At 38.9% G+C, this 144,179-nt stretch overlaps 2 protein-coding genes across 3 annotated transcripts; both read left to right on the top strand.

Moving 5' to 3' along the window:
* The first annotated feature begins 44,669 nt into the window (after positions 1-44,669).
* Positions 44,670-49,472, top strand: LOC118815119 (transmembrane protein 250). The gene is made up of 2 exons (XM_036581053.1): positions 44,670-44,828; positions 47,210-49,472. The coding sequence occupies exon 2, from the start codon at positions 47,416-47,418 to the stop codon at positions 47,833-47,835; it is 420 nt and encodes a 139-aa protein (XP_036436946.1). The 5' UTR covers positions 44,670-44,828; positions 47,210-47,415; the 3' UTR covers positions 47,836-49,472.
* Positions 49,473-57,414: 7,942 nt separating this feature from the next.
* Positions 57,415-131,975, top strand: LOC118814840 (nucleus accumbens-associated protein 2). Of its 2 annotated transcripts, none has more exons than XM_036580652.1 (6): positions 57,415-57,591; positions 113,967-114,840; positions 123,963-124,139; positions 127,207-127,312; positions 129,034-129,131; positions 130,449-131,975. In XM_036580652.1, the coding sequence occupies exons 2-6, from the start codon at positions 114,006-114,008 to the stop codon at positions 130,976-130,978; spliced, it is 1,746 nt and encodes a 581-aa protein (XP_036436545.1). In that variant the 5' UTR covers positions 57,415-57,591; positions 113,967-114,005; the 3' UTR covers positions 130,979-131,975. The 2 variants fall into 2 exon arrangements, with proteins under 2 accessions (XP_036436545.1, XP_036436547.1); XM_036580654.1 differs by lacking the exon at positions 57,415-57,591 and adding an exon at positions 109,410-109,597.
* Positions 131,976-144,179: the final 12,204 nt, after the last annotated feature.

Below are 144,179 nucleotides of genomic sequence, written 5' to 3'. Positions count from 1 at the left end.
ATTTCCTTTTCCTTCAATGTCATACTCTCATATGCATTATATATGGAAGTATCTATATGTAATAATTGTTATGTGACTGTACTAAACTATATATGTACACACACACACACACACACATACATAAATATATATATATATATATATATATATATATATATATATATGCATTAAACTACATATATGCAAATATTTCACATATGGGTTATATAAAGCAGATACCTACATGCAATAATAAATATTTGTCATGTATTAGAAGTATATTGTTTTTCTCATATTTTGACATTTTTTCAAATCATCAACTGCCCTTTACATTGTAGCAGAAATTCATCATAATTGGTCCAATAGAAATGCTCTAAAAGGGCTAGGAATAAATACTTTCTCCACTGTCTTCCATTAAAAATTAGAATTTTTTCCTTCTCCTGTAAAGTTACCCTTTAGGAGATACAAGATTTTGTTCTGACAGCGATGAAATGTAAGTATGTATATGTAATAACAATGTTAGTACATATAGTAACAATCCGAATATTAACCTCATAAGTCAGGTTTTAAACAAATGAAACATGCAGCTTTTAGAAACAAACGTTTTACAAAGCCAGGATCATTTTGTTGTCACTTTTACCCAGAAAATATACAGACACAAACAGACACTCTCATGCACATAGAAAACACACAGTTCCTGCTAATAACACCCCTCCTCCTCCTCCTCCTCCTCCTCCCCCTCCCACTTTCTCGTCCCGCAACAAACACACAACCTTTTTATGTAATGAAATTACAAGGACTCATATGCTCCATCATGTCTTAGAGTTATGGGGGACGTTTTACATAAAATTCATATCGGGGGCATTGTCCGGGGGATGCACGCGTGCATACGGATTTACATTTTCAGACGTATTAAAGAAATGAGGGTGGTGCACTAAAAGATAAAAAAAGGGAGGAAAAAAAAAGGAAAAAGCAGCCTGTTTGCCGCTCGCCTCGTCTCGCATCCTGGCAGCCGTAAATTCTACAAAAACCTCCTCCACCTTTTACGCCACTGACTCGCTCTGCTGTCAGCAAAACGGCACAGTTATTTGCATGAGCGCACGGCTGGGGTGGTAAACGACAACAGAACAAAACAGTCAGAGTAAAGACATTCGACACATTCAAGTCTTTTTTTTTGCAATTAGAGTCAAAGTAGCACTAATTATACAGCAACAGTAATAATCACTGGATTATTATTTCATTGTGCATTTATGAATAAACTGTGCTTTACTGTAAGTGATGAGACTGGATTCTGGGCTCCTGTTGGATTTGCCGAACAGAGAATTAGAGAACATACAGATGATAACCATGATAATTACCAAGACAATGTATCTACCATACAGTGAGTTTCCAGTTTAATAGAACCTCCTACTTTGTATCTTCACTCTACATTGGCCATTTTATCAGAAACACCTACCATATAGGTGCACTCTGTAGGTTTACAATTACAGACTGTGGCCCATCTGTTGCAGCACAGTTAATCAGCTCCCATCTACCTCATTCATCATTGGAAAGGGACCACCACTGACCAGATATTACTGGGACTTATGTGAAATACACACACTATTAATTAATTGCTGCTTTGTGCTGACATACACATTCTTTTTTCAGCCCCTAAACATTCCAGGCTTTTGTTCTTTGTTATTAGCATGATATAAGTAAACTGGTCATGTCTATCTCCAGGCTTATTACATACTAAGGCTTATTATTTTTTAATTTCAGGGACTTTAATCCAAATTAATGGAGCTTATCTTAGGTAACAGAAGTGTGTAATAAAACTATGGGCCTGCCAGCAGGTAAGGTATTTAAGGTGATTTAATGAATTATTACATTTCAAGAAAATATGCAACTATTTTGGGATAGTAAGTAATTATTATGAGGTACTAAGTCATTACTTAGACATAGTAATCTTTATTTTGAAATCTAAATTTTGACCTACAGCTGCCAGAAAAAAGGACAGAGGTGACTGTTTTTTTATCACTTGGGTGGGCGTTACTAGCTACTAGCTTTGACAAGCAGCATGTGCACGTTATGTACATTTTGTAAGTTATTTATGTTATTAGCATGATGTTACTCATTAGTAAACCGGCCATGTCCATCTCAAGGCTTTTTATATACTAAGACTTCAAGACTTTGTTAACTACAGGGACTTCAATGCAAACTAATGGAGCTTTTCTTAGGTTATAGAAGTGTGTAATAAAACTATGGGCCTGCCGGCGGGCCAATGGTTTAGTAAGGGGTTAAAGGTGATTTCCCCCAGTTGTGTACTAATTTAATTGATAAGATGTAAACAAAGTTGTAGAGAAACATACAGCTCAGACTTCTTTACAGTGGTGGTGATAGGAACCAGGGGTCGCCATGGCTACAACACAAATATAGCCATTTTATTTACCATCCAAAACCACCAGTGAACCTACACAAGTCTTCTGAGTTTTATATGGATGGTTGATTCCTTAACTTTTTGTAAGGAAGCTTTTAGAGGTGGACGTCCGGTTCCCTTCACCACCACTGTGAACAATTCTGACCTTGTAAGTTTCTCTAGAACTGAGCATTTCACACCAAACCAGTCTGAATGATTTTGTTTTAACAAAATAATTATGCAGACATTTTGAAAAATTGGTGGAATTCATCTTTAAAAATTAAATACTGCTCAGATTGTGCTCACAAATTTTTGCATGGAAGCCTATTCCTGCCAGGTAGAGGAATAGCACTATATCAAAACATTAACATGATATTTCAACAGAATGACTTATATACATAAATACTTAATTATTCTTTATTTTCTCCAAATATTGACTTAGTATCATAAAATAATGACTATTTTCTCGAAATATTGACTTATATCCCAAAATACAGACTGAGTTTCTGGAAATGATGACTTGTTTTCTTAAAATATTGACTATATGTTTCAAAACAGTGACTTATTTCTCAAGATTTTGAGATACTATGTTGAAATAATAATGAATTACTAAATTTCAAGAGAGTACAGAAATAATTTGGGAAAATAATGAATTGTTATGAGTTACTAAGTCATTTATTAAAAAACAGTAAATGTATATTTTGAAAAATATATCTTCAAAATACTGCTGCCAGAAAAAAGAAAGGAGGTGATTGTGTTTTTCTCAGTTGGGTGGACATGGGCTTCTGTAGCCTTGACCAGCAGTTTGTGCACATTATGTACATTTTGTAAGTTATTTATGTTATTAGCATGATATTACACATTAATAAACTGGCCATGTCCTCTAATTGTGTGAAATGCACTAAAGCAGCATATCTGTGAATGGTAATTCTCATTCATTTTACTCCACCCGCAAAAGGTGACTTGTTCTGTCTCGGGGTGAAAAAGGTGGGGGCTGAGCTGGGAGCCTTTGGCCTCTTCCTCCGGTCACTCTTAATCCAGCAGTTGCTGGTGGATTTCAACAAGCAAATCTCATATTCCCAAACAGTGGATTATGCATTTCTTTTATTACAGCCGGGCAGGGGGCGCAGAGCCGACTGACCAGATTACGAGGGAAGCCGAGGGACTTAAATTTTCCAAGGGAGATATAATAAAATATCAAGATGTGAAAGGGTTTGGGGGGCACTGTAGAATTATGAAGCTAAAAATAAAAAAGGTACAAGAACTGGGTCTGTTGGAGAATGGTAATCCGGCTAAGCTCGGCGTTTTCAGTTAAGCGTTTAATCAGCCTCCGAAGCGTCCGTGGTTATGGTTCCTCGGGAGAGGAACTCATGTTAAAAGACACAAAACTGGTGAAAAGTCAGGAAAAAAATGACCATCAAAAGCTTGCTTTCTTTTGAGATTTGAATTTTCTTGCTATTAAATTCACAATTAAGTAGGAAAGAATTGCTGCAAAGGTTTTGTTGAGATTCATTAAGGTCTCCTGCTCAGTATGAAGACCTGTGGGGATGTTTCTGAACGTTTGGGGGCCTGAGTAGCTCCGTATATGTAGGCCCCCCTACCCACCTATTCAAGAAATCAGTGACCACCCTTCTTTCACTGAATTTACAATGTGGCATACAATGTGCCAGATGGACAGAAACACCTGTGGATGTTTTCAGATCTGAAGCAGCTTGATTTTCTCCTTTCTCTCAAAGATGAAAGCTTTAAGTGCTGTTTATCTGATGGGGGCAGTTTTGGTGTCTACCAGGTCTTCCAGGTGGTTGTTAGGAGCCTTGAATTTGTATTAAAACATTTTGGAAAGCTAGCTATCCCCAAACAGTTTAACACGCAGGGCATTGTTTACTGCTGTGCTGTAATTATACTGTTGTTGATATTATATTACGATTTGGGCTTTATAGCTGTCATAAGTTCAAAAATACTGCCTGCACTTCTCTAGGCATGCTTTATTTCTTGCATCCATTTCTTTCAACCAAGTGTTTTTCTACAGAAAGACATTGATGCATGTAATCTCTATGCCATAACATTGGTAACATCAGCATGGCAGCAAATAGTTGAAGTGGGTGGGGGGGGGGTGCAGTGAAAGAGGGGGCTAAAATGACCTTGAACAAAACAACAACAGTCAACCTTAATGCGGCGCATTACAAGATATGTTATAAAACACTTTTATGGGCGGGCAGTAAAAGGTGCAGCAGCATCTGCGTGCCGGGCGGCCGTTTCTGAAGGCCGCGTCTGTAAATGGGTCAGTAACCGCCAGTCCAGAGGTTGCTTTGCATGACTCATAGTGTGAGTTCACCTTGGTCGAGCTTTCATGAACGCTGTCATGTGAATTCCTTCGCTGCCTTTGGCCTGGTGCACCTGCTCATGTCTGTCCTCTGTAAAGCGTCTTCAGTCAGGATGCATGAGTAAGAGTGGGGGGCTTAAAAATGGGGGCCCCGAAGGAAAAGGGCTTTGGCAAAGAATGTATGCATATTGTAGAAAAGACTGTCTATTGCCCTCTAATGGTCAGAGGTGGACCTGCATGGCATACTGGTTTTAAAGTCAGCTTGAACAGAGAGAACTCATTAGTCATCCTCCTCCTGATAAAATCAGGGAGGGTCTCTATGCTAGCTGAGCGTTTCCTCTCTGTGATAGGAGGAGGTGATGGGAGGGGGAGGTGATCGTTGGTTTGCCCCACCCACTGGTGCATGGTGATGTAATGAAAGAAATTAGAGGTGGGGCTAAAGTCATCACATTTTGATAGAATTCATGAATTTTATCTTTTAAATGATACGATATGAATCATGTTTAACATGACCAGGAATATAAACCAACCTCACTTCAATCCTGACAAAGGTGGGCTTCTTATTATACTATTTAACTCTAGCACATTTGCATAATCAGTTATGTAGTTTGTTAGAAAATGAATTATATATGCAGGCGCATGTAAAAGTTTGGGCGGTCAAAAATCTAGTTTTGATGATTTTCTAAGAGAAATAAGTTAAGACTCCTGTACAGAGACACACTTCTGCACATATTAATACACAGATACAGTTTTATTTTTTTAAAATGGAAATTGCAGTGAAAGTGCTCTGAAATTGGCAGTTAAATGTCGCATGTAATGTTTGCATGTGGCTGCATATATATATATATATATATATATACATAGAGAGAGAGAGAGAGAGCTTTAAAAGAGAAGGAAAAAACATACTTTACTTTTTACTTTCAGCTGTATATACAGTAAAGTTGAAGCATTATGTCAAAATTTTGATTTTAAAGTAAAAAAAAGTATATATCAAACTGGCGCAGTGGGTAGTGCTGTCGCCTCATAGCAAGAATGGCCTGGGTTCGATTCCCGGCCCGGCGGCCAGGGTCGTTTCTGTGTGGAGTTTGGCATGTTCTCCTCGTGTTTGCGTGGGTTAAGAACGTAAATAAAATGACTATATTTGTGTTGTAGTCATGGTGACCCCTGGTTCCTATCACCACCACTGTAAAGAAATCTGAACCATTTCACTTCCAAACCACTTTGAATGACCCTCAACCACTGAATGATGCAAAAATTTGGAACAATCGGTGGAATTCCCCTTTAAAGAACAGCATACTTTTGTGTGACTCCACTCTCCCATTCATCTTCTTTTTTTCCTCCACACACCCCCTCCATCCCCCCTTTTTTCCCTCCTTCACACTCTTCCTCCTCCCTGCCTCTTTAATTCACGCCATGGACGCTCGGCCAGGACTTATTGATTAAACCATAAATTACCCCCGAGTCATTGCTGGACGTCCCGGTGCAAGGGTCTCAGAAAAGCAGGGAAATAAGAGAGTTTTCCATGTGGCTAGCGCAAATTGTTAATTAAAGGCGAATCAATCGGGAGGGTTTTAGCAACCCGCTCACCTTAGCAGTGTGATGGGGGGGATCGATAAGGCGGAGCAGAGGAGGGGCAGCTGCTAAGGGAGCGAAACAAAACCATCATGCAACAAAACCACCTGCCATACCGATACTGTTATATAACACTGAGGAGCCTTTTATCAGGTGTGGTATACGGGTCATTATCTGGAGACATGTACGTTTGTGTACTCAAGACAAACAGGTCTGATTTCATAGAAGTTATACCCAAATTATATTAGAATAGAATATATTAGAGCTAGAATAAACGGCTCACATCTGATTAAACCTTAAGCTTAATAAGACAAAATGATTTCTGACTGAATTTAATTTTAAAAACAGTTGACCCAATTTACTAATGTTGCTAAAGATAACAATAGCAGACTCTTGTATCAGGATAGGTCAGGGGTCGGCAGCCCAAATGTTAAGAAAAGCCATTTTGTCCTTTTAAATCATTTTGTCCCTTGTTAAATCTCTCTCTTTGCCTTTTTGTTAGCCACTAACTAGGTGAGATTGTTTGCATTGCTGCATTGCTATGGTGACCAGCAGTCTGAGCACCGATCTTCAGGGTCAAAAATTGGTGAATTAGCAGTCATAGGTTAAATTAACTCCAGCGTTAAAGACCATTTATTGTTGAAACTGTGTTAGAAAGATCAGCAGAGCTTTATTTTACTGTAAAGGAGGATTATTTTATTTTTACCTACAAATCTAATTCTGCTGTGGAGCCGCAACAGGGCAGTAAAAGAGCCGCATGTTGCCGACCACTGGTATAGAGGCTAATGCTGCATTCACATGTATGCAGTAGATGGATGATGGGAAACTTGATTTTCCACTCTTTTTAATGAAGCCTTGCACTGCAAGCAGCAAGAGTTCACTTTTCCCAATTTTTGCTGTCAACTGCAGCAGTGGAATAATGGATAATATGGATATAACAGATATAAGTACTATATAAAATGTTTTGTTCTGCGCTTCTTGAAATGTATTGTATTACACTGTCTAATTCTGTTTTTCTGTAGCCCATGTGTCAAACACAAGGTCCGCAGGCCAGATCAGGCCTATGACGCAATCCTGTCCAGACCGCAAAAGTATTTTAATTTTCTATTAATATTAGCCCGTTTCACAGTGTGCTGCACTACAGTCCCCAGCATGCACTGCTACGTAATGTGCGCTCTGACTGTCCTACCCCAATAACAATCTATGGGACAGTGGTTGCACCTCAGTTCTACACAACTCCACACCAGTCATATCACCAAATGCACTAACTGCATTTCAGCAGCAGTTCAACTAGTATAAACACTTAACATCAGCTCAGCAGTTCAGAAGTTGAGACCAAGTATTAATGAACTTGTACCAAAGAAAGGATGCTGGGGTCTAGTTCAAGCAAATAGGTAGGTTTAAAACACTGCGCACCTGAGGATGTTTAAATTTTAAATATTTCAAGTGTTCATGTAATATTTCAAGGTCTACTACAAGTGCCTATATTTTGCTGTTGACAATTTGGCCTATTTTGAATGACCAATGGCCTGTTCAGGTTCTAGCTAATCTTAATTAAAAATGAAATAAAAACACAGGTGTCTTTGGCCCACGGATTTCTTGAAATTTTGAATATGGCCATTTTTGTGGTTGAATTTGCCCTGTTTATATATATATATATATATACACATACATATGTGTATATATACATATATATATATATATGTATATATATATATATATATATATATACATATATATATATATATATATATATATATATATATATATATATATATATACATACATACATACATATATAAATATATACATACCCTGTTCTATAGGTGTTAACATAGACTTTTGTTTCTAGCAATATCTGAGCTCAGGGGTATCTTTAACTCTAACCTATTGGTAAAGATAATTTCTCTGTGTGGACAACAAAGCACTTTGGTAAGTCGCTCTGGATGAGAGCATTAGCTAAACGCAGTAAATGTAAATGGAATAAACCAGATGCTGATTTTTTGGGGAGTCATGGACACTGAACACCTTGTTGCTGAATTCTAGATTTTTATCAAAAATGCTGCCACCATGCCAATGTTTGCATGGCTTTGTGCCACCGTTGGCCTCCCGCATCTATGAGGTGCAGAACGATGCAGAACAGGTGAACAAAGTTCACCATCACTGACACTACTGATATTCCAGTAATGCTATCACCATGGCAACGCTTACATAGCTGCATGGAACGTTGACCGGTCTTTGCACTAGGTAAAGGTAAACTCTTAAAAAAGATGGATCTTCAAGGGTTCTTTAGTAAAGAAAATGGTTCTGTATAGAGCCATGAATATTGAAGGGTTCCTTACATCATGGAAACGTTCTGCAGACTCCTACGAAGACTCCTCCTTAGCAGCCTATTGGTCACACCAGTGGAACAGTCCTAATGAGGCTGCGTAGTGATGTCACCAGCTCCAGAGCATTGAGTAGTTCAAAAAAAAAGAATCTTTAACAAGTTATTTCTCTCAAAGTGTAATGATACCATAATTTCAATGAATAAAATGACTTATAACAGTCTCACAATAAGAAATATTAGATATATCGACTACATTCAAGATCATTTTTATATTTATAACATAATTTATAACTATGTAATTTTTATATTTATAACATAATTTATAACTATGTAATTACTTGCCAAGATATCATGTTTTCCAGTGTATAGTTGCACCTAAATTAAACTAATTTAATTTAAAAATTAACATCCAGGGGCGTCACTGCTGTCTTTTGCCCAGAGCCCCACAGTCCTATGGTGTACCACTAAATCCACCCTTGTCAACAGCAACATGTAAACATAGCATTAAAAATGTAAAGTGATTACTGTTGTTTCACTGCATGTTCAATTTACATAATTTATAACTATGTAATTACAAAATAAATTCCAGGTTTAGATTCATATTTGGTTTACATTCTACACTGACAGACTTGAGTCTGCATTTCTGACTTTTTTTCCGCTTGGTTGATGTCAGAGAATGACACAATGGCTTTTTTTCCCGCAAAGAAAGTTTAAAATCTGCACTTGTTTCAGTGAACTCTAAGTCAGAAACCTGAAGATGTTCTCCATAAAGGACCCAGCAGGGATAATTCTCACTTTTCTATGAGCAAAGAAACTTCTTGGATCTGTTTCATCTTTATTAATTACATCCCGCAGATTTATTAGTCTAATTGCCCCCTGCAGGCCACCGCAGCAAATCACGGGTGTAATTATACCAGTCATGCCCTTCCAAACAGACTGCCCAAACTCCATAAATCTACCACCATGGAAAATAACAAGGAGTCTGACCTCTAACCGTAAATCTGCGAGGGACGATAAAAGTTCGAGCGCAGACTGATTTCTCCCTGATCACACAGTTTGCTCAATTACTGTTTACTGAAGCTGCGCTGTCATAATTATATGGCGCCCCACCAGATTTAACAGATGCGTCTTATTTGTCCTACTGCAAACTCCTCAGGACATTTACTCCTGTAAAATCACGGAGGGTAAAAGCTCCATCTAAATGCCAGGCACACCAAGGCCTGTTTCAGTGAGAAAACTCCAACACTAATGCTTTCATAAGTTTCTTTACTCTGAGTGGCATCATATAAAACAGCTCAACAAGACATGCTTCCACTATAAGGATTTCAGCGCCGGGCTGGTAAAACTATCACACAGATGCACATTTACACTACCGGCCAACCGAAGTCACAACTGGAGTCACAAATTTGATGACAAAATCAAGAACGAAGTAAAAGTCAATTATGAATTTGTAGTAAACGAAAAAAATCTAAATGGACCTTTTTGGTTTATTATGTTGGCTGATTGCATTAACTGTTTACAATGGCCTTGCAACACCTTAGCAACCACCTGGGATAACATAGAAATGGTTAAGCAACACCTTAGCAACCACCTGGGATAACATAGCCTGGGATAACATAGAAATGGTTAAGCAGCACCTTAGCAACCAACTGGGATAACGTAGAAATGGTTAAGCATCACTTTAGCAACCACCTGGGATAACAAAGAAATGGTTAAGCAACACCTTTGCAACCACGTGGGATAACATAGAAATGGTCAAGCAACACTTTAGTAACCATCTGGGATAACATAGAAATGGTTAAGCAGCACCTTAGCAACCACCTGGGATACCATAGAAATGGTTAAGCAACACCTTAGCAACCATGTGGGATAACATAGAAATGGTAAGCAACACCTTAGCAACCATCTGGGATAACATAGAAATGGTTAAGCAACAGCTTAGCAACCATCTGGGATAACATAGAAATGGTTAAGCAGCACCTTAGCAACCACCTGGGATAACATAGAAATGGTTAAGCAACACCTTAGCAACCACCTGGGATAGCATAGAAATGGTTAAGCAACACCTTAGCAACCATCTGGGTTAACATAGAAATGGTTAAGCAACACTTTAGCAACCACCTGGGATATCACAGAAATGATTAAGCAACACCTTAGCAACCACCTGGGATGACGTAGAAATGGTTAAGCAACACCTTTGCAACCACCTGGGATAACATAGAAATGGTTAAGCAACACCTTAGCAACCACCTGGGATAACATAGAAATGGTTAAGCAGCACCTTAGCAACCACCTGGGATAACATAGAAATGGTCAAGCAACACCTTAGCAACCATCTGGGATAACACAGAAATGGTTAAGCAACACCTTAGCAACCACCTGGGATAACATAGAAATGGTTAAGCATCACCTTAGCAACCATCTGGGATAACACAGAAATGGTCAAGCAACACCTTAGCAACCATCTGGGATAACATAGAAATGGTCAAACAACACCTTAGCAACCATTTGGGATAACATAGAAATGGTCAAGCAACACCTTAGCAACCATCTGGGATAACAAAGAAATGGTTAAGCAACCTGTGATGGACTGGCGACCTGTCCAGGGTGTATCCTGCCTTCCGCCCAATGACAGCTGGGATAGGCTCCAGCACCCCACTACGACCCAGAGGGATAAGCAGTTTAGATGATGGATGGATGGATGGATGGTTAAGCAACAACTTAGCAACCACCTGGGATAACATAGAAATGGTCAAGCAACACCTTAGCAACCATCTGGGATAACACAAAAATGGTTAAGCAACACCTTAGCAACCATCTGGGATAACACAGAAAGGGTTAAGCAACACCTTAGCAACCATCTGGGATAACACAGAAAGGGTTAAGCAACACCTTAGCAACCACCTGGGATATCATAGCAATGCCCAAGGAACACCTTAGCAACCACCTTGGTCACCATAATATAGACAAGAATCACCATAGCAACCACCTGGAATACCATTTCAGTGGCCTTGCCACACTTTAGTGTGTGTGTGTGTGTGTGTGTGTGTGTGTGTGTTTGTTTGTGTGTGTGTGTGTGTGTGTGTGTTTGTTTGTGTGTGTGTGTGTGTGTGTGTGTGTGTGTGTGTGTTTGTTTGTGTGTGTGTGTGTGTGTGTGTGTGTGTGTGTGTGTGTGTGTGTGTTAATCTGTGTGCTGTTCCTAATCTCTGGCTGAAGCCTCAACGCAGATGCTTCTTTTCTTAACTGAGCTCAGCTTTAATTCCCATGATCCACAGTGTACAGGGTACACACCAAACAACTCACACACACACACACACACACATGCACACACACACACGCACTCACACACACACTCACACTCACACACACACACTCACACACGCCACTCTCAGTAGGAAGATATGTAGGTTTGGTCTCCAGTTGATCAAACAGGATTGTAAGTCGACTAGTTAGCACTGAAAAAGTGATGCACTGATTTACTTTATTCAAATGTGGACATGATTTCAATGTGAATAAAATATATGACATCAACACGATTACACTAAGAAAATAAGCCACTTAAAATGAGCTATTAGATGATGGGCTCTTTCTGAGTGTTACACTAGCAATCTAATGAACTGATATCCACTCACAATTGATTGCATATAAGTTACTGGCATCCAGGTGTTTCTGTACAATGAAGTGGTTGAGATGTAAACAGAGTCATTCCGAGTGGTTTGGTGTGAAATGCTCTGTTCTATTTTGGTCTCACTTTATTTGGAAAGTTCCCTATAGAGAATCTACAGATGTTCAAATTGCTAACAAACGATCTGTTGAAACTCAGTTGATTCTAAACAGTAGTGGGGTTAGGGTTAGGATTTGGACCACGGTGAGGTCTGGGACCAGGGTGAGGGTTGGGTTTAGGTTTTGGGTTATGGTTAGGGTTACTTTTAGAGCCAGGTCTAACGTTAGATCAATCTAGTAGACATTTAGTTGAACGTAACTTCCGCTATTGTTTCAAGCTTGTATTACAATAACAACAACAACAGCAGAACCCTTTTCAGTGCTATATAGATCCTTTTTCTGAAAGGTTCCACATAGAACCATCTATACCACTTTCTCCATCAACCTGATGAGCCCTGTGCATCATTAAAAAGTACTTTGCATCATGAAAGTGTTCTTCAGGTTAATGGAGAAAGTGCTATAGATGGTTCTATATGGGACCTTTTTGAAAAGGGTTCTATTTAGCACCAAAAGTTCTGCCATTGTTTCAAGCTTGTATTACTATAACAACAACAATAGCAGAACCCTTTTTGGTGCTATATAGAGCTCTGCTCTAGTATGCATGCAGTGTGAGTTACTGATGATGTTACTATACATACTATACAAACGACAGTTCTTCAAGGGTTCTTTAGTAAAGATGATGGTTATATTTAGAACTATGAGTTCTTTAGAGAACTATTTTGTGCTTAAATGGTATTTTGCATGGTAAAGACTTCTTCAGATTGAACAATACAGAAGTACAGAAGAATAACAGCTACATCCCAGTAATCTTGTGGTGCAGGGGACTGTAATCACAGTCTACAGCTGTTATTTTACGGTTATTTACTGTTAATATGATTCAGTAAATTACTGTGAAAGTAATGCAACTAGCCGACAGTAATTTTCTGTAGTGATGCAGTGAAATTTTTTACAATGCACTCTGACCTCTTTGTTTTGATCATTCTTTTCAGTGCTTTGCGGCCGTTGCTGACCCTATTCGTTCAAATTCTAGGACTGTTGATTGTTACCAGATTGCCTTAAAAACAAACGCCTTGTTTTCCCAGAAATAAGAAACCGAAATCAGGGTTTGCTAAAGGAGCGGATTGAGCTGAAGAGGGCGCGCCCTTTCTCCGAAACTTTCATTCTCTTTGTTCAACTTTGCTCAAAATCACTTTGTTCAGGAAGGCACACCGGTTGTAATCGTGCGAAAGGCCTGCGGTATTGCCTCTGGCCCCAATAACGCCAATCCGGGCCCACAATTGATGGCGCGATCCGACAAATGTTTCTCCGCGAGCCTGAGCGTCAGGCATGTGAGTGTGATGGGGATGGCAATATTCTGGAGCCGTCGTCATGGACACGGAGAAATAAAGGAGGTGAGGAATGGCCGTGGCGCCGCTGGAGAAAAAGATCAGAGAGAGGGAATGGATTGCTCCCGTTTGATTCGGAGGCTGAGGCAGGGGGGTGTTGAAGTGAAAGGGGGAGGGAGAAGAGAGAAGACAGGAGAAGAAGAAGAAAAAAAAGAAGGAGGGAGGGAGAAGAGGGGGTCGGTGTAGAGATGAGAGTCGCCGCCTGCTCCATTTTTCACCGCAGACAAAAACATTTGCCTGGATATCAATTTAGAGCCGCAAAGCAGTCTTCCCCTTCTGCCCTGCCATCCATCATCTTTCTCTCACTTCACCCCCCATCCCTCCATCCCTTCTGCACCCCCTCATCCCTCTCTCCTGCATCCCTCCTTCTCACTTCTCTCTCTCCCTCTCTCTATCACCCTCCTACTCATACTCACACACATACAGGTTTGTTTTTATACTATGTCAGGACGCGCCCCGTATGTATTTTAAATATGTGGGTATGTATATGTGATGTGTCCCCATTTGTATTATGCATATATATTACAAATGGGACATATTATTGTAGGTACCTATAGGTTATAAGTCTGTAAGTATGTCTATAGGCAATAATATTGCTGTCTAAACAAAATTGGAACTTTTTAGGAGAAGCATTCTTAATTGTCAGTTAAAAGAATATATACTTATAGATGGATATATATATAAACACACACACACACATATTTTATGAATAAATACATATATTATATATGTGTGTGAATGTTTTACTATATTATAGTGTATTACAATTAACACATTTTTTTGGCCCATTTATCATGAAACCTTTTTTGTGCGTGTTTTTGAATAATATATGAAAAAATAAAACTTTTACATTAACTTTCACATAGACACAAATATATATTTTGGGCCATTTCTTTTGGTCCATTCATCATGAAATCTACACACATACATCCATCCATATATATATATATATATATATATATATATATATATATATATATATATAAAAGCATCTAAATGTACTATGTAGTCTTTCTGTACACTTACGTATGGCAATAATACTGTTTGTGTAACACATTTTGGTAATAATGTACACATATGTATTAAGTATTTTCAGTCCATGCTTTTTGTCAGTGATATGACTCCAGATACAGTCCCTGATGATGCTGTCTGAGTGCATCAGGAGAGCAGGCAGTAAGACACCAGTGAGAGAGTATGTGTTGGAGAGGAGGTGACTGAGTCTCCAGGCAGAGCGAGAGCTTCCACAGGCTGGTCTTTTCACATTAGTCCAGCGTCCAAGGCTCCGCCCTCAACAACGCCCTTATTGGCACCTTCCCCAGCAGCCCATCGCTCAGCACCGGACCATCATCCATCAGCCACCGCGATCAATAGCAGCCCCAGCATTCATCAGCACACACACACACACACATACATGCACAGTGTTGGGGGGCTACGGCATCAAGACCAGACCCCATTTTGAGTGGAAAACTGTGTACCTGTAGAATATGTGTGTGTGTGTGTGTACATATATATATATATATATATATATATATATATATATATATACAGTTTATACATTGTGGACAATTAATGACTATTAGTACAAGGCCTTTAGTTTAAAAATGAGGGAAAACACCTCTGCGATAATGCTGATTTCCACTAGCCCCCCTTTGGGATTCTAGGAGCATGTTATATAGCTAATACCAATTTATATGAACAATTTTTGCCCGTTTTAGAGTGACACTTTTAGCAAAGAGTACTGACAAAGAGCTGCCGCTGCTGTTTTCCATTCCTGACAACTACCTGAAACCTGGATAAACTACTTCTATTCACAACTCCTATTCAAAGTCAGTGATGTATCTAGAATTCTAGAAGAACTAGAGTGAGTTTTTCTCATCAACCATTGCAAAACAAAACATGATTGGTTGATTCCTCTATCACTTCTTAATTATGCTTTAGTTCATCTGATGTTTATGGCTTTCAGACGAGCTCCTAAAGTCCAACTCTGACTGGATATTTTTCCTTCACACATTGCAGGATTTTAATGCTATTATTTTCTAACCATAACTTAACAATTAAATAAGCATATTACTGCAATACCTACACCAAGCATGATGATTATATTAAATAAAAATATTCTAAAACTTACAGACATCTATTTGTTTTTAATTTACAGAAAACATTAGGCCTTCTCTGAAGGCCAAAAAGGCCCTGAGGGATCTCCTTTGGTATATATTGTATAATACACATAAACACTCCTATTCAAATGGTTGGTGCAATGTTCCAGATTAAAAATGGGAAATTCTTTAAAAATAAAAAAGAAACAACGTTGTGCAACCAGAGTGATAAACAGAGCTGCAGATGTTTCTACACTGACTGGAAAAGCTTTAAAATGTAAAGTTATTATAAAGAAAATATACAGAATGCCTCACATTCAAGAGGGAAGGCAAATAATTTGTACATACATAATTATATTGCTTGTTTTTTAAAATACAAAAAATACAATTAAAGTGAACATTTAAACAACGAAGAAAAAAAAAGTGTGAATTAAATAGGAGCTCCACTGCAGCGCTGTGTAAAACAGAGCTATGACGAAACACAGCCACACTGTACCGGGAAAAGCTCGGCTGGGCTTCAGCCTGACACTGATTGAGCTGTCAGGATGATGAGTGGGAGCTACTGTGCTGAGCTCAGGGAAAAGAGGAGGAATGAGGATGGAGGGATGGAAAGGGGGAGAAAAGAGGAGAGAAGGCAACAGAGAGATGTAAAATGAGATGCCAAGCATAGCACACGTTCATACGCACACACTGGCTGGCTCTCTCAGGACGCTGGTGTCAGTGTCATTCACTCTCCACTGTCAGTTTCCGGCAAAGCTCCACACTTTTCCTCTGACAGCTCATAAGTTTCTCCAGTAAGCTTCCTCAGGCCAGATTGATGGATACCTCAGCAATCATCAGAGAGGAGGTATAGTGGAAGATTCTTACTGGCCATGGGCTGAAATCTGCATGATACTTGCTATGGATCAGTAGAAAGGTCCGAAGTTCAAAGCACAGCTTGACCAAGGATTTTCAAAGAAGCTCAGGAATTTAACAATAAACTCTAAAAATGCCAAAAAGTCACCTAATTACTCCAACAAACACTAACATTTTCTACCAAACACTATCATCCCTCATAAAAACACTAGTATCCTCCAACCAACATTAGTATTATCTGCCAAACTTCATCTACCAAACACCATCATTCTCAAATAAACAGAAATATTCTAAACCGAACACTAGCATTCTTCCCCAAACACCAGTGTTCTCCACCAAATACCACCATTCTTCTCTAAACACCAGTGTTCTCCACCAAATACCACCATTCTTTCCCAAACACCAGTGTTCTCCACCAAATACCAACATTGTTCCCCAAATACTAATGAACTCCACCAAACACCAACGTTCTTCCCCAAACACTAGTGTTTTCCTCCAAATACCAACACTGTTCCTCAAACACCAATGTTCTCCACCAAATACCAACATTGTTCCCCAAACACCAATGTTCTCCACCAAATACCAGCCTTCTTCCCCAAACACCAGTGTTCTCCACCAAACACCAACACTCTTCCCCAAACACCAATATTCTCCACAAAATACCAACATTCTTCCCAAAACATGAATGTTCTCCACCAAACACCAGTCTTCCCCAAAAACCAATATTCTCCACCAAATACCAACATTCTTCCTCAAACACCAGTGTTCTCCACCAAATACCAACATTCTTCCCTAAACACCAATACCTCCATCAAATACCATTACAGTCCCCAAACACCAACATCCTCCAATCAACACCAACGTTTTCTTACAAATCCCCTCTCTCCCCACCAAATATCAATATTCTCCAACAAACACCATAATTATCCCCACAGCATGTTTGGTTGTTTTGTAGAGAACGATGGTGTTTGTTGGGAAAATTTGGTATGGGTTGACCAAGGCGGGCGTTTGCTGGAGAAAGCTAATGGATGTTGGAGAATGCTGGTTTTTGCTGGAGAATGAGTATTTATTTTGGAAAAAGGATGATTATCTGAGATGGTTGGCGTTTGTCGGAGAATGATGGTTTTTTTTTGGAAAATTATGGTGTTTATTCGAGAACAATGGTGTTCATTCAATGATGGTGTTGGGTGGAGAATGATGATGTTTATTAGAGAATGCTGGTGTTTGTTGGAGAATGCTGTTTTTTTATTGGGGAATGATGATGTTTGTTGGAAAATGCTGATGTTTGGTGGAGGCTGAAGGTACTTGCTGATGCTTTGCTGTGGGTGGAGAATGCTGGTGTTTAGCAAAGAATGCTGGTGTTTGGTGGAGAATGCTGGTATTTGTTGGAGAATGATGGTGTTCATTGGAGAATGATGGTCTTTGTTGGAAACTGATGGTGTTTCGCGTTGAATTATGGTGTTTGGTGGGGAATGCTGGTATTTGATGGAGAATGATGGCATTTATTGGAGAATGCTGGTGTTTGGTAGAGAACAATGGTGTTTGTTGGAGAATGCTGGTGTTTAGTGAAGAATAATGATTTTTATTGGAGAATGCTGGTATTTGGTAGAGAATATTGGTGTTTAGTGGAGAATGATGCTGTTTATTGGAGAATGCTGGTATTTGGTAGATAATGCTGGTGTTTGGTACATAGATGATTTAACAACTGCTGCTATTTCGTTCTGATGATTCCAACATCTTGCAAAAAAAAACCCTTATGACGTGATTGTAAGTTGACCTGACTGAACTGAGCATGTCCTGATCTACTGTGTCTTCATAACAGAATGCAGTACTAACACTGGAACTGTTGTTGCTGTAGTGCATTTGCAGGTGTTTTTGTCAGTGCATGAGGACATCTGCATTGTTTTCTACTAACAACGAAAGTGACACCGCCGGACAATGTTTATCCACACCTTTACCCCTTCAGATCGGGTTTGCGGTGAGGAAGACCAACAACCATAAACACAGCATCAGTAGGACAAGCGTGGTGGAAAAAGGATACTTACTGACCAGGACAGGTGCGGCAACGTCTTTAACCCCACTGTCCGGCCGGCAGGGAGGGGGAGGAGCTTCAGAGGGGAAAGTTCAGGTGAGATCTAGGCCGGCCACACCTGGGCCAGCTGATCAGCGGGTTACCCCGGCGTCAGGTGTCCAGCTCACGTTTCAGTGGAGTTCCATCTGCCCCAGCCTCTGGATAATTCAGCAGCAGCAAAACACGCTTTGTACCTGCTGACTGGAACAAAACTACACTGGTAGAGCAACCGTCACCGAGATAACAGCAGCTGACACGGCGAAGATGCTGCATTTTAACCCTTATTTTAAGCTGTACTGTTTAAATGTGATGACTAGTGCGATTACAGATGTGGTACGGATTGAAAGTTTAGAGTCTGCACTTTCCACACTTTCTCTGCTTTTTGAATGAACGACGAGTGAGAAAATTATTTATCTAGAATTACACCATGCTTTTCTTAATGCCAGAGATGACTGTGATTTGTACAGGTTAAATTGCACTATGCATTCAACATAGTATAAGATAATATTCACATTTTTAAGCTATACGTTTTAAATACTACATAGTTTAAAAATACTGAAAGTCATAGTAAAAATTGTTGCATGTTGAATGAATAGGCAGAGCTTAAGTGCTATAGGCTGAACAGACTATGTAAATGTGACATCACAGCAACTGGGACAACATACGGACTGAATGGGCAGGGCAGTAAAGAATGTTTTAAAACATTATTAACGTAATCAGATTTTATTTGGAGTCATTTTGGTAGTAAATTATAATGTTTTTTTTTTTTCAAAGAAGTCTGCAGGGATTTTTTCCACACCTCCAAAGTTCAGTCTTAGAATTTGATTTAGCATTTTCTGAAGTAATCAAACACATACAAAGATATTGAGGTTTGGTCTGTCCACTGTTCTGAGGACACCAGCAGCTTTTTTCTTATGTTTGTCCGTCAGTACCAGCTTTTTGAAAAGAGCTGTTTATCTGATGGGGGCAGTTTTGGTGTCTACCATGTCTTCCAGGTGGTTGTTAGGAATCCATTTTTTTGTATTTTGTAGCTTTGTTTTTTGTTCTTTGTAGCTTTTAATCATTTTTTGAAAACTCTTGTTGTTTGTTTTGACTTTCTCCTTTCTTATGCAAATTGACTGTCTTTTATCTAATCTCAGAAATATCCTGAAAATGATAAGCTTTTCCATTTTGATTTCCAGTTTCCATTTTGACTGGAAATGAAATGAACAAAGCATGGTCTATGACTTTTGCACAGCACTGTATAGGAACAATGGGCCATATTTACCAACCATTCTTAAGAAATTTCTTCCTAAAACTCAGTTATGCAGCTTTTACATAGATTCTGACATTCACCAATGTTTTCTTATTTGGGGTTTGTTCTGTGGCAAGAACAGAATCTACACACTGTGAACAGTTCTGCACTTTAAGAACACATCATGAATCTGATGTAGACTTTTTCTTTGGACCTTCCTTAAGAACACATTTAAGAACAAACTTAGGAAGATATTGGAGAATGAGGCCCAATATTTGCATTAGCATGAACCTCTCTGTGACCCAGTAGCTTCAGGCTATAGAAATTCATCCAGTCTTATTCAAAAAGCACAGCTGTAGAATGGAGCCACGCCCACTCCTTTCATCTCCCTCTTTTTCTGCTACTTGACCTCCTACACCTCGGACCCTATAGAAATACAAACATTAATAATTCACCCCGAGGCCTGTCCATCTCCTGCTCTCGCACACAAACACCTGTAGCTCCACAGGATGTATGTGTGCCGCAGTTAAAAATATCTCGGCCGTGTAGCTCCTCGGCCCGGCCCGAAACGGGATCCTGATGGGGAATAATAGAGCGACTCTATCAATAATGGAGGAAAAGCTGAAACCCCAAACCAGCAAAGCCGAGGTCACCCGGTGCACATGAAACCCGAGAGGAACTCTAAAAAGAGGCAGAGCACCAATATCAAGCAGTCCCGTGGAAGAAGTCTAACAGCACTAACTAAATTTAAAGGACCTATAACTAAAAATCTTTGCTTTTTTAAAATGATACGATTTGATGTAGTATGGAAACCTAGTTGAAGTTTCAAAATATACCGTTAACTTCCTAGTCCATATTTCACAACTAAGCTGCAAAAACAATTTGTCAGTTTGTCATGGTTATGATGTCACAACCTTGAGCATATTTATATATGACTGGACATTCAGCCTACAGCACTTTAGCTCCGCCTATTCGTCCTACAGCACTTTAACCCGTTTAACCCATTAACCCTACAGCAATTTAGCCCTGATTAAATGCTGTTCTGTTCCTGGCTGGCAGGAAGCAAATGGATCATTGCGGCCTTCCCGAAGGATCCACACATCTCAAAGGAGCGGCTGAAAGTCTTTTTTTTTTTTACAACATTTCAGTACAAACGTAACAGTTTGTTTCACATTCAAGCCTGGCCTGCTTTTTGTATGAGGCATATATTTCCCAACATATATGTATATGTGCACACTTATATTTTCTAGTATATATGTATATATGCGCATGTATATTTCTCAGCGTATATGTATACGTGCATGCGTATACATCCCAACATACATGTGTATATGCACATGTATATTTATGTGTACATGTATATTTCCCCACATAAATGTATATGTGCACATGTATATTTCCCAGCGTATATGTATATGTGTACATATATATTTCCCAGCATACATTTATATATGCACATGTATATTTCTGTGTACATGTATACTTCCCCACAAAAATGTATATGTGCACATGTATATTTCCCAACGTATATGTATATGTGCACATATATATTTCCTTGCATATATGTATATGTGCACACGTATATTTTCCCTGCATACATGTATATATGCACATGTATATTTCTGTGTACATGTATACTTCCCCACATAAATGTATATGTGCACATGTATATTTCCCAACATATATGTATATGTGCACATGTATATTTCCCAGCAGAGTATATGCCCCTCTTCACATTCAGACCACATTCGATGTTTTCTTTATCAGCCAGGAATTTCCTGCTAGAATGATGTGTTTCTTCATCAGGAACACGAACACAGAGTGAAGAGAAAAACTGCTCCACTTCCCGGCTTGACCTTTTAATAGGGGGTCAGTTGTTAAGTGAATTTCGGGAATCTCATAAACACAAATTGTCGTCCGTAATCTCCTGCCACGGAGTGGAGAAATATAGCAGCGGAAGGTAATCAATCAGACACTTAGAGCCGGGCTGAAGGATGGAGGATTATTCAGTCTTCTACAGGCCTCACTATAGCTCTGACCCTGAATCAGTTTGTCCAACTAAACCTCAAAGCAGTGTGAAAATCCATATTTTGACTTCTGACTTGCAGTGAGTGACATACAGAAAAAGGTGTTTTCGCACAGTGTCAGAAACCACATAAGCAAGTCTTTATGAGATTACTTAAAGGGGAATTTTGCAAAATTACTTAACCATTAATGGTTTTGATGTAAACAAAATAATTCATAGTGGTTTGGTGTGAAATTCTAGAGAAATTTACAGAGTCAAAATTGTTCACCACTGTAGTACTTGGAACCAGACGTCCTTATACCTACACTACAAATATCACCATTTTATCTGCAATCAAAAATGACCAATGAGCTTACATGTGTCTTATCAATTTATTTTGTTTCGTATCCAGAGTGACTTACAATTTGATCAGTTTACACAGGTAAGAGGAGGTAGCTCTGATGTGGCTCTACGACATTTTGGAAACAGACCTTCTCGATGACCTCCGCATACTCTGTCATCTTAAAAATAAACTGTAAACAAAAGCTGCTGCTGCTGTTAGCCGTGTTGAGTGTCTGTAGTTACAGGCTAGTAACAGCAGAGGCATGTTAGCTTGCGTGAATTGGTCTAAGTTGAGAGTGTGGTTTTGAGAGGAAACATGGAACTAATCCTGGAGTTTTTTTTAATACTAAAAATATAATTTAGGCCAAAACTCACATTCATAACTACTGTGTGTAATAACTTAACAGGATGTAGGTTTTAAAGCCATTAAATGCTTCAGACATCTGTTTCCTAGTACTATAATGCTGAAAAATCATTATACCATTAAACCATTGGTGAATTTCACACCAAACCACCCTGAATGATTTTGTTTACATCAAAATCATTGAATGATTAAGTAATTTTGCAAAATCAGTTTAGTCTCCTTTAAAGGGCCCAAATTTTCCTTCCTTTTCATTTGAATAAAAGTACAATGTAAGCATTGTTAAAGTTTCCAAACATACCACTCACTCTCCAGTCCAAGCCGCCCATATATGGAAACTAAGCTGCCTGTTTTGAATGAATTGTTTCTGTGATGTCACAACAACCAACACATTTACCTTTGTCCACCTATTCAACCTATAGCAGTTTAGCTTTGCCAATTCACGCTGAAGTTTCAGCCCGGTCTGCTTTTTGAATGAACTGTGACACAGGAGAGCCAATCAGAACAGAGCTCATTTGCACATACTAGTCTTAAAGGCCCAGTAAGAAAAAACAGCCTTTTCCCAAACTATCACTGTAAAGTCTGCTTTCCTTTTGCCTGGCCGGGCTTGTTTTGAGTTGTTTTTGAGGTTGTAATAAGGTTCCAGTAACCAAACGGTAACCAAACCTTAGCGCTGCGTCTCAAACGATACCTCGTAAGAACGCAGCCTGAATTGGTGGATGATGTAATGGGGTTAGGTCACCGGCTCCCACTCCTTAACCCCTGACCTTTGAGCTCATGAGCTGCAGGGGGTATTTCTTTTCCCGCGGACACCGGAGCCGTGTTTTGGACAGGTTAAAGGAAGAGTGGTAAGTGACCTGCGATCTGTTTGTACTCACTGTAACTTTAATGCGGCCTGATAAAAGTGGATCCCATGGCTGTGTGATGGATTAAGGCACTACGGCCCAGCGTGGAAACTGATGCTTTTATCTCCGCTGATTCAGGCCAAGCTGTGGTTCACCACACATTTAGGTTCTGCGCATTAACATTAATGAGCGTCCAACTGCACTTTCCGCCAGGCTTGGCCTACTCGACCTGCTCGGCCTGAGACTGATCCTGTGGTTTACCTATGGGGCACAGTATGAGCCAAGACATGTTTGGCTTCTTAAGATTGCTTCTTCACCCTTACATTGGTGCTACAAGGCTAATGTAGTTAACAAGTAATGGAAGCTAGTACTGCACCAATTAGCATTGTGCTAACTGCAACCTTAAATCATCGCCTCAAACTTGGTTTGTTGTAAAGAAATTTTTAAAAAGACTTGAGACAGCTTTTGACTCACTGTTTTCTAAGCAGACTTTTGAGCAGTGCAACCATGTAAGCGATGGCTTTGTTGCCGGGAGATGTCAGTTTGATTCCTGGTGATGCCACAGCCATCTGTGGTTGGTAGTCAGAGAGAGCCCAGCTAGAAAGAGCAGCATAACTAGCATATCACTGCTGTTGGGACAAAACCTCAGTGTCTCGATTTTTCGGTTTTTGACATAATTTGAAAATGCCTATTGCCTTTTACAGTGTGTGTAAATTTCATGAAGAATGGACCAAAAGAAATGACCCAAAATGACTCAGAAAAAAGTCTGGTTCCTTTGACTTACATTAAAAGTAAAGTAGGTTTTTTCCTTCTCCTGTAAAGTTACCATTTTGGAGATACGAGGTTTTGTTCCGACAACAGCGATACATTGTGTTTTGCATGCTGGTTTGCTAAACTCTTAAAAACAATGGTTCTTCAAGAGTTCCTTAGTAAAAGAAAATGATTCAATATAGAACTGTGAACACTCAAAGAACCATTTACATAATTAAAGGTTTGTTTGGGTTGGAAAATGGTTCTTCTTCAGATTGATGGAGAAAGAGTGGTATATGGTTCTATACAGAACCTTTTTGAAAAACGGCTCTGCTATTGTTACGACACAAGAAAACCTTTTTTTGGTATTAGGTTGAACCCTTTTCAAAAAGGTTCTATGTGGAACCATCTAGAGCACTTTCTTTATCAGTCTGAAGAACTATTTTACAATGCAAAGAACCCCTTACTCATGCAATGGGTTCTCTGAGTGTTCATGTTTCTATATAGAACCATTTTTTTAACTAAAGAAGACCATGTTTTTTAAGACTGTAGCATTAGACCAGCATAAACCAGCCTCGACCAGCATGGAATTCATGTTGGTCTATATTATTTTTTCCAGCAGGGTGGGAAGGATGACCCTCCTTGTCTCAGCAACCTGAACTATTGGTGCTAGCCAACATGGGCATCTTCTAGCTAATGTAACAGAATTAGCCATTAGCTTTATCCTTCAAGCATTCTGAGCTGTCCAGTAATGTTGCAGCAGCTTGAATTGATGTGGTAATTTGAGTAGACCTAACTAGCGGGTGGAATCGGCCACAACTAAATTGGAGACAAAAGTGACCAATGTCAGACCTCAACTGACCGCTGCTAGCCTTTGTAGCTGTGCTAGCGTGACCACATTTTAATTTTCAAAAAAGTTTAGAAGACACAAAAATTACATTAAAAGTAAATGTCAACATTAAAGCAAAGCCAAATCTCAGACATTTGAGGAAATTTTGAAATCCCAGCCAGACACGTTCATTGTCTCCCAAATGGAGGATGTATGATCACCCCAAGCTATGCTAACATACGTTCGTCGATATTTATAGACAAAAATGTGTCACACAGTGTTTGAAACCAAATAATCAAGTCTATTAGAGATTAGCGAGCAATTCCAGACAAGTATGATAAGACACAGACACAGTTTGAAGCATGCTAATTGTTGGGGGTATTACTTTACTACGTTAGCCTCGTTGCTCTAGTGCAAAACTAAAGAAGCAAACATGTCTTAGCTGATTGTTTGGGGAAACTGGGTTGATTTTTCTGCAAGCTATCACTTTTAGGCCTCCTTGAGGACAAAGCCATAAGAAAATCAGGAATCAAGGTGTTTTCTTTTAGGCCACAGGTGTAAATTTTGGCATTGGACATTGATCCAGAGTTGAAGGTGCAGACACAGTATAGGTGCTTTCTTTTTCTTTTTTTGTAGTTAGCATCGTTGTTGGACCCCAACAAACTTCTTATTTGTAAGAAAAATAGCAGAAAGAAATGTAGGCCTATACATGAGCAGTGGGAGTAGCACAGTGTAGGTGCTGGACATTATTAGATTAGATTATTTTCTGCTGCACTGTCCAGCAAAAGGCAAAGCCTCTTTCTGTTTGTATTGATATCCATTCTCTCCATCCAAATACTGTGCATTAATACCCACATCAATCTGCATGCATTTGAAACTGTTCACTCAAAAGCCACTGCTGCTTGATGGGCGTAAATCATATGAAGTGAAATGATGGATTTTCTGGCAGTAACATAGCGGGACCCTGAGCATGGACATAACTCACCGCTGAAGGAGCCTAGCATGACCCCGGTGCGTGTCCGATAGGGCCATGCGATCGACGTGACAGTTTGACCCCAGTTGACCTCTGCGGCCAATCAGTCTAATGGTAGCCAGTGGCTGAAGGCCCAGTTTTGTAGCTCCACTCGGACCGCAGGGCTCTAACTCTGGACACGCCTTTACTGTCCAGCCTGGTGCTGTCGTTCATGGATGGAGCCTCATTAGCACTGACCTCTCTCTCTCTCAGCAGGGCCGTTAAACTTAACGGCCTTAACGAACCGTCATCGTAACGCCGCACGGCTCTAACTGGGCCGAGCATTAGCATGGCTGGCATCTCACTGGAGGGAAACTCACTGTTTCTGAAACTGCATTTGCGCTAATTGAAAAAAGCATATGTTTAGGTATGTAAATGTTGCCGGGAAGAAGAAATCCATACTGATTATGGGATGTGTGAGGGATCAATGATTTCAAATCTGCATAAATTGATTTTCATAATCTTTTATGGCATTAGCGTTCTGGCCAAAAGCAAATGAGTGGGCTCTTATATAAAAACGTGTATTGAAAAAACTATATATTACAATATTTTTCTGTTTATGTTTTGGAATGTACAGACAACATAGAACAATATATGCCAAAAAATATCCTCTTCATTTGAATGTAAGAGTGTCTGAAATACCATCCCACTGTCAAAGTAGCAAACAAAGTTATAGGTACAGACAAGAACTTAAGGTGGAATACAGAGAATGTAGAAGTTTCACATACTGAAAAATGAAATATCTGCTAACACTTTCTATGAATGTCATGTTTGTAAGCATCTATAAACACATTTATAACATGTTATAATGCATTCATAAGGCAGTATAAACTTGGTTATAAATATTTATACAAATTAATTACACTGTATTACACTTTATAGCCATGTTTATTATACACTATGAGTTGTTAATATAATGCATTATATGTAGTGTTCATAACATGTTATTCTGTCAGTGACAAAGAAGTCAGTCCCAGCTTTGAGAGCGTAAAGACAAATACAAAGTTTATTTACTTCCTGGGATTTCCAGTATTTTATGATGTTAGAGCTGCATCTTCACAGCTTCAGTTCTGAATATTCAGAAGACTCAAACAGGCTGTCCAGCCTAGAATTACTGCTACAGTGTGATTTTCTTAACCAGCACTCTCACTTTAAATGTTACATCACAGCAAACAAAGTACCCATCAGGCCCTCCCCTAAATCCCTTCTGACATCACACTGAGCATGAAATTACTGTGGAGTGAAGGCCTGGAGAGGGAGAGGCGAGATAGTAGAGCGCTGTCATTGTAATTTGTTCCTTCACTGGTTCTAACATCAAACACTAGAACCCTTCACTCTGTAATATCACTACACTACAGTACAGTGATGCTAATTTCTGTTAGCATTCTATTGAATATGCAGTGTTAAGTTAGTGCCAAGCTAACGGTGGTGTACATTAACTTTCCCACATTGGGTAAAACACTGATGGCAGCACTAGTTTAAACTCTGACATTTGAAGCCTGTAATGTGCTTTACTGTGTATGTTTTAGTGTTTCAGTAAATCCTTCAGTAAATACTTCAACTTGAAGCCTCACTCTTAACACTGGAGGAGGTTTTAGTACAGTACGCTTCACTTTACTTAGAGCAGAGAAATACAGCTTATGAGCTCTTATAATTTATTATGAACAGTACTTATAATGCATTATGTGAACAATTCATAATGTATAATAAGCATGGCTATAACATGTAATGCATTTTTATAAATATTTATAGCCATGTTTATGATGCCTTATGAATGCATTGTAACATGTTATGAATGTGTTTATAGGTGCTTACAAACGTGACATTCATGGAAAGTGTTACCAAATATCTCACACAAAATTCCAACGTTTGTCCACACAACTTCCTTACCTGATTCTATGAGCTCTGAGTCAGAAATAAATAATAATAATGTAGTGTGTAATTACAGCCTGCTGTTTTCACTGCAGCCCCTAAAGGGTTAACACGGCTGAAACGTGAAAGCTGCTTGTGGCTGAATTGAACTGAACTCTGCAGATGCCGTGTTGAGCCGGGCTAGGCTCGGAGGCTGGGTGCAGGGTGAAATCTCTCGCCACCGTGTGGGGGGGATTGTAGATTTGGGTTAAAGATGGAGGAGCAGGGGGGATTAGAACAGTAAAGCCCCTCAGAGTCTCCTGATCCACCCGCCGAGACCTTGGCCTTAGAGGCCGGCCGGTCGACGTGTCACAGCGCCTTAAGCTGGCCAGTGGAGAACAGCTGGGTGGGCAGGACGCAGGATCTGCTCTCACACAGCTGCTCACTGTTGGCACATGTACAGCCGTATGCGCAAGTTTAGGCGCCCGTGGTCAAATGACATGTTTTGTTGATTTTCTGAGTGAAAATAAGTGAACACATCCTCTACAGAGAACACACTTCAAGATGACATTTTTCTGCAAATTTTAATTTCTATTTACTTGCTGAGTTTAACATAAAATATAAAACAAAACATAAAATATAAAATGTGCCATTACTTTTGCACAGGCCACATTTTTAATATGTTAAATTCAGTAAATAAACAGTAATTGTGCATTAAAATGTGCAGAAATGTGTTCTCTGTAGAGGATGTGTTCACTTATTTACACTTAGAAAATCAGCAAAACAGGTCATTTTGACCAGGGGTGCCTAAACTTTTGTATACGACCCACAAAAAACACACAAGCATATTATACAGCAATTGAAAAGCTGCAAATATGCAAAAAGATCACCAAACAGTGAGTTTAAGTATAACCAACAATCAAACTTACACAACCAGAAGAGTGACATCCAACAAAAATGTAGACTAAGTAAAGACAAAGTCAATCATTCCAGGTTTTTCCTAACAAAAATCAACAAAAAAAAACAAATACAAACCAAACAATTTTGTGCAAAGCATTGTCAACAGTGGAAATAAAAGTGCTCCAATTTAAACATTTCAGAGTCCTTTATTAAACTTCAGTAACACTTAAGCCTCAAAATCTTCATCAGTGACTCTGGGCCGGCAATACGTGACTCTTTTACTGTCCTGTTGCACCTCCACAGCAGAACTAGATTTTTAGGTAAAATAAAATAATCCTCCTTTACAGTAAAATAAAGCTCCACTGATCGTTCAACACAGTTTAGCAATAAATGGTCTTAAATGCTGGAGTTAATGTATTACTGCTAATTCAACTCTGAAGACTGACACGCAGACTGCTGGTCACAGGAGTGTAGGTGTCATAGCAACGCAGATAAGTATTGTAGCTAACGAAACGGCAAAGAGAAAAACAGCACGTAACTGTTTGCTCGAAATGTCCACGGCTCAGTCAGGATTGCACAATCGCCACCAGCCCAGTTAACGACCGCATTTTACGGTCCAAATTTTGCCTGGATCACCTGAAGTCTGTAGCCAAATTGTAGCGAAAATTAGCGCTATAGCTACAGAAAAATTTGTAGGCGCTACAGCTATTAGCTACATTTCGTAAAACTGTAGCGGCTGCAGCTACTATCTACAAAAACTTGTAGTTAGCTACAAAAAGCATGCTACTTAGCTACTCCCCCATCCCTGCATAAGACATATCTGGTGTGTGAAGTTTTCTGCTTCTTATTTTGCACTTGAGTTCCAAAGCTGATGTAGCTAGTAATGGAAGCTAATACCACACCAACTAGCATCATGCTAACTGAAAACGGAAAAGAAAATGATTCTGTGTTTTTAGCATTTGCTGTATTTAAAGTTCAACAAATTGTGCAGTTACTTAGTTTCATTCCAAATGTTCTTTTATAACTTTCTGGATCATTTCTCCCCATTGTTTCACAATGTTGCCTCATGGCAACGTACCCCAAAAGGACCACTGCATTTTTTTATTGTTTTTATAGTTATCAGGTCCATAAGTGAATGAGATATTTTTACATTGTTCTCCTAATGTGTGCAATAATAATAATGCATGTACAGTTAAGTCAACCATTAGAATGTCTTTAATGTCCTCTTTCCATTTGCAGGGATGCTAGCCAAACACTAAACTGATTTAAACTGGTCTATGCTGGTTTAAGATGGTCTATACCGGTTTAAACTGGTTTAAGATGGTCTATATTGGTTTAAAATGGATTAAATTGGTCTATCCTGGATTAAACTGGTTTAAACTGGTCTATGCTTGTCTAAACTGGTCTCCAGCATCCAAAACACAACATATTATCCATATACACCAATTAGGCATAACATTATGACTATAAGATTATTATATTACTGAACAGCTTTACATAGTTTGAGACGAGCATGAGATGATTTAGGCATTAAGTGAGTTAGCAAAATGCTAACCTGTCAGCTATTAGCCTCATTAGCTACATCATCTTTCTAGAACTTTGGTCTGTGTGTCTTGGCTGAGGCTGATGGATCACATTTGGGGCAAGAAGAAAAAAGGATTTTATGCTCTTTTTTTTGCCAAACTTGAATGTTATACTGACCCGCTGAAAACAACAGCACAAAGCTCATGCTGGTTTAAGATGGTCTGTGCTGGTTTAAACTGGTTTAAACTAGGTTAAGCTGGTCTATGCTGGATTAAACTGGTTTAAGCATGTCTATGCTGGTTTAAACTGGTTTAAGCTGGTGTATGCTGGTTTAAACAGGTTGAAGAATGTCTATGCTGGTTTAAACTGGTTTAAGATGGTCTATGCTGGTTTAAACAGGTTTAAGCATGTCTATGCTGGTTTAAACTGGTCTATACTGGTTGAAGCCGGTCTATGCTGGTTTAAACTGGTTTAACCTGGTCTATGCTGGTTTAAACTGGTCTATACTGGTTTAAACTGGCCTATGCTGTATTAAACTGGTCTATACTGGTATAAAATGGCCTATGCTGGATTAAACTGGTTTAAACTGCCGGTCTTTGCTGGATTAAACTGGTTTAAACTTGTCTATGCTGGTTTAGAGTGCTGGTCTATGCTGCATTAAACTGGTTTAAACTGGTCTATGCTGGTTTAAGATGGTCTATGCGGATTTAAATTGGTTTAAACTGCTGGTCTATGATGGTTTAAACTGTCTTAAACTGCTTGTCTATGCGGGTTTAAACTGGTTTAAACTGCTGGTCTATGCTGGTTTAAACTGTCTTAAACTGCTGGTCTATGCTGGATTAAACTGGTTTAAACTTGTCTATGCTGGTTTAGACTGCTGGTCTATGCTGGATTAAACTGGTTTAAACTGGTCTATGCTGGTTTAAACTGCTGGTCTATGCTGGTTTAAACTGGCTTAAACTGCTGGTCTATGCTGGTTTAAACTGGTTTAAACTGCTGGTCTATGCTGGTTTAAACTGGTTTAAACTGGTCTATGCTGGTTTAAGATGGTCTATGCGGATTTAAATTGGTTTAAACTGCTGGTCTATGCTGGTTTAAACTGGCTTAAACTGCTTGTCTATGCTGGTTTAAACTGGTTTAAACTGGTCTATGCTGGTTTAAGATGGTCTATGCGGATTTAAATTGGTTTAAACTGCTGGTCTATGCTGGTTTAAACTGGCTTAAACTGCTGGTCTTTGCTGGATTAAACTGCTTTAAACTTGTCTATGCTGGTTTAAACTGCTGGTCTATGCTGGATTAAACTGGTTTAAACTGGTCTATGCTGGTTTAAGATGGTCTATGCGGGTTTAAATTGGTTTAAACTGCTGGTCTATGCTGGTTTAAACTGTCTTAAACTGCTTGTCTATGTGGGTTTAAACTGGTTTTAACTGCTGGTCTATGCTGGTTTAAACTGGCTTAAACTGCTGGTCTATGCTGGATTAAACTGGTTTAAACTTGTCTATGCTGGTTTAGACTGCTGGTCTATGCTGGATTAAACTGGTTTAAACTTGTCTATGCTGGTTTAAACCGCTGGTCTATGCTGGATTAAACTGGTTTAAACTGGTCTATGCTGGTTTAAGATGGTCTATGTGGGTTTAAATTGGTTTAAACTGCTGGTCTGTGCTGGTTTAAACTGGCTTAAGCTGCTGGTCTATGCTGGTTTAAACTGGTTTAAACTGCTGGTCTATGCTGGTTTAAACTGTCTTAAACTGCTGGTCTATGCGGGTTTAAACTGGCTTAAACTGTTGGTCTATGCTGGATTAAACTGGTTTAAACTTGTCTATGCTGGTTTAAACTGCTGGTCTATGCTGGTTTAAACTGGCTTAAACTGCTGGTCTTTGCTGGATTAAAATGGTTTAAACTTGTCTATGCTGGTTTAAACTGCTGGTCTATGCTGCATTAAACTGGTTTAAACTGGTCTATGCTGGTTTAAGATTGTCTATGCGGATTTAAATTGGTTTAAACTGCTGGTCTATGCTGGTTTAAACTGTCTTAAACTGCTTGTCTATGCGGGTTTAAACTGGTTTAAACTGCTGGTCTATGCTGGTTTAAACTGGCTTAAACTGCTGGTCTATGCTGGATTAAACTGGTTTAAACTTGTCTATGCTGGTTTAAACTGCTGGTCTATGCTGGATTAAACTGGTTTAAACTTGTCTATGCTGGTTTAAACTGCTGGTCTATGCTGGATTAAACTGGTTTAAACTGGTCTATGCTGGTTTAAGATGGTCTATGTGGGTTTAAACTGGTTTAAACTGCTGGTCTATGCTGGTTTAAACTGGCTTAAACTGCTGGTCTATGCTGGTTTAAACTGGTTTAAACTGCTGGTCTATGCTGGTTTAAACTGGCTTAAACTGTTGGTCTATGCTGGATTAAACTGGTTTAAACTTGTCTATGATGGTTTAAACTGCTGGTCTTTGCTGGATTAAAATGGTTTAAACTTGTCTATGCTGGTTTAAACTGCTGGTCTATGCTGCATTAAACTGGTTTAAACTGGTCTATGCTGGTTTAAGATGGTCTATGCGGATTTAAATTGGTTTAAACTGCTGGTCTATGCTGGTTTAAACTGGCTTAAACTGCTTGTCTATGCTGGTTTAAACTGGTTTAAACTGGTCTATGCTGGTTTAAGATGGTCTATGCGGGTTTAAACTGGTTTAAACTGCTGGTCTATGCTGGTTTAAACTGGCTTAAACTGCTGGTCTATGCTGGATTAAACTGGTTTAAACTTGTCTATGCTGGTTTAAACTGCTGGTCTATGCTGGATTAAACTGGTTTAAACTGCTGGTCTATGTGGGTTTAAACTGGTTTAAACTGCTGGTCTATGCTGGTTTAAACTGGCTTAAACTGCTGGTCTATGCGGGTTTAAACTGGTTTAAAGTGGTCTAGGCTTTTTCAAGCTGGTCTATGCGGGTCAGCTACCCTTTACATTATGTGGACATTTCATGTTGACTGGAACAATAGAAAAGCCCCAAAAACTGCATGGAATAAAATCTCTTTACAATCGTTTTACATTATTAACCGTTTGGCCTTTTTCTGCAGCACAGTACCTTTCTGTGTTTCTTTTGTACAGTGATAATATGCTGGCTTTGCTGATGTCCAGACATGCTCGTCCATGGTTTTTTTTACTAGTTTCTTCATCAAACAGTCAAACTCTTCTCATTTCATCGGCAGCTGACGCTAAAACTGCAGCATGTACCGCGGAAGTGAATAAATCGCACGTCCTTCTCCAAACAGAGCAATTTCTGCACCATCTGTTCCCCCGTGTAAATAAATCAGCATGTGTTGATGTGCAGCGTAAGCACCCTCACCGCAGCCAAAAGTGTCCCCCCTCCTCAACCCCCTGGCTCTAAATCCTGCAGAGAAATTCATAGCCTTGTGTACATGCACTATTTTACTACAGAAAGCGCGAATGCAGGCAAAATCCAGCGTCCTTCAGTGGGACAAACTCCGTCTTGAACTCCATATCCTGCTGCTGTGATTATTATAATTAAATCATATAACATTACACATAGACTTTTTACATAAAACGAACCTAAGAAAATGTCTTTCTGTTGATATTGAAGTATCACCTTGTGTCAGGTAATATACTGCGTTTATGCTGAAGAGATGATCTGAGTGAGAAAATGATGTGATGTAGGTACAGTAACCTAAACCCATAATCCAGTAAAAGTACTGCAGTAACAATGAAATTAATAACTGATCACATTGATTTATCAGTCTACTCAGGCTTTAGCAGAGCTCAGTAACACTGAGATTAATAACTGATCACATTGATTTATCAGACTACTCAGGCTTTAGCAGAGCTCAGTAACACAGATTAATAACTGATCACATTGATTTATCAGTCTACTGAGGCTTTAGCAGAGCTCAGTAACACAGATTAATAACTGATCATCACATTGATTTATCAGTCTACTCAGGCTTTAGCAGAGCTCAGTAACACTGAGATTAATAACTGATCACATTGATTTATCAGTCTACTCAGGCTTTAGCAGAGCTCAGTAACACTGAGATTAATAACTGATCATATTGATTTATCAGTCTACTCAGGCTTTAGCAGAGCTCAGTAACACAGATTAATAACTGATCATCACATTGATTTATCAGTCTACTCAGGCTTTAGCAGAGTTCAGTAACACTGAGATTAATAACTGATCACATTGATTTATCAGTCTACTCAGGCTTTAGCAGAGCTCAGTAACACAGATTAATAACTGATCACATTGATTTATCAGTCTACTCAGGCTTTAGCAGAGCTCAGTAACACAGATTAATAACTGACTAGAATAACTAGACGCAATTCTAATTTAATGTTGGGTGATGGTTTCACACCTGATAGACCAACTGGAGAATTTGTTTGCAGCACAAAGTGTTTAACTAATATTTTGTTTGATAACGGTCATTAATGAGAGAATTTGCATTTTAAAAGTTTGGTTTGGTTTTCAGTTTCATTTTTATTTATTCTTAAGGCTTATTTTACTGTATTTTGCTGCTTGGTGCACACAGCATCTCATCTGTTCTCTTAATACCACAGCACTGGGAGGCTCTGCCGCTCTGCGTGAGCTATCTGTGTGAAATCTTTACTAATATGAATAATTTGCTGATATTAGCCCATGATTCATACTCTTACTTCAACATCCTTTCCCAAATTAATCTGTCATTAGTTTAATTTCAAGGATTTTTTTTTTTTGTTTTACCCAAGTTGGCACCCTTGCAGATAATTCATTTTGTCTACGACAATTCAGATTTCCCACAAGGGGGCACTGTTAGCACTCAAGTTGCATTTTATTTTGTCACTGAAGAATGTAAATATGGTTGGAGTCGTAAATTCAAAAGCAAAGTAGTTTGACACTAAAAATTAAGGCTCAGAGTTTTTTCCTAAATGTGTTCTTGGTGAATGTCAGAATAATCATGAAAACTGCGTAAGTGGGTTTTATTTTATTTAATATGTGATTGCGGTGAGCACAGCAGTGGGCGCCTCATCTTCTGAATCCGGAGAAATAGGCAAAATGCAAAAGCTCAGATATTTGACACCATTAAATATGACATTACAGCCCCAAAGTAAACACCTCTTGGACTTTTTTGATTTTGTTACATTGCGACTGTGGTTGTTTTGAGCAGTCTGTGCACCAATAGTGTCGCATTGTCCAGCTCTGCACTGTATGTCCTGTCCTGTCCCACTGCTCTGGAATAACTCCAATATTGATGCAATTCCTGACCATATTGCCATTCCCCTCCAACTACAACTCACATCCGTGGAAATCCAGGAAATCTGGACCTCACACACCCCCCCATCCCACTGATCCGCAGTGCTGCAGATGTTTCTGTGACTCTGTAATCCAGCCTGGTCTCCTTATGCCAGGGATTAACACTCCGACCCAATCTGAGAACAGAGACACGAACTCACTCCTTCCTTAAGACTAACACAGACGGATTAGTTCTGCTTCAGAGTTATTCGGTCAACACGGCCGCCACAAGCAGCTCGTACAGAAAGATGCCTTAAACCTGTGAAATTCTAGACCGGTTACTGTAATTTTGCTATATTGCTTAAATGTAAAGACACACATATTTACTGAAGAAAATGTGGAGTGGTTAGCTGCATGGCTGCTATGGTATTTCAGGTAGTTGTTATGTTGTTGCTATGGTATTTTAGGTGATTTCTAAGCAGTCGCTAAGGTATCCAAAATGGTTGCTTGAGTATTGTTTCGTGATTGTTAAAGTGTCGCAGATGGTTGCTAGGGCATAGGTACTCTAGTATTTTAGGCAGCTGTTATGTGGTTAATAGGTTGTTGCTAGGGTCTTGCTGGGTTGTTGCTATGGTATTTCAGTCGGTTGTTATGTGGATGCTATGTTGTTGCTAGGGTATTTTAGGTGATTTCAAAGCAGTTGCTAAGGTATCAAAGATGGTTGCCTAGGTGTTGCTTGGCAATTGCTGTAGTGTTGCAGGTGGTTGCTAGGGTGTTGCAACATGGCAGCTATAGTATTTTAGGCAGCTGTTATGTGGTAATAGGTTGTTGCTAGGGTATTGCTGGGTTGTTGTTATGGTATTTTAGGTGGTTTGTAGGGTGTTGCTAGGCGGTTGCTAAGGAATCCAAGGCGGTTGCTAAGTGGTTACTAGGTGGTAGCTAAAATGTTTTAGGTGGTTTCTAAGGTGATCCTAGGTGGTTGCTATGAAATTTTAGTGGGTTGTTATGTGGTTGCTATGTTGTTGCTAGGTGATAGCTGTGGTATTTTAGGTGGGTTTTAAGGTAAGGCTAAGCAGTCACTAAGGTATCCAAGAAGGTTGCTTGGGTGTTGCTTGGCGATTACTATAGTGTTGCAGATGCTTTCTAGGGTGTTGCTACATGGCAGCTATAATGTGCTGTTATGTGGTTAAGAAGTTGTTGCTAGGGTATTGCTGAGTCGTTGCTATGGTATTTTAGGTAGTTTGCAGGGTATTGTTAGCTGGCTGCTAAGGAATCCAAGGTGGTAGCTAGGGGGTTACTAGGTGGATGCTAAAATGTTCTAGGTGGTTTCTTAGGTGTTCCTAGGTGGTTGTTGTGAATTTTTCATGGGTTGTTATGTGGTTGCTATGTTGTTGCTAGGTGATGCTATGGTATTTTAAGGTAAGGCTAAGCAGTCACTAAGGTATCCAAGATGGTTGCTTGGGTGTTGCTAGGTGGTTGCTATAGCGTTGCAAGTGGTTGCGTGGGTGTTGCTAATTAAACAGTCTGTTTTTGTTACTGTGCCTTTAAGATTGATATATGTAAATGACCTCTGCTCTGATTGGCTGCCCTATATTGTGTCTGGGGTGCAAAACGCAGCATGAATAGGTGGGGCTAAAAAGCTGTGAGCTGTATAGGTAAAACATGTAAATGTACTTATGGTTGTGACATCACAACCATGATGTATTTAAAACAATGTTTACATACTACATCAAAGTTATTCAAACAAAAGCAAATAAATGTGGGTGTTCTATGTAAAAAGTTCAGCATTTTGGTTTTGGCATTTAAGTGGGACAAAAATAGGAAGTCTCTGTGTATGAGGACATGCTAATGTATGCAAAAATATGCAGCTTTGATAACAAAGTGACTAAACAGGCAGCGATAAATAATGAGAGTGGAGAGGCAGGTTTAATGGTAACAGCTGGCTGGTGGGTGTCGTGTAGAGAGTGTGTGAAAGGGTTTGGCTTGTGTTTTAGATCTGAGGAAGAAAAATGATTGCAAACAAACAAAAAGCTCCATTTTGAAGTCAATGCACGAATAACACAGGCTTTGACACTTTATCATATAGAACATAAAGACACAAATAAAATATACACCATACACTACAAAAGTCATTCAACCTAATGAGAAACTGAAAAACAGACTTGGTTTATATCACAATACCTACATTTAGAGCCGGATATTCATTCAGCCTAATGGGAAACTGTAGAACAGACTCAGTTTATATCACAATACCTACATTTAGAGTCGGTTATTCATTCAACCTAATGAGAAACTGTAGAACAGACTCAGTTTATATCACAATACCTACATTTAGAGCCAGTTATTCATTCAACCTAATGAGAAACTGAAAAACAGACTCAGTTTATATCACAATACCTACATTTAGAGCCAGTTGTTCATTCAACCTAATGAGAAACTGAAAAACAGACTCAGTTTATATCACAATACCTACATTTAGAGCCAGTTACTCATTCAACCTAATGAGAAACTGTAGAACAGACTCAGTTTATATCACAATACCTACATTTAGAGCCAGTTATTCATTCAACCTAATGAGAAACTGTAGAACAGACTCAGTTTATATCACAATACCTACATTTAGAGTCAGTTATTCATTCAAGTATTTTAAACAGAGAAGTTAAGCTTGAAAGAAATGGTTGCTAACATTCTGTAAAGCTTGTAAATTTGTGGGCGGAGCCTGAGTAGGTCAATACTGTTGATGTAATGCAGTTTAGTCATGTGGAAATGATGTCAGCCTTTGATTCAACAAAATTTAGTGCATTACTTTTTCAGTTTGCAGCTGTGTTTATGTTTGTTTGTTGTATTGTTTAGCCTCATGTTCTCCTCATGTCTGTACTGCTGCCGTATCTCACAGGTCTTCAGGGAGGTCATTAAACGAGCCTTTAATTCCAGCCCTCAGCACCACCATAATTAAACCTCCTTTCATTAAAGTCCCTCTGTTCTTATTAGCCACTCATAATTGATTTCATTTGTCTCTGCTCAGCTATTGGCTCTGACCTCTACTTACTTAATGAATTAATTGATCCAGTGTGTTTGGGGTTTGTAAGAGGATTTGGACATCTTAACCCTTTAATCTTGTCTTCTCGAGCCTCTGAAGGATCGCAGCTTTCTGACACGACATTCGGAGATGCCTGCGAACCAGGGGGATCAGAATCAGCACTGATAAAGGGGAAATCCACCAACATTTCAAAATTTCTGCATAATTCAGTGGTTGAGGTGTAAACAGAGTCATTCAGAGTGGTTTGGTATGAAATGGTACAGATGTCTTTACAGTGGTGGTGATAGGAACCAGGGGTCGCCATGACTACAACACAAATATAGACATTTTGTTTGCTATTCAAAACCACCAGTGAACCTACACGTGACTTCCAAGTTTTTATAAAGTTTTTATAAAGTTGATGATAGTAAAATAGTGGAAAAATCTGAAAAATGTTTTCTCTAGGAACTATTTTGCCTCACAACGCCCTGCATGTATCACTCCACCATGAATGATTTTAAAATTAGATCAAAATCTTTTCAGAAATATCATAAAACAGTGTGACATCGGGCAGTGTATTCATAACCATTTCATGTAGTAACTTTCTGTTAGGGAGCTTTTAGAGGTGGACGTCTGGTTCCTATCACCACCACTGTGAACAGTTCTGACTCTGTAAGTTTCTCTAGAACAGAATATTTCACACCAAACCACTCCGAATGACTCTGTTTACATCTTAACCATTTAATTATGGAGAAATTTGGAAAAATGTGTGGATTTCCCCCTTAATGACTGTATTGTCTTAAATCAAATAGTAGACAAAGTCAGTTAGACCTGTTTAATGATCAATTCTGATTGATTTAATTTGACCTGAATGTCATAAAAAGCAAGATTAACTAACTTGTATTTTGCAGTTTACTGTAATACACTGTAATGAAAAAATAACAGCACATCTATTCCCACATAGCTTTTAGCTCCCTTCAGTATTTTTGTAATATTTAATGTTTTGTTTTTTGTAGTATAATTTTCATCATTTTATTTATTTTTTTATTGTATTTTAAATCTTTTATTTTGAAATGACTTTTCACCATATATGTAAGTATGAAAAAAGGCAATATAAATAAAGATGATGATGATGATGATTATTATTATTCATAATGTACATTTTTTGTAACTCTAAGTATGACAAAGGCTTTATAAATAAAGATGGTGATGATGATGATGATGATGATGTTGATTTTTATTATTATGATTATTATGATGATGATGATGATGATTATTATTATTATTATTATTGTTGTTGTTGTTGTTGTTATTATTATTATTATTATTCATAATGTATATTTTTTGTAACTCTGAGTATGACAAAGGCTTTATAAATAAAGATGATGATGATGATGATGATGATGATGTTGATTTTTATTATTATGATTATTATGATGATGATTATTATTATTATTATTATTATTATTATTATTATGTTGTTGTTGTTGTTGTTGTTATCATTATTATTATTATTCATAATGTCTATTTTTTGTAACTCTAAGTATGACAAAGGCTTGATAAATAAAGATGATGATGATGATTATGATGATGATGATGATGATGATGATTATTACTGTTATTATTGTTTCACTGTACTGTTACAGGCCTTCAGTCAGCAACATTATTAGAGTGTGCCATTAAAAAGTCACTCTTCAAAAAGACGCTTCAAGCATTCTTTAGTACAGAAAATTGTTCTATTTAGAACCATGAACAATCAAAGAACCCGTTCTTAAAGCATTCTTTGCATCATAACAGTGTTCTTCAGGTTGATTGAAAATGTGCATGAATGTGTTATAGGTTTCTATATAGGCTTCTATATAGCACCCAAAGGGGTTCTTCTATTGTTACAATCTTGATTCTGTAGCAATAGAAGAACCTTTCTGGTGCTATATAGAACCTTTTCAAAAAGGAATAATCTGCGGCACGCTCTCCACCAGTCTGAAGAACCCTTGATGCAAGGAATGCTTTAATCATGCAGAAAGTTCTTTGAGTGTTCATGGTTCTATATAGAACCATTTTCTTTACTGAAGAACCCTTGATGCACCATCTTTTTGAAAAGTGTATGATATCAGACTGGGTTATTCAGTCCTAGATAAAATTGAAAACAAAAAACATGCTGTATGACCAAAAATGCAGTTTAACGAATGACTGAACAGCACAAACTGTTCACAAAGTGATTCGCAAACTTTAACTGCACAGTCTGACTGGTTATAAATGTGTAACTACTGTATATCAGACAGTGTGGAGAGTCCAGTGAGATGTGGCCAAAGTTTTCATATTGACCCCTAGCCAAACTGAATTAACAACCAGCATGAGATAAACATCAACAACCCAGTCAGCGTCCAGCACAGTCTCTGCTCACAGAAAACCCAGCAGTGGTGGAATAGACAGCAAATCAGTAGAGAAATACTCCCCTCTAGTGGTGATCTAGCAACATTTCACCTATGCTTTGAAATAGTCCACTTTAAAGTGTTCAGAAACCTAATTTTCACTGCTTCTGTAAATGAAGCTGATCAGCCATGATATATTTGCTGTCTGAAGTTTTTTCTTTAGTTGTAGCACAGAAGCTATGAGGCTAATGTGGCTAACAAGTAATGGAGGCCTATGTACATTGATTAAGTCATCACTGGTAGACTTGATTATGTGGTTTCTGACACTGTATGACACACTGTAATCCATAAACATGGGTTGAAGTATGTAGTATAACTAAAAACAGTAGCAGGTATCTTGTCATAAATAGCAGTGTCATAACGTGTCAGAAGCTACTTAAGTTCATGTACTGTTCATACATTCACTGAGAACTTTATTAGGGACAACTGCCTTGTGTCCAGATTTAGGCCAAGTCCCATTTCACCCCTCTCCCCTACCACTTAGCCCTTAGCCCTTAGGGCTACATGGCCCCCCAAACGAAGGTTTTTCAGAGACACAATCCAAACAGAGTGTCACAACATACCGGCAAGATGGCTGCGCAAGAAAGAAACCCAGCCCTGCTAGATCTGCCCTGGTCAACTGTAAGCGCTATTGTTGTGAAATGGAGGCATCTAGGAGCAACAACAGCTCAGCCACAAAGCGGTAGGTGGACTCTGGAGCAGTGGAAATGCATTCTGTGAGTAGACGAATCACGCTTCTGATGGACGAGTCTGTGTTTGGTGAATGCCAGGAGAACGTTGCCTGTCTGACTGCATTGTGCCAGCTGTAAAGTTTGGTGGAGGAGGGATGATGCTATGGAGTTGTTTTTCAAGGGTTGGCCTAGAACCCTTAGTTCCAGTTCCATCTTACTGCTTCAGCAGACCAAGACATTTTCAACAACTGTACACTTCCAACCTTGTGGGAACAGTCTGGGGAAGGTACATAAAGGCCTGGCTGGGTGAGTTTGGTGTGGAAGAACTTGACTGGCCCTCACAGAGCCCTGACCTCAAACCCTTTGAACACCTTTGGAATGAACTAGAACAGAGATTGTGAGCCAGACCCTCTCGTCCAACATCAGCATCTGACCTCACTTCTTCTGGAAGAATGGCCAAAAAATCCCACAGACACACAACAAAATCTTGTAGAAAGCTTCCCAGATGGAAGCTGTTATAGCTACAAAGCGGGACCAACTCCATATTAATGCCTATTAATTTAGATATAAATACATATATTTGTGTGTGTGTATATATATATATATATATATATATATATATATATATATATATATATATACACACACACTCACATACTTATATAATATATGTCTACTGTTTATGCTTGTTGCAGTAGTAACTCATCTGTGGTTTATGGTGTTGGTATATAATTCACAGCTTTGTGTTGCTTGACCATGACCCGAAATAATGGAGGTCATTTTGCTTGCTAAAAAGTTTCCTGGCACAGAAAAGTGAGGGAGTAGGCTGTTAAGGGTATCCTCCCTTTTTCCCTCGATTTCCGTGTCCAGATCCGCCATCAATCCTGACCGGCGCTCAAGTTATTACGGCGCTGATTAAATTAGTAAAAGCAATCACACTCCTCATGCGAGTTAATTGATAGAATTTATTTAGGCTGGCGACAGCTTTATGCATGTTTGATTAAGTATTATAAGGTTTGTTTTTCTGATTTTGCATAATATATCTTTAAATCCCATGCAAAGTGATCAGCCGGCCCATTAACGAGCGTAATGAAGGCTTTTTAAAAACGTCTCTCTTTATGATGGATATAGCCGGTGATCTGTGCTGTCTGGCCTGCTGACAAATACAAGGGGTGCAATCTCACAGCCTGGCCATAAATCTGCCCTGTGCAGCTTAGCATGCTGGAAAAGTTAGACAGAGGTGAAAGGAAGTTTACAAAGGGCCCATATAAGAGTGGACGATACGGCAGAACTATGATATTGCGATACATCATGATATTTATTTTTAATGGACAAAATGCACCAGCAAAACGGTAATGGCAGACTATTGGTCTCCCTTGGCTGTACACCAGATGTGTGAACAGTGCTGTGAGGATTTGATTGAGCATTAGTGAGGTCAGGTACTGATGTTGGATGGTCAGTTCCAGATCACAACTCATCCCAAAGGTACTGGATGGAGCTCCACCACTCCAGGATACGCAGTTCCACCACTCCACAGCCCAATGCTGGGGGGTCTTATACCCTTCTAGCCGACGCTTGACCTTATTTGGCTGCTCCAGAGCATCACATTCTATTGGTCAATGCTTTACTATGGAGATTAGAGAAGTAATTGCTCAGTCTAACACAGTATTATTCGATAAAGAGTGCTTGGATACTTTTGGATATTCAATATATTTGCTACAGTGTTTAACTGTACCAATCAAAACAACAGGCATTATAATAGCAGTATACAATGCTTTTCTTGAAATGCCATTATTTTACTGTATAATTATATGTATTACTTTGTAATATGCTGTAATAATATGCTATTATAATATCAGTTATAATAACATGGGCTGCCTTCAAACAAGTCCAGAACTGAAATCACAAATAATCTTAATTCCAGACATAATTTCTAGATCTTCTCTATGTCCTAGTATTCAGCTGTATTCAGCTATTGGCTAGAAGCATTTTATAATAACGTATTTTCATTTTCTGAACCCTCACGTTACTAAATGCGCAGGAACCTGCAGGCCTACATCATGTTCTCAGCTTACTGCGTTATACACTCTAGCATCTCTGTTGTTCTGCGAACTCCAGTACACTCAATTTGTCCATAGACAGCTAAAGCTAATGTGTATAATATGAATTAAATATATTACGGCTATGCAATTATTGCTAATTATTGGCCATATATTACACAATTGTTGCCACAAGTTAATAAAGAGAAAGACAAAATTGAGTGGATGTAATACTGTTTATTGTATTCATGTGGTTAGTGTGCAGTTCAGTGCATTAGTAACTGAATCATGAGTCTTAAGGGGAATTCCACCAAGTGTAAAATGTAAAATGATTCATTGTAGAGACTCAGATTTCTTCACAGTGGTGGTGATAGGAACCAGGGCTAGTCATGACTACAACACAAATATAGCCTTCTTATTTACTACCCAAAACCACCATTGAACCTACACGTATCTTCTGAGTTTTATATAGAATGTTGATGATGGTAAAATAGTGGAAAATCTGAAAAAAAAAGTTTTCTTTTCGAACAATTTTGCTGTAGAACACCCTCCACCATAAATGGATTAAATAAATAGACTAAAATACATTTTAGACTAAAAAACTGTTGTAAAACAATGTCTCAGTCATCAGGCAGGATATTCATAACATTACATTTCATGTAGTAACTTTCTGTGAGGGAGCTTTTATAGGTGGACGTCTGGTTCCTATCACAGCCACTGTGAACAATTCTGACTCGATAATGTTTTTCTAGAAGAGAACATTTCGCATCACACCACCATGAGTAACTTTGTTGGCGTGTCAGACACTTACTTAGGCAGAAATTGGGAAAAATCGTTGGAGTTCCCCTTTAAAGCCCTCCGTTGCCAGGACAACCGGCGGTTGCCCTGTTTTGCGACATCACGTATTCCGTGCCGCTCCTTAAACCGCTACAAAAAGCTAGCGTTTCTATTAAACAGCAAAATCGTGCCGGAGGCGAAGTTCTTTCTGTCTCAGCTGGGCACCAGAAAAGTGTCTAAGGCCGAGGAAATGTGTCTGTGGGCGAATGTGCGATAATAAGACGGTAAGCCGCTTGTCTTTTGAGCAAAATGAACGATTGCTAACTTAGCATGTTAGCCGTCCAATAGACTTAGACGGTAGATAGCTGGGAGCCACATTAGCATGATGAGCTAAATACACCGCGAACAAACCGACCGTTTTCAGCTTATTTCTTCAGATTTTACCTTCAAATTCTTCTTTATTCTGAATCATATGTTCAAATCATCGATGTCCCAGCAGCTCTGTCCCTCCAACACTGCAAACACGGCAGATTAGACCTAAAAAAGATGGTTCTTCAAGGGTTCTTTAGTAAAAGCAAGGGTTTTACTTAGAACCATGAGATCTATATTAGCTACGGAGCTGTGCTGATGAATAAATAAAAACAATGCATGGCCATGACGTATTAATGGGTGGAAACGAGATGCTAATGCGTGGCCACGACTTAGTAAGGCGTGGGATCAGGATCATGCTTCAGTAAGCTGTGGTCTAGGCTTAATTGTCTTATTCCCACACCTTACTGAGTCATGGCAATGCATTAGGATCTTGTCCCCACAGCTTACTAAGTCGTGGCCGTTATCCTGTTCCCACGCCTTAGTAAGTTGTGGTTACTCTTTATTTTTACTATTATTTGTAATATTTAACACAATTTGTGTGCTTAAGTGATTCTTTGTATGGTGAAACGGTTCTTCAGACTGAGGTAGAATGTGTTGTGTATGGTTTCTTATAGAACCTTTTTGAAAATGGTTCTCTATAGCACCAAAAAGGGTTCTGCTGTTGTCACAAGCAACTACAAACAACAACTGTCCTCAATTTTATCATTCACTATTGATTCAGGCGTGACTATATATAAAGACGCAATTGTTTTAATGTAAGTTTTTTTTTTCCAGGTGAAAATGATGTTTTTACAGAGTAATGAATAATAGTGGCCTTACTTTTGGCCCCACTTTTAAAGGCTAATACCACCAGTTTTCAAAATTTTTGCATAATTCGGTGGTTGAGATGTCACCAAGGTCATTCTGAGTGGTTTGGTGTGTAGAGGCCAGGGATCGCTGTGTCTGCAACACAAATAACCATTTTATTTACTATCCAAAACCACCAGCGAACCTACACGTGTCTTTTGAATGGGTACACCAATCAGCCTTAACTGTAAAACCACCTCCTTGTATCTACACTCACTGTCCATTTATCAGCTCCACTGACCATATAGGAGCACTTTGTAGTCCATTTGTTTCTCTGCATACTTTGTTACCCTGTTCTTCAGTGGTCAGGACCCCCACAGGACCACCACAGAGCAGGTATTATTTGGGTGGTGGATCATTCTCAGCACTGCAGTAACACTCACATGGTGGTGGTGTGTTAGTGTGTGTTGCGCTGGTCTGAGTGGATCAGACACAGCAGTGCTGCTGGAGTTTTAAACATCTCAGTGTCACTGTTGGACTGAAAATCGTCCACCAATCAAAAATATCCAGCCAACAATGTCCTGCGGGCAGCGTCCTGTGACCACTGATGACGGACTAGATGATGACCAACACAAACTGTGCAGCAGCAGATGAGCTGTCGTCTCTGACTTTACATCTACAAGGTGGAGCAACAAGGTAGAAGTGTCTAATAGAGTGGGAGTGAGTGAGTGAGTGGACGCAGTGTTTAAAAACTGCATATCACACCAAACCACCCTGAATGATACTGTAAAAACAATGGTTTGGATTTACTTGATTTAAATACGTTGATCGGTTGTACATTAATGTTCAAGGTCTTGCCATAAGAGAAAATGACCTGCTAATTACATGTTTGTTATACAATGAACAAGTGGTGATTTAAAGTGACATGATTGAAAAGTGTCAGTTGCACATAAAATAACCACCATTGCATATTTTGCATCTTTTGGCAGTGATTATGTTAATATAACACATTTTTTATTTTTGTGCAACTGACCTTACGCATTTTAACCCCTTAAAATCTCAAGTGTGTTACATATTGTTGAGTAAATGTTTTTCTTTTCTGGGGTGATAAATCTGAAAAACAGCCTTACAACGCCCTGCATGTATCTCTCGGCCATGAATGTGTATTTAAATATATGTTTAATCTCATAACTATCATAAAACAATGTCTCAGTCAGCAAGCACCTGATCTGAAATAAATTAATGGTAATAACTGTGAGGGAGCTTTGGGCGTCTGATTCCAATCACCACCACTGACTTGTTGAGTTTCTCTAGAATGGAGCATTTCACACCAAACCACTGCGTTTACATCTTAAACATCTTAATCAACAGGAAATTTGGAAAGTTGGTGGAATTCCCCTTCAAACCAGAACTCACCAGTGGCTTTTGGCCCTATAAGAGGTTAATCATGTAAATTCAAGATGCTTTACTTCAGTGTTTATTTGTTATATCTCTTTATTCCTGGTAGGATCCTGCTGTCGGGTGGCAGAGCCGACAAAGCAAGAGGGTCATGCAGTGGACATGAGGTCAAGAGGTCATTCCCCTGCATTAATCCACAGCACTCCAAGCTTACTGCACGTTCTCTTTCACTGTAATGCCTGAAGCGACCCATGAGGCATCGGAAAGGTCCTGCCAGCGGGCCTTCCTAAAGCCAGGGGCTTTCCCAGCCCACTCATGCCTGTGATCCCGATCCCGCGGCGGGTGCGCTCCTTCCATGGCCCCCACACCACCTGCATGCACTCGGCCTGCGGTCCGGCGCGCACCTCCCAGCTGGTGCGCACCAAGTACAACAACTTCGACCTGTACCTGAAGTCACGCTGGATGTACAGCTTCGTCCGCTTCCTGCTCTACTTCGGCTGCAGCCTGTTCACCTCCCTCCTCTGGGTGGCGCTGTCGGCGCTGCTGTGCCTGCAGTACGTCTCCGTGCGAATCTTCTTGCGCCTGCAGTACAAGCTGTCGGTCATTCTGCTGCTGCTGGGGCACCGGCGGCTGGACTTCGGCGTGCTGAATGAACTCTTCATCTACAGCATGCACGTCACCATGTTCTTAGTGGGCGGCTTAGGCTGGTGCTTCATGGTGTTTGTGGACATGTAGGTGTCGTTGATGACGCTAAGTTTGAGCATCGACAGTGAAAAAAAGTGATGCACTGATATTACTCCATTTATTTTCACGTGAATTTAATATATTACATCAGCCGGGGATGCACGATGGTACCAGAACAGAACTGGCATTAGCAGATTGTTTAAAAAATGACCAACACTGGGCTGATGCTCAGATTGGAGCCATAATTCATATTGATATTCGGCGCATTGATTTTACAATTCAGAATTTTGGATTCATCTTTCAGATGTTTGTAGTCAGTGAAAATCCTATTCACAGATAATCCAATGCATAAAATGATTCTAATATGTTCATCCAGGTCTCAGATAGTTAGTAGGAAACTTAGAATCTGAACAAAAATTAGATGCTTTCAGAACAAACAGAGCTGTAGATCATTCTGAAATGAGAAAGTTGCAAAACATCAAGAATTTCTAATTTCTAATAAAGTTAATATTCAAAATTAACTGTATTTGAAAAATGATCAAATCTTGAGCTTGATAGATCATTATATATAACTATGATTTGATCATTAAATATAATTATATATTACACGTTGTCAAAAAATCTCCAAAATGGTAATTTTACAAAAGAAAGAAAAACATAAAAGCTAATGGAAACAATTATTTTCAAAGTTATTTTCAAGCATTTCTATTGGATGATTCATCACAATATTTGATATCAATAAAGAGCAGCTGAAGTTTCAGATTCAAAAAAAATAATTAAGTGACAAAAATGAGATGCAGTTTTGTTCAGACAGTGATGACATATAACTTTATAGTTACATATAATACTAATGAAATATCAATTTTAAAATTTTAGAATTTTAAAAAGCAGTTGTATGTAATGGTCGTGCCCTACGATGGACTGACTGGTGGCCTGTCCAGGGTGTTGCCTGCCTTCCGCCCAGTGACCGCTGGGATAGGCTCCAGCACCCCCTGCAACCCAGGAGGACAAGCAGTTTAGATAATGTGTGTGTAATAATTAATTTATAATTTCTTGTTATTTTAAAAATCTTTGAAATATGAACTAAAACATCTAAAAAACGTTTAGATGTATAAGTTTTTAAAATAAATAATGATTAATAGGATATGTAATTGGAGACTATTGAACGGTGGGATACTGCGCTAAAATGTTTGCATGTCACTAATTTTATTAAATGTATTCAGAAATAAACATTGCATTTCTCTGTAATGCTGACACAAACAGACATAATCTCAATCTCAGTAGTTTAAAATGTACGATATATAAATAAATTCATGAATATCAGATGTCGACATCAGCCCAGTGCAGAAGTCCAGAGAGGCCATGAGGTAGTTATAATTTTCTGGACTGTTGTTTGGAGATAACAAGTTAATTATCTTGTTATCTTGAAATAACAAAAGTTGTTACCTAGAGATAACAACTTAATTATCTTGTGATCTCAAAATAACAAAGTTGTTATCTTGAGATAACGAGTTATTTATCGTGTTATCTCGAGATGACATTGTTATCTTAAAATAACGAGTTATTTATCTTGCTATCTCAAAATAACAGAATCTTGAGATAACAAGTTATGTATCGTGTAATCTCAGGATAAAATTGTTAACTTGAAATAGCAAGTTACTTATCTTGTTATCTTGAGATAACAACAGTTGTTATCTTGAGATAATGAGTTAACTATCTTGTTAACTCGAGATAACAAAAGTTGTTATCTTAAGATAATGAGTTAATTATCTTGTGATCTTAAAAATAACAAAATTGTTATCTTAAGATAACGAGTTACTTATCTTGTTTTCTCAAGATAACAATCGAGAAAAATATACCAATAGCTCATGGCCTCTCCGGACTTCCGTAGCCCAGAATTCCCATATAGGTGCATCCCTACACAGTTTTGGCCAAAGAAGTAACTGTGTTGATGTCGTGTATTTCACTCATGTGGAGATGATGCATCACAGAATCTGGTAAATCCAGTGCAGCACTATTTTTCAGTGAACTGTCTGACCTGGTCTCATCAGTGTGTCACCTGTTTTTTCTACACTAATGGACATTATTACAGTCCACCCACAACCAGGCACTACTGAACTCATTTAATGCCTTGAGGACCAACCCAGAAGAGCCTAGAAGGCTTGGATCAAGTTCGTCAGAGCAAAACATGCTTGCATTAATTCAAAATGTTACACTGTAGATAGAACTGTTTAGTAATAAGGCTGCAGTCGTTATGTGTTAAAGGAATAGTCCAGCATTATTAACACCTAATCTCTGTTTGCTGCATTTGTAGCGTGCTGTTAATTACCACAGACGATAATTTCGGAATGTTTTCCTCAACTTAGAAAAGAACAGAGAACCAGTTGACTCCAAACTCGCTTACAGTGGAAGCCAGTGGGCAGACGCTGAATCAGCAGAAGCAGCAAGTTTCATTATTTTCTAACTATGGGGAAATTACTGTCTGTGATAATCGAGCACATGCTACAGACGCAGCAGATGAAGATTATGTTGAAAACGTTCTGCTGGAGTTTTCCTCTAAGGTTTGTTTAGTCTGGTTGCTTTAACTTAAGTGGAGGAAGTGTCATGTTGTCTCGAGTCGGTCATCTGTCATAACACAATGACCTCTTTTTGTTGTTCTGTGCCAATGTGCCCGACCGCCACCTTTCATTCCAGTGCTGTCGTAACTAAACCTTCGCATCTCCAGAACGGTAGCTTAACAGAAGAATGTTCTTAAAGGGCAATTCCACTGATTTTTCTAAATTTCTGGGCAACTGGGTGGTTGAGATGTAAACAGAGTGACCCAGAGTGGTTTGGTGTGAGACTTCCTTACAGTGGTGCTGATAGGAACCAGGGGTCGCCATGACTACAACACAAATATAGACATTTTATTTACCATCTGAAAAATGTCCGGGTTCATAAATGGGTTTTAAGAACATGTTTTAGGCCAAAACTATATTTCAAAACTATCCTGAAACAGTGTCTCAGACATCAGGCAGTGCATTCATAACCATTTCATGTAATAGTAAGTCTTCAGATGTCTGGTTTCAGTCACCACCACTGTGAACAACATTCCAGTGACTGCTCATTTAACTAGGCAAATTTTGAAAAAGTTGGTGGCATTCCCCTTTCATTTTGGTATATGTAAATGTAGCAAGATTTTGGGCCATGTCTATTGGTCCATCATAAAGGGTTCACACAATACACGTCAGCGTTTAAAATGCTGTAAAAAGAAAATAATAAATGAGAATAAATGGAGAGGTTTTGATATGACAGCGATAATAAGGAGTCGTCGCATGATGTAGAGGCTGGGTTTAGTAAGAAATCTTCAGTCATGGTTGTTATTTTGCTGAGCGATTGGTTTGGGCTGTTTCAGGTTACTTAGGCCACTCGCTCTAGACCTGTTACTCCGATGCCAAGCAGACCACGATCGCAACGCCCCCGTGTTGCCCTGCGCTGCGTTCAGGCGCCAGCCCGGCATGAGGCTGAAACTGGTTCACACAATCTGCTATTGTTCGGGGATCAAGACATCATATGCCTCATACTTGGCCGAGCGTTCGCTTTTGTTTCTCCTAAATGAAGGCGCTCCGCTGACATTTATGCCATTGTAAACATGTCAGAGCTAACTGAGTCTGTATCTATGTGCTAATAGACAGATATTCCCCAGTCAAGTGCCACTGATATCCATTCATAGCAGAGTTCACCGGCCTCTCAGGAACAGCAGTTTCTTTTTCAATAAACCTGTTTACAGTTTAAGACGTCTGTGTTTTCTGTGTTTTTTAGGAGCTGTATTTGTGTTACAGTGTGTCTACAGTGAGAAGATGAATTTTAGCTGATTTAAATGTGCCCATAATTTCCATATGTATTATGCATACGACACTGACTGCATAACCTGCAGTTATTGCCCAAAGTAACTCAAAGATGTGATGTCAACATAATATATTTTATTCACATGCGATATTTTGTACGCATTTGAATCAACCAATTTTAAAATGTTACTGTCCTCAAGCCTGTCTATATATACGGTTATTATATATAGATATATAAATTACTATTCATTTGCTGAATTTAATATGAGGAAAAAATAAAAACACGTAGCACATTTTTTATTTTAATGTTTATTTAAAAAAGGTGGCATATTTAAAGGAGAACTCCACTGATTTTTCAAAAATTCTTCATAATTAAACAGTTAAGATGTAAGTCATTCAGAGTGGTTTGGTGTGAAATGCTTCATTCTAGAGAAACTTACCGAGTCAGAATTGTTCACAGTGGTGGTGATAGGAACCAGACGTCCACCTTTAAAAGCTCCCTTTAGAAACCATTACATGAAATGGTTATGAATACACTGCCACTATTTTTCCATCATCAACATTCTATATAGAAGCTCAGAAGACACCTGTAGGTTCACTGGTGGTTTTGAATAGTAAATAAAACAACTATATTCGTGTTGTAGTTATGGTGACACCGGGTTCCTATCACCACCACTGTAAAGAAATCTGAGTCTCTACAGTGAGCCACTTCACACCAAACCACCCTGAAGCACTCTGTTTACATCTTAAGGATGGAATTATTTGGAGATTTTGAAAAAAGGGTGAAGTTCGCCTTTGAGTTCTTTGTAGAAGACATGTTAACCACTTACATGGCCAAAGTTGTACTACACACTTTCATAAATTAAGAACAGTTCTGCCTGTTTGCATTGAAGTTGTGTATATATATATATATATATATATATATATATACACACACACACACGCACACACACACACACACATATATATATATATATATATATATATATATATATATATATATATATATACACGGTCATACTTAATCATTTCCCACCTCTCTGGCTATTTTTGTTACTGTACCTTTAAGCCTGATCAATGTAAATGGCTGTTCTGATTGGCTGCCAATATGTAAATGCATAGTTTTCTGTGGCGTCACAAAGACTGTGAATTCTAAATGGGCTTGGTTTCCATGTACGGACTGTATGTCCTGGAGAGTGAATGGTGTGTTTTAAAACAGTGCTTATATACTTCAGCTAACTGTTATTTACGAAAAGGGAAGGAAAATTCCATGATATCTGCCCTTTAAGGCACTCAACTAAATAGACGATGTGTGTTGATTTTTGGTTTGAACCTTTCAAAACTGTCCTGTTTAGGAGAGTAGCTTGTTGGTTCCCGTCTAAACTCATGTCCTGACAATGTCAGCATTGACCCTGTGAACACCCTGCTGTGTGAGTCAGCTGTCTCTGACGATGATGATGTCTTATGTTTAAAGCAGCTCATGGAGGAGTTCATGTCTAGATTTAAGCACAACGTTGCAAAATGAGCACCAAAACACTTTGTATGCTGTTCAAGCTCCACATTTCAGTTGAGAACACACACATTAGTTTTACAGTGCAAAAAAAAAAGATGGGTTTAATTGTAATATCTATAATTTCCACATGAATAAAATACATCACATAAGCACAGATACTGCTAATAGAAAGTAAACTGAGAGGCAGTAATTGTAATACATGCTATATGTGTATAACATATATATAACATGTTGTATTCAAAATTATTCATAATTATTCAAAAGTTATTCATGTGGAAATTCTATACATATTTGAATCAAATCAATTCAATATATGTTATTTTGTAATAATAATAAGTGAACAGAACAAAAGTCAGATTATTGTTCTTTTAACTTATTATTATTGGAAGTTTAATGATGACATGAGCTTATGGTCACCATGTCCAATGCCAAGCATGGGCTAGAGGGGTAAAAAGCCCCCCAGCACTGGGCTGTGGAGCAGTGGAACTGTGTTCTCTGGAGTGATGGAGCTCCATCCAACACCTTTGGGATGAACTGGAGTGATCCAGAACTGACCATCCAACATCAGTACCTGACCTCACTAATGCTCCACCAAATCCTCACAGCAATGTTCACACATCTAGTAAAGCCTTCCCAGAAGAAAGAGTAGGGGCTCATACTGCAGCAAAGAGGGACAAACTCCCCATTAATACCCTTCATTTCTGAAGATAGCAGGTAGACATGTAGTCTTAAACAGCTCAAAAATGGGTGAAACAGAAAAGGGGATCATGTAAATTTTGAGGAATGGCCAAAATTGGCTGCCCAGACATATTTTATACTATACTATACTAAACTATACATCAAACTCAACCATTAAAAGGGCCATATTAAAAAATCTCATCGAATCTGTGGGCCAGCTGTTTTTATTTTTACTTAACATTTTGCCATGAACCCACCTGACCACTGATTATTCATAATACACCAAAACTACAACAGCAAAAAATAGGCACTGAATATTTGAATGGTTCAAAAATAATTTTAAATAAAAACTAATTGTTTTATATAAAACAGTAGACGACATCAGCGACAGATCACTGTTAAACCTCTTTAAATGTCCCCAATGTACAGTAGGTGCCCATTTGCTTGAACTAGAGTTTTTTTGTGGTGCTGCCCCATAGATCAATGTTGGGAGGGGGTGGGTGCACACATTACGTTGCAGTGCATGCTGGGGACTGTAGTGCAGTTCAATGGACCAATATCAATAGAAATTTTAAATAATTTCACAGGCCGAATAGGATTGTGCCACAGGCCTGACTGGACCCACAGGCTGTGTTTGACAGATGGGCTGTACACAGTACAGAACCACAGCCCTCCCTTCATATATTTCATTTGCAGTCATATCAGCCAACAAGTTATTCATTTTTCAGGAGAATTTTTGAGGAGTTTAATTCACCTGTACAGGGAAGGAGAAAGTCTAAGGAAAATAAGTGAACCTGCTTTTCCCAAAACGAGTAAAAAAAATGGGATTCCTAACAACCACCTGGAAAACCTGATGGACCAAGAAAATGCAAGCAACTTCTCCGACTGAACTTTAGAATTAAAAATACTACTGTTCATTTTTCCCAAAAAGAATGGAAGCTGCAATAGAAGTAAAGCCAAGGTAAAATTTAATTGTTAAATATGTTAAAATATGAGTTATAGAACCTTTTCATGTCTAAATGGTTCTTTGTGTGCTGAAATGGTTCTTCAAATGGAGAATGTGTTGAAATGGTTCTATATAGCACCAAAAAAGTTTCTTCTACTGTTGCGATGTCAACCTTGTAAGTCTTTTTGGTGCTATACAGAACCATTTTCAAAAAGGTTCTATACAGAAGAACCATGAGTTGTAGAACTATTTCATGCTTAAATGGTTCTTTGCATGGTGAAATGGTTCTTCAGATGGAGAGTGAGCTGAAACGGTTCTATATATAGCACCAAAAAAGGTTCTTCTATTGTTGCAATGTCAAGCTTGTAACACTTTTAGTGCGATATGGAACCATTTTCAAAAAGGTTCTTTATAGAAGAACCATGAGTTATAGAACCATTTCATGCTTAAATGATTCTTTGCATGGCGAAGTGGTTCTTCTGATAAGGAATATGTTGACATGGTTCTATATAGCACCAAAAAGTGTTCCTCTATTGTTGCGATATAAGCCTTTTTGGTGCTATGTAGAACCATTTTCAAAAAGGTTCTACACAGAACCATACACAACACATTCTCTGTCAGTCTGAAGACCCATTTCTCCATGCAAAGAAACATTTAAGCATGTAAATGGCTCTGTGTGGAGCTCACGGTTCTAAACAAAATCATTCCCTTTGCTAAAGAACCCTCAGAGAACTATCATTTTTTTAAAAGCGTGTTGTATATGGTTCAATATAGAACCATTTTAAAAAAAATGAAGCACCAAAAAGGGTTCTGCTATTGTTATGATGTCAAGCTTGTAACAACAGAAAAACATTTTTTGGTGCTACAAAGAACCATTTTCAAAAAGGTGCTACACAGAACCACATAGCTAAAACACATTCTCAGTCAATCTGAAGAACGATTTCTCCATGCAAAGAAACATTTAAGCACACAAATGGCTTTATATAGAGCTCACGGTTCTAAACAGAACCACTCCCTTTACTAAAGAACCCTCGAAGAACCATTTTTTTAAAGAGAGTGTTGTATGTGGTTCTATATAGAAACTTAAGTTTCTATGTAGCACCAAAAAGCGTTCTGCTATTACTATGATGTCAAGCTTGTAACAACAGAAGAACCTTTTTTTTGTTCTACACAGAACCATTTTCAAAAACGGTTCTACACAGAACCATATACAACACATTCTCCATCAATCTGAAGAATGATTTCTCTGTGCAAAGAAGAATTTAAGCATGCAAAAGTTCTTTGAATGTTCATGATTCTGAATAGAACTACTGTCTTTACTAAAGAACCCTTGAAGAACCATCTGTTTTAAGAGTGTGTTTTATGTGGTTCTATATAGAACCTTTTTAAAAAAAAATTTCTATTTCTAGCACCAAAAAATGTTCTTTTATAGTTGCTTGTAACCCTTTTTGGTGCTATACAGAACCATTTTCAAAAAGGTTCTGCACAGAACCATACACAACACATTCTCAGTCAATCTGAAGACCCATTTCTCAATGCAGAGAAGCATTTAAGCATGCAAATGGTTCTTTGAGTATTCATGATTCTGTTCTGCGATTACTAAAGAACCCTCGAAGAACCATATTTTTAAACAGTGTGTTGCATGTGGTTCTATATAGAAGGTTTTTTTTTAATGGTTCTATGTAGCACCAAAAAGCATTCTGCTATTGTTATGATGTCAACTGAAGAACCTTTTTTGGTGCTACATAGAACCATTTTCAAAAAGGTTCTACACAGACCCATGTAGCTACAACTCTCTCAGTCAGTCTGAAGACCCATTTCTCCACGCAAAGAAGCCTTTAAGCACACAAATGGTTCTTTGAGTGTTCATAGTTCTGAACTGCGCTTACTAAAGAACCCCTCGAAGAACCATATTTTTAAACAGTGTGTTGTATGTGGTTCTATATAGAACTTTTTTTTACTTTAAATTGTTCTATGTAGCACCAAAAAGGGTTCTGCTATTGTTATGATGTTTGATGTCAAGCTTATAACAACAGAAGAACCTTTTTTGGTGCTACATAGAACCATTTTCAAAAAGGTTCTACATTGTAGACCCATTTCTTCATGCAAAGAAGCATTTAAGCACACAAATGGTTCTTTGAGTGTTCATAGTTCTGAACTGTGCTTACTAAAGAACCCCTCGAAGAACCATATTTTTAAACAGTGTGCTGCATGCGGTTCTATACAGAAGTTTTTTTTTTTTAAATGGTTCTATGTAGCACCAAAAAGCATTCTGCTATTGTTATGATGTCAACAGAAGAACCTTTTTTGGTGCTACATAGAACCATTTTTAAAAAGGTTCTACACAGACCCATGTAGCTACAACTCTCTCAGTCAGTCTGAGGACCCATTTCTCCATGCAAAGAAGCCTTTAAGCATGCAAGTAGTTCTATATAGAGAAGAGAACCACTCCCTTCACTAAAGAACCCTTGAAGAACCATCTTATTTGAGAGTGTACAATACAGCAGGGGTTCTAAAAGAATTTGAAAAGTCTTCTTCTTCTTTCCAGCAGGGCCCACACACCGCACAGCCTGTGTCTTTAAAAAAACAACACTCCCTAAACGAGTGGAGAATGATGTCAGGCCAGTCCATGTGAGCCGCAATCACTTCCTGGCCTGACTGAGAGAGAGAGAGAGAGCGAGAGAGAGAGAGAGAGAGAGAGAGATGGGGGCAGAGCAGCTGAAGTGAAGCTGAGGGCCGTGCTAACAAACCCTGGAGAAACTTTTATCCGAGAAAACAGCAGCAGCAGCAGCAGCACGGTAGCCCACCGGCAGCTTTCTTTTATGGAGGAGCCACAGAACTGGGTAAATACCTCTAACGTTCCCCTCTCTCTCTATGTCTCTCTCTCTCCCTCTCTCTCTCTCTCTTTCCCCCCCCCCTTTTCTGCTTCGGTCTCTTTAGTATCGTCGCTTAGGGTTGCCATATTTTATTTCCTAGTTCTGCTCCATATTAATGAGTCTGAGCTGCTGGCTGAAGTTGGCTTCCTATTCGCCAGGCTTCTCGTTCGAATTTCGAATTTCCCCGTTCCACCTTAAATGGTGCAGCAGTTACATTACGGCGCCTCAGGCGCCGTAATGTAACTGCTGCACCATTTAAGGTGGAACGGGGAAATTCGAACGAGACGGCAGGGCGAACGAGAAGCTGACTTCAGCTTCGTGTTTCGCATCGACTCGACAGGCTAATGGCAACTTCGTACCCCCTAAAAGAATAAATAAAAATAAATAAATACGCGACTGATGGAATGTGGGCTAAACCGTGAAATGTCTCGCGCTGCACCGCGCGGGTTGCATAGCGTTGCATGCTATGGAATGTGCTCGTTGCGTCACTAAAGCTGCAGTGTTGTTATATACTCCATATGAATATGCACACATGCAGCTCCGCTCCGCTCTGATCTGCGCACGAATCTGGGCCATCGTGCTGGACGTTGGAGGCCGGTCAAGTGGTCCACTACAGCCCAGACACACAGCACAGATCGCAGATCGCTCAAAAGTTGCCCTGCAACAAAAGTTAGCCAGCGTCCCATCCTAAGAATCAGGCATTTCTGTACCTTTCAAGGGGAAGTCCACCGATTTTCCAAAAATTCTGCACAGATAAATGGCTAAGATGTTAACAAAGTCATTCAGAGTGGTTTGGTGGGGAATGCTGTTCACAGTGGTGGTGATAGGAACCGGACGTCCACCTCTAAAAGCTCCCTCACAGAAAGTTTGATGTCTGAGACGATAGTTTTGTGATAAAGTTTAGGCTTAAACTGTATTTTTATTCCATGTTTTACTTCGTTCGTGGTGGAGGGATACTTGCAGGGTGTTGTGAGGCAAAATGGACCCCAAATAAACTTATTTTTTCAGATTGATCACTATTTTATCATCATCAGCATTACATATAAAAGCTCAGTAGACAAGTGTAGGTTGAATGGTGGTTTTGGATAGTAAATAAAATGACCATATTTGTGTTGTAGTCATGGTGACTCCTCGTTCCTATCAGCAACACTGTAAAGTAATCTGAACCATTTCACAGCAAACCACTCTGAATCACTCTGTTTACATCTCAAGGATGGAATTTTGGAAAAATTGGTGGAATCCCCCTTTAAGCATTCCAAATGCACTCACTAGTCTGGAAGCTAAGCTCTGCAAAACCAGCTTTTGAGTTCACTGTTTTTGTGATGTCACAAAAAAAAACTCATCCACATATCCACCTATTCTGCCTAATGCAGGTTTAGTCCTGCCCACTTACGTTAAAGTTATAAGCTTTGCTTTTTGAATGAGGCCAGCCAACCAGAACATAGGTCATTTACATATATCAGCCTTAAAGGGACAGAGATAAATGCAAAGCAGGCTGGTTAATTCTGAACCTTGCAGAAAAGTCACATGCTTCACTAGTACAAATACCACATGTGAATAATGTGATGTGAAATGGCACATGGTCACTTTTATTTACATGTGAAGTGTGCAAAAAAAAAAAAAAATGTGAGAAGAAGTGATGGCCATTTTCGGTGTACAAGACCACACAAATGTCATGAGCGGGCCTTAAAAAAGTAGGATGGGCGTTTTAACAGTATAACACGGACTGATTTGAAAAATGCTCCGAATTAATGTTTTACTTAACGCCACATCCTTCAAACTAGACACTTGCCAGCTGTAATAATGTGGATATGTTCATGTAAGTTGATTGATAATGCTATATTTGCGATATTTGTGATAGTAAATGTTGCCTAATGCCGTGTAGACCAGGGTTTTTCAACCACTGGGCCGTGGACCACAAGCGGTGGTCCTCGGACTAGTACTGAGGAGGAGCCAGTGGTCTGTAGAGGGCCAGTGATGGCACTTTGTCACAAAAGTCAATGAAAAGATTTGACTTAATAACAACAATAAACTATAAAATGTTCCCAAACAGCAAACAGTGTTCATAGAAGTCATGCAACAGTGGTGCACAGATCATCCCTTGTCTCTAGAAACAAAATACACTGCCCAAAGTTTCAACTGTCCACTCGCGAGTGAAAAATTTAGCTGAATTTACCACAGTTCCATCTGATTTCAGGCCTAAAACAAGCCTATGTTTGCCTTATTAGTTGATATTTGATGTTCAGTGATGTACATCATATGTTGTGCCATCCAAAATGGTGAAAGTTGCTGTGTTAAAAATTTCCCAAAAATGAGTTTGGTCCCACTTTATATTAAGTGTCTCTAATAACCGTGTAGTTACACATGAATAACATATGCAACAACACTGTAACTACAGATGATTTAGCCAATGTTACAGATGGGTTACAGAAGTACAGCCTATGTAATTACACAAGTGTATTTTATCGACACACTACAGATCAGAAGTCTTTTCCAGCAGCTAACGGAAGTATATTTTACATAACAGTATGTTTATTTTTAGGATAATTACTGTGGAATAACTGTGTTGTAACAAGGTAACCTAAGCACTTCGCATTGATTATACCATTCTGTAATTACACTGTACTTTTATAACATTACAGGAACTTTCCTGTAGTGTAGTGTTAAAGTTACACTTTATAATAAGTGGACAGTTCCTGTGTAGTTGTTATGTAGGTACTGTGTAATAATGGAGTGGTAATATAGACATTGCTTTGGGGACTCATATAATTTAATGCAACTCATTAATTAATTAATGTCACAGAAGTTCCATGTTAAGATAAGGGGATGTCTGCTGTTCTGTCACATTACAGAATGGTTTAAAGCTGAAACTGGTTACAGTGTCACAGCACTAGCAACATAAACGCTAGCTAAATGTTAGGAAAGCTGGCAGATACAGAGTAAGTAATGTCTTAATGTACGTCATTATATACTTCCTTATACTGCTGGAAAAAACTGCTGTTCCAGTCTGATTACAAATGTAATCACATTTTTGTTATTACCATTGTGTAATTACATGAGAGAGAATAGGCTGTTACTGTTAATTGTGTAATTACATAAGGTGTACTTCTGTAATCCATCTGTAACAGTGACTAAATCATTAGTAGTTACAGTGTTGTTGCATATGTTGTTCACATGTAACTACACAGTTATTAGAGACACTTAATATAAAGTGGGACCATGAGTTTTTGAAGCAAAAAAGTTTTTTGGATTTTCCTGTGGGCCTCCATGCTTTCTAGTGATAAATAGGTGGTCCTTGAGGTGGAAAAGGTGGTATAGACTGTAGCTAAAGTGCTAAAGTTTGACTATCTTAACCTGGCTGTGTATTACAGTCAGTGTTATCAGTATAGTGACTACAGTAGCGAGGAATGGAGCTAACACAGACCCACGCAGTGATACTTTTGAGTTTGTGAAGTGAGAGTCTTTTTCACGAGCCTGGTGAAAAAGTGGTTTAGCTGGAGAGTTTTTAGCCTGTGTTTGTTGAGTTAATGTTGATTCAGGTCATGACTAACTTGGAGAAAGGAAGTTTGGTCATAGGAGAGAGTGTATAGCTTCACACAACCTGATGACCCATGCGTGTGTGTGTGTGTGTGTGTGCATGTGTGCGTGCACACTGTCTGGTTTCCAAGACATGTGACTGTGCACAATGCTGCCTTTCCTATGCAACTCGCATGTGCTCTTCATGGCATTTCCTGCATTCTCTCTCTCTCTCTCTCTCTATCTCTCTCTCTCTTTCTTTCTCTCTTTCTCTCTCTCTTTCTCTCTCTCTCTCTTTCTCTCTTTCTCTCTCTCTCTCTCTCTCTCTCTCTCTTTCTCTCTCTCTCTCTCTCTCTCTCTCTCTCTCTCTCTCTCTCTCAGTCGCCATCAAGAAGTGACATAGATTAAAGGAATACATTGACAAAAAATGCTCCAAAATCCTCCACATTTGGTGTCTGAAGTTGGCGTCTTTAGCTTTAGCACTGGAGCTACGAGGCTAATGTAGCTAACAAGCATTATAATTAGAAATAAGTTGTTAGATGATCATAAATAGACTTGCTTATGTGGTTTCTGGCACTATATGATACTCTTATCCCGTGGCGAACTGTGACTGTTAGACATAGGTTTGCAGTTCGGGCCAAAAAACGAGGGAACACCTGTATGATAATGCTAGCACCCATATGGAGTTCTAGCACTAAGCTAACAGCTATTCATATGAACATTTTTTCCTTTGTAAAAGACTTTCCATGTATTTCTTTTGACATTTACATATATTTGAGCTTGTATGTGTCAGTTTTACAGTGACTCTTTCAGTAAAGAGTGCTGGTTTAGAGCTGCCGCCGCCGCTACTTTCCATTCCTAATAACTTACCCACAACCTGCTCAGACTATGGCTTGTATTTACATTCAGCGAGTATGTTTACATGCACTCCATAATCCGATCATAATCAGATTTCTGCAGTTATCTGATTTTTCAAATGGTCATGTAAACAGCACACTCCGATTTCTTAGATGGTAGTAAGGTCTAGAAATCTGATTAAGGAATCTGATAAAGAGAGCTGGATTTTAGCTCAGTAGTCAGATTTCTCAGTGCTGTAAACTCTTACTCTGATTTCTTTCCGATTTCTCAGTCTGCACATGTGTGAAAATAGACAGCAGTATCGGAAATAAGCAGCGTTGCTGCGAGACGCAGCAAAACACTTTTGGAGCGACATGGAAACCAACGATAAAGTGACGCAATATGTTAAAAAAAACAACAGCATGAAGTTTGAGTTTTATGTTATGTTCACATCACGTCTTTGAGTTTATTGGTCGGTTGCAAAGCAAAAATCGGATTACTGACCGACTCATGTAGACCCGGAGTTTGGTTCTTCTGAAGATTGATTCTTCTGTCACTTTATGTTGGTAGTTAAAGGGCACATATCGTGGAAAAATTTCCTCCATTTTTTGTTTGATGTAGTATATAAGCTTTCAAATCAGTCATTACTCAGTCTATACAATCTATATGGAAACTAGGCTACACATATAGCTCATTCTGTGGTGTCATGAATACCAACACATTTAGAAATGCCCACTTTTTTTAGCCTACAGCAGTTTAACTCCTCACGCTTACCCTAACGTTTCTACCCAGACTGCTTTTTGAATGAGGCACAGAACAGAGCAGCCAATCGGAACAAAGGTCATTCACAAATCTGAATCTTATAGATGCAGTAATGAAAGCAGCCTGTTGAGCTCTAATGGGTAAAGAGATGTTGGAACATGGTCATGTAAAAATCAACACAGGCAATGTAAGAGACGTTCAGGGAAGAAATGAAATAAACGTAGGAGATGGGCACTTTAATCTAACCAATCAGGTCTTCAGTTCAGCCCCTGAAGTCCTAACCAATGGGAGAGCTTGCTTAGCTGTATCTACCTAGATACCACAGAGAAAACAGTCCTGATTGGATAATTTTATGTTGGCCATCTCAAACATGTAACCCTTTTGTTTCAAACCAAAACTTAACAGTAAAAAAAGAGTATTGTTGCATGATTCTGCTAAAATAAACATGAACTAAAAATTGCAGACGTACTTTTTTTATTTCACAGAAACCTTTGGCCTTTTTCGAAATCAGCATGGTGTGGAAGTATTGCTGAAGTGATGCTAATTGTTTTCTATAAGCTTATATGATTACTTGTTAGCTACATTAGCCTTTTAGCTCCAGGGCTAAAACTAAAGAAGCAGACTTCAGGCACCAGATTTTTCATTGAACTGTGCCTGTAAGAATACATTGCTTTGCCATATGCGTGTGCGTCTGTTTCTGCCTTGGCACCTTATCGTGCTTCATTCCACAGAGTATGTGTGGAGGCAGTAAAGGTTTAGCTGGTTTGTGTGGAGCGTTAGCACTGTAGCCAGGCGTTTGGGCCCACAGGGCACACAGCAGTATTAAATACAGCTGTTACATTAGCAAGGAGTAGAACTTTATACACACCAGACTCGTCCAAGCTGCCTTTATGAAACTCTTCAGCAACAAAGTTAATATTTATATAAACTTTTATATACAGTTAGCTTTAACCCCTCAAACTCTAAGAGTCCGTATGTGGGTCCACTCTTCAGTTTGTCATTCTCAGAACTACAGAACTGACACATTAGTTTTATAGTGATTGCTGAATAATTCATAGCAGTTGCTGAATAATTCATAGTAGTTACTGAATAATTCATAGTAGATACTGACAAATTCATAGTAGTTAGTGAATAATTCATAGTAGATACTGAATAATTCATAGCGGTTACTGAATAATTCATAGTAGTTGCTGAATAATTCCTAGTATATATCGAATAATTCAAAGTAAATACTGAATAATTTATAGTAGTTACTAAATAATTCATAATAGCTACTGAATAATTTGCCCTGCGATGGACTGGCGACCTGTCCAGGGTGTATCCTGCCTTCCGCCCAATGACAGCTGGGATAGGCTCCAGCACCCCACCGCGACCCAGAAGGATAAGCGGTTTAGAAGATGTATGTATGTATGTACTGAATAATTCATATTACTGAATATTCCATGGTATACACTGAATAATTCATATTAGTTACAAAATAATTCATTGTAGACACTGAATAATTCATACACATTGCTGGATAATAAGCCTTATGATTGGTAACATAAAGATAAACATAAGGTTCAAGGCGTGAAAACGTAAATGTCATCTCTGTCATATCAAAAGTTAAGTTTTTTTTTTTCTTTGGAAAACACCAGTGGCAGTTTACATTGTGTGAGAATTTCACAATGAATCAACCAATAGAAATGATCCAAACAACATACGTTAAAGTTATAAAGTTCCCAGTTTGGAGATACGACAGAGATGCTGGGTATGGTTATGAATTTATTTAGCATCTTTTAACACTCAACATTGGGACATTCAGTGAAAAGCAAGTTATTTTCAGAAATAACCCGTACGGATGTGCAGCCAGCGTAGTCAAGCTCGTGTCCTCCGGAGTCCGAGGGAATTTGGTCATCTGCCCTGCACTCCGCTCAGCCTTTGTGTGTTCTCACACAACATACAAGGCCATGTTTTTCTTTCTCAATGCAAGCCTTTAACAACACCATCCTCGGCTTGGCTGGCTGCCAGCCCCGAGATGACGTGCAACAGCTGTATTTTTGCAGCGTGTCCCGGGTTGCCCTCCGCAGGCCGCACACTACCAAACATTCCGCATGGGGGGCTGAAGAGGCCGTGCCAAATGAAGTGGGGCTTTAAGTTTACTTTACATGCCGTGTCCCGCTCTGAACCCTCACAGGCCCCCACGAAACCCCACCATGCCCCCCCTGCTGACACCACAGGATGCTGTTCTTACCCACAGCCGTTAGACTAGGTTCTGTAATGACTCTATAGGCTTTACATTGAGTTGCCAGCGTTTTGAATGGCCTGCATGGTGGGAAACTGGATTTTCTTCACTGTTATTAAATAAAAGAGTTTAACATAGAATGTAGACATAGCTAGCATTTCACTCTCTGGTCTGTACAGTCAACAAGTGAAAAAACAGCCCGTTTTAAATTCATTGTTTCAGCTTATTTACATATATCCGCCTTTTCAGCCCAGTACAGTTTAGCTCCGCCCAGCAAAAGTTATAAGGAGTGTTTCAGCCTGGACTGCTTTTAGAAAGAGGGAGCCAATCAGAACAGAGATCATTAACATACATCAGTCTTAAAGGCACATGAACGAAAACGGCCTGATTAATTCAAAAACATGAAGTTTGGAGAATGGAAACTCTTTTTTCTACAGAAAACCACAAAGATGTCATGAGCGGATCTCAAAAACAAAATATAAAGAAAGTGTAGGGTATGGGCCCTTTAAGTACACCTACCTTCTATCTGCACCGTTTTAATTAGAAACACCCACCCAGGCTTTCGGATTGTGATGGAGATCTTGGGAGAGTCACCTGGTCGAAAATGTGACTATGAGGTGACTCATATATCGATAAATGCTATTTTCACAATATATTTTTGTGAGGTTTACTCCTGTATTTTGATCTTTATCTGTGTCAATTACAGATAATACATTTTTACACTTCATAAGCTGGTAAGAAGACACACTAAGTAGGTTGAATAGCTGCCTTTTCTCTGTTAATTAATTAAAATATATGATTTAGGTAGTAAAACTTGCATTTAGTCATCAGCAGGCAGTATATAATAGGGTAGTGTGACTGCTACCCATCACATGTTAGAACAGCCTTAAACAAACATTTGCCAACGAAAACATATCTGTTAAACGTCGTCTGTGTCTTCATAGCTGTTGCCAAATATCTGAAGTTTCTCAGTTTGATATGTCCTCATGCTTTAAGCTTCTCCAGTTGTAAACTGTCAGAAAATTCACATTTGGTTCAGGGAAATAACACAGAACCCCCACCAAGTTCAGTTTTGTCTCTCTTACAAGGGGTCCAAGACTAGCCCCCTCAATTTGAACCCTGCACTGTATAGGTTTACAGTTACCGACTAGTCCGTCTATCGCTGCACAGTTAATCAGCCCCTATTCCGTCCATCAGTGGGAAAAGACCACCCACTGCAGAACAGTATCATTTGGATGGTGGATCATTATATACTTATTATATATCACTGTTGTTGGAAGAAAACCTCATATCTCCAAAATGGTAACTTTGACAGGAAAAGGAAAAAAACAGCTTTACTTTTAATGTAAGTCTATGGAACCAGACTTTTTTTCCAAGTCATTTTGGTCCATTCTTCATAAAATTTACACACAATGTAAAGGGCAATAGGCATTTTCAAATTATACAGCAGCGATATATATATATTTGTATATATGATACTGTGTATAATTTTTTTTTGCAGATACATGCATTAAATCTAATACGATGTTCTATACAATTTGTACAAACGCTGTAAAAATTAAGACATTTTTGCTATAGATGATTCCGTAATAATCATATACAGCAAAGCTATATAACATTGGTAAGCTATAGGTAAATGAATATCAAGTGTTACTCATATTCAAAAAGCAGTCACTAAATCTTTGTAAAATAGCTATTCATAGCAATTTTGTGACAAGATAATATAACAAATATAAAAAATAAATATCATGATTTCTTATCGTTCCAAAAATATTCTATATTGTAAATATTGTTTGGCTTCTGGTTTATAACATTTCAATCTACGCTGTATGAGTTATTATTGAATAGTGTTTATTAATATGACTAGTGATTCCGTACTTGTGGATGGTGGTGTATGTCATATGTAAAATACTATCATATCGCCACTGCCTGAACAAAACCTTGTGTCTCAGTTTTTTGTCATGTTTTATGTTTTATGAATAACGGACAAAGAGAAATGTTCCAAAATGACTTGTTACATTAACTAACATTGAAAGTTAAGAAGTTTTTTTCTTTCTCCTGTAAAGTTACTTTTTTGGAGATACAGGATTTTGTTCAGACAGTGACGATATGCTACAAAGTGTGCTGTATGGTCATTGAAAACTCATCAAGTCTGTCTTTCGCTCCTCGAATGGAGTGACTTTGTTCATTCCGATCAGTAATTACACCTCCAGAAGTCCTCAGACTGCTAGACTTTCTTTTTTTGTGTGTGACATGCCGTCGCTTGTCTTGTGGCCGGCCGGTCAGATGGCTTACTTTAGGCGGTGTATATGAAATAGTCTGAGCGAGGCTGTTATGACAGGTCGTATGACATGTTTATGACACATTATAACAAGCACGTCGAGGGAGCGTTTCCACACCAAACATCTATACCTCACAGTCGTCTCATGTGAGCTGTGTTTGTCCTTTTTTCTTCTGTTGTTTATTCAAAGCTGGCCAGACTCACGCTGCTTCTTGGCCCGTGCGGCTGCCCTGGCCCGCCCGTGTGAAGCCAGCGTAGAGCCGAGTGTTCGTTTGCTCTCTTTGCTGACACGATGAGGCAACGGGACGACGGCGGCCACGGTTCATGGTGCAAGGCGGCCATGCACACTTTCAACAGCTCTGTGTTTGTTTGGAGCAGTTTGGGTCATCGAATCAAACCAAAAAGTCAAGAGCTGTGGTTAAAGTGAACACCAATGTAGTGGATCAGCCAGGGTGCTTTATGTGGCTGAGTGTCGCCTCTTTAGTTTTGACCTGGAGGTGCAAGTCTAATGTAGCTACCAAGTAATAATAGCGTACACTCACCGAGCACTTCATTAGGAACACCTGCACACCTACTCATTCATGCAGTTATCTAATCAGCTAATCGTGTGGCAGCAGTGCAGCATATTAAATCATGCAGATATGGTCTGATCTCCTGGGATTTTCTCACACAACAGTCTGTAGAGTTACTCAGAATGTTGCAGTAAAGAAAAAACATCCAGTGAGCTCCTACGTTCTGTGGACGTAAACGCCTTGCTGATGAGAGAGGTCAGTGGAGAATAGCCAGACTGGGTCGAGCTGACAGACTACAGTAACTCAGATAACCGCTCTGTACAACTGTGCAAAGGCTTCTCAAAACACACAACACGTCAAACCTCGGGGTGGATGGGCTACAACAGCAGAAGACCACATGGGGTTCCTCTTCTTCTGTCAGCCAAGAGCAGAAAGCAGAGGCTGCAGCGGGCACACGCTCACCAAAACTGGGCATTTGAAAACTGGACAGTCGACAGTTGAAAGTCAACACATAGCCTGGTCTTGATTTCTGCTGAGGCAGGAGCCAGAATTTGGCACCAACAGCATGAATCCGTGGACCCAACCTGCCTTGTGTCAGCAGTCCAGGCTGGTGGAGGTGATGTAATGGTGTGAGGAATGTTTTCTCAGCACACTTTGAGCATGTTAATACCAATCAATCATCGCTTGAATGCCACAGCCTGTTTGAGTGTTGCTGCTGATCATGTGTTTTCCCTTCATGACCACTGTGGCATGCGCCCCACCCCCTGTGCCCCGATGACAGCCCGAACGAGAGCCGGCATGTAGGAACGAGCTCTCGTTCCCTCTCAGCTCAGGTGCGCACGCTGATCTGAGGCTGATCTGGCTGGATCGTGAGTGCCTTTTAAAAAGAGCTGGGAGGGGAGGAACGAGAGTTTGTCGTTCCGCCTCCTCGTCAGCGCCCCGGGCCGCAGCTCGTCCGCCTGGATCAAACGTGAGGTGGAGTGAAACGGCTTTGCTGTGGAACAGGGGGCGTGGCCCAGGCGGCGGAGTTTGGGACTGGCTCCCTGCCTTTGTGCCTCTCGTGGCCGGCATCGTCGTCTTCCTCCTCCCACCGTCACTCGCATCCCTCGGCAAAACTCGGGCTTTGTGCTCTGTCCCCCACTCACTCGCGGTTCTCCCCCCGCTATTCTTGCGGGGCTTCGTTCTTGCTCGGGTTCTCGAGTTCGGGCCCCACCTTCCTGCCGGCTCTTGCGGCCATCATCGGGGCCCCGGGGGGCGGGTGCATGCCACAACTGCAATTTACCATCTTCTGTTGGCTACTTCCAGCATAATGCACCATGTCACAAGGCAAACTGGTTTAATGACCATGACATTGAGTTCAGTGTTCTTTAGTGGCCTTCCCAGCCACCAGAATTGAGTCCAGTAGAAACCTTTGGGATGTGGTAGAACGGGGGATTCACAGCATGGAAGTGCGCCTGAAAAATCAGGAATTGCATGCTGCGATCATGTTAACATGGACTAGAATCTCAAAGGAATGTTTCCAACATCTTGTGAACGTGCCATCAAGATTGAGGCTGTTTGAGGCCCAGTATCAGTATAGCGTTCCCAGTAAAGTGCTTGGTGTAACTAGCAATTAGCACAGAGCTAACTGCATGCCTTGATCAGCATTTTCCTCAAAGCTTGTCAAGTTGTTAGGTATTCTTTAAATAGACTTGCTTATGGTTTCTAACGCTGTATAACACAGTTAGAGTCCTATGCAGAAGTGTGAGACCCCTGGTCACATGACATGTTTCGTTGATTTACTGAGTGACACACAGAGAACACACTTAAATCCGGCGTTTTCCTGCAAACTTATTTGCTGAACTTAACATATTTGGAAAAAATTGAAAACATAAACTGTGGCCTGTGCAAAAGCTAAGCTATGGTGATTTGAATCGAGTGATAAAGTTAGCTCAGTGCTAATTGGTGAGGTATAAGCTTCCACTACTTGTTAGCTACATTAGCCTTTTTAGCTCCAGTACAGCTAAACTAAAGAAGCAAACTTCAATCACAGATCCTGGCTGACCTACGACATTTGGGATGAGAGCGATACCTGTGAAAATGTGAAGTTTGAGACTGTGGCAGTGTTGTTTCACCTTTAATCGAGGAGACGCTGCCTGATGCGAGCCTGCTCTCATATGTGACCTGATGTGCTATTGTGGTGGTAGTTTTTTTACCTAAATAGGAAGCGTAGCAGGCCGTTCTTCTGACGTGCCTCCAAGGGCCAAAAGTTCAGGAGGACACGGTTCCTGCCATCTAATATTCAGCCGGTGTTGTTCGGAGTGCCTGAACCCTCACTTGGCGTGTATTAATAGTAACTACGCACCTCTCACTATGTGTACTATGTCATGAGATCCTGGCATGTAATACTCAAACAGAGCTCGCTATACTGTACATCATATTAAACCCTGCTGAAGAAGTAGGAGCATAAAAATGCGTCGTGATGCATCGATTCTACATTATTCTTGTATTTTTCTTTCCCCTTGAGCTCCATATATGATGATAATGCAAGTTTATATGCCGAAAATGCCATAATTCTTTTTTACATGACCATTTTCCAACTTCTCTTTATCCCTTTGAATTAAACAGGCTGTGCAGTTAAGACTGATATATGTAAAAGAGCTTAGTTTTGATTGGCTGCTCTGCGTTGTGCCCTCATTTAAAAAGCAGTCCAAGCTATAACTTCACTATGAATGGGCTGCTTCTGGCAAATGTAAAAAGGCAAATATATGTAGATGTGTTGGTTTTTGTGACATCACAAAAACAGTGAATTCAGAACAAGCTGTTTTTTGCAGCTTAGTTTCAAAATATGGCCTGAGAAGTGAATGTTTTGAAAACTGTCTTTAAACACTACACAAACTCTTTTATTTAAAAAAAAATAATAATAAAAAAAGGAAGTTTTCAGGATACACGCACTTTGATAGTGTTCAACAGAGTTTGCACTTTTTTTATTCTCAGACAGTTGGAAAAAAAATTAAAATGTAATAATAATAATAATAATAAAAAGGTTTTGTGTTTATTGTTTATTTTTGTTCCATTACTATGTAAATAGTTCAGTCACATTTGTGTATTTAAAAATAATGATGAATTATTTACATAATCTAATCGGTTCATCATAATTATTATTACTATATATTATTATTATTATTATTATTATTATTATTATATTAATATACTGAAAAAATAAAACCTAAAAATACAAAATGTGCCAATGTTTTTGCACAGGTCACATTTTATGTTTACCTTTTTGCTCCCATTATGTTAAATTCAGCAAATAAACAGTAACTGTGCAGCAAAATGAAATAAAAACGTATTTTCACTGGAAAAAATCAACAATAACATTTGTCCAGGGGCACCCAAACTTTTGCATATGGCTGTATGTAGTCAACATAATCACAATAAATGTTTAATAATTAATAAACACAATTTCAAATATTTCTATTTCACAAGCCATAAAGTTGGTTAAGCCATAAATTAATAGAGGTTTTATTTTAAAATGGATTTTATTAGTAACACAATTTCTGAAAAATGCAAAGACTAAAAATGGTCTGGCACATAAATGATACATTCTGTAAAATGCAGTTGCCAGATTTATCTGCTGAGGGGGCGGTGGGGGTGGGCGGGGACACTTCTAAACCCAAGTTCTGTTTGTACTGTACAAAAAAGAAAACATTAAAGAGCCATATTGCCCCGATAGTGGGGTAAGATGCCCCTTTTAAACTTTCTTGTGTGCCATTGAAAAACAAAACTGTCTGCTGTTCCAGTTAATTTCCCTTAGCTGGGCGTAGGTTTATCATCACACTGTATGTGATAAACAGATATGGAGCAGCTTTACAGTAAATGGACATTGTTCTGGGGGGGCATTTCCCCCACTTTCCTCTCCGTTTTGCTACGTATGTGTAGTAGTGAGCCGCGCTCTAAGCTGCAGTGAGATGGTGTAAGTTATTGAGGTATTGCGGTAACGTGTGGGTGTAGTGTGTTCACGCCTTTCCTTTTGTTGGAGGATAAACAGTAACTTATCTGTCCCCATATGCTTTTCTTTTTTCGTGGAAAACCTGTTCACCCGCGCTCGACTCATGATTCCGAGTACTGAATTTAAAGGAAAGCTCCCACACGGATTCCACTCGGGGGTCAGAGTGCAGCGTGTAACGTGTGTGAAGCGTGTAACCAGTCAATCTTGGGATGCTTTCCAAGAAACGCAGCATCAAACAACAAAAACGTCCAAATTTCAGATTGTAATTTTTTTTTAAAATGTACATATATGTGTGTGTGTGTGTAATGTGCTATATCTTTTGTACAGGCTACATTTTTTGTTGTATTTTTTCCAAAATGTTAAACCTCATTTGTCGCAAAATTATTTTAATTTTCTATTGATATTAGCCTGTTATACCATCAGCTATGCTACAGCCCCCAGCTTGCACTGCAACATAATGTGTGCTCCCACCACCTCCCCAATAAGGATCTATGGGACAGCACCACAAAAAACAAAACAAAACAAAACAAAGATGCCAGGTGAACGAGCAGTTTTAAGAAATCTACTGTACATTGGGAACATTTAAACAGGTTTAACAGTGATCTGTAACTAATTAGTCTATTGTTTTATATAAAACAATCTGTTTTTATTTAACATTTTTGAATTGTGTAAGTATTCATTGCCTATTTTTTGCTGCTGTAGTTTTGCTTTATTTTGAATAAACAATGGCCAGTTTGGGTCTTGGCAGAATGTTGAGTAAAAAAACTAGTAACTACACAGCTGGCCCACATATTCATTGAGATTTGGCCCTTGTAGTGCACATCAATTTACATTTATGGCATTTGGCTGATGCCTTTATCCAAAGCGACGTCCAATTTGATCGGTTTACACAGGTGGGTGAAGGTAGTGTTAGGAGCCTCGCCCAAGGACTCTTATTGGTATAGTGTTGGGTGCTTATCCAGGCAGGGATTGACTCCCAGTCTACAGCATAGAAGGCAGAGGTGTTACCCACTACATTGTACCAACCACAATTTGATCAGGGGTGCCCAAAAATGTGCATATAATTTATATATGTAAGTGACCTCTGTTCTGATTGGCTACCATGTATTGTGTCTCATTTAAAAAGTAGTTCGCATTGAAACACTCCTTATAACTCCAGCTTGAATGGGCTTGAATTTATTTTGTTTACATAACACATCACAAACTTAAAAAAATAACATTTTGACGCTGCTTCATTCCAGGTGCACAAGGCTGTGCTGTTGTTGAAGCTTTCATTAATGGGCATATTTCAACATTAATCGCTGTCAGTAGATGCTAATTGTACGCAAATGTATTGATGGTTGCATGTTTTAAAAGATAAAATATGAAAGAATTTAAAAATTCAGTTTGGTTGAGTAGGTTCAATTTAAAATGACGACTCAGACTGGAGAGTTATGAAATTTCAGCCTGAAGGAAAATCAAAAAAAGGGATTATACTAGCACCACCAACTGCAGTGCGGCAAATAAATAAAACGTTCATGTGCAGTCGTACTGTAATAAAGTGTAATAAATGTAAAGACAGTAATAAAGTTCAATCTAGTTTCAAATAATGAGCAGTTCATTGTCGGAAACCCTTCAGTCTGAAGGACGGATTGCAGTGTTACATGCACCAAATGCGATGGTTAAAGGAAAGAGGATAAACAACTCTGCGACCATCTTGGCAACGCCACCGGGCAGTTATTTCCAGTCATACAAGACCAGACTTCTATTTGTTTGAATGGAGAGAGAGCTAAAAACTCAGAACTCAAGGCCAAATTACCGTTTCAAAAACATTTCTGAAATCTCTGATGAAATCTGACAAAAATGTCATAAATGGTTTATAGCGTTTGGCTTAAATAACACACAAAAATGTGTTTTTCCATGTTGTTTTGGCTACTTTGCTTGTGCAGATCTCCGCAACTGAGGGAGGCTCTTTTTAGTGAAAGGCAGGTCCATAAACAGACGCCATGTTGAGTGTTACAAGCTTTTCCGTTCATTTTCCGACTAGTGACCCGTCTCCTCCTTTATAACGTCTCAGCTAGCACAGTTTGCATAGCAAGTATACTAGCTAGCATGCTAGCTGTTACAAGTTGTCAGCTAGCTAGAACTGTGAAGTGCATTACAGTTCACATTCTTTTAATACTTACCAGAGAACTTGTAGAGAGGAGAATTACCACTCTTAATGTCCTCCGGGTTTCTCAAACACTAGAGGGCGCTCCCAAGTGAGTCCAAAATGAATGGGTTAATATGGAGCATTTGAGCAAAATCATAGTTTATAAATGCTTAAACATTTTTAATGTAAAAGAATACAATCATTTCCTGAACACAGAGCAGCATAAAACATTTTATCACTGCTGTTATGTTTTAAGCGCTTAAACTTGAGTTATAGGAGTTTAAAACGGCGCCTCATGTACGTTCATAACGTCAGTGAGCGCGAACAGCCAATGAGCTGCTCCGCTCGCCAACCAATCAGCACTCAGTAGCAGTAATACTAGCATCCCGCTGCCCAAAACACGAAAAAATATGAAATATTTAGGTGAGTTTTCTTTGTTTTTTTAGTGAAATACATCCTTCTACTTTCTAAAATTAAAGGAAACTTTAACTTCTCGTTTTTAGCCATTTAGCTCTATTCACTCCCATTCATTGAGGACTTGCTCTTGGGCGCCCTCTGCTGTTTTGCAGTCATGTTTTTGATATAACGGGGGAAATAGGAAGTGGCCAAGCTCCTCATAAACCGGCTCTGTACTTACTAAAACTTTAGCTGGATTAGCTGCTCGCTAATAGCTTATGTACTTAAGCTTGCTAGCTTACGTGCTACATAAACAACATGCTAACCAACCATTTCTAGTTGTTTTGGCTCTTTCCTTTTGCTCTACCCTACAGACTGAAGGTTTTTCTGAAAAATCGTGTTAAACCTGACAGGTTTTTGTCAGGATTCACTTTTGTGCAGCGCAGTATCTGCAGCTAAAAACAAAACAAAGCTAAAAATTCTCCTCTAAGGACTCAAGACTCGACTCGGATTCGCTCTTCAGAGACTCAAGACTCGTCTTGGAACATCTCTGGATGTTAGGATGGGATATTTATGTCCGAAAAACTTTAAAAGGTTGTAAATGAACTGCAAACATAGCTAGCATTTAGCAAGAGTAGCGTTCTAACAGGTTCTTTCGAATATTTTTCTGTTTAATTTGTAGTAACATTGTTACAGTAGAGTAAATAAACACCCTGATTTTGTAATATCAAAAAATAAACATATATATATTTTTAAATAGCGTGTATTAAGCTACGATGTTAACGTAGCTTCATGCCGAGTTGCTAATGTTTGTGCTGGTGTTGAAGGCTTTTATTTGTTTTGTACAAAAATGAATAGTGTGAGCCTCTCAGCTGCTCCGTCAGCAAACGTATCAAATTCACCAAAATGCTGTTACAGTAAGTAAATAAAGTGAAGTAAGTGGCCAAACTGTGTGACATTAAGACATTTTTGATGTATCACAGTGTATTAAGCTGACGTTCTATGGCTGCTTTGTGCTAAACTCTGTGTGTGCAGGGCTGTGGAAGTTGGCCTTTGTGTGTGTGTGTAGATATGATGAGAGTTAAATTAAAGGCTCTTTTCTTCTCCCCCCCACCCTCCCCTCCCCCCGCTCTGTGTGAGATTTCTGGTAAGTGACATGGCTGGCCTTTGGCATAACGCCTGGCATGATCACATGGTATGGATGTCACGCCAGTTTGTGTGTGTGTGTGTGTGTGTGTGTGTGTGTGTCTGTGTGTCTGTGTGTCTGTGTGGGAGGGAAGGAGAGAGAGAGAGAGATACAGAAAGTAAGAGGGAGAGAGAGAAAGGGGGGTGAGCTAGACAGAGAGAAAATGAGTGTGCGTGTCTGTGTTTGTGCGTGTGGGATGGAAGGAGAGAGTGAGAGTTTCATTTGTTTCATTTGTTTAAAACTGAAAGAGTGAAAACATTTCTTTTTGGTTACTGAGGTTTAGATTAGGGTTAGACTTCTTATTACATACAGATAGTAGATAATAGACTTGTATATATATATATATATATATATATATATATATATATATATATATATATATATATGACATTATTGTGTATAGATGTTTACGTATATACTTACATTTGTATAATACATATGAAACATATTGTTATGACATACTACATGTTTACATTTATTTTTATACACGTTATATACGTTACAGTATTTTATATACACGTAGACATTTATATATATGTGTACATATATATATATATATATATACACATATATATAGATAGATAGATAGATAGATACTGTCTGTATCGCCATTTTTATCGTTTTTCAGTTTTTGACATAATTTGTAAATGCCAGCTGCCCTTTACAGTGTCCCAAAATGTCATGATGAATGGACCACCAGAAATGCTCCAAAAGTGCTTGGAAAAAAATCAAGTTCCATTAACTTCCATTCAAAACTAAGAATGTTTTTTCCTTCCCCTGTGAAGTTAATTTACATATATAGGCTAATACGTATAGGATGTATTATTACTGCATATAGATACTTGCAAATATATAGTCAAGTCGCAACAAAACCATGTATCTCCAAAATGGTAACTTTACAGGGGCAGGAAAAAACATACTTTACTTTTAATGTAAATCAGTGGAACCAGACTTTTTTTCCAAGTCATTTTGGGTTGTTTCTTTTTTCAAATTATGTCAAAAACTGAAAAACGACAAAAATTGAGATACGAGGTTTTCTTCTGACAGGAGCAATAATATATATATATATCAATGGGGCATATTATTATTGCATATAGATACTTACATATATAATACTTACATATAATGTTATGGGACATATTGGTACATATAGATACTTGCATATTGTCATTGCTGGTACAAGGCCTTCAAAAATCTCCATTTTTGTCGTTTTTCATTTTTTAATGTCATTGAAAATGCCTGTTGTTTTATACGTTGTGTCATAATCAGAAGGCCTATCACTGTTGTTGGAACAAAACCTCGCATCTCCAAAATGGTAAATTCACAGGAGAAGGAAAAAACATACTTTAATAGATACTTAGTCAATAGGACCAGAATTTTTGTTCATTTTGGGCCGTTTCTTTTGGTCCATTCATCATGAAAATAAGACATAATGTAATGTCACTGTATAAAAATCAGCCGTTTCGTGTGACTTTTTCCGGAAGTTTGTGCACATTTTTTTTCCTTTCCATCCGCCATAAATGAAAGTTCAGCCCTTCCACAGAGAAGTGAAAGCGTGTGATGGGTGTGAATGAACACACACTGTTGTGAGTGAGTGTGTGTGAGTGTGTGTGAGTCATCTCCACTCGCAGCTCTGGAAACGCAAACACTGGTGTAACTGTGATACAAGTGTGAAGAGTCATAGAATCATAGAATAGCTAATAAACTGCTCTGTCAGTTCAAATCTTTGTATTTAGGATTAATGTAGCTGTTCTGCTGCAGAAGCTGCGCTGATTCTGAAGGCTTTCGTTTATATTGTACAGCTGTATTTGAACGGGGCATCAGCAGTTTAAGGGCTGCCAGTGGACAGCAGCCTTACTCAGACTGACTGGTGATCGCATATTTAAAATATAAATCAAAACGGATGTAAACGTTCTGTTCAGTTGAGTGACTGGTTGTTTGCATTTGGTCATTTAAAAGGTTTGTTTGAGTGAATATTGGTATATTGTCCCATAAAATAGGGGTATATAGTATAATATGTGACTTAGAAGAGCACAGAGCTCTGTCTCAACATCAAAGTAAACATGAGTCTGACCAATTCAGTTCAACCTGATCATTATCAATAGGTTTAAAACAGAACAACATTGTATCATAATGTATCATGATGTTGCATCATGATTAGCATGTTAGCTTGTGCCTAGTGTGTTAGCTTGTGCCTAGTGTGTTAGCTTGTGCCTAGTATGTAAGCTTGTACCTAGTGTGCCTAGTGTGTTAGCTTGTGCCTAGTGTGTTAGCTTGTACCTAGTGTGTTAGCTTGTGCCTAGTATGTAAGCTTGTGCCTAGTGTGTTAGCTTGTGCCTAGTGTGTTAGCTTGTGCTTAGTGTGCATGGTGTGTAAGCTTGTGCCTAGTGTGTTAGCTTGTGCCTAGTGTGTTAGCTTGTGCCTAGTGTTAGCTTGTGCCTAGTGTGTAAGCTTGTGCCTAGTGTGTTAGCTTGTACCTAGTGTGCCTAGTGTGTAAGCTTGTGCCTGGTGTGTAAGCTTGTGCCTGGTGTGTTAGCTTGTGCCTAGTGTGTTAGCTTGTGCCTAGTGTGCCTAGTGTGTTAGCTTGTGCCTAGTGTGTTAGCTTGTGCTTAGTGTGCCTAGTGTGTTAGCTTGTGCCTAGTGTGTAAGCTTGTGCCTGGTGTGTTAGCTTGTGCCTAGTGTGTTAGCTTGTGCCTAGTGTGTAAGCTTGTGCCTGGTGTGTTAGCTTGTGCCTAGTGTGTAAGCTTGTGCCTGGTGTGTAAGCTTGTGCCTAGTGTGTTAGCTTGTGCCTAGTGTGCCTAGTGTGTTAACTTGTGCCTAGTGTGTAAGCTTGTGCTTAGTGTGCCTAGTGTGTTAGCTTGTTCCTAGTGTGTTAGCTTGTGCCTAGTGTGTTAGCTTGTGCCTAGTGTGTAAGCTTGTGCTTAGTGTGCCTAGTGTGTTAGCTTGTGCTTAGTGTGCCTAGTGTGTTAGCTTGTGCCTAGTGTTAGCTTGTGCCTAGTGTGCCTAGTGTGTTAACTTGTGCCTAGTGTGTTAGCTTGTGCCTAGTGTGTAAGCTTGTGCCTAGTGTGTTAGCTTGTGCCTAGTGTGTTAGCTTGTGCCTAGTGTGTAAGCTTGTGCCTAGTGTGTTAGCTTGTGCCTAGTGTGCCTAGTGTGTTAACTTGTGCCTAGTGTGTTAGCTGTGCCTAGTGTGTTAGTGTGCCTAGTGTGTTACTTGTGCCTAGTGTGTTAGCTTGTGCCTAGTGTGTAGCTGTGCTAGTGTGCCTAGTGTGTAAGCTTGTGCCTAGTGTGTTAGCTTGTGCCTAGTGTGCCTAGTGTGTTAGCTTGTGCCTAGTGTGTTAGCTTGTGCCTAGTGTGTTAGCTTGTGCCTAGTGTGTAAGCTTGTGCCTAGTTTGTTAGCTTGTGCCTATTATGTAAGCTTGTACCTAGTGTGCCTAGTGTGTTAGCTTGTGCCTAGTGTGTTAGCTTGTGCTTAGTGTGCCTAGTGTGTTAGCTTGTGCCTAGTGTGTTAGCTTGTGCTTAGTGTGTAAGCTTTTGCCTAGTGTGTTAGCTTGTGCCTAGTGTGTAAGCTTGTGCCTAGTGTGTTAGCTTGTGCCTAGTGTGTAAGCTTGTGCCTAGTGTGTTAGCTTGTGCCTAGTGTGTTAGCTTGTGCCTAGTGTGTAAGCTTGTGCCTAGTGTGTTAGCTTGTGCCTAGTGTGTTAGCTTGTGCCTAGTGTGTTAGCTTGTGCCTAGTGTGTTAGCTCTTGCCTAATGTGTTAGCTTGTGCCTAGTGTGTTAACTTGTGCCTAGGGTGCCTAGTGTGTTAGCTTGTGCCTAGTGTGTTAACTTGTGCCTAGTGTGTTAGCTTGTGCCTAGTGTGCCTAGTGTGTAAGCTTGTGCCTAGTGTGTTAGCTTGTGCCTAGTGTGCCTAGTGTGTAAGCTTGTGCCTAGTGTGTTAACTTGTGCCTAGTGTGTTAGCTTGTGCCTGGTGTGTTAGCTTGTGCCTAGTGTGTTAGCTTGTGCCTAGTGTGTTAGCTTGTGCCTGGTGTGTTAGCTTGTGCCTAGTGTGTTAGCTTGTGCCTAGTGTGTTAGCTTGTGCCTAGTGTGTTAGCTTGTGCCTAGTGTGTAAGCTTGTGCCTAGTGTGTTAGCTTGTGCCTAGTGTGTTAGCTTGTGCCTAGTGTGTTAGCTTGTGCCTAGTGTGCCTAGTGTGTTAGCTTGTGCCTAGTGTGTAAGCTTGTGCCTAGTGTGTAAGCTTGTGCCTAGTGTGTTAACTTGTGCCTAGGGTGCCTAGTGTGTTAGCTTGTGCCTAGTGTGTAAGCTTGTGCCTAGTGTGTAAGCTTGTGCCTAGTGTGTTAGCTTGTGCCTAGTGTGTAAGCTTGTGCCTAGTGTGTTAGCTTGTGCCTAGTGTGCCTAGTGTGTAGCTTGTGCCTAGTGTGTAAGCTTGTGCCTGGTGTGTAGCTTGTGCCTAGTGTGTAACTTGTGCCTAGTGTGTTAGCTTGTGCCGTAGTGTGCTCACGCTCGTGCCTAGTCTCCAACTGAGAACTGGTGTGCAGACTGCAGGTCACATAGCAACGCAGTCGCGCCTGGCTAGTAGCTAACGAGAAGGCCCAGATTTAAGACGAACATTTGGAAACTAATCGACTTGTTCGCATTTATAAGCAGCGCACTTGGTTTCCTTGTTGAAATGACAAAATGGCTCCTCTTAACATTTGGGTTGTGACTCCTGATCTAACCTGGCTTTTAACGCAGAGGGAGCCGGTCGGATTTCCCGCTCATCCAGTTGTGTTTTTGTTATGTGCCGCCACAGACTGTCTGGGCGCTGCACGTACCCACTTCCAAGTTCCGCCTTTAGCGTTCCGTAAACATTACGTTATAAATAAAAAATTTAGAAAATCGATTTTTGACATTTGTGAATCGATTCAGAATCGTTCACGTCCGCATCGCGATGCATCTAAGAATCGGTTTTTTCCTCCCCAAACCTAGTGCCTGGTGTGTTAGCTTTTGGCTAGAATGTAACTCATAGTGGAAAAAAATTTAACTCATAGTGGTACATGGCCAACTGTTGCGTGAAACCACGCAAACGTTGGCATGGTGACCTGATTATCAGAGGAGAGCTTGAGCAGATTATATTCTCTATATAAAAGGCAGGAGGACTCTCTGTGGTTTTTTATTTTGTTTTGTGTAATACAACTTCATTTGGAATTCAACAATGAGATGTTTGGCGTTCATGGCTCCTGAAAAAAACTTGTTCTACCACGGTTGATGGCAGAATTTGGGAAAGTTGAGCTTTTGCCTTGCGGCTCCATTGAGGTTATCCGGTTTGCTGTCGCCCGTCTACTGAACACATGTAAACGCATTTAACGAATTTAAATTTTAACCGAATCATTATCATTAGTATAAGGTATGTAACAAAACAACACAGAAACACGTGTTTTTTTTTTTTAGATCAGATGAAAGCTTTAAGTGCTGTTTATCTGATGGGGACAGTTTTGGTGTCTACCAGGTCTTCCAGGTGGTTATTAGGAGTCCTGTTTTGGAATTGGATTTGGAAACATTTGTAAATTCCAGCTACTTAGATCATTTATTGTAACACACTTCTGTATAGCACTAAAAGGTGACTTGAGCATTTATTACACATCTGTAATGCAGGCCATAACATGTTACCCTGTTATCTGATGCTCTACACGTGTTCCCTTTTTTGGCACCTTATGTGGTTGTAATGTGATTTTTGTTCTTTCCCTCCAGGCTGGACGACTAAATAACCATGTTGTCATTTTGATCTAAAGTGTTAGACATGCTCTAACACGGCCCATGAAATCTAAACTTTATATTTTACTCTGAGCAGAATTCCACATTAAAGATTTAAGGCATCTCCTCGGAGCAGTTTTCTACTTCTTTTATTTCCCCCCGTTTGTTACGTGGACAGTGTCCAGTGCGCTGTATGTGCTGCATGTGTCCTTTGCCAGATTTCTGGTGCAAATCCAGGAGAGAGTGGAAAAAGCCTGGAATCTGAGGAGGCCACAAATCCTCTCCTTCTCCTTCTCTTTCTCCTTCTCCTCTCCTGGGCCTCATGAATTCTCTCAGTTTATACATTAAAGCGATAGTTTGGATGTAATTTGTGCACTTTCTACCCTTACTTTAAATGTTGTCAGTCAGCCAGAACATTTGGTTCTCTCTTTAGTTTTGCGCTGGAAGAAAATCTACAGTATGCAAATGTTTTGGCACCCCTGGCTGCCATGTTCTGTTGATTTTAAGGTAAAAGCCCCAGGCAACCTAAGTTTCTAAGCAGGTTAATTTTGCTTCTCTGGGCAGACAATATACATATACCAAGTATATCTGGTCAGTAGTGTAACAATGCTGAATGAATGGACATTGTCATTTTTCCAAGATTCTCCTTTCTTGATGTAAACTGGGTGGTCTTAATCTTGGGTAGTGAGTGCGTTTGCAGTATCCTCACCAATCTCAAGGCTGATGTGGCTCATCCCACTAAACCTGTTCCCTGTGTCTTCTTCTCTCTGTTGAAGTTGGAGAAATTTACCACAAGGAGGCTAACCACAAAGCGAAAGCTAAAAAACCGTTCATTCGTTCATTCTTTCGGCCATGCCAGCACTCCCTGGATGCAGATCCGGCAGTAAAGAACCTTCTTTAAGGGCATCACCATATAAATGCTGGACAGTGTTTTAGTGAGTGGATACAGCGGGGTCTGTATATGCAACACCACCTGTTTCTGTCAAACGCTTTCCACTCAAATCACCGCTTCACTCGCACTGTTGTGTTTAGTTCTGTTTCAGTGAATGAAGCAGGCTGGAAGTGGTGGGTTGAGGGCTGTCAATCATGCATGCTCCTCAGAATATTAGGCCACTCCTTATCAGATAGATCTTATAATAGGACTGGGCAATATGACAGTATATATGTTTATTCATAGCATTCGATTACGTCATTTAGAAGACCATGTCGCCATTTTGGTAGATAAGTTGTGACTCGGACTGAGTTCATCACTGTTGCTGCATTTACAACCCAGCAAGTGGATAAAAACCAAGTAAAATAGACCTGAATGACCACTAAAAAGATTTAAAGACGTGTAGATGTTTTAGATACAGTCTCCAAAAACACTACGAGAAGAAGATTTGCTATATTGGTGGACTGGAACCGTATAGCCTGCATATCTCCAGAGTTCAGAACATTCCAATGTGTCATATTTTATTAAAATGAATAAAAGTGGCTACAAAAGCTGCCAAAGCTCATAAATAATAAATTCATACATAGATATTAAGCTTAAGTCAGCTTCTTATTCGCCAGCTTCTCATTTGAATTTACGATTCCACCTTAAATGGTGCTGCAGTTACACCGAGGCGCCTTAAACGTAGAATGAATTTCGGAAGTTTGTGAATACAAAGCCGATATCAACTTACCTCAATAAATGATCCTCAATCAACAAATACCCCAAACTTTTGGTTGGGGATGTTTAACTGTTACTGAGCAGATAATGTGCAGCACAGTGAAGCTATAATCAGCCAGTGGAGCTGTTGAACGTGTCTCATTGGCTGATCTAACGCCACGTCCCAAACCACACATTTCTGTACTTCACCTGCTACACTAATGAGTGCACTTCTAATGGTATATATACTATTTTTTGCATACTATTTAATGTGCTAGCATGCGGACTGGAACGTGAAAATAAGGACACAGCAGAGAATCTCAGCCATTTAGATTATAGCTTTTGTTTGTCATCACTACAACCACAAATCAAATAAAATCAGGTCAGCACGCTCAAATACTCTGGTTGTTGAGCTTTAATAATTTAAAATGGTTTAAAAATGTGTTTTACTGTCTTTGCTGGATTAGTTATGGCTTTGTTATCTCATTACAAACAGCATCAGCACTGCTGAATGAACTTGAAGTTGACATCCAAAATGGTGGCGATTGTGGTCATATGGTCAATCGTGATAAATTATGTCACAATACAATACAATATGCTTTTCTGAACATATTGTGTGTGCTGTCAGTACTTGTAGAACACAAACCAACTGCATGAGTCATTTTAAAGAGAGGAAAATTAGTCCTGTTTAACTGGATTTATTGCCAGATATTGAATAAAAATCGTTTTATTCACCGTTTTTTCATAGTATTTTTAAAATGTAGCGCAACTGGTTCTGTTTTTCCGTTTGAACTGCACAGATGTGAAAAAGTAAATATTGTGGAATATTGTGTATTGTGAAAAAAATAAAATAAATAAAAAAATATATACACATATATATATATATATATATATATATATGTAGGTAGATATTAGATATTCAGTGTGACACACTTTTAGTATCATACAACCATTTTTATTAACTTACACTTAAACTATACAAGGAACACACTGTTAAGAGTGTTAATACACAATTGTAAAATATGTAATTCAGTCATTTCATGTTGATTTTATAGGGACAGAGACACAAGCATAGAAAATTGCAAAAGAATTGTCTGATGCCAGATAACATAGAATTTATAGTGAAATGCATATTTGCAGTGTTTGTCTCTAGATGAGCCTTCAGTAAAACAGCACCTCTCACTGTGTTACAAATGAAATGAAAGTTGAAAATGTTGTTAAACATCATTTACACATACTTACAAGATCTTTTTTAAAAAGGTTTTTAAAATGTACTCTTGAAAATTTGCTGTGTGAATTCATTTTTTTGCCAAACTCCTACTTTAAGGGAATAATTCCTGGTGCCTCACTGTTTACAGGAATGTGAGTTAAAAGTTCCATAGCTGGTAACACTCATGAATTTAGCGCTGATACGGATCAGAAACCACAATGACGATTGGACAATTTCATGTTGCTCAGAAATTCTGCGAATTCGCAAATTCTAGGAAAGGATGTTGTCATGCACTGCATTGTGTTGTGTACGTCTGGAAAACAGCAGATCTGTGATATGATAAGTGCATTGTTTACATTCATAACATTGCATGATATATAATTGTGTTGTCATCGTTGAACGTGCTATATATTACAAATGCATTGTCTCCATGCATTATATTCCATATTATATATTATTAAATATATCATTTTTTATGGATATAGATTCACACATGGTGATGTGTCTTAGAAATGCATGTCCCCCATTGATGATTTTATACATTATAAACACACTGTCACCATGCATGATATTTATATTATAAATTAATTTTCAATACGCATGATATTATATATAATAAATGCATTTCTCTGTGCATGGTATTATATGATAGAAATTTATTGTCTACATGCATATATTACATATTGTAAAAGCATTGTTTCAATGCATGATACAAAATATTGTAAACACACTGTCACCATAAATGGTTATATAAATTAAAATTGGACTGTCTCAATGCTTTTTTGAGCCTTTGTAATACCATAAGAACTTATTTACTGCATAAGCAAGCTATGCTATGACCAGCTACTTCATATATTTCTACAAGTGGAGCTAGTTGATAGTGTCTATGTAGATCAGGGGTCGGTAACATGCAGCTCCACAGCAGAATCAGATTTGTAGGTAAAAATAAAATTATCCTCCTTTGCAGTAAAATAAAGCTCTGCTGATCGTTCAACACAGTTTAACAATAATTGGTCTTAAACACTGGAGTTAATATATAACCGCTAATACACACTTTAACCCTGAAGATATGAATGCAGACTCCTGGTCACCATAGCAACACAGACAACAATCTGGCCTAGCTAGTAGCTAACAAAATAGCAAAGAGAAAGATTTAAGACAAACATTGATAATTTGGAGATGAATGGACTTATTTTTATTTATATTCACTCCAGCTGGTTTCCTGATACATTTAATCTTCAACAAGAAACTGTCAAACACTAAAACATTGCGAAGCTGAAGTCAGTTTCTTGTTTGAATTTTCTCGTTCCACCTTAAAAGGTGCAGCAGTTACATTCTGGCACCTCAAGCACCATTTAAGGTGGAACGGGTTGACTTTGGCCTCATAAAAATTTGAACGTTGAGAGACATTTTACAAGAAAATATTCTACTTCTAAAAGTTTCCTGCCGGAGATGCGAAAAAAAGTGGCTACAGCTGAGCTAAAACTTAAAGCGGAGCAAAGTGAGTCTGCATTTTCATTGATATTATATTTTTTAGCCTCTACTAGTAGCACGTGCTGAGACATATTTACAGCCAAGATGGTAAAATGGACATAAAATGTTGTGACTCCCAAGGTGGATTGATTTTTGTTGAAAGGACAAAATGGCTCTTCTTAACAATTGGGTTGCCGACCCCCTGGTTCAGAGAGAAAATCTGACTTTAAGGACTTGGTGTAAAGTACTCGGATGAGTTGCATGTGTTTGAACTGACTCATCGGGGGGAAGGTGCAGTTAAACGTATCTAGAAGTACGTTGCAGGGGAATTCTGTTGAGGCATATGAGAAGAGCACGTCGAAAAAGATTTACAGCTATCGCTGCCTTTCCAGTCTCTGTGCAGATGCAGCAGTTTGAACTGCATGAATCAGGTATGATCAGTTGTATGATTGCAAACACAGTAAAACTCTAAAGCTGTTTTGAAATTTAAAAAACAAAAAAGTGGCTTTATTGTCATATTCCACATTATGTAATCTTCCACTACTCTATAAAAAGTTCCATTAAACTCTCATTGTGCCAAGAAAGTAGTAATTGTAATCGATAATTGCTAAGGTCTATTGTTTTTGTGCCAAAATTAAATTCCCAGGCTTTTTTTGTAGCGTTTCTTCTGAAATGAAGGGTATTCATAGTGAGTTTGTCCCCCTTTGCTGCAGTAACAGCCTCTACTCTTCTGGAAAGGCTTTACTCGATGTTGGAACATTGCTGTGAGGATTTGGTTGAGCATTAGTGAGGTCAGGTACTGATCTTGGATAGTCAGTTCTGGATTACAACTCATCCCAGAGGGATTGGATGGAGCTCCATCACTCCAGAAAACACAGTTCCACTGCTCTACAGCCCAATGCTGGGGGGCTTTATACCTCTCTAGCCCACGCTTGGTGTTGAACATGGTGACCTCAGGCTCGTGCATGGCTGCTCCAGGGCGTCTCGTTATTCCAGGGCCTGTCCGCATACTTTTGGACATTTCCTCCAGTCGCATTTGTGTGTTCAACGTTTTTTTTATAGCTCATTCAGTTTTGTACAGTTGAGCTGAAGCGTTTATCACTGAATCCAGATTAGATTTGATATGCGCTTGTGGTTCAACAGTTAGCAGCCAGAACTGTCGTATGACCAGCACCGTCACTAAAACTCAGCAAGGCTGACCTTTGACCTCGTTTATAGTCACTTAAAACCATCAAGAGTTTTGCGTCCTGCTCTAATTTGGTGTAGCTCCTCTCCATTCCAGCCACAAACCACAGACAGTTTTCCTAACAGCTTCTGCGATAGTAAAGAAAATAGCCACAGTCGTAAACATAACGAAAATAGATGGGGAAACGGCAGAAGCAGTTTCAGCCTTCAAAAAGCTGGTCATAAATCACAGTCGAGGAGACTGTTGTGGAGATTGTTGGCCTCTTTTGTAACTTCTACTTATCAGAAAGTGGTGTGGTAATGAAGGGACAGTAGCAGCCAAAGTCTTTATTTCTTATGTCCCACAATTTAGAATAATAATTATTAAAGACATTAAAGGGGAATTCCACCAGTTTTATAAAACGTGTGCAGATTTCATAGTTAAGATGTGAACAGAGTCGTTCAGAGTGGTTTGGTGTGAAATGCTCTGTTCTTGAGAAACTTACAGTCAGAATTGTTCACAGTGGTGGTGATAGGAACCAGACGTCTACCTCTAAAAGCTCCCCATAGAAAGTTATTACATGAAATGGTTATGAATTCACTGCCTGGTGTCTGTTTTACAATAGTATTTGGCTCAAAACCATTGATAGTGGAGAGATATGTGTGTAGTGCTGTAAGTTCAAAATCCCCATAGAAAACTTTTTTTTGTATAGTATAGGTTGTAGTGTAGTTAGTCATGGTGACCCCTGGTTCCTATCACAACCACTGTAAAGAAATCTCAACCAGTTAACACCAAAGCACTCTGAATGACTCAGTTTGCATCCCACACACTGAATTACACAGAAATGTAAAAATATCAGTGGAATTCCTCTTTAAAACGTGGGACATCTATGCAGCTGTATGCACTTTTGATCTAATACAAACTTCATCATCAGGTTTAGAGCAGAAAGTGAATAATCAGTCTTCAGTTTAAGGTGTTGAAATGTTTATTCACTGGTGTGATGCATGTGTGTGTGTGCATTACGTGTGATCTCTGATTCACTTGCAAAAGAGATGAAAATCTTAAGCTGACTTTCCAAGGTTAAATAAACGATAAACAAATGATTTAAACAATAGTGCTGGCCTTTTGGCCTGTGGAAACCAAATAAGAAAGAAACTAGGAGAAAGTTAGGAAAGACACAAAAAACAAAGGTGCGGTTTATCAGAACACATGGTTAAGTATTTTAAAAACTTACCTTTTGCAATTATATGCCTCTATGAATATTAGCTAACCATCTGATCTCAGGATAACTTATGGCTAGGGATGGGCAGTATGATGGTATACTATTGTGGTCATGATAAATTACATCATGATACTCTTTTCTGAGTATAGGATGAGGTAATCTAGAACACCGAACATCTGTTTGGATCATAGAAATACAGAGTTAGTCCAATTATAGAGAGTCTATAACAACAGCCAGTATAGAGTAACTGCATAAACTACATAGTAACAAAGTAGCAGATTGGATGGAGCCCATTATGACATCATCTTATTATATTAATTTCTTCGCACCAGTTGTTTGATTTTCCTCCTGTTCTGTTTTAAATACTTTTTGATTAAAAAAATTAATAAGCTACTCTACAGTTTACACTTTTTTAAATGTAGCTCTGCTGTTTTTGCTGGGGCGCAGTGGGTAGCGCTGTCGCCTCACAGCAAGAATGGCCTGGGTTCGATTCCCAGCCGGGTGACCAGGGTCATTTCTGTGTGGAGTTTGCCTGTTCTCCCCGTGTCTGCGTGGGTTTCCTCCGGGTACTCCGGTTTCCTCCCACGGTCCAAAAACATGCAGTCAGGCCAATTGGACGTGCTGAATTGCCCCTAGGTGTGTGTGAATGTGTATGTCTGTCTGTCTGCCCTGCGTTGGACTGGCGACCTGTCCAGGGTGTATCCTGCCTTCCGCCCAATGACAGCTGGGATAGGCTCCAGCACCCCACCGCGACCCAGAAGGATAAGCGGTTTAGATGATGGATGGATGGATGGATGGATGTTTTTGCTTATTATATGTTATGAATACACTGCCTGATGTATTTGATTTTGTATGATTTTGAGAAGCTTTTAGCTGAACTTGTATTTTTAAAATCCATTCATGGTGGAGGGATACATGCAAGGTGTTGTGAGGCAAAATAGTCCCCAAAGAAAACGTATTATTTCAGATTTTGGACTATTTTACCGTCATCAACATTACATATATAAACTCATGTAGGTTCACTGGTGGTTTTGGACAGTAAATAAAATGTCTACATTTGTGTTGTAGTCATGGTAACCCCTGGTTCCTGTCAGCACCACTTAAAGAAATCTGAACTGTTTTACACCAAACCACTCTGAATGACTGAATGTTTACGTCTCAGCATCTCAATCACTGAATTATGCAGAAAATTTGAAAAACTGGTTGGAATTCCCCTTCATATATGCTTTTATACTTATGCTTTTCATGACTGTTTGGTTTTTGGTCTAAATAGAAACAGGCTGCTTCAGTTACTGTGCCTAGAAGACCGATTATATATACATATATGTATATATAATCGGTCTTCTAGGCACAAGAGATAATCTCTCTTCTGATTGGCTGCCCTGTTTTGTGCCTTACTCAAAAAGCAGTCCAGGCTGAAACACCCTATAGCTTCAGTGTGAATAGATAAAGCTAAACTGCTATAGGTTGAATAAGTGTATAGATATAAATGCTGTGATGTACACAATATTTTTCCATGTATGGAGTGCATGGAGAATATATGAATGATATGTTTTAGAGCGTATTACATCAGATGTAATATTAGTTCAGTTTCCATGATGTAGGCCCTGTAAGACTGCTTTTAGGCATAAAGAGTGCTGAAGCCTGTGCCACATTCTTTGCTGTGGTATTTTACTGTCTGGTTTTTGAATCCCTGAAGGCAGCGCCTGTGCCACCAATACAGCACCGCTCTGCTTCTGCTCAGTTTTAGCCCAGCCTAACCCAAAAAGAAGAGAACTGAGGCAGAACAGAAGCAGTCAGAGACAGAGCCTTCTTGTCTCATGGAACGAGGCCATGAGACGTCTATAAAACGATGATAAAATGAGGTAGAGGGAAAGAACAGGACAATCCAGTCATGCAGTACCGTGCAAAAGTTTGGGGACACCTCTGCTTCTGTTCAAAATATACATTTCTCAAATGAGCAAGACAGGATTCCTGCAAAGCTCGTGTTAGCATAAAGCAGCTATGTGCTAATCCTTTGGGTGTATTCACTGGTGAGCCATGACTGTTAGAGCAAGGCCTTTAGTTTGCACTACAAATGTCAAAACTCAATCAGAACAACACCACGGATGATAATGCTAAGTCCTGCTAGCAGCCCTATGGGATTTCTAATAGTATGTTAGCCATACGCTAACATAAAAATTCTGGATTAACCCTCTCCTTTTTTTTTTTGGTTAGTGCCACAGTGTAACTCCTGCACCATTTAAGGTGGAATGGGAAATTTAGCTATTTACCCACCTGGACATCAGCATACTACTAGCGATTTTTATGCTTGTTATGAAGAAAAGGACCATAATACATTCAATCGACATTAAACTAAGTCAATACAATGGTTATTGTAATTTTTAATGGAGAACATTCTCAGATTTGTAAGTTTCTTTGGAGTGTTGCCTCTGAAAAACCTCCTTTTGGAGGGCCATGTAACCCTAACACTTCGCCCCACCCCTCCATCTCAACAAAAATCGGGACACCCTTCCCCTAGACGTGAACGTGAAAAACAGAAGGGGTGGAGCTAAGTGGTAGGGGCGAGGGGTGAAATGGGATTGGGCCGTATTCACAGTCAGTGACGTATCTAGAACTTCCACACGTTGGTCCCATTGTAAATCAAATGTGATTGGTTGATTGCTCTGTCACTTCCTAATTCTGTTGGAAGTTATTCTGACACATTAAGACTTCAGTTCAGCTCCTGAAGTCCTAACCAATGGGGGAGCTTGCTTGGCTGTATCTACCTAGATACCACAGAGAAAACAATCCTGATCGGACAATTTTCCATTGCCACTTTTCGACTGGCTGGATTTAACCCTTTTGTTTCCAATCAAAGCTTAACAGTGAAATCTGAGTATTACTACAATACTTGCAGAGTTTAAATATAACGAGCATAATAATTCTATCAAGTGAGAATAAAAATTGCAGACCATTTATTGCACTTTAGTTTCGCAGAAATCTTCTTTCCTGAAGGCCTAGATGGACCTGAGAGCTTCTCATTGGTTATATTTAGGTTCAGAATTGAGCTTCATGTTCATCACAGTGTCTTCTTTCCAGATAATACTGTCACTAATATTTATATGTGTGATATTGTTTTCCTTTAAATAAAGCCGGTTAGGCTTTAATGTGGCCAGTTACTGCACCCCAACAAAGAAAACATCATTTATATTGAACACATTTTAAAAACTAGTGTCCCTGAAATTTTGACGGTCTGTTTTCCTCTCTATGTTCTGCTTCAGAGGGAATCAGGGCAGTTTGTCCTTAAATTCAGAGGCTGAATGGCAGAGGGACACTGTGATTTATTCTCCCATGAGTTGATTCAGTCCTCTTACCTTACCTTAGAGCGAACTGTCCTCTACACACAAACACAAACAGCCCATAAATCTCATGCGTGGGTTGAGTAACGCCTGACTGAAATGAAAATGTGGTTGCCAATACCAGCACCAATTTTAAGGCGCTAATAGTTAGGATATCCAGTAATATCAGGCTGATATGATTTAATATCTATAGTTTAGAATTTAATTTTGTACTCCAATAGTTTGTTAAACAGTGAGTGCGTTTACATGCACTTAATAATCCAATTATAATCAGATTTTTGCAGTTATCTGATTATTCAAATGGTCAAGTAAACAGCATGCTTTGATTTGGAGCTCAGTAATCAGATTTCTCAGTACATGTAAACTCTTACTCTGATTTCGTTTCGGAGTTCTCAGGCTGCGCATGTGCGAAACAGACGGCGGTACCTTAAATAAATGAGCAGCGTTGCCGCGAGACTCAGCAAAACACTTTTGGAGTGACACTGAAACCAACTACATGCTTGACGAAATGAGGGATTCAACTTTTCTTCATTTTCAGGTAAAGCGGCGCAATGTTTTTTAAAATAAGCCACGGCATGAAGTCTCAGTTTTACATTTCAGTTACGTCAAATCTTCTTCTGTGAGTTTATTGGCTGGTTGCGAAGCAGAAATCTGATTATTGTCTGACTCATGTAGACCTGGAGTTTCCCATTATGTGATTACTCAAGTGTATGTAAACGTGTTGATCAGATTACTGACAAAATCTGTTTTTTTGCAGTTATCAGATTATTAAGTGCATGTAAACACACTCAGTGCTTCACTGATTTGTGTGACTGTTTCCAATTGCCCATTTGCAAAATTCCAAGTTACTCTTGCTACATCTGCCTGGTTGCATTGGTAACACTTGTGCTAACAGACTAAAAAGTTCAGTAGCACAAGGGAAACTTTAGAGGAGCACATCTGAAACATTACTATTCGAAAATAAAATGGAGTTAGAAGATCTGACAAAATATGAGTATAGGTAATTCAAAAAAAGAGGTTTGAGCTAAAAAGCTGCCCCTTCATTTGAGGCTAGAACGCTATGTAGGCCTAACATCATATACTGAGAAGGACTCGTCGTCTTTTGCATGAGGCCTTTCAGCAAACTTTAATGAAGCAATACCAAGAACGTCATGTGTACAAGTAAATTAATATTTATCTTCATAAGAATAGTTTTGGTTAGTTTACTGCCACTGCCGTTCTCACTGCAGGTTTGGTGAAATTATCTTAATTCTAGTCAATATATGTAATATTTCTTATTTGGAGATGGTTGTACGCTTATTATAAGATTATTTAGCTTATTTCTATTTTTACCTGTTTTAAGTAATTTTTTAAGTAAAATTATCTCACTACACTGGCAGATAATGTGGCTTGTTTCAAGGACATTTTCTTACAACAAGCATAATTATCTGCCAATATAATGAGACCATTTTACTCAATAAAATGACGTAAAAGAAGTAAAAAAATGTTTGAAATAAGTTAAATAATCTTAAATCTAAGCTTACTACAGTCTCAACAGGAGAAATATTGGATATGTCGACTAGATTTAAGATAATTTTACTTGGCAAGATACTATTTTTTGCAGGTCAAACAGACAAATTGTACACTATAATTTTTGAGATTATGTAAGAATTAAGCCTTTAATCAAAAATACTGTTGTTAGAATATCATTTACATTAATGATGATGATAAAATGGCAAATCATGGTGTCATAAATGATCCACGGCCCCGTGAAACTTCTGGCCTACAGATTCCCACCTTTACCAAATGACATATCGTTTGCGCCCTAGCTCAGTTTAGTCCATTTCGAGCGGCCTCTTTGCTCTCCAGGCTTGCTGTCACAGTGCAGGCTCCACTCTACTGTAGTGGTTTGTGAGTTAGTGTGTTTGTTCACCGCTCGTGCCCAGCAGGCCTCATTACTTTGGCTGGTGACTTTAGAGCTCCAGCAGTAAGCTGCGCTCCTGCTCCTGTCGCTGATCTGCCAGAAATCTGGTAGAGGCTCTTAAAACTGAGCTGGGAACAGCACATCTGCTCTGCTTCCAAAACGCAGTGGAAAAGGAAATGAAAGACCATCAGAAAGCGAAGGAAAAGTTACAGCGAAAAAGTTTCTTCACTTTATCTCGTCAGAAACTTAGCTTAGTTTTACGAAAAAAACAAGTGGGTCCAGTTTTCCCAGATTTGGGAAGGGTAAGGCACTGGAGCTGCCAAGCTAATGTTGCTAATGAGTAATGGAAGCTTGTTAGCATCATGCTGTCTTCATGCCTGGATCATCACACACTTAGTCATGTGGTTTGTACTGTAATCTGTAATCAAATTTCTATGGCATCACTAAGAATAGTAGCAGCAGAGTTACTGAAGCCTGAACTTTGTCCGTTCTTTTGTCAGTGTTTATGATCGATGCTATTTGAGATTCCTTGAAGTTGCACTTCAGCCAAAATGAACAATGCAACAATCGCTACATCTGTTGTAAACGTGCCTATTCACCTCCCACAGTGGTGCTGCAGTGGTTTCTAGAGTGAGACTGGTTTAAAGACTAAGAAACCCCCCTTCTGATGATGTGGTTTGAAGGTGGGAGGATGCAGCAGAATATAGAAGGAAGGCCGACAGCCGGCCTTAATGCTAAGATTGTTATTGCTGTCATATATCTTCAAGTCAGCACTACAATGGAGAGAATAGATTCCTCAAATGACAGAAATGGGTAGTAAGACGAGAAGGACAGCAAGCTAATAGCTGAAGTTAGCAGTGTTGCTGGTTATCGAGGTGCTTCTTTTTTCTGGCTGAAAGGGTAAAAACTTGTCTCAGGTGTCCATTTTGAGTTGAATAAAGATAAAATCACTGTTTTTTTACGTTTCTTTCAAAGTAAGGTTACAAAATGTTAGTTTGATCGCATTTATTGGCCAACACAACCCAAATGTGAAGGAGAGAAATTTTGTCCTTTCAACAAAAATCAGACCATTTTGGAGCCACAACATTTTATCCAATCCATTTTACCATCTTGGCTGTAAATATGTCTCAGCAGGTGCTAACGTGCTAGTATAAGCTAGAAATTCAGACAAAACGCTCAGCTATAGCTGCTTTTCTCACATCTCTGACAGGAAACTTTTCCTCAAAAGTTGGACAGTTTCTTGTAAAACGTTTCTCTCAATGTTTGACTTCTTACGAGGCTGAAGTCGCTTCTCACTCGCCAGCTTCTTGTTCGAATTCTCCCGTTCCACCTTAAATGATGCCTGAGGCGCCAGAATTGAACATCATTTAAAGTGGACTGGGAACAAAAAGCTGGCGAACAAGGCTGGCTTTCAGCCTCGCAACTTTTTAGTGTTTGACAGTTTCTCGTTGCGGATTAAACGAGGAAACCAGCTTATAAACGCAAATATAAACAAAAACGTCTCATGTTGCCGACCCCTGGCCTACAGGCTAGGTTAGCAGTCAGGACTAGTTGACACCACAGGGATTCCCAATGTTTGTATACCATATTTGTGTAATGCATGCTGGGTATTGTAGTGAGATAACATTGATGAAAGAAAACATGAGGATAATACAAAATCATCAATTCTGTCAAACTGGTAAAGACCATGTTTATTCCGTAGCAGCAGTTTAAACTACTTGGTTTGAAGCAGTTGTTTGATGACTGAGGCACAAGTTTAGCACAATGCTAGCTGGGCATAATATGGGCTGCATTAGCCTTGTAGCTCCAGCGCAAAACTAAAGAAGCAAAATTCAGACACTAAACATGTCGTGACTGATTGTATACGTTAAGGTTTGGGGGTAGGGGTTGGGTTGGGAACTGTTGTGGTTTGATTTTTTGCTGAACTATACCTTTAAGAGGACATTATCGAGAATCAGCTTTGCCAAGTTTACAGAAACTCTATTAAGACATGACAGATTGAGCACCTACTTTAGGATGACAGTGTACCGGACTTGCTGGCTGGAATAGCATCAGCTCTTATCTTTTAGCATGTGATTTACTGTTGATTTGATTCGGTGAAACTGTGGCTTTATTCAGCACAGGACGTCTTCCAGCCATGAATAGTTCTTCCATTAGACGTAATGGAGTTGCATGCAGGGCATACCACGGGTCATGTGTCATATGGTGCATAGAGCCACATGGCATTGGAAGATTGCTATGATATTTTGGTAACACTTTATGTGAAGCCTACTTATATGGGGTTTGAATACACGCATAAAGATGTACTTAAAAAGCAATACTTGAGTATTTATGAACAGCATGGCTTGTGTCAGTTTTTGTGAGACTAGACTGCAAATTATGTTATATATACACATTATATATATATATATATATATGTATATATATATATATATATATATATATATATAATGTGTATGTATGTATATCGCTGTTGTCGGAACAAAACCTCGTATCTCCAAAATGGTAACTTTACAGGAGAAGGAAAAAACCTACTTTACTTTTAATGTAAGTCAATGGAGCCAGACTTTTCCAAGTAATTATAGGCCGTTTCATTTGGGCCATTCATGATGAAACTTACACACAATGTAAAGGAAAACAGGTTCTTTCAAATTATGTCAAAAACTGGAAAACGACAAAAATGGAGATACCAGGTTTTGTTCTGACTACAGCGATATATTTATGTGTGTGTATGTATGTACATGTATATGTGTGTGTGTGTGTGTGTGTGTGTGTGTGTGTGTGTATGTTGTATCACCCTTTATACTTATTTAATTTCCAACAGTTCATTTCAGGAGATATTTCTGATTTCTGTGATTAGATATAAAACAATTCACTTGCATAAGGAAGAAGAAAGTCAAAGGAAAATAATGTTTACAAAACTCTTATTTAGGTAAAAAAAAATGTAAAAACTACAGAGAAAATGAGGCTCCTAACAACCACCTGAAACACCTAGTAGACCACCAAAACTGCCCCCATCAGAAAAGTAGAAGCAGAAAATGCAACCAACTTCTGAGACTGAACTTTGGAGGTGTGTCTGCAGATTTAATATTTAATAACTGCTTTGGCTGGAGATGAATGTAGGATGGTCTCTGACTTCTGCACATTACTAATAATGCTCTTCAGTGTTTGCGTATGTGTTTTGAAGTTCCTATGTAAGCAGCCTTCAGTTAAAGCGGCACTGATGTTTTCGTGCAGGCCACCACATTTCTCCACTGCCTCTCTGTGTCTATATTAAGTAACTTGATGGGCATCTTGGCCAGAACTGAAATGATAGGCCTTTATTGGTTAACACGACTCTGACAGCTATTTAATTACAGAGGACAATGTGGAAATAGTTTGGAGGAGCTTCATTAGTGTTTAGTCAGTAGGTTTTCCTCGTGATGTCTGCTGGATGCAGTATCCACTGCTGAAAAATGCATGGACTATACTAAGCAGTTCTGTTGTTTGTATGTATTGTGTACACTATATTTAGCCAAAAAACACTTATTCAGCTCTGGGTCTACCTTTGTTGTATTAAAAAACAGAAAAAAACTGAAAGGTAAACAAAACAAAGCCCCAGTGTAGTAGATGTGACCTTCCCAAATATGAACTATGAGTGCTGCAGAAATCTGATATATGGCCATATATGCACATACATCATGAAAAATCAGGCATATATTTTAAAATATATGTATTAAATGTTGGACTTACATCATACACAAGTCTGATAGGTGGGTGAACACATATATGCATCATTTATGGATTACACATACACCAATCAGGCATAACATTATGACCACCTCCTTGTTTCTACGCTCATTGTCCGTTTTATCAGCTCCACTTACTATATAGGTGCACTTTGTAGTTCTACAATTACAGACTGTAGTCCGTCTGTTTCTCTGCATACTTTGTTAGCCCCCCTTTACCCTGTTCTTCAGTGGTCAGGACCCCAGAGATAGCACCACAGAGCAGGTACTGTTTGGGTGGTGGATCATTCTCAGTACTGCAGTAACACTGATGTGGTGGTGGTGTGTTAGTGTGTGTTGCGCTGGTACGAGTGGATCAGACACAGCAGTGCTGCTGGACTGAGAATAGTCCACCAACCAAAAATATCCAGCCAACAGCGTCCTGTGGGCAGCGTCCTGTGACCACTGATGAAGGACTAGAGGATGACCAAAACAAACTGTGCAGCAGTAGATGAGCTATTGTCTCTGACTTTACATCTACAAGGTGGACTGACAAGGTAGGAGTGTCTAATAGAGTGGACAGTGAGTGGACATGGTGTGTAAAAACTCCAGCAGCACTGCTGTGTCTGATCCACTCGTACCAGCACAACACACACTAAGACACCACCACCACGTCAGTGTTACTGCAGTGCTGAGAATGATCCACCACCCAAATAGTACCTGCTCTGTGAGGGTCCATGGGGGTCCTGACCACTGAAGAACAGGGTAAAAGGGGGCTAACAAAGTATACAGAGAAACAGATGGACTACAGTCTGTAACTGTAGAACTACAAAGTGCACCTATATAGTAAGTGGAGCTGATAAAACGGACAATGATAATGTTGACAATGCCTGATCGGTGCATATATATATATATATATTCAGGCTATATATATATATATATATATATAGCCTGAATAAGATAATGGGCTGACATCCAGTCAGCTACTTGTTACTATGCAGGTTATGCAAAAACACTGCTTGTTGCTGTCTTTTGATGATCCATGCAGTCCTTCAGTATTCGAGATATACTGAATATCATGTACTCAGAAATCATCATGTAACCATCACTATAACAATAACATGTTGTCATATTGCCCACCCCTGATTGGGTGTGTCATTAGCAGATGAAGAATAGGTTCAGAACCCCCTAGAAAATACCCATTCAGTTCATTACATCCTACAGGGGACTGATTTGAGACACGCCCAGTGAGTGAATGAGTTAGAATCAAGGTTCAAGAGCTGTTCTGCTTGTACGAGACACTTGTAAAACTCTGAAAAAGCATCTGAAAGACTGAAGTTGGTACACCGGACCCCTCCATCACGAGACGCTCTCCAGACACCCCTCCCGGCCCGTTGCTAGGCCTGTTGCCAGGGAGCTTTACTGCCTCCGCGTGCGCTGAATGTCTGTTGTGCTCTTAGACATGAGAAGCGCCGCAGTGTTTGAATATTTATAAAGCAGGATTGTTCATAAAGGGACGCGAGGCTGGTCAGTGAGGGCCAGACGGACAGGCTGCATGTGTTTATGTACCGCAGGCAAGTCCAGAGGAGTGGGACGTGTGGTTGGGGGGGGTTTCTGAAGCTTATATGTGAAAATGCAATCCTTCTGCTCTCGCTAAAAGCCTCCGTGAACACTTGTAGTCTGTAATTTAAACACACAGTACTGTGGAAAAGCCAAGGACCACCTTTCGTTTAGCTGACTTCCAGTCAAAATGGCCATTACTTACAAGTTATTTACTGTGCAGAATCAGAGGAAGAAAGACAGGAAGCAGATGTTTGAGTGGTCAGTGTGTCACCCTGTTACCTTTATTACAGCTTCCATTCTTTTCAGGAGACTCACTTTCAGTTTCTCTAAGAAATCTGCAGACACACCTCCAAAGTTCAGTCTTAGAAGCTGGTTGATCATTTTCTGAAGTAATCAAACACATTCAGTGATATTAAGGTCTGGACTCTGGGGTGGTCAGTCCATTGTTTAGCTTCTTTGTTTGATGTGTCCGTCTCCTTTTCTCAGTGAGGTTCTTCTTGACAGCTACACATCCTTTCAGACCCACAGCGCTGAGTCGTCTTCTCACAGTGGAAGGATGGACAGAAACACCTGTGGATGTTTTCAGATCTGAAGCAGCTTGATTTTCTCCTCTCTCTCAAAGATGAAAGCTTTAAGTGCTGTTTATCTGATGGGGGCAGTTTTGGTGTCTACCAGGTCTTCCAGGTGGTTGTTAGGAGAAACATTTTGTCTGTAGATTTTGATCATTTTTTAAACTCCAGCTTTGACTTCCTCGTTCCTTATGCAAGTGGAGTATCTTAGAACTAATATCCTCAAAAGTATCTCCTGATAAATGAAGAACGTTTTGGAAATTAAATAAATGAATGTTGATCTGTCAGAGTCTTACAGAGCTCTGTAGATACATATATAGGCAGTATAGTATCCAATGTTGGGGTTGTTTGTTTTTATATTGTTATATATTCATATTCTCTGGTATTATTGAATCATTTGAGCTGAAGGGGTTGTTTGAGGATTCATGTGTGCAGGTTGACGGGTTCATTTCTTTATATTGTTATCACAGATGATCAAAGTCTATATTTAGTGTGCGTGTGTGTCTGCATATGCATGTGTGTGTGTGGGTGTGTGTTCTCTCGTCCTGACTCAACGTTATTTCTCAAACACACACACACACACACACACGTACCCCACCCATGTGTTCATCATGTGTCTACAGACTCTGTACCTTCAGAGAGATAGAGAGAGAGAGAGGGAGCAAGAAAGAGTACAGAAAGAGAACAGAAAGAATAAAAAGGGGGGGGCAATGGAGGGAGTACAGAGAGAGAGAGAGCAAGAAAGAGTACAGAGAGAGAGAGAGAACAGAGAGAATAAAAGGGGGAGAGCAAGAAAGTACAGAGAGAGAAAGAGAGAGAAAATGGAGCGAAAGAGAGAGAGAGTGGGAGAGTACAAAGAAAGAAGAGCGAGGGGGAAACAGGATAGAGAGAGAGGAGTGAAAGTAGTAGAGCGAGAGAAAGAAAGAGAGTGAAAGGGAAAGGGAGAGACAGTGAAAGATAACGAACGAAAGAAAGAAAGTCAATCATATAGAGAAGACTGAAAGTACAGAGAGAGAATAAAAGGAAGAGATAAAAAGAAAGATGAGAGAGAGTAAATAGAAAGAAAAAGAGTGAAAGAGTGAAAGAATAACAGAGAGAAGACAGAGAGATAGAGTGAAAGTCAGAGAGAGAGAGGAGGAAAGAGAAGGAGAAAGGAGAGGGAGAGATGAGGAGAGAGAGTGATAAAGAAAGAGAGGAGAGAGAGAAAGAGGAGGAAGAGAGAAGGAGGGAGAGAGAAGGAGACAGAGAGAGGGAGAGATAGAAAGGGAGAGAGAAGGAGAGAGAGAAGACAGACAGAAAAGGAGAGAGAGAGAAGAGTGAGAGAAAGTGATAAAGAGGAGAGAGAGAATGAGAGAGAGAGAAAGGAGAGAGAGAGAAGACAGACAGAGAAGGAGAAAGAGAGTGAGGAGAGAGAGAGAGAAGGAGAGAGAGGGGGGGAGAAGACACAGAGAAGGAGAGAGAGTGAGGAGATAGAGAGAGAGAGAAGGAGAGAGAGAGTGAGAGAACGAGATGGTCACTTACACAAAGACTATAATAAAACCCTCATTTCTCTCTTTGCTGTTCAGTTATTTTAGTTTACAGTATTTTACCGTTATTTTCTGCTGATTCCAGTAAAATGTTGACTTGTCAGTATCGACAGCCGATGTTTTAGTTGGGTTGTAGTTTCAGTTACTTTTGGAGTTTCAACAAACTCAGCGTTTTAAGGCCGTCAGCTTTATTAAGATCAAACTAATCATCCTCTCTTCACGGCTCGGTCTGAGGGGAGTCTTTATAAATTAGAGCAGCTTCTCAGAGAGAAATGAAGCTCCTTTGTAGTCGGGCTGAGTTGCGGCAGTGCCGTCTCGAGACCAGAGAGGAATACGTAAAAAGACAAAACGCTCATAATGCCTGATGCGCAGTACAGACAGTCCAGAGGAGCGAGGTGGAGCCTCTTTGTAGTCGGGGAGTGTTACAGCTGCGAGAGTGAAAATACTTCAGAGTGCTGAAATGTGTTCTGGCTTGTTAAACTGAGTTCTCTGGAGAGAGAAAGAAGCAGAATGCACAATGAAGAGAAGCGTCTCATCTGCAATCAGCTCTGAATGCCTCTTAAAGTAGTTAATTATAAGTAGGCCTTGTTTATGTAAGTAGTCATGAACTTTGTTTATACAGTTTAACCGCTGTTTCGTCGCTGTTCACTGTTTTGGTCAGTTTATTCTGTCTGTAGGCTCCACTGGGGGACGTCGGTACTGAGGGGCGACGAGTCCAATGACTGTTCTGATGATTAGTCGAATAGACAGAGTTTTAAAGTAAAGTGAAACAATAAAAACAAAGAGAGAAGAGTGAGGGGGAAACAGAGAACAGAGAGGGGAGAGAGATAGAGTGAAAGTATAAGAGCGAGAGAAAGATAGAGAGTGAAAGGGAGAGACAGTGAAAGAAAACGAAAGAGGGAGAAAGAAAGAAGGACAATCATAGAGAGAGGAGACTGAGTGTAGAGAGAGAGAGAGAGAGAGAGAAAAGAGGAAGAGAGAGAAAGAAAGATAGAGATGAGAGAGCAAGATAGATCAAGAAAGACAAAGATGGAGAGAGAGAGAAGGAGAGAGGAGGAGAAAGAGAGGAGAGAGTGAAAGTAGTAGAGAGAGAAAGAGAAGGAGAGAGAGTGAAAGAGAGAGGGTGAAAGAGAAAGATAGAGAAAAACAAAGATGGAGAGAGGAGGAGAAAGAGAGAGGAGAGAGTGAAAGTAGTAGAGAGAAGGAGAGAGAGTGAAAGAGAGAGGGTGAAAGAGAAAAATAGAGAAAAACAAAGATGGAGAGAGAGAAGGAGAGAGGAGGAGAAAGAGAGAGGAGAGAGTGAAAGTAGTAGAGAAAGAGAGAAGGAGAGAGTGAAAGAGGGTGAAAGAGAAAGATAGAGAAAGACAAAGATGGAGAGAAAGAGGAGAGAGAGTGAAAGAGAGAAAGCAGGAGAGGGAGATAGAGAGAGAGAGAGAAAGAGAGAAAGTTTAGTGAAAGAGTGAAAGATACAGAGAAAGACAAAGACGTAGAGAGAGAGAGGCGAAAGAGAGAAGGGAGAGAGAGAGAGTGAAAGGGGGGAGAGAGAAAGAGAGTGAAGAAGAGAGAGAGGGAGAAAGAGAATGAAAAAGAGACTGAAAGAGAGAGAGAAGGAGAAAGAGAGAGAGGAGAGTGAAAAAGAGAGAAAGAGAGAGAGAAGGAGAGAGAGAGTGAAAGAGAGACAAATGATAAAAATGGAAAGAAATGAACAAAAACACATAAAAATACAGAAGTCCAAAGGGGCCATGAGGTAGTTATAATTTTCTGGATTGTTATTTTGAGATAATGAGTCAATTATCTTGTTATCCCAAGATAACAAAATTGTTATTTTGCGATAATGAGTTAATTATCTTGTTATCCCAAGATAACAAAATTGTTATTTTGAGATAATGAGTTAATTATCTTGTTATCTCAAGATAACAAAATTGCTATCTTGAAATACTGAGTTACTTATCATGTTATCTCAAGATAACTATCCAGAAAATTATAGCAGCAGCTCATGGTCTCACGGTTTGCACTTCCCTATACAAATGAATGTATTGCTGTGCCAAAGTCAGAATCTGCTCTTACGCATTTAATTTCCAGGCCGTGAAACGTTATTAAGATCTTTTTTCAGAAGATATTTCTGAGGAGATGAGATAAGATAATCCACCAGTATCAGGAAAGAGAAAGTCAAAGGAAAATAAGTGAACTTTCCAAAACTGGCTACAGAGAAAATGGGGCTCCTAACAGCCACATGGAAGACCTGGCAGACCCCATAACTGCCCCCATCAGATAAACAGCACTTAAAGCTTTCATCTTTGAGAGAGAGGAGAAAATCAAGCTGCTTCAGATCTGAAAACATCCACAGGTGTTTCTGTCCGTCCTTCCACTGTGAGAAGACGACTCAGCGCTGTGGGTCAGGATGTGTAGCTGTCAAGAAGAACCTCACTGAGAAAAGGAGACGGACACACTAAACAAAGAAGCTGAACAATGGACTGACCACCCCAGAGTCCAGACCTCAACACCACTGAATGGGTTTGGGATTACTTGGATGGTGGGAGTTTTGGAGGAGTGCAGCATTTCTGTTAAATATGGTTTCTGTTTTTTTTATGATGCTTAAGAGTGAATAACGTGAAATAAAAGAAGAGTTGTCTCTTGTCGACTTGTGTTGGCTTAGAGGGTCTCGAAGAAGGCACAGTATACCCACCTATCCAGGAACCACTAAACCGCTGCCCATATCCAATATTGCTGCGGTAGGGCGGCCTGTTATTGGAGCGTGCGCCTGCGGAGATAAAAGCAGTGATGGATGTGTTCTCTGTCCTTTTTTCCTTTTTTTTGAGAAGTGTAATGTTTTCTTAGCTCCTCTTTTGTCTCGATTTGCATCCTATTTGGCAGGAGATGTTGTCTTTGACCGTCCCATCTGCCGCTGCCACATGATACGCGAAACGTTGCGGGGCTGTCAGAAATTTGTGACTTCCCAGAAATCGCATGCTTCCGTTACATTTAGGTCTGGGGCTGTGATGACCTTCTTCAGCGTCTTTTGTCTTTTTCATGACTTCTTCCAATTGTTTTGACATCTGGAACCAGAAAATAAGTGCCACTCAACTCCTTTCAAGTGCGCAGTCGGTAGGCAGAACGAAGGGCATAACTCTAGAAAAAGAAAGCAAGGAAGAAAAAAAAGCAAAGTGAAATGAATTCCATCTGAATGTGGCACAGCGGCTGCAAGCTCAGACAGATCACTCAGAAATGCCCGCAGACAGAAGGCAAAGCCTGGCTGGCTTTGTTTCGCTCCGGCCTTGTCGTTTTTGTAGCTCGCTGTCTGTCACCGCCGTCGCGTGGTAACCTTTCCTTCAGCTTCGGTCTGTCGCCGCAGATGAAGCTATAGCAACGGTGACAAGGGAAAAATACTTATAGAAGTCCAGTCATAGTTTTCCGACTTAATCCAAGTGTAATAGATCAGCCAGGACATGTTTAGTGTCTGAAGTTTGCTTCTTTAGTTTTGCACTGCAGCTACAAAGCTAATGCAGCTGGGTCATTCTACAGAAACGTCCCTAGCGTTTACAGATATATTACACTTAAAAAACATGTTAGGTTAATTTATTTACATTTAAAATAAAACAATGTTATTTTAACAATTACGCCTTCTTGATCCATCAATTTAGCAATATTGGTTTTTAAATCAATCATCTAGAATTCCAAGCACCACAGAAGAGCTCGTCCTCACAGTCATATGTGAAGGCTGAGGCCATATTTTGAGGGAAAAACATGTTTTTCTGCTATTTTAACCACAGTAATAAATACATGACTATTTATATATTGGAATATATAAATTAAATGACATAAAGAAAACAAATAAGTAAGTAAATATTATAAAATATATAATGAAAGTTGTGGTCCCCAGGAGTCGTGTCACTGGTGTTACCGCATAACAAAAAATCTCTTATTTTTAAATAAAAATCACACTGATGACGTCACTTGACTTCCTTTTACCTATTTTCTGAGGATCGATGAAGAAAAGCACATGGTGAGTCCACTGTGTCTTTCAGTTATCAGAGATTTTCTCATTCAGCTCATGATTTCATATGAAGCTTTTAGCTGAAGTCACTGGTGTGACCGACTTTATTCTTAGGTAATTGTGAAAAATAGAATACAAATGGATTGAATTACATATTTTAGTGGATATTCCATGATTGACAACATGTGGTTTGATACTCTGTAGCAGCCATTTTGTAAAATGCTTTTTCATTCAAAATGGTTTTACTGTCTCTGATGTTTCTTATGTGTAACACCGGTGAGGATTGGTAACACCAGTGACTCCTATGGAGAGATTAAAAAGTGGACGTTTCTGTAGAATGATCCAGCTGACAAGTAATGGAAGCTTCATGCTAACTGGGTCCCTAAACCATCACATACTTGCGTCAAACTGTGTGGAGCTGTTTAGTAATTGCTAATAGAGTTTTTATCTGGCACTGTATGAAACACTGTTATCTATTAATGCTGCCAAAATTATGGACAAAAATCAAGCTTCAAAATGACTGCTAATACTGTTTTAGCTATGCAGTGTAGCCTACTTTTCTCTATTTTTAAAGATAGCCTATATGTCTTAAAGTGCTATTGTCTTTTAAATCAGTGGTTAACAGTGACTGTTAGTGCTAGGCCTTCAGCTTGGGTCACAAACGACAAAACTCAGTTAAAAAAATGAGAAAAAACATCTTTGCAATGATGCTAATTTCTGCTAGCGCCCCTTTGGCATTTCTAGTAGTATTTTACTGCTAAGCTAATACTGGTACATATGTTTGAGATTAAACATGGATATTTAAGGCTAATAAAAGACTTCACATATTTTTATTTGACATAAAAGAGGAATTCTAAATAAGGAATTTTTCAAAATTTGTGGTTAAGATGTGAACAGAGTCATTCAGAGTGGTTTGGTGTGAAATGCTCTGTTCTAGAGAAACTTATTGAGTCAGAATTGTTTATAGTAGTGGTGGTGATAGGAACCAGACGTCCTCTAAAAGCTCCCTCACAGAAAGTTATTACATGAAATGGTTCTGAATATCCTGCCTGCTGTCCGTTTTGGCCTTAAAATCTTTAGAAAAACACATTCACGGTGGAGGAATACAGGGATGCAGGATGTGTGAGGCAATTAGTCCCCAAAGAAAACTTATTTTTTCAAATTTTCAATTTCAAAATATCAGAAGACTCGTGTAGGTTCACTGGTGGTTTTGGATAGTAAATGAAATGGCTATATTTGTGTTGTAGTCATGGTGACTCCTGGTTCCTATCCTATTCCTAATTATAAGGTAATATTAATTATATACATGTGAGCTTCTATCAGTTTTGCAGTGGCTCTTTCAGTATAGAGTGCTGGATTAGAGCTGCCGCCGCTATTTTCCATTCCTAACAACCAACCGGAACACTGCTTAGACTACAGGTCGTATTTATAGTCAGTAATGTATCTAGAACTTACAGATAGACTAGAGTGATGTTTTTTCTCGCACATTTGGTCCCATTGTGAACCTGGGTGTGATTGGTTGATTCCTCTGTTACTTACTAATTATGTTGGTATCTAACATGTAAGTCCTTCAGTCCAGCTCCTGAGGTCCTAACCAATGAGAGAACTCATTTGGCTGTATCTACCTGAATACCACAGAGAAACAATCCTGATTGGATAATTTTCTGCTGGGCATTTCAGGATTTGAACTCCTTTGTTTTCAACCAGAACACAACAATGAAATAAGAGTATTACTACAGTATCTGAGTTTAAATGCAACAAGCATGATAATTATATTAAATAAAAATGAACTAAAATTACATACATGTATTCGCTCGCAGAAATCATTGCTGCTACTTTACAGGCCTAAAACAGGGGTGGCAACATGCGGCTCTGGAGCTCCATGCGGCTCTTTTACTGCCCTGTTTTGGCTCCCCAGCAGAATTAGATTTGTAGGTGAAAATAAAATAATCCTCCTTTGCAGTAAAATAAAGCTCTGCTGATCGTTCAACACAGTTTTACAGTAAACTATCTTAAACACTGGAGTTAATGTAGAACTGCTAATTCACCCTTTAACCCTGAAGATCTGCTGGTCACATAGCAACACAGACTATCTGGCCTAGCTAGTAGCTAAAAAAAGGCAAAGAGAAAGATGTAATACAAACATCAATAACTTGGAGACAAACAGACTTTTTTGCATTTATAATCACTCCAGCTGGTTTCCTGATACGTTTAATCTGCAACGAGAAACTGTCAAACACTAATAAGTCACAAACCTGAAGCCAGCCTTGTAAAAACGAACATTGAGAGACATTTTACAAGAAATTGTTCTACTTTGAAGAAATGTTTCCTGCCTGAGATGCGAGAAAAGCGGCTATAGCTGAGCTAAAGCTTAAAGCAGAGCAAAGTGAGTCTGTGTTTTCATTTATATTATATTTTTAGCCTATCTTAGTACTTTAGCACATACCGAGACATATTTATAGCCAAGACAGTAAAATGGACATAAAATGTTGTGGCTCTCAAGGTGGTTTGATTTTTGTTGAAAGGACAAAATGGCTCTTCTTCACATTGGCTCTTCTTGCTGACCTCTGACCTAGAAGTGCCAGGCTTTGTCATGGCTGCTATTACAGCTTTAGCTAGATAACAGTATTTTATACAGTGTCAGGAACCACGAAAAGGAGGTGTATTAGAGATTACCAAACAACTCCACACGATTCGAGGCAAATGTCTGATGATTTAGCCACATAGTTTGCATCATGCTAACCTAGCAGCTAGCTTCCATTACATGTTAGCTACGTTAGCCTTGTAGCTCCAGTGCAAAATTAACAAAGGCTCAGTTCAAACAGCGAACGTGTCTGATCGACTACATTTGGATTAAGAGTGAAAACTGAGTCGATCCATAAGAAAGAGTACTGGAAAGCGGGTCGTGTACAGATATGAGCGCATGTGTTATGTTTTTAGACATGTAGTCTGTGATCTGGCTCCGTCCCATTCACTGTCACATTCCTTTCATGTGAATAACTGGTATCTTTGGCCACTTGGCGTAAAGGTGATGAGACTGGGCTTGACTGATGGAGTGTGGTTGGCATTAGCAGGCGTATCGTATTGTGCTCTACATGTTTCTACATAAGTCTGTATAACTCATAGCCTGGCTTTACACGGTGAAACTTTCGCGGAACTTTCTTACTACATGAAACTAAACGGCGCTTGAGTTATGTATAATGTAAAGTGTCCTAAGTCTCACTTTGAACTTGCCGCAACAGCTGCAAGTGTCTCGAAACAGGTTTTATGAAGCAGCTATTGAAAACATCACGTGATCGTCATAAGACATGCTTTCAATCCATTGATTTCACTGCATAATTCAGTCATTGAGATGTAAACAAAGTCATTCTGAGTGGTTTGTTATGAAATGCCCTGTTCTAGAGATACTCACTGACTCAGATTACTTTATAGTGGTGGTGATAGGAACCAGTGTGCAATATCTGCACAAATATAGCACTTTTATTCACTATACTATATAAAACCACCAGTGAACCTACACTTGTCTTCTGAGTTCTTATGTGTAATGGTGGGAGTGAAACAGTTTTATTTAGGTACTATGGTACTATGGTACCACCATGAATAAGGTAAAAACTATTGTAAAACATATCATATAAATGTCAAAACTATCATAAAAACAATGTCTCTGACATTTACAACAATTTACTGGCAGCAGTTGCAGGTAAAGTACTGCGTATTTACAGTAAATAATTATAGAGCATATATACAGTAAAATACGCCATGGGCCTAAAGTTTTATGACACGCTTCTATAATCTGAGAATAGTTCAGCCAGATTGCATTGAAGTCCCTGCAGTTTCTGGGGTTAATAGGCTGCTGCCAGTAAATTATTGTAAGCTTTACAGTATGTTTTACAGTGCAGACCTCCCACTATGCATTGTGTTGTCTGGTATGTTACTGTAAACCAATGCACGTCTCTAAATGCCCGATCTTTTATAGTATGATCCTGTAAAATAACAGGGCAGTATTTTACTGTAATATAAATACTGTACATTTACAGCAGTTCTTTTACTGAGTACTTTTGAAAAGTGCACTTCAATGCATTTTTTTCTTTAGCAAGTGATATTTGACCTGGTTGTAGCATGATTATGTCAAGGTTATGTAGTCTTAAAGAAGTTTGCGCTTATATGGACCAAAAGAAACGTTAAATTGTAGATACAGACATTAACATAGTAATATAAAATTACAGCATACCTTTGTTATTGCCTTTGATAACTGCTAAGGGGCTTCTAAGGGTCAGAATATTCGATATTTATGCGGCGTGCGCAGCCGCACGTTTGGCTGGAGTTCTGGCTTTTGTAATTGTTCAGCATCGTGTTGCTGCGTCTCTCGGGTTTTGGGCTGGAAGTATGAAGCTCACTGAAAGCTGTACGGCGCGTGTTCGCTTTTTCTTCCCTCGTACTGTCCTTAAATGACTTTCCTTCTGTCTCACACCCTTTCCCCTCCCCCCTCCCCCTGACCGTCTCCTTCTCTGTAACTGTAGCCTGTTTTCTCTGCCCTCCCTCCTTCCCTCCTTCTCTGTCTCTCTCTCTCTCTCTCTCTCTCTCTCTCTATGCGACGTATAGATGCTGCATTGATTGCACACGCGCAGCCTCTCCCGCCTTTTCCTTTCATCACTGATACACTGGAGCTGGGCTGCAGCAAGCACTTGTTGAATTCAGCCAAAGAAGCGAGGGATAGAGACAGAAAGGTAGAGAGAAACAGAGAGAGAGAGATAAAAGAGGGCAAGAGACTATTAGACAGTGTTAGATTTTAGACTTTTGCTGTGATAGCTCTGGGCTCAGCGTGGTCCACCCCAGGCCCGACTGAAGACGGACCGTGGGCAGGTCAGACTTTTTCTGCGATGGAGGGATTGAGGGGGAGGAGTGGGAGGGGGCGGAGGGGCGCCAGTGGGGGCGAGGAGGTGGCGGCCTTTCAGTTACTGTTCCTGGAAATCTGCTGCAGCAAAATTTCTCAAGAGCGTAACTCGTGTCTGCAAGACGTTTGTGTGCGTCTGTCATAGTTACTGTTGGTGCCTCTGAGTTTAGAATATAGCTTATGTTATACACTGTGGTGGATCGATTGCATGTAGGGTAAGAGCACAACTGTAGAACATTGTGATTTTGTGGCATCGCTTATAAAAGGCAAAACTGTGAGGTTGTGAGATATTTATGAGTTTGTAATTATCGCTGTTACTGTTAGTGACTCTGGCTTTAGGATAAAGCTTTATATTTATGTTGTATACCATGGTGGGTCGACTACGTTTGGGGTAAATGGGCAAAATCGCTTTAAAAAAGGGAAACTCCTGTGTTTATAGGATGTTCGTGTTTGTCATTGTCGTAGTTACTCTTAACGCCTCCAGGTTCTGAGTGTACTTTGTTATTTGTTGTGGCTGATATGATTAAATTACAGAAAATTTGAATTTTTCACCAAACTCTTACTTTAAAAAATGGAAAAACTCCTCTTTTTGAAGACGTTGATGTGTTTGTCATTGTCACAGTTACTCTTAACGTCTCCAGGTTCTGAGTGTACTTTGTTATTTGTTGTGGCTGATATGATTAAATTACAGAAAATTTGAATTTTTCACCATTTAAAAATGGAAAAACTCCTGTTTTTTAAGACATTAATGTGTTTGTCATTGTCATAGTTCCTCTTAATGCCTCCAGGTTCAGAGTCTACTTTGTTATTTGTCATGGCTGATAGGATTAAATTACAGAAAATTGACATTTTTCACCATTTAAAAAATGGAAAACTCCTGTTTTTAATGCATTAATGTGTTTGTCATTGTCACAGTTACTGCTGATGCCTCTAGCTTTAGAATATGGTTTATGTTGTATACAGTGGGTGAACTTCTGTGGTTATAGAACATATGTGCGTTTTTCACCGCAGGAGTTACTCATAATGTTTATAGGTTTTGGATTTAGATTTTTTGTACAGTATTGTTGAAATTGAGATAAATTGTGGAAAAGTGTCATTTTGTGCAACATTATCACTTTAACAAGGGGATAACTGCTGTTTTTAAGGATGTTTATGTGTTGTGTGATGGCCATAGTTACTGGTATTGCCTCTGCCTTAGAATATAGATTATGTTATATACTCTGGTGAATTGACTACATTTGGTGTAAGCGGGAAATTGTGGAAAATGTAATTTTCACCAAACTTTTGCTGTTATTGTTAATGCCACTGGCTTTAGGATATAGCTGGTTGTTGTGTACCAATGTGGATCGATAACAAGACAAAATTGTAAGACACATCATTGCAATCATCATTACTAAGCCATTGTAAATGGCTTTAGGTTCAGAATATATCTTATGCTGTAGCGGACGGGATACATTTGACATAAGCGGAAAATTATGGAAAACAGCTCGTTGAAAAATGATCAAACTGAAAAATGGAACAGAATTTAGATAAATAGATAAAAGGCTTTAGATTCAGAATACACTTTATGAATATTTAAAATCAGAATAGACTGAATGTTACACAAAACTAGTGTGTTTATAAGACATTGTGCATTTGTCACAGTTATTCTGAACAACACAAGGTTTATGGCTGATTAGCTGTATTTTAGATAAGGGCAAAACCTGGAAAACTGGGGAAAAACATTCCTTCAAAAACACAAAACTCCTGACATTTGTGCAGCTGAGTTACTCTTAATGCTTCTAGGTTCAAATTTTATTTTATATTACATGTTACGGCTGATACATTTCGTGGTGATGGGGAAAAGGTGTGAAAATATGGTTATTTTTGCCTAAATATGGCTTTAAAAAGACAAAACATTTGTGCATGCATCATATTTATGAGAGTTATTGTTTAGGCCTCACATCAAGGTGTAAACAGAGTCATTCAGGGTGGTCTGATGCTCTGTGGTGGTGATAGGAACCAGACGTCCCCTCTAAAACCTCCCTCACAGAATGTTATTACATGAAACGGTTATGAATTCACTGCCTGATGAACGTGACCTTGTTTTGTGATAGTTTTGAGAGAGTTTGCCTAAAACGTACGTTTTCAATCCGTTCATAGTGGAGGGATACATGCAGTGCGTTGTGAGGACAAATAGTCCCCAAAGAAAACATATTATTTTAGATTTTCTGCTATTTTACCATCATCAACATTCCATATAAACACTCAGAAGACAAGTGTAGGTTCACTGATGGTTCTGGATAGTAAATAAAATGGCTATATTTGTGTTGTAGTCATGGTGATAACTGGTTCCTGATAGAATAATGGTGCGATCACCCTCAACCGTCAAGCTATAACCAAAGTGTTGTCTCATTTCTTCTCTTTTAAACAGTTTGGTAGGGAAGTTATTTCCCAGCTGTCACAGCGTGAATGATATGATGGATTATTTATTGAATATTACTTATTAATTAATTATTTGACTTGTCTACTGAACGATTATTTTGGTACGTGTCACATATTATGACATTTTCCGGTTATTGCGATTGTTTTACAGAAGATTTTGACGGCTTTTGCATGACTCATTCTGTCGTCTCTCACCCTCCCTCTCTTCCTCTCCTCTGTCTCCGCATCCCTTTCTGTCTCTGAACTGAATTTCAATCTGTCGGACGCGCAGACGCAACCAGAACGGAGCGATTCGTATTGCAATTCAACACACAGTGTTCTCTATCTTTCTTCTCTCCTCTCTCCCCTTTTCTCTCGCGCTTTTCTCCACTTTTCTGGCCACTCATTTGAAAGGTAGATAACTGTGGATATATAAACCCAGTGATTGTCATTTTGCTATACTGTTCAGACGTCATTACACTGTTAGTTACACTTATTTACTTATTACTTATTAATTCTGTTTGTTAATGATGTTAAAAAAAACATCAAAAACATGGAAAAAATGCAAAAATACTATACACACATCAGTACCTTCATCTAGGGCTGAAAGATTAATCATTTTTATATCAAAATCGCAATTTAAGACTTTAAGAGCTGCAATTATTTAAAAATCATAGCCTACAGTCTTAATAACAGAGAGTTTTTCAAGGTTCCTAAACATGGTGGTTCTTTAGTAAAGACAGTCATTCTATGTAGAACCATTTGCATGCTTAAATGGCTCTTTGCATGGTGAAATGGTTCTTCAGATTGATGGAGAATGTGTTGTATATGGTTCTATATAGCACCATAAAGGGTCCTATATAGAACCATTTTCAAAAAAGTACTATATAGAACCATATAAAACACATGATCCATAAATCTAAGGCAAATCTAAGCATGCAAACAGGTCGTTCAATGTTTATGGTTCTAAATAGAACCATTGTCTTTACTAAAGAACCTTTGAAGAACCATCTTTTGTGTGTACATAAGTGAAAACGTAAGCTTTAGCAGGGGAAACTGCACCTAATAAGAGCTTATGAACTGGCTGTAGAGAAGATAGACCAATCAGAGGCAACCAAACCTTCATGTGTTGCGACATCACAACCACTGGCAGTTTGGCACAGTAAGTTCAGGGGTTGAACTTTATGCCAAAAAAGGTGGATATTCTGGTCTTCTTGGCCAAAATAAATCAGACCTGAATTTCAATTTATAAAAAAATTGCAATTTAAATTGCAGTCGAAATATTAAAATCGCAATTAGATATTTTCCCCAAATCGTTCAGCCCTACCTTCATCATAGTCAAATTATAATAAAATATCTCCTGTTCTATTTAGACAAATGTGGTGTGGATTGAAAGTTTAGAATCTACATGATTTCTCAACTTGTCTCAGTGAGCTGTGGAATAGTTCTGTAATTAATAATATAATCATATATTATTATAATAAATCATGAGGAAAAGTGTGATCTCAAAAAGCAAAAAAAAAAAAATTTGGTTTGTGTGACAAACATTGTGAGCTACTAAACATAGGAATAGGAAAATAAATCACACGTGAGATGCACTTTTTTCTTTCCGAAAACACTCTGAATGTGCGCACTGAAACTATTGCAGTGCATCCAACAATAAAGGCAGCGTGGAGCTTCTTTTGCACAGTGATAGGAAACACGGTAGCTCAAAGAAAACTCCACTTCAACATAATGATTCATTCTGCTGACCAACATGGACGTGCCCACTCACCACCTAATCTGGGGGCAGATTTTGATCAGTTAAAGGGGACAAAGACAAACGTGACAAAGGTATCACTGGACGAGATACTTGGTGCGATAGAACTACAGGACTGCAAAAAGGTTGAAAAATATTCATGTAAAATTTTTATTATTTATTTTTGGTGCAAGAAAACTCACAAACATTATAAGTGGACCTCTGGGAAAACACAAATGTAGAATATGGCTCTTTTAAAGGAGAACATAGTAGTAGAAATTGTGGTCACAAGTTAAGAAACGGCAACTAGTTTTGTTTTGCTTCATTTTAAAAATGTATTATCAAAAATTAAGTACATTTCTTAATATATTCCAAACACTTCTTACAGTTCTCCCTCTCTCCCTCCATCCTTCTTACTTTGTGTCCCTCTTGTTCCCCTTCAGATGACCCGCCGCTGTCTGGACGTCTGAAAGCCGGCCGCCATGTCCCAGCTGCTCCACGTGGAGATCCCCAACTTCGGCAGCACGGTGCTGGGCTCGCTGAACGAACAGCGCCTGCTGGGCCAGTACTGCGACGTGTCCATCCTGGTCAAGGGGCAGGCCTTTAAGGCCCACCGGGCGGTGCTGGCCGCTAGCAGCCTTTACTTCCGCGATCTTTTCAGCGCCAGCACCAAAGCCCAGTTTGAGCTGCCTTCATCGGTTACTCCAGCCTGCTTCCAGCAGATTCTGTCTTTCTGCTACACTGGGAAACTGACCATGGCTGCTAGCGAACAGTTGGTGGTCATGTATACGGCTGGATACTTGCAGATCCAGCACATTGTGGAAAGAGGAATGGACCTCATGTTTAAGGCTAATTCGCCACATTGCGATTCGGCCACGGCTACCATAGACGAACCAGGCTCCGAGCCACAGAGTCCCAGTAATAATCCTAACGGTAACCCCAGTAATAATCCGTTATCCATGCTTGGGCCTCCAGGCTGGTCACCTTCTCTAGTTGCCCCAGCCAGGAGGATCAAGCTAGAGGGCAGCGAAACACCGCTAAACCTGCAGGGAGGTGCTAAAAGGAGCTCCAGAGAAGGAGCGACGCGAAGCGGCTCTCTTTTCTATGCCGGAGGGGTGGGGTTTTACCCACCAGCCGTCCAGACGTATCCCGTAACCCCTGGCGAACGCTCCAGCCCCGGGGCGTCCAGCCTGCCCACCACAGACAGCCCCACGTCATACCAGAATGAGGACGAAGAGTTTGAAGAAGAGCCCTACGACGGCATCACGGAGGAGGCCTTCAGCCAAATCTACGGCCGCACTGCTAACCCTTACGGAAGTAATCAAACTATATTTACTAAATCTACAGTCCTCCATACAGTCTCTCTCTACTCCACCGTAACCAGTCTGCTGAAACCTGTTCGGCTTCTATAACCTCTTTAGTTTTAGTACTGGAGCTACCAGGTTAATGTAGCTAATATGTAATGGAAGCTGGCTAGCCACTTCGTAGCCAGTTAGCACTGTGCAAACAGTAAGGAGTTGTAAACTCTAATAGACTTACTTTTGTGACATAATGTTACCTATGAATATTAGGGGTGGAAAAATAATCGATTTTTAGATGCAGTTCTCTCTGTTTATTCTTGTTTCTTCTGTTATATAAAAAACGACTGCAAAATGCTAAAGGGCGCCGCGAGCAAGTCCTCAGTGAATGGTGGTAAATGCGGCAAAACGGCTCTAGTCGTTTTCTACAGGAGCTTCCTTTAATTTTAGAAAGTAGATGTATTCCACTAAAAATCAAAGAAAACTTACCAGTACCTTTCCATTTTGCTACAGCAAACAAGATGCTCATATTACTGCTTCTGAGTGGTGATTGGTTAGGATTACCACTAATGTATTGATTAGTTAGCATTACTGCTACTGAGTGCTGACTGGTTAGCATTACTGCTACTGAATGCTAACAGGTTAGCATTACTGCTACTGAATGCGAACTGGTTAGCATTACTGCTACTGAGTGCTGATTTGTTGGCATTCCTGCTACTGAGTGTTGATTTGTTGGCATTACTGCTACTGAGTGCTCATTGGTTGGCATTACTGCTACCAAATGCTAACAGGTTAGTATTACTGCTACTGAATGCGAACTGGTTAGCATTACTGCTACTGAATGCGAACTGGTTAGCATTACTGCTACTGAGTGTTGATTTGTTGGCATTACTGCTACTGAGTGTTGATTTGTTGGCGTTACTGCTACTGAGTGCTGATTGATTAGTATTACCGCTACCAAATGCTAACAGGTTAGCATTACTGCTACTGAATGCTGATTAGTTGGCATTGCTGCTACTGAATGCTGATTGGTTGGCATTACTGCTACTGAGTGCTCATTGGTTGGCATTACTGTTACCAAATGCTAACAGGTTAGTATTACTGCTACTGAATGCTGAATGGTTGGCATTGCTGCTACTGAGTGCTGATTGGTTGGCATTACTGCTACTGAGTGCTGATTGGTTATCATTACTGCTACTGAGTGCTCATTGGTTGGCATTACTGCTAGGCCTAGCTCCCAGAGTGTGGGCTACATTCATCTAAGCTAACAGTACTTGTTAAAGACAAATACAGGTCAAACATCAGAATGTAGCAGTTTGAATCATGAGCTGTTTAGAGGTTCCCATCCCCACTAATGGGTTTACACAGATTTACTCTATTTTTGTACTTAACATTTTCTATGTAAAATCTCAGATCTTATACTGGATTCTGATTCACTGCCCAGCTCGGCTCATAAACGAATCATTCAGCTCATAATCTAATTACTGCGTTTGAATAGGCTGAATAGGCTGCGCCAAAGCAGGAATGCTAAACTGACCACTTCTGTGGCTTGGTGTGCTTATCATTTTAAATATGTAATAAATCTGTCATCAGTCCTTATTGCAAATTACGTGAACAGATAACAGTTTTGTTGCACAGAGATGTTTCTGTTGAGGTTTTTTTCTGGGTGTTGTGATAAATTAGAACATCTGTGTGAACGTAAATGATGCTCGGACAGTTTTTACATGTTATACATGGATATATATATAGAGAGAGAGAGAGAGAGTAGTGTACAGAAGTCTCTCCCTCACAAAATTCTCATGTGAAAAGAACACCTGTGGTTTCTGCACACTTCACATGTTAAAAATGTGTGATCACGTGAAAAAAAACGTGTGACTGCTTGTAAACACGTGTGGTTTTTGCACACTTCACATGTGAAATATATGTGACTTCTCTGAAAGGGGAGGAACCTGAGCACATTATTTATCGCCCCGGCAAGAATATAAATGCACTGCAAAACGCATACACATACAGAATTTGACATATGATACGCATGATTCTTATTTATACACCTATTATACATATTCATATTATTTGTATTTATTGTAATAATAATGTTTTTCTAAGCAAATAAATGCTTACAGACCACATTTTTTAGGTGCCAAAAACTTTTGCATGGTTCCATGTATATATTATGTTTTTCAGTTTTTTAACATAATTTGAAAATACTTATTGCTCTTTACATTGTGTTTAAATTTTGTGATGAACGAACCCAAAGAAACGACCTGAAATGACTTGGAAAAAATTCTAGTTCCATTGACTTACATTAAAAGTAAAGCATGTGTTTTCTTGTCCTGTAAAGTTATGATTTTATATGTGTATATATATATATATATATATATATATATATATATATATATACAGACTGTAGGCTCTGTAAGGGACTGTAAAAGAAAGCGTTACCTACATTTTGTCCATATCACACAGCTCTAGTGTGGTTTACTGTTGTCTGTTGCGGTAGTGGTGAGTGGGAAACCCCTTCACTTCACTTCACTTCACTTCACTTAAGCTGTCTTTTATTGTCAGTTTACTGAGGTCATGATGACAGTGATATTTGACCGTGACTTGTTTACTAGCATCCAGCCAGCAGTTCCCAGCCTTGGCTTGGATATATTTGCTGGTGATGTGGGCTGCAGACATGAATGAAAGCTGTTATGACATTTTCTTATAAATTGTTTATGATGCATACGATTCAGCCTTGTGAGAGGGTACATTAGGGAAAGTGTTAGCAAAGGGTGCTCCACGTTGTCTGCTCAACAAAGATAACACAGATGAGTGCTAAAGCAGGTTTTTTTGCACGTGCGTTCAACTCGGCAGTGATGAATCAGGTTTGAATTGGGCTGAAGTGGCGCGGCAGAATCTGTTAAAGGGCCTTTATCACAGGAAAAGCGAATGTTCTTCACAATTTGGTTTAGTAAGTAAACAATGTTTCTAAACATGCACTCTTCAGTCCATACAGTTCACATGCAACGTGGTAATAAAGCTGCCGGTTTTGAATATAGTGTTTTTGTGACGTCACAAGAACTAACACATTTACATATCAGCCCGCAGCACTTCAGCCCCGCCCACTCATGCTGAAGTTATAAGGAGTGGACTGTTGAATGAGACATAATGTAGGAAGGCCAATCAAAACAGGGTCTATATATGTGTATATATCGCTGCTGTCAGAAGAAAACCTCATTTCTCCATTTTTTTGTCATTTTTCATATTTTTTACATATTTTGAAAATACCTGTTGGCCTTTACATTGTTTCTAAATTTCATGATGAATGGACCAAAAGAAACGGCCCAAAGTGACTCGGAAAAAATTCTGGCTCCATTGACTTACATTAAAAGTAAAGTAGATTTTTTCCTTTTCCTGTAAAGTCACCATTTGGAGATACGAGGTTTTCTTCTCACAACGGCGATATGTATAATCGGTTTTAAAGGCACAGTAACAAAAACAGCCTGTTTAAGAGGTTGTGGTCATGTGATAAAATGAATTAAGACCGTCTTTTTGTACTTAACTCCCCCAAAAACATCGCACGTGGACATTGCAAGAGAGAAACAATCAAAAAAAAGAAAGAAAATAATGAATGAATTAATGAAATGATTTTTTCCATTTCATGTAAAGCTTCTCTCTCTTTCAGTGCATGAAATTAGAAGAGGCTGGGGGAAAAAGTATGAGTCAAAGCGAAACCCCTTCACCACTCTCTCCCGACTTTTCCCCGAAACCCTTTATAGAACAGTCCTGCATAATGCTTATGATTATTGTGCAGAAGCTTATCAGACGCAGTCTTCCTCTCTAAATGAGGAGAGTGGTGCTTTCACTTTGAAGTTTATTTCCGTTTAATGAATCACTCAACCGTCCAGGCCTGACTCAGAACATGACCGGTGGAAAGTGGAAAGATTTCTGAGAGATTACAGTCAAAATAAATCTCACCTCACTGCCGAACAGCCTGGGCGAAAGGTAGCCTCTTTCTCCAGGCCCCCTAGTGGCCACTCTGCTGACGAAGGGAAAACGACTCAGATGTTTTTAATGAGAGTAATCCTGTGGCGTAACAAATTATCCCCTGGTCTGTATGCAAAGCTCTTGGATTCCCCCTCCACCACCAGCCACACCACCTCCACCTACCTTAATCTGACGCAACAGTTGAATCAGGCAAGACTTGATGTAATAGAGCAAAATACCAATAGACTCAAAGTCGTAGATATATATAAGATATATAATGGTAGAAGACAAACAGAGTGTGTGATTGGGTGCTTGTATTATTTGTCAGCAGAGCTATCCGTGACAGTGACCACAAATTTTTCTAAAATTTCTGCATAATTCAGTGTTTGAGATGTAAACAGAGTCATTCAGAGTGGTTTGGTGTGAAATGGTTCAGATTTCTTTACAGCAGTGGTGATAGGAACCAGGGGTCGCCATGACTACAGCACAGATTTAGACACTTACATGAGTCTTCTGAGTTTTTATACTGAATTATTATAATAATATTCCATTCCTGAGATTCCATAGCAACACCTTAGCAACCACCTGGAATACTTTCGTACTGGCTTTATCAAGCCAGCTCAATTGACCTCTACAATCTTTGCAAAATTCCTGTTCCAGTTCAGTTTTTTTTATTTCATTTTGAGTGGTTTTCATAGTTTATCTCATCGTATTTTGATGCATGTTGCTTAATTTCTGAATGCTGAACTACTTCTACTATGGGCCTGGGATGCTCTGCTTGTTCTGCTCATATGGGTTGTGTGAATGTTCTAATGTAATAACGTGAACGGTCCGCTTACAGAGGCAAAGCAGGGTTTGGGAATTGGATTGACGATGCAGAGGCTATTAGACATGGATAGTTGAGAATCCAAAGGTGACTCATGGGCCTCCCAAAGCATGGGCCTGTATGCACATTTTCATGCACAATTGCAGTTTATTTACTAAAGATAACATGTTGGAGAAAAAAAGGCCAAATTTTTTATAGAAGCTGATCCAATTCGCTCTTTTTCCGATCCAGAATTTTATGCTGGTATCATCTTGGTGCTGTCTCTGTTTATAATATTTCAGTAGTTAAAAAATGTAATTCAAATGATATTTAAGTAAAAGCTAAAGTACTGTTTAATCCTTTTTTCTTGATACTAGGAATTCACTTTACACATGTAACAATGTAATTTCCACTGGTAAATATTTAATTCTAACTAGTCAAAATTTTTCTTTTTTTTTAAAAAATAATTCATGGGTTTAATGGGGGAAACAATTTAATTGTCACATGTAGAAATATAATTCTTAATGTCAAGAATTCATTTTTTACTAGTAAAAATACAAAGTACAAATTTTTGCTTGTGAAAATTTGATTTTTACTAATAATAACTTAAATTTCACATGTAACAATAGTATTTTTACTTGTAGAAAATAAAATTTTACTAGTTCTAATTATGACATGGAAAAATAGTAAAAATTTAATTCTGGATATCAAGAATTAAATTTCTACATGTGAAAATGTAATTTTCACTAGTGAAAATTTCATTCTAACTGGTAAAAATGTTTCCCCCATTAAAATGGACGTGGAAACTTGTGAATTATTTTGAAAAAAAAGAACAATTTTGACTAGTAAGAATTCAGTATTTACTAGTGAAACTTAATATCAAAAATTAAATTTTAACTAGTAGATTCTTACTAGTAGATTAAATTCTTGATATCAAAAATTACATGTTCACTGGTAAAAATTAATTTTTTTATATCAATAATTAAATTTTTACTAGTAAGAACTTAATTCTTGGAATCAAGAATTCTCTATCAAGAATTACATTTCTACATGTGAAAATTCAGTTTTTACTAGTAAGATATCATAAAAAAGTATTAAAAGCCATAGAAATCTGATTTTTTTTCCAAACAGAAACTGTTTGGGAGCACTCTTCCTCTGAATGTGCTACACAGAACCAGCCAGCTAACATTAGATCCGTACATTTCACAGCAGGAGTGGAGATTATTAGTATCAATATTAACAGTTTCTTTATTGTTATCAGCTTATTCAACTTATATTATATTATAATCACAGTGTACAAAATCTTTGAGAATGTTTTAAAGCATCATCACAGCTGCCAGTTTTGCTGCAGTTGTAGTTTTTGGGGTTAATGTGGTTTAGCAGTGATGACACCTTACTGAAACTCTGCAGTCTGGTTAATGTGGTGTTACCTGTACAGATCTGCTGTCTCTATACTCTAAACTTCATAAACACACACTGCTGCGCAAATTTATACTAAAATTTCTGTTTGAAAGTTTGAACACCCCTGGCCAAACTGCACGTTTTGTTTATTTCCTCAGTGCAAATTCATCAAACTTCCACTAAAATTGAAGGAGGTCAGCAAGGACAGCAGAAATCTCTGACTACATAGTGACTTTTTTAGGAAATGATTCAGTGCATCACGAAGTGATTCACCACAATTTGAAATGCTACATTCGTAAGCATATTCCATGATGATGTTTTTCTAAGTGACAATAAATTAGCATATAATCTACAGACAACTTCAGTATGGCGATCTTCTACAAATTTTAGTGCACAATTTCTATTTTTTGGAAAAAAAAATCTAATATTAAATATTACTTTTGCACTGGAAACATTTTTATGTTTAATATATCCCCCCAATAAAATAAATTTAGCAAATTGATTGATTTTTAAGTGAAAATAAGCGAACCAACCTTCTACAAAAAACACAGTTCTTTCTGCAGATTTTAGTGCACAATTTATATTTATCTGCTTTAATTCTTTAGGGTATGTTTTGGTTTTTCCATCTGAATTTAAATGACCAAATCGTTAGGCAAATTATTCAGTAAATGTATGTTTTGTTTTTTTTAAAACCTTCCCTCAAATTAACAGAATGTGTTTTATGATCACACATGTTGCTATATGCTTACAATTTACTGCTGAAAGCCAAAAATCTTAGATGCTCTTTGTATTTTTTTATAAAAATAATTTTTACAGAGCCGATCACTGAAGAGACGCCATCTATTTATAGTTTATAGCCCAGATTTGTGGAAAAATGGGTCGACTTTCAGTAGAAAAAAAAATTATGAGTTCAGCTTCTTTTATTATAAGGGTTTAAAATTACATTACCCATCTATTAGACTGGAAAGAAGACAGTTACAGCTCTCATACGACCCCCACCTTTAGAATGTAGCTTATGAAATATGAAAGTTATGAAGAATATGACAAAGTGCGTTTTGGACCCACCGGTGGTCTCAAGGAGTTGAAGAGGTTAAACACATTGAAAAAAAAGTAAAGCATAAAATATAAAACGCACCATAGCTTATGCACAGGCCACATTTAATGTGTATTCTTTCCCCAGTAAGTTCAATTTAGCAAATAAACAGTAATTGTGCATTAAAATGTGCAAAAGTGTGTTCTCTGTAAAGGATGTGTAACTTATTTACACTCAGAAAATCAACCAAATATGGAATTTGATGCAACCTTTGCATACGACTCTGTATAAGGTAAGATGCCGATTGTAAAGCACACTGCGTCGTTTCCTCTCGATGAATGAAGTGTTTCGGCGCTGCCGTTAGACTCAGTTTGACTCTGCAGTAGCAGATACAGTATTGTGTGCAGTCAAATGGGGCCATGAGGTTTTTGTCAAAGTCTCCAGTTTCACGTATTCCTGAAATCCATTCTGTCTGTAATGAGTTAGGACACAGGAGGGTGACATTGTGGGATATTTGAGAGTGCTCTTTATGTGTGTGTGCGCACTGAGTGACAGTAAGATTGTAGAGGTCAATTAAAAGAGGATCAGGGACAGACAGAAACCAAAACTCTTCTCACTCTAGCCGGCGCTACATTAAAACCTGTATTGAATTTTAGCAATTAAACTTTGATGCAGCCACAGAGCAGGCGGGCTGAGAGGAAGTGGCGACGCTTTGAAAGCTTTAAACGCGCATCTAGCCACTCTTTGGTTAGGAATCCATCCGCTAGAGCGCTGAAAAAAGACTCAGCTCTGGAGCGATGAAACTTAAAGCCTCTATTAAAAAAAATAAGCACATGATCTGTCGCTTTTCCCAAACAGGCCAACTCTCACCAAACTTGAAGGAGGTCAGCGAGGACTGCTCAAACCTCTGACCTCGTAGTGACTTTTTGGGAAATGATTCAGTGCATCATAAAATCTCAAATGATTCACCACAGTTTGCTTTGATTCAGTTATAGGTGTGAGCAAATTCCATGTGTGTGTTGATTTTCTGAGTGTAAATAAGTGAACGCTTCCTCTACAGAGACACACTTTGGCACATTTTAATGCACAATTACTGTTTATTTGCTAAATTAATATATTGGGGGAAAAAAAACAAAATGTGGCCTGTGCAAAAGTTATGGCACTTTTTATAAGTTGTAGTTTGCCAGTCTGTTAAAATACAGCAAATAAACAAAAAATGTGCGAAAATTAGTGGAATAACATCATATTTAAGTGTGTCATATTTAAGGTTTGTTAACTTATTTTCAGTTAAAAAATCAACAAAATGAAATTGGATTGAGGTGCCCACACTTTTGCACACAACTGTAGTTTGGTACGATTCTGAATTGTTATTAAAATATGCTGCAATATGAGTGGAGGCACTACAGTAGTGAGACTAAAAACAATAAAAAATGAAGATAAAATGTACTTTTTTGCCTTTCTATGTTTAAAAAAAGCCGAAGAGCTTTATTTTGACCAAAAGTTGACAATGAATATTGATATATTATAATGTGAATGACCTGTGAATGTGAAAAACCTTTTTTCCACTCACTTTTTTTTTAAGCCATTTGAAAATACCAGCTGCCCCTTATGTTGTATAAACATTGTGTGGTACTTGATGAAAGGACAAATAGACATGTACAAATTTACTTTAAGTAAAATCTTGTTACATTAATGGACAAATAATTTTTTCCCCTCTTGAAAGAGAATGTTTTTCAGATGTACTGTATATGCATATATATATATAATCACTATTGGATACCAATAATTAATTGTAATAATATTGAAACAAAAAAAAAAAAAACAATTCTAGTTTTTCAAACCTGCAGCACTTTAATCTTCACCTAATTTTGAGTTTATTCATTGGCCTGTTGTTTATTAATGTGTTTGATCACATTTTGTTTTTGTCCTGCAGCAACGGATAAGCCTGAGATGGCAGCCGTTCCGCTGCCGCAGGAGAGCCGCCCCTGCGTCCTGCTGCGGCGAGACCTGGTGGCTCTGCCGGCCAGTTTAATCAGCCAGATCGGCTACCGCTGCCACCCCAAACTGTACACAGAAGGAGACCCCGGAGAGAAGCTGGAGCTGGTGGCAGGTGAATTTCTTTCACTGAATAACTTTGCTGTTGTGAAATGACACAGAAATCCCAGTACATACAGTCCGGATATGCTGCAGAACTAAACTACAAAAGCAGCTCATTCCAGTTCATCATGGTTGTGATGTCACAACCTTAGGAACACAAAACAAACACAAAAGGATAAAGAGAGGTTGTAAAATGTCCATATAAAAATAATTATGACTATTTTGGTACAACAACACAAATGTTATGCGGACATAAGTACACAGGGACAGGGAAGTAAGTAATTAAGTTGGTAAGTAAGTACATAAAAAAGTCATGTAATCAGTTAGTTAATACAACCCCTTTTCCAAAAAAGTTGGGACTCTGTATTTCATAGAAAATGCTTCTAAGACAACAAATCAAATTTTATTGTTTTTTGAAAAATATTTGCCCATTTTGAATTTGATGCCAGCAACACATTCCAAAAAAGTTGGGACGGGGGCAACAAAAGGCTTTTAAATGTGTAATGCTTAGAAAAACACCTGGTGGTCAATTGCCAACAGGTCAGTAACATGATTGGGAATAAAAATGAGCATCTCAGAGGGGCTGAATCTTTCAGAAGTAAAGATGAGGAGGGGTTCACCACTCTGACTACACGATCAAATAATGCAATAATTCAAGAATCACGTTTCTCAACATAAAATAGCAAAGAACTTTTGCTTTTCATTGTCTACAGTACATAATAACATTAAAAGATTCAGAGAATCTGGAGAAATCTCTGTGTGCAAGGGACGAGACCAAAGGCTGTGATCTTTGGGCCCTCAGGTGGCACTGCATTAAAAACAGACATGATTCTGTAGTGGAAATCACTGCATGGGCTCAGGAACACTTCTGAAAAGTGATGTCTGTGAAAACAGTTCGGTTCTGGACGGAGGGGAAGTGGAAAAGTGTCCTGTGGTCCGACTAATCGACATTTGAAATCCTTTTTGGAAATCATTGACACTGTATCCTCCAGACTAAAGACCACTCAGCTTGTTATCAGCGCACTGTTCAAAAATCCAGTATTCATGATGGCATAGAGGTGCATTAGTGCACATGGCATGGGTGACATGCACATCTGTGAAAGCACCATTAATGCTGAACGATATATACATGTTTTGGCAACATATGCTGCCATCCAGATGACGTCTTTTTCAGGGAAGGCCTTGATTGTTTCAGCAAGACAATGTCAAACCACATTCTGCACGTATTACAACAGCATGGCTCTGTATTAAAAGAGTCCAGGTGCTAAACTGACCTAACTGCAGTCCAGACCTGTCATGACTGAAAACATTTGCCACATTATGAAATGTAAAATACGACAAAAAAGACCCCGAACTGATGAACAGCTGAAATCCTATGTTAATCAAAAATGGGAAAACATTTCACTTTCAAAACTACAGCAGTGTCTCCTCAGTTCCCAAATGCTTACATCGTGTTTTTAAAAGAAGAGGTGATGAAACACAGTGGTAAACATGCCCCCGTCTTTTTTGGAACGTGCTGTTGGCATCAAATTCAAAATGGGCATATATTTTTCAGAAAACAATAATATTTCTCATTTCAACAGTTGATTTGTTGTCTTTGTACTATTTTCAATGAAATATAGGGTTTAAGTTATTTGCACATAATTACATTTTTTTAATTTATTTACCGCGTCCCAACTTTTTTGGAAATGGGGTTGTAAGTCAGTCAGTAAGATAGTCAGTAAGTAAATCAGTAATTGCATTAGTAAGTTAGTAAGTATGTCTGTATATAAGTTAGTAAGTTTATATATAAGTCTGCAAGTTAGTAAACTAGTGTGTAAGTCAGTAACTTAGTAAGTCAGTAACTTAGTTAGTAAATACATAAGTTAATAAGTACATAAGTTAATAAGTACATAAGTTAGTAAGTACATAAGTTAATAAGTACATAAGTTAGTAAGTACATAAGTCAGTAAGTTATTAAGTCAGTATATAAATTAGTAAGTTAGTAAGTCTAAGTATGTAAGTCAGTAAGTCAGCAGTTAAGCAAGTCAGTAAGTCGTTAAGTAAGTAATTAGGCAAGTGAGCAATTAAGTAAGCCATTAAGTAAGTCAGTAAGTCATTATGTAAGTAAGTCAGTAAGTAAATTGGTAAGTCAGTAATTAAGTAGTCAGTAAATGATGAAGTAAGTCAGTATGTAAGTCAGTAAGTATATAAATATGTCAAGTTAGTAAAGTCATAAAGAAAGAAATTCAGTAAGGTCAGTAAATAAGTAAGCAAGCAAGCAAGTAAGTAAGTAATAAAAGACAGAAGTCAGAAAATGTAAATTTACAGAAAATCCATAAAAACACACAAAAAATGTAATTATAAACATGTACAAAAAAGGTTACAACTGGGACATTTTTACAGACCGCCAGACTTTTCTTTTTACAGATTTGCAGCCCATTAAAAGTTTATATAAAAATATATAAATAAATGAAATGTATACATACAAATTTAATACGGAAACAGTAGGACAGCCTGCAATTCTGAACAGCTTGTAAAAATATCTTAATTTGACCATGTATTGTTAAAAATGTGGCTGTAGGTAGAAAACGTCCCGTCACAAACCTACTCTCAGCGTCTGACTGCCATCACACTGACTACCTCCTAGTTACAAACATCTACAAACTTATATTTGACGAAGAGCGTGAAAGGCAGGTTAATGTGCCCATCAGTCAAGCATGTTCAGCTGTGTTCTAAAAATGCAGCAGTCCTGCCTGCGAGGGTGACCGTAGATGTGGGCGAGACTTGGCAACCCTGTCCTGAACCTTTCTTATTCAATTTATTTTACATTTACTTCATGGGCGTCGCTTTGCCCACAAGTAAATATTGCTAAAGTCCTGACGCTGCCAAGGCAGCTATTTACTTGGCCGAGGAGCTGAAGATCCTAAAGCGTACAGGCTGATGTAATGGACCATAACCGATGTCATTCCGTAGACGCGTAAGCCGTTGCATTTGCATGTTTTGGCTATTTTGCACCACCAGAGCTTATTACAGCTCCAAACAGGCTGCAGAGGGACAACAGAGCAGTGTTGAAGGACACAGTGTTGTCTGTGCTGCAGGTACAGGGGTGTTCATGACCAGAGGACAGCTGATGAACTGCCACTTGTGCGCTGGCATTAAACACAAGGTGCTACTGAGGAGACTGCTCGCAACCTTCTTCGACAGGTTTGTGACCACACAACTATATACACACACATACCTATATACACATATAAACATATATATATATATATATATATATATATATATATATATATATATATATATATTTATATACAAACACAGACATAGTGTACTGTTTATGTAAGTCAAAGCTGGCTTGTCAACTGTTTGCATGCACAAGAGTTGTGTTTGTAAATTGATAATAATCAGATATGGCTTTACATAAACAGTAGACTATGTTATATATACAATACATATACAATAGTGAATATACAACATTTATGTCATCCATAAATAATAGGCTACACACACCATACTCTTACTTTATATTTGTGTATTTTTGTTTCCTTTTACTTATGTATGTATTTTGCAGAGTTTACTGTACTTTACTGTAATCTCTCACTCTCTAAGATTCTTATTGGATCATTCTGTAATATTCACAAACCTTGGTAGTAGAAATGTGCACTGAATCAAGCTGAACTGAACTGAATCAAGTCTATTTGAATTAATTTAAATTGAATCAAACTGAACTGACTGAAATCTAATTGAATTACATTGAATTAAATCAAACAGAACTGACTTAAATCAAATTAAATTACATTGAATTGAATCAAACTGAAGTGAATTAAATCTAATTGAATTAAATTGAATTGAACCGAGCTGAACTGAAGTAAATCTATTTGAATTGAATTGAACTGAACAGATTTAAATCTAATTGAATTAAATTGAATTGAACCGAGCTGAATTGAACTGAATAAAATCTAATTGAATTACATTGAATTGAATCAAACTGAACTGAAGTAAACCAAATTGAATTAAATTGAACTGAACCGAGCCGAACTGAAGTAAATCTAACTGAATTAAATTGAACTGAACCGAGCTAAACTGAACTAAATGTAATTGAATTAAATTAAATTGAACAGTGCTGAACTGAATTAAGTCTAACTGAATTAAATTTAATTGAACCGAGCTAAACTGACAACATGTAATTGACTGAATATGAATTGAACCGAGCTAAACTGAACTTTTCTGAACCGAATTGAATTAGACTGAACTGAACTGAATTGTGGGTTGAGAGATGCAGCATGTTTAGAATGTAATACTACCCTAAAACTGGAATTTAGCTTCATCCTTTATCAAACAGACCTGTGGCTGCATCCAAAACTGCAAACTACCATAATAAATAGTATATCACAATGGTAGCATCATTAGTACAGTGTAGTATGGAATAGTAATGAATTGATTTGTAGTATAGTATAGAGTATTATAGTATAGTGTAGTGTAGTAGAGCCAAATGTAGCGTAGCATAGTATAGAGATTTGTAGTATAGCACATTATAATGCAGTATAGCACAGCGTAGCGTAGTATACTGTAGTGTAGCACAGTGTAATGCAGTATAGTGTAGAATTTTATCGTCTTAACTCACCTTAAAACACCTTCCTCTCAATGTCCACATGTTTCTGACCTTAATTAGGTAAATCAGGAGTGTTGCGTTGGGGGTGGTGAGTGGGTGGTGTGTAGATCACCAGGACCACCCCTGCTCGATGGCATCACTCCTAAGAACCCATTTCAGCACCGGTATTTTTTAAGAGTGTAGACTTGGAGGTCTGTTGTGCTGGAGGGTAGATGTCCATCAGCAGGGTTGAATGTATTGGTAATGTGTTTTAGTTTCTCATGAGTTTCGCTCCTCTGTGCCCCCTGGTGGCTGCTTGGTTCTCCTGCAGGAACACTCTGGCTAACAGCTGTGGAACTGGCATCCGCTCCTCAACCAGTGACCCCAGCCGGAAACCTCTGGATAGCCGAGTGCTAAACGCTGTCAAACGTATGTAACATTTTGTGAGATGTAACTTTTTAAAAAGAGCAGCAAAAAATACAGTAACCCCCCTCACGTCAAACATAGTCGATCAGCTAAGACCATTTTAGTTTCTAAAGTTTGCTACTTTAGATTTACTCTGTTGCTGACAAGCAGTGAAAGCTTATACCCCACCACATTAGCATGGTGCTAACATCACACAGTGGTCTCAAACCGTTCAGTGATCTCTAACAGACTTGCTTATGTGGGTTCTAATACTGCATGACTGACTGTTATGTGTTGAAACGGTGCCACAGTGCTAGATTTATCGCTAAACCTTTTATCCAGACTTTTAATGATGTTTATAGATAACAGTGTGTCAGCAACTTCATAAGCAAGTCTGGTTGAAATGATGTACACTCTTAAAAAAGGTGGTTCTTCGAGGGTCTTTAGTAAAGAGAATGGTTCTGTACAGAACCATGAACACTCAAAGAACCCTTTGCATGATTAAAGGGTTCTTTGCATCTTGAAAGGGATCTTCAGAATGTGCTTTAGATGGTTCTATACTGAATCTTTTTGAAAAGGGTTCTATTTAGCACCAAATTTGGTTCCTCTATTGTTACGATGTCAAGCTTATAACAATAGAAGAACCCTTTTTCATGCCATGTAGAACCCTTTACAAACAGGTTATATATAGAACCATCTTAAGCACATTCTCCATTAATTGGAGAACACTTTCATGATGCAAAGAACCCTTTCATCATGCCAAGGCTTCTTTGAGTGTAAATGGTTCTATATATCATTTCTTTTATTATCTAATCAGTTTCTTTATTAAAGAACCCTTGAAGAACCTTCTTTTTTTAAGTGTGTATGCGTGCAGTTTGCATGATGCTAAATATGTAGTGGCTGATTGACTACATTTGGGGTAAGGGGATTGTTCGAATCCCGAACCCACTAAGGGGGCGCAAGTGATGGTGGGAGGAGGACGTCAGCTGCCAGAGAGCAGGCAGCGATGATGGTCCCGCCTCCTGTTCTGCAGTGAGGCCGCCTGGGTCGAATGTGAGGTGTAGTGAAGCGGCCTTGCTGCAAAACAGGAGGAGGGGCCATCATCGTTGTCTGCTCTCTGGCAGCTGACATCCCCTTCCTGCTGTCACTCGCGTCCCATAGCGGTGTTCAGGGTTCAGGCCCCGCCTTCCCGCCGGTTTTCGCGGCTGTTATCAGGGCCCGGGGGACGGGTGCAAGGCACATACCTCTTTTTATGTCTTATCACAATCTGTTGTAATGTTTTGTTTTGCTAAATTATATAGAACATATAACAATAATGTGCTTCTCTTCTTTTCCCTCCAGTTTACTGTCAAAATTTCGCCCCCAACTTCAAGGAGAGCGAAATGAACGTAATTGCTGCCGACATGTGCACTAATGCACGGCGTGTGCGGAAGCGCTGGCTACCCAAGATCAAGTCCATGCTGCCTGATGGGATGGAAGTGTACCGGGGGGCTGCGAGTTTAGGCCTGGGGGCTGCCATGGCAGGTGTTCCGTTGACCTTTGATCCTGAATTTAAGCCTTTGACTCCGTCGGGCCTGGTTTTGGACCAGCGGCTGTTTGGAGAGCGGAAGGATCCGGAAAGAACGCTGCAGCTGGATGGAGACAGCCCAGAGCACCAGGAGGGTCCGGAGCCCGAGCTTTCAGGGGTCAGGGGCCAGGAGGGACCCGAGGACGAGGAAGAGGAGGATGGAGTGTCAGCTGAAGGTGTGGAAGAGACGTTGGAGGCCACTCCATTAATCCTGGGTGCTGATGGGGCGGTCCGCGGCCCACGGACCCTCGAGGGACAGCAGGAGGAGGAATTTGTTGAAAGTCTGAGGATAAACGGGCAGTGAAGTCCAAGCAACTCACCTGCACTCGTCTCTATAGCGCCCCCTGCTGCTCTTTCTTGAATAAACAAGCCACACTCGCAGTACATAACGCCACCACGCTAACGTAATTGGCCCCAGTACTGACCCAAGGGATACACTGTATTTTTTCTGTATTTTAGTATTTTCTTTGCTTTAAAGCCCTATTTTGAAGTCTGGATTAGTTTCATTTTAAAGGGTACTATAGTTTATATGATTAACAGCAAAACTTGTGATTTTAGTCCAGTATGTGTAGTTTGACACTAATTTACTTTATGGTGGAGCAAAGCATTTTTCATATCTTGTTGATTTCTATGGATACAGGCATCGGTACAGCAGAGAAGGTGCAGACAGCAAAAAAAGTTGAGCATTTTCAAACTTTGTGGCACATTTTGCCAGCTGGAGGCCAATCAGAAAGATAAGGTTTATTGCAGTGCACTTCGTCAAGATGATTGTGAAGCTGCAGTGGAGGAAAATATGAAGTCCAATCTTGAATTAACATTCAGCGAGAGATTACAGAGAATTACATTATTTGAAATTTTTCATTTCACCTGCAGTTTATCAGGCCTTGGAACTAATCCAGCTCCAATAGGGCTTAAAACACCCACTTCAACTTAGCAAGGGCTTGTTAAGTAGCTAATTGGTTGAATCAGGTGTGTTAGAGCAAGGAAAATGCTGAAAAACACCAAAACGTGAAAGGGCAGGGGTGCACCAGGACTAGGGCTGGGATCTACTGCACTAACCTATACAGCAGTGTGTGTTGGGTAATGCAGGATGGGTTTGATAGGTAAACAAACACAGGCATTGCTCTGTTCCATTGAGAAAACAAAGAGGTTCACAGTTGTGCACACTTTTCTAAACCATTTTATTCAAAAAAGAACTCAAATATATACATATCACTGCTGTCAGAACAAAACCTCATATATCCAAAATAATAACTTTACAGGAGAAGGAAAAAATATACTTTACTTTTAATGTAAGTCAATGGAACCAGACTTTTTTCCATTTATTATGAAATTAATACACAACGTAAAGGGCAATAGGCATTTTTAAATTCTATCAAAATCTGAAAAATGGCAAATATATATATATATATACATATATATATATATATATATATATATATATATATATATATATAGCTTGTATATAAATGCATATATATATATATATATATATATATATATATATATATGCATATATATATATATATATATATATATATATATATATATATATATATATATATAGATGTACATATTAGTAAGTCAGTGATGATTAAACACTGGCCTGCATTACTTTAGCGAAAGATTTGGCTTTTGCTAGATTATATTAACATCATTCATCAAAACACCCACAAAAACTCATCTGACACCATGATTGGGTTCACAGCACACAGTATAACAGCACTGTGATTGGTTAGAATCTCATTTGCAAACTGGAGCCTTCTGTAATATCAGTATTGCTACAGCAAATATCGCGATAACAATTAACAAACAATATATTGTGTATTGTGCAGCCTCAATGCAGCTAATCTTGCAAATTTTTCCAAGTTGCTGTAGAACAAAAGACAGTTTGTAATTCTTACAGTGAAAAGAGTGACCTTCATTTGGAGACGTTATGCAAGATATTACAACACACTGAATGTGCTGTACTTTGTAGGATTACTGTGACACAGTCACTGAACAGAAGGAAAATTATACATTTACTCATTTACTGCAAAGATATTATATTTTTTAATTTAAGATTTAAAAACATAATTTTAAAAAAGCTAAAGCAGCCAAAACATCACATGAATGTATCATGATTTGGTTGTTTTATCATGAATTTTTTGGTTTTTACAGTGTGCTGAATTTTCTTTTCTGCATTACAGTCATTGAAAGGAAGGAAACTGGCACCTTCGATTACTTATCTAATGTAAATATACTTAAATGTACTTTAAAATGCTAAAACAGCTTAACAGTAATGTAAAGCAGTAATAGTTAAATTGTTTTAGCATTACTTTTGCAGGTTATTGCGATACACTGTATGAAAAGGAGTTACTCATATATTACTCATCCTCCATTTTACATTGTAAGTTCTGTATTTAACATGCAAACCAGTACCAACACTGAAACTGTCCGGTTCAGACTGTTTTGATGCTGCGTAACTTGCAGTAACTCGCAGAATGCCTGTGTTTGTTCATGTAACAGACTCTCACAGTACCACCCTGACTTCCATTTGAACCCACTGATACATACATAAGCAAGCATTTGACAACATTTCCCATTAAAAAACGTCTTTCGGAGAGTGGATTGCGTACGTGCTGAAACATTTTAATGCACTAACACAAAACGCTTGCATGCAAAATACAGTCCACACGGCCACACTGTAATCCACATCCCCAAATAAACACAGAGCGCTACCGTTTCCCTGAAGATCTATTGTTTATCGTCCAAGAAGAGACACTTTTTCATTTTTTTTCCTTTCCTCCGAAACCTACATGGCCTGATTTTCTGCTGAGTTTGGCTGCAGTTGAAGAAATAAAGAATTAAACCTGCCAAGAGCAACACGCAGGGGAACTATCTTTCAGTGTGAGCGACAGAAGAAAGATCCATGCATTTTTTGGTAATGGTTCTCTACTGTAAATTATTTAATGAAACTAAACTAGTATCAAATTGCTGGCTTTATTGCATTTGCACTTGAAGAGGTGAGGGAGGGTGATGGAGAGAGCCCAGTTTTTGTTTTATTTTATTTTATTTTATGTTAATTTTTTTTAATAAAACTCAATCTCTCCCCCTTTTCTCCCTCCTTTTGCTGGATTTTGGATTTGAATTTGGACAGATTTGGACCCACCGGCGTCACGTTAGCAAGGGCTGCTCTACAGAAGCTGTACAGATGAGAAATTGCACAGCAACACTACGAGCTTTGACACCATTTGCTTCCTATTTTATTTTTTGTTTGTTTTGTTTTTTTTTTTTAGCTGATTTGCCACCATTCTTTGTTGTTGTCAATCGTGTGACATCACCCAGAGCAAATGCAGTGCGCTCCCTCTTTCCTCAGCATATTTTACTCACCAGTGTACAGTATGATACCCTTATTTCCTCTATACACTGCTACACTGCTACAAGACTGTCGTGGACACTGACTTTGTGGCAAAATTAAGAGGTTGTGTATTTTCTACCTGCATATAAGTTTGCTGCAGTTTTGCAAGGACATATTAGAACAAAAAATTAGCATCATTAACTAGACACTGTCAGAAATAAGGAACGGGGAGGGCATTGCATCCGAATCCCATCCAAAATACTGTGTTTTTCTGAATGTCAGAATCTTCAGGTTTGTTAAAATCGTGTCGTTTTTCACTTTTTCTCAGCTTGTTTTCTGATTTGCCTTAAAAAAAAACTCTGATAAGTTTCCGCCCTTAGTCAGAATGTGTTTTAAATGAAAGAACTAAGAGAATTTTAGCTAAGCAGTGTAGCCGTAGAACACTAGAGGTGGTGTTTTATGATGAATAAAGTGTTGGCTGTGAATTTGCCACTTGTTTCACTAGCACTGTGAAACATTTCCCTTTCAAACCTCATAAAATGCTTTTTATAAGCAATAAAATACTTGAAAATGCTTCATATTTCAAAACCAAAGCCTACAGTTCGCTGTGTTCACACTGGAGTTAAGGTACCAGACGACTCCAGCTGTTAGGACTGCTGATACGGCTTCATTACTCTGCTATCGTGCTAGTTAGCAAGCTAAAGCCTACTCGGCTAACAACAGCAAAAAAGTAAATGCGGAACTGCAGTTCTAAAGCAAAGCTTAAAGCCAAACAAAGCATTTTTTACAAATACATGTGTGTCACAAACTTCAAAACACATTATGCATGACAAAACAAAGTGCATGGCTAGCAAATTAGCTAAAGTTAGCGAGTGCTCGTCAACAAAAGTACTAAAAGGAGGCTTCGGTCGTCATGGTGATATTTTTCATCATAACACACCACCTTGAGTGTTCTGTTGCTTTTATTCACTAGTTTTACAAAGTAAAGAAGACAAAAAAAGAAAGGTTTGGACGTTGTTTTCAACATTGGCAGCTTCCTCCGCCATTGTTGTCAGCAACCGTTGTTCAGTGGAGTAACAGAGTATGAGTAGAAACCTTTTCATGCGGTCTGGACTAACTTCTGTATAAAGGAACGTAGAATTTTTGTGATAGAAGTTATAGATAATTTAGACCTAGAGTCTCTTCAGAGATTGATTTTTAAATGTAGCTGATATATTTTTGTGCCATTTGACTTATATATTCGCGTGAGAGGCTTTAAGATTGCAGCAGTAGGGTTTGGATTGCACTAGTACAAGAGCGTGTTCACCGAACGTATTCGTGAGAGCTTGGTATTTTTAGCATTAGCAGTTTAGCGAATGAAACGAAAGAGCTTGTGAACGGCCGCGCTCGATGGCGCCACGTATTTTTAACTATCGTTGGCCTCTTATTCCCCAGGGTATATTTTGGTTTGTCCATCTGAATTTACATGACCAAATCGTGAGGCAAATGATTCAGTAACTGCATGAAATAAATGTAAATTTTTATTTTATTTATTTATTTTTTCGTAAAAGCTCCCCTCAGATTTACAGAACATGTGTTTTATGATCACACATGTTGCTATATGCTTACAATTTACTGCTGAAAGCCAAAAATCTTAGACGCTCTTTGTATTTTTTTATGAAAATAATTTTTACAGAGCTGATCACTGAAGAGACGCCATCTGTTTATAGTTTATAGCCCAGACTTGTGGAAAAATGGGTCGACTTTCAGTAGAAAAAAAAATTGTGAGTTCAGTCTTTTATTATAAGGGTTTAAAATTACATCACCCATCTGTTTGACTGGAAAGAAGACAGTTACAGCTCTCATACGACCCCCACCTTTTGAATGTAGCTTATGAAATATGAAAGTTAAGTTATTGCATTTTGGAACCACCGGTGGTCTCATGCAGTTGAAGAGATTAATGACATCATGTTAGCTGCTAGCATATGTTAGCATGCTCGCCGCTTTAGCACTAAATGGTAGGGCTGCACGATATGGTCAAAAATTGCATATTGCGATAAGCCTTGTGATAAAATTAGAAACAAATTGGTGCACTGTTCATGTGACATGGCTAAAGATTGGCTTGTGTAATTTTCACCAAAACTATTGACATTTTTTGGATGTGGTAAATCAACCAATATAATAATAACAATAGCTGTAATGCTAAGAATGGTAACAATCCACAGTAACTTTCATCAGGAGCGTTTGATGGCCAAGGTGTTCACAGCACACAATAAAAATGATTTGATGGTTTATTTACTGGGCTAGTAATAATTTGATCTCTGATATTTTTACCTTTTTATGATATTGCACATTTTGAATTCTTCAGAGCTCTAATTATGTTAAACAGATTAGTGGAATTCATAGAAAAATGTAAATAATAATAAAATATAATACATCCAGCTTAAGCCCCGTCCCCTATCCGCCCCATACTCTGATAGGCTGTTTCTAAAACCCTAGTTTTTATCATCAACATGTTCCATTATTTCAAATACTGTATTTTCGATACCGTATTAAAGTCTTTGCACCCTTATTATGTACATATTTCAGGCCTTGGCGATGAGGGCTATAATTGTGATAGTGATTAAGAAGAGATATATTGCGCAGCCCTGCTGAAGGTCAAATTATGCATTTTTTCGAGCTGATGTTTCTCTCACAGATGCGGCTTCTTAGTCTTATGGAGGGCCCAGAATGCAGCGTTCTGTGTTAATGAATGCTGCTGTCAAACAAGGCCATAGTTGACTCCCAAAACTGTCTTTATTTGTGACTGTGATTCAGCTTCAACCGACTAGACGTCTCCTCCTCATCGTGCTTATCTCCAGTCCAGCGTTTTATCGTTTCTTCCAGCTGCCGCGTCTTAAAGTCATGGCTGAGCTTCCTTATCATTCGCCGTTTAGTGAAATGCGGTGAAGAGTAACACTGTGGACTCCTGGCGAATCGTGACTCAGTCGCCATGATGTGTAATGAACACGCTGTGTTTTTGAGGACGAGTCTAAGTGCCTTAAAGAGACTACTGATGGGACTGGCTAACGGCTAACGGCTAACAGCACCTCCCCCATTTAACTGCAGTATAACATGAAGTACACCACAGGCCAAAAGCGTGGAAGGAAGGCATTGATTAAAGTTTTAGAAATGTTGTGCAGTTCAGTTTATTGACCTCTTTAGGCTCCGCCCTGTTGCAAGGTTGGTCAAGCTTTAGAGCAAAAGGCCCGTTCAGCCTATATGAAACTCACCATTGAGTTTCCAGTTTAAAATGCTACACCAACGAGCTGGACTGTGTCGTGTGCAAAAGTTTTGGCACCCCCCGGTCGAATTCCGTGTCTTTTTGATTATGTTAGTGTAAATAAGTGAACACATCCTCTACAGGGAACTCGCTTCTGCACAATTTAATGCACAATTACTGTTTATTTGCTAAATTTAACATGATTGGGGAAGAAGTCAAACATAAAATGTGGCCTGTGCTTAAGTTACGGCTCATTTTATATTGTGTGTTTTCCTTTTTTTCCAATGCGTTTAGAGCAAATAAATAGAAATTGTGCTGTAAAATCTGCAGAAAAAATTGTGTCCAGGGTGTGATAGTTATGACGGCTCCCAGTTTAAGTGTCCTGCGTCTAAATGGAGGAATCAGGTGGATCTGATTTAGGGCTTGATCCAGTTTTAGTTAAGCAGTGCTTTAATGACTTACATGATTAACTCATTAATAATCAGTTATTGCTGTGGTTTGCATTGCTGCACATTTTTAGGATCTAACTCAACTATTCCAAGTGAATGAGCACATTACTGCAGGATATCAACTGAGAAAAATCTACATTTTCATGTTTATTTTTTACGAAGTTAGTGCTGTTTCAAAAGTTTTGGCCTGTCGAGTAAGTAGCTGAATGTTTGATCTACCTGAGCATATATGATGGAATGTGGCATAATAATAATAATAATAATAATAATAATAGTAATAATAAATTCTACTTATAAAGCACCTTACATGATGATTTGTGACATACTTAAGAAAAGAATGGGCTGCAGTCTTATACAGTCGCCTACTGAATTAAAAAAATATATATAGCCAATTATATTTTTTCTATTTTTTTTTCTTCTAAGAATTGTAGCTACTGTAAGCTTGAACATACCTGAGGATTCTGACAAAAATTGACCAAAACCACATGTAGATTGTAAAGAATGTCTGGTTTATGTACAGTACTGATCTGATCAGAACAGTTATAATGGGCTTATTTACTCCATGTCTTTCAGTCTGAGCCTGTTTGAAAGACATATAAATGAATTTTGTCTGCTTCAGAGTCTGAAAACAGTCGACCAGTACTGCCAGTATATTAACACCAAGGAAGAGTCATTACACTATTAGGTTTGGTGTGAAATGGTTCAGATTTCTTTACGGTGGTGGTGATAGGAACCAGGGTGTCGCCATGACTACAACACAAATATAGACATTTTATTCACTATCCAAAACCACCAGTGAACCTACACGAGTCTTCTGAGTTTTATATGGACTGTTGATGATAAAATTGTGATAAATGTGAAAAAGTATGTTTTCTTTGGGGACTATTTTGCCTCACAACACCCTGTATGTATCCTTCCACCATGAAGATCTCTTAAAAAATCCTTTTAGGCCAAAATCTTCTGAAACTTACTACAGACTACAGAATGGTGAGACATTAGGCAGTGAATTCATACCCATTTCATGTAATAAACTTTCTGTGAGGGAGCTTTTAGAGGTGGACGTCCGGTTCCTATCATCACCACTGTGAACAATTCTGACTCTGTGAGTTTTCTCTAGAACAGAGCATTTCACACCAAACCACTCTGAACGACTCAGTTTATGCTTTAATAATTTTATTATGCAGAACTTTTGACAAATCTGCGGAGTTCCCCTTTCTGCAGTCTGTTTTGTCAGTCGTTGAATCCATAATCAAATGATTTGAATATGTTCTATTTCCCTCCCTCACACTTGCTTCATCTTCTTTGCATAGAATCTGTGTACTTGTTGTATCTGCCTTTTCCGAAACTGCTCTGTGATTTATCTTCCTTTACCACATTTCTTTTTATTTTTTAAGCACCATCAGGCTCTAAATTGATGTAAAGTACTGTGCAAAAGTCAAAGACCACCCTTCATTCATTTAATTACAAGTCAAAACTGCCTTTGAGTACAAGATTTGCAAAGAAATTGGTTGATCATTTTCTGAAGTAATCAAACACATTCAGTGTTGTTGAGGTCTGGGGTGGTCAGTTTATCTGATGGGGACAGTTTTGGTGTCTACCAGGTCTTCCAGGTGGTTGTTAGGAGCCCCATTTTGACTTTTAATCATTTTGTTTGAATTCACCACATATTTTCCTTAGACTTCCTTCCTTATGCAGGTGGGTTATCTTATATCTGATCTCCTGAAAAATTTGTAACTTGTACTTAATGGCCGTTTTGTGTGGAAATTAAATGCACGAAGGGTTTGCACAGTACTATAAAATGTTCAAATGTTGCACTAGATGCTGAGGAGAACCTCAGAGAATGTTGATTGCTAACCTGTTAGAGTGGAAAGCTCTGTTTTGTGGTAGCATAATGCTGTCCGGAGTGCGAGACAGGCTAATTTATATGTTTATGTTGTACGGTGTAGATGCTACTCCTTCAATAAGACCTTTATGGTCTCTAAATATTTGGCACTAATCGCTTACATGATTGCTTTTGCACAGCCGCGCGACGCTGGTTGTATCTTCCTCGAAAGCGTGCACTCGTGAGGTATGTGAACAAAGGGTCGAGTTTTTCGGAGCCTGTTTACAATCAGTTCCGGGCTCCTTTTGTCTTCGTATTCCACTGTCTGTTCTCTAACGGCACCGAACCAAATGAAACCCCGTCAGAAATGAGCAGAGCTGTGAATGTGAATCACTGACTGGTTTGTTTGGCAGCTCTGGAGGATGCTGTTCAGGAGGTACTCTGGTTTCATCATTGGTTTTTGGCTGAGGGTCAGTTAGAGTGGAGAGCGTTTTCCATTTTGAGATGTTAGAATCAGTTTTTTTATAATATTAGTATGCACTCTTTATTGGGGAAAACACAAGTTCAGGCCCTATTTTCAAATTTAAAGTCCCCAAGAAAAGCGTGGTATATTGTTTTTAGGGATACACGGTGAAATCACCAAATAATTGCTTTAAAAAAAAGACTTTTAGGTTCGATCGACATTTCAAACTGATATTTGATGATGTGTTTATCATAGTATTGAATGTTTTTAGGTGACACTGCACTAAAATGTATGCATTTTATTCATTTTACTGCATTTGTAACCTCTGCAGAAATAAATGTTATATTTCTGTGTAATGCTAAAGCACCTGAAAAAAATTGTACATCAGCATTGGCCCACAATTCCCATATCGGTGCGTCCCTAGTTTATATCACCTGTATTTCTAATTGTGTAAATACTTCCTCCAGTCACATTTGTGTAATTTTGCTTGTTGCTTGTCTTGTTTTAATAATTCTGAAATGTTCCAAAATCATCTACCCTGTGATTAGTTGATAAATTTGATTGGTGTAAGTTATCGAAATTCAGACGAAAATGCATCCATGACACTAAAGACTTTCATTAGTCCGAGAACAGATATTTCTTACAGAATACATTGTGGAAACAGATCAGGCTGAATTATACTTCTGCATTTGCGCATATGCAAATGTGTGCACGTGTTTGCATAGGTGTCTGTCAGCAGACCCGCACATAACGTGAATGTGAGTACGAGTGGGCGTGTCCAAAGCAGAATGTACATCAAAATTTTATGTTGAAAATTTTAAGAAAAAAAAAAAAACATAGAAGTTTCTGGCAAGATAGGTTGAGACTTTTATTTTGAAAGACATGGCTATTGAAAGGGAAAATATGTAAGGGTTTATGAGGGCTACTGTGGGAAAGCAATTTTTGCACTATAATTGAGGATCACTTGTGGCAATATTATGCAGAAACCGATCCTCAAGCTAGTTCTGGTTTGGGGTCTAGTGCTACTCTGACGCTACCAGACCGCTAACACTTGAGTTGAGATTCGCTCATGTCTGTTTACCCATAAACCCTTTCTCTGCGCCTGTATGTTGACATTCTTCGTTGCCGAAGTATAAATCAGCCTTTACGATATGATTACCTGATAAAAAGTACAATAAATATTAGAAGATTAGCTCAACCAAGCACGCTCATATGGCTAACAACAAATGGAAGCCAGTAGCTACCAGTAGCATGCACTGTTAGCAAGTTTGCTTCTGTATAATACAACAAAACAGGTTCTTTGACTTGTTTTGGTGCTATTTAGTACCATTTAGAAACCATTTAACCAGGCATGGTTGGCATGGTTCTATTTGTACCCTTTTCCTTTACTAAAGAACCCTTAAAGAACCACTTTTTAAAAGGTACAGCTCCGTTATCGTAATGCCAACTGATGGGTAATCACTTTCATTCACCGCTCTTTTAAACTACGCTTTCGATCTGAACTAAAGACCCCAAAGACCCCTCAGCATAAGCCAATATGAAGTCAGGAGGACTGAACTGTGTATTTGGACGTCTGTATTTGTGCCCAGCTGTGTGTCTTTGTCTTTGAAAAATAATGCCAGCACTTTATAGACTTTACCATTTGGGGGGGAAGGTGAGCCAAACCTACCAGTAGGGTTTTAAGCAAGCAACCTTCACGTGCTCAGAGCGCAGACAATCAAAGAAAGAACGTGCACTAATTTTCTGGGAGAAGTATTAGCACTTATTAGCTAAGCTCCTGCTGTGTTTCCAGCTTTGCTTGGCCTCCGCGTGCCTGAGCTACTGCAGGTTCTATTAGCGTCTCTCTCATTGAGCAGTTCAGCTGAATGGGGATTCAGTGTCCACTAGGCCATCAGTAGTTGGCCTTGTCTTTTGCTGTATGACCAGCTTGCCATACCAACAACTGACTGTTGTAAAAGTAATGCCAGCTCTGGTCTCAGGCTGTAAAACAGCCAGCTATACCTGACTGGCCGACTACGCCTTTTAGGCTAACTGCTTACCATGAGGCCCGGAACGCTTAAAGCAGCCGAGCTTTGTTCAGTATGGCAATACGATGCGAATGAGAAAAATAAATGTGCTTCAGTGTTCTAAAGTGAGAAAAATGAAAGTCCTGTTCAAACAGTTGTTTACGCCTTTAAATGACACTTTATTCTAATGCAAAATGCCACAAACTATGTTATAATAAATAAATCATTTCCATTACCTTTTTTTCTGGATTTCTCCACCACCAAAATTTGGTTTGGTTTGACATTGTGTAGTTCAAGTGACTGATTCTTTTTCCAATGCAATACTGAAAAAGTCTGCTTTCTAATAAAAATCCTTATTTCACCAAAACCTTTGCTGAGGTCCTTATTCACAACAGAACATGTTTGCCAGTGTGAATGTGTTGTTGTTTGCAGTAGCTGATTTCGTTGTTGTTTAGTGGAACAACTATAGCTACACCGATCAGACATAACATTATGACCACCTCCTTGTTTCTACGCTCATTGTCCATTTTATCAGCTCCACTTACTATATAGGTGCACTTTGTAGGTCTACAGTTACAGACTGTAGTCCATCTGTTTCTCTGCATACTTTGTTAGCCCCCTTTTAACCTGTTCTTCAGTGGTCAGGACCCCCATGGACCCTCACAGACCAGGTACTGTTTGAGTGGTGGATCATTCTCAGCACTGCAGTAACACTGGTGTGTTAGCGTGTGTTGCGCTGGTCTGAGTGGGTCAGACACAGACACAGGTCATAATGTTATGCCTGATCAGTGTATAAGAGCACAGTTTCACTAAACAAGATATCTAAAGATAATGTGCAAGGGGAATTATTTGGAAGCACCTGACAAACTGTGTACTGAGGCTTTTATTTTGGAAAAAAAAAGCAGCTACTGTTAAGAACCGCAAGCCTCAAAAAGTTTCTGACAGGTGCAGTGTTAAGGCTTTTATTTTGAAAAATGCATAGCCATTGTATGGTAAGACAACATGAAGGAAACAACAAAAAAAGGAAAAATGGGATAAAATAGATAACCTGTTACTTTTAAGGATCAAAAAAAATTTCTGTATTGTAACAAAAAATGGCATTTGACTTGTGGTAATAGAGGAAACTTTTTTGGTGCTATATAGAACCATTTTTTTTTTATTCATATTTTTATTAAGACACTTGTCAGGTAACAGTTCACAGATACAAATGCGTTTGGAAATGCAGAGGGACCATGTGAGTGGAAGATCTAAGGATGATTATACAACCAAAAAAAAACATGGATAAGTACAAAATTAAGATAAATTATCAATATTATTCCAGAGAGGAAACCATATTTGCCAATATTTGTCTTTTGGTGTAAATCAAAAGTTAACTTATCAAGACACAGTTTAAGAGGTGGGACCTGAGGAAAAAACTAAAGAAGTAAAATACATTTTTTAGCAATATAAACCAGCAGAATAAATATCTTTGTAGCATTATAGTGAAATGTATCTTCCAACTGGCCATAGAGTAAATATAATGTAGGGCATAATGTAAACTGTATATTAAGAATTTCTTGTATAGCTGAATGCCCCCCTTCCCAAAATGTTCTGATTTTATCACAGGTCCAGAAAGAGTGAATAAAAGTGTCTTTATGTAATTGGCACTTGAAACATAGGTCAGATCTTTCTGGAAATATCCTATATAAGCGCAAAGGTGTAAGATAAAATCTATTAATAACCTTAAAGTTGAGTTTGTTTATATTAATTGAAGTGCACTTAGGGTATACATTTGAACAGATAGAAAGCCAGACATCCTGATCAATAGCCTCCTCAAACCATTTTTTTAAAGGTTATTTACAGATACATATAGAGCTCAGTGTAGAAATCTGATACACAGTCATATTTGCACATGTATCATGAAGGGGTATGTTTTAAAAAATATGGTCATATAGGTAGTGAACATACATAAGTGAGTGAACACATACATATTCTGTATGCCTGATATCTGTCTGATACATAGGCCAAAGGAAAAAGCAAAAAATCTAAATGAAATACAAAAAATATATATAATATAATATGAAGCTAGAATATATGAGTGATGCATTCTGTCTATATACGACTAATATTTTCTGTTTTATCTTTTTAAATAGACATATTACACATATATTTTTGCAAAAGTTAATATAGGGCTGAAATATATGT

The sequence above is a fragment of the Colossoma macropomum genome, unplaced genomic scaffold (genome assembly GCF_904425465.1).
Source record: "Colossoma macropomum unplaced genomic scaffold, Colossoma_macropomum, whole genome shotgun sequence".
In the NCBI taxonomy this organism is placed as follows: Eukaryota; Metazoa; Chordata; class Actinopteri; order Characiformes; family Serrasalmidae; genus Colossoma; species Colossoma macropomum.
The sequence above is the reverse complement of the archived record's forward strand: the minus strand, read 5'-3'. Positions and strand labels throughout refer to the sequence as shown.

Excerpts from the sequence above, each read along its gene's own strand:
- LOC118815119 (XM_036581053.1), top strand. The coding sequence starts at position 47,416 with ATGCCTGTGATCCCGATCCCGCGGCGGGTGCGCTCCTTCCATGGCCCC.
- LOC118814840 (XM_036580652.1), top strand. The coding sequence starts at position 114,006 with ATGTCCCAGCTGCTCCACGTGGAGATCCCCAACTTCGGCAGCACGGTG. Across the intron at positions 114,841-123,962 it reads CACTGCTAACCCTTACGGAA|CAACGGATAAGCCTGAGATG; the intron begins GTAATCAAACTA and ends TTTGTCCTGCAG. Across the intron at positions 127,313-129,033 it reads CTCGCAACCTTCTTCGACAG|GAACACTCTGGCTAACAGCT; the intron begins GTTTGTGACCAC and ends GTTCTCCTGCAG.